General features: G+C 36.9%; 2 protein-coding genes across 5 annotated transcripts; one reads left to right on the top strand and one right to left on the bottom strand.

Moving 5' to 3' along the window:
- Positions 1–4,273: 4,273 nt before the first annotated feature.
- Positions 4,274–26,009, bottom strand: ABHD3 (abhydrolase domain containing 3, phospholipase). Of its 2 annotated transcripts, none has more exons than XM_058174352.1 (9): positions 24,959–26,009; positions 21,260–21,423; positions 18,274–18,456; positions 15,319–15,364; positions 8,737–8,849; positions 7,910–8,083; positions 5,736–5,784; positions 5,490–5,655; positions 4,274–5,018 (listed from the first exon to the last, which is right to left on the bottom strand). In XM_058174352.1, exons 1-9 carry the CDS (start codon positions 25,085–25,087, stop codon positions 4,840–4,842), a joined length of 1,203 nt encoding a protein of 400 aa, XP_058030335.1. In that variant the 5' UTR covers positions 25,088–26,009; the 3' UTR covers positions 4,274–4,839. The 2 variants fall into 2 exon arrangements, with proteins under 2 accessions (XP_058030335.1, XP_058030336.1); XM_058174353.1 differs by lacking the exon at positions 24,959–26,009 and adding an exon at positions 21,896–22,092.
- A 2,937-nt stretch (positions 26,010–28,946) lies between these two features.
- Positions 28,947–84,967, top strand: MIB1 (MIB E3 ubiquitin protein ligase 1). Of its 3 annotated transcripts, XR_009154063.1 has the most exons (22): positions 28,947–29,632; positions 34,737–34,908; positions 35,092–35,221; positions 39,722–39,826; positions 42,228–42,294; positions 43,654–43,858; positions 46,170–46,353; positions 48,356–48,500; positions 50,939–51,072; positions 51,761–51,868; positions 53,215–53,412; positions 55,501–55,652; positions 69,237–69,369; positions 73,616–73,702; positions 74,667–74,828; positions 77,339–77,520; positions 78,563–78,755; positions 80,496–80,574; positions 80,799–80,912; positions 82,515–82,615; positions 83,282–83,427; positions 83,671–83,808. XR_009154063.1 is itself a non-coding variant. In XM_058174351.1 (21 exons), the coding sequence occupies exons 1-21, from the start codon at positions 29,404–29,406 to the stop codon at positions 83,809–83,811; spliced, it is 2,931 nt and encodes a 976-aa protein (XP_058030334.1). In that variant the 5' UTR covers positions 28,947–29,403; the 3' UTR covers positions 83,812–84,967. The 3 variants fall into 3 exon arrangements, 2 of the variants coding, with proteins under 2 accessions (XP_058030334.1, XP_058030333.1); XM_058174351.1 differs by lacking the exon at positions 83,282–83,427 and having other exon boundaries at positions 46,170–46,263; positions 83,671–84,967; XM_058174350.1 differs by lacking the exon at positions 83,282–83,427 and having other exon boundaries at positions 28,948–29,632; positions 83,671–84,967.
- Positions 84,968–121,896: the final 36,929 nt, after the last annotated feature.

Below are 121,896 nucleotides of genomic sequence, written 5' to 3'. Positions count from 1 at the left end.
TCCAGGAACTCTCTAGGCGTCTTCTCCGGCGTTTCATCTCCCTCAGGTCCTCTGTGTACCAGGGAGCTGGTTGAGACCTACGCCGGGTCAGAGGCCACAAAGGCACGACACGGTCCAAGGCCCCCGCCGCGGCTCGTTCCCAAGCCACGACAAGTTCCTCGGCCGTGCCGTGAGCCAGACCCTCAGGAAACGGCCCAAGCTCCGTCTGGAACCTCTCCGGGTCCATCAGGCGCCTGGGACGGAACCAACGTATTGGTTCTGTCTCCCTGCGGTGTTGAGTGGCGGTCAGAAAGTCTAGGCGAAGGAGGAAGTGATCTGACAAAGGGTCAATGACTAAATCCCTCAAGTCCAGATCCTTCAACCACTGACCAGAGATGAAAATCAAATCCAGAGTGCCACCCCCACTGTGAGTAGGGCCATCAACTACTTGAGTCAGGTCCAAGGCTGTCATGGAAGCCGTGAACTCCCGAGCAGCTGAAGATGACAGGCCGGTCGATGGCAAGTTAAAGTCCCCCATGACAATAAGTCTGGGGGTCTCCACCGCCACTCCAGACAGCACCTCCAGGAGCTCGGGCAGGGCTGCTGCCACGCCGCAAGGAGCCAGGTACATGACAAACAAGCCCATCTGACATCTATGACCCCACCTCACAAAGAGGGATTCACACCCGGCAATCTGAGGTACAGTGGTCTCCCTCGGCTCCAGACTCTCTCTAATCACAACCGCCACCCCTCCACCCCTGCCCTGGGCCCTTGGCTGATGGAATGCTCGGAAACCCGGCGGGCACATTTGAACAAGGGGCACGCCCCCTTCTGCGCCCAACCAGGTGTCCGTAACGCTCATAAAGTCTGCGGCACCCCCCTGAATAAGGTCATAAATTAGGGGGGCCTTATTGGCCACGGACCGTGCGTTGCACAGCATCAGCCGAAGGCCCGGGCTCTGAGGGTCATGACCATCCAGGGAACGGGAGGAGTCTGAGGGCTCGGGGCGCGCGATCGCCTGCAAGCATCGAGCGCGCCCCCCCATAAAATGATATGAGCCCCCACTCCCGCCATATCTGCCCCTCCCCCTTACCGTGGAAATAGGACCACCCTCTACAGATGGAACACAAACTCCCCTCATGACCCTCGGACCCATTAACTTACCGCCACGAGCATACGCAGGAACTGGACCCCCACCCGACGGGTTTCCCCCAACACCCGCCCTTTCCCTCCCACCCCTTAAAAATGCCCTATCTAAAAAACCCCAAAGGCTCTTCCTCTTCACATGCCACCTCTGTGGGTCCCAAGACCCGTCATTGAGGCCGGCCCTCGGTAACGAAGCGGGCCATTCCTGCGAGGCGGGGGCACCTCGCAGGCGCAAGAGTTCATGTGCAGCATAACGCATAGATAAGTATGAATCAGTGAAGGATGCTAAGATGGCAAAATCCCAGGTGGTAGGACGTTAGCAGAAGATGGAACCTCCAATGGATGTCCAGTTGCAAGGAGGACAAATAAAAACTGGAACCAAATAATAAAGATGATAAAGCCAGGACAGATAGACCGATAGCCTCCATGGTAAACCTATGAATAAAGTTCCTACAAAAAGATCTTAATAAAGTAGAAATTACTATCAGTCTGTCCATAGTCCAGTCCAGAAACACATGGGATACAAAATGGAAGACATCACAGTCCCCACCATCGATGTCAGTTGTCAATTTCTCCACCGAAGCCTGTCATACCGCCCCCCCGTTAAATATTCCAAGAGCGGGCTGCGGGCTGGTAAGGCCAAGACCTGTCCACAGCCAGCTACTGGCTCCAAAAGGCCACAGGTCCCAACGTGGCAGGGGGCCAGCTCGGAAAGATGAAACCAGGCAGAGAAGGCGAATGCAGGCCGGGAAAACCTTCACCCTTCAATGATCAAAAGTCAGGGGCGGACAACTATAGGCTAGGAAACAATCCTTCGCCCCAATATGATCCCAATTTGGGTGCTTGGCAACTGGCTCACACTTATGATGGATGCAATCATGGTATCACCATTTATGACCTCCCTGCCAGCTTCCCAAAAGTAGTCAGTGAAGAAGCTAGCAGGGTAGGTTAAAAATTGCTTTCATTATCCATGGGCTCCTTCTGTACAATTTGAACTTAAATATTTTTATTAGAATATGCTTTTTTGTAAAGTTTTTCCTGTCTTGCTTTTGAATTTTCCTTTCTAGAGGAAAATAAACAGTTAAATTATCCTTATGAAAGCTTCAAATTTGCTCCTTTTCCAGGTCTGTACTTTATTTTTTCCATGAAAATACGGTCATGAATATGTAATATAATACGATGTAATATAACATTCCAGATTTTTAGTCCAGGTCTACTAGTCTGTTTTTAAGAATCCTCTGAAAAAATGATACTTCCTCTTATGTACCTTATATTGTGCCATTTGGGCTGTATTAAGGAATGGCATTTGGGAAACTGGTTCCACTTAAGGCTATTAATACTAGTCATTAGCTTTTCACACACACAAACACACCACCATGCTCCAATAGAGATAAAGGTTACCCAATGCCAGTAATCTTTGTGAGCCTCTGATGAATATGAGTCAAAGGGGCTGGATGAAGCAGTAATGAAAGTGCTGCTAAAGAGCAAGGATGCATCATCTGTAAAATACGCTGGGAGCAATCAAGTTACATGGAAAGAGAATGATAAAAATGAACGTGATAACAATAAAAATGAAAGCTTACAATGTATGGGATACATTGGACAATGTTACTATCAAAAGTGGAATGTAATAGTTCTATCTACAAGCTAAATAGGATAAAACGTAACTTGAAAGATTAAAAATATACAGTATAGTACCAGTTTTTATGAATCTTGGTAAATGATCTCAAAAAAGCAAACTGAGGTCAGATCTGGTTTCAGATGGGAAAGACACTCGCCAGGAAATTAGAGAGCTACAAAGAAAATGGGGGGGGGAGGTGCATGAAATCAGCAGGAGTTGAGCTCAAAGTCAAAGACACTTCTCTTGAAAACAAGCTGCAAAAAAGAGCACAGCAGGTCACTTCCTTGGGGTTGCAAAATAACTACTTGGACTTGGAAGATAACTTGTCCAATACTAATTGGTAAAAGTATGGTTAACTCCTTGAAGGAAAAAATAAGCAATTAAGAATATTTCTTATAGAATTTTTTGATAAAGTTCCTCTAATATATGTTACCTGACAATTCTGAGAAATTTGAATTTGTGATTTACTGTAATACTGCTTTTGGACATTACCGATGGATTTTCCCCCAGTCCATAATAAACTCTCATTGTAGTTTAAACTCAACTCTTTCACTGACAAAACTCAGATTTCAACTACACTTCTGAGTAAGGTAAGTATGTTGTGTATGCATTTGAATGAATAAATGTAAATAAGAGAGTGTTGTATTGCATATAACAAATATGTTTATTTTAGGAGGAAGTTCAGAAATGAAACTCAGGGAATGGAATGTAGTTATGACTACAGTATTTTAAAATATTCCTTCTTGAAGCCTTTCAGATAACCTGCTTCAGATTTTTTTCTTATTATGAATTTATGATTCACCTTAGGAAATCATAACTCCAAATCCCTGCTTGATTTTACAACATACATTCAGTTTTCATCCTCACCAATGTTTTGTCTTTTACAATGGAAAAGCTGATAATAGAACCAGGTTTTGAACAGTTTCAAGATTTTTTTAGAATGATCAATGAGGGAAAGATGGAAATAGGTAGAGAAATCTTAATTCATCCAATGCCAACTAGAGTTAACTCCCCCTTTAATTCTGAGATGGCTGTTCAGTACCATATGCTTTACCCACTAAACATTATAAAAACATTTTGGGAGGAAGCAACTGTAGTCAGTTTCAATGACCTCCTAAAATTGTAAAGAATCACTTCTTCTTTTTCCTGAAGATGTTGAAAATATTTTGTAGTTAATTCTAAAGTCCCAAATATAAATATGTGTTGTAAATGTTGTACCTTGATGAACGTATCTTTTCTTTTATGTACACTGAGAGCATATGCACCAAGACAAATTCCTTGTGTGTCCAATCACACTTGGCCAATAAAAATTCTATTCTATTCTATTCTATAAGGACTGAGAACTGGAAAAAATCCAGTGGGAGTCAAACTGATTACAGTACTGCCATGTTCCTGTCAACTCTTATTCAAAGAAATGCTAAATTGTCTTCATATAAATCATATTTTACCCATCACGATCACACAAAACAATGTAAGCCTTAAATGCAAAAATTATAAAAGTAAGAATTCACTCGTTTTTTTTAAAAAAGCAGTTTATTTCTGTTCTGCATTTTAAGATAAAATACCTGGTATAAATATAAATGTTATAATTTAATAACAATTTTAAAAATAAGACACCTAGAACAACAACTTAAAGATTTAAACATAGAGTTGACAATATAATTGTGCAACAGATGCAAAAATCAATAACTGCTACAATCTATGGCTTCTTGAACTCTTATTTTTATTACTTTTTAAAACATGTATTTAGCATTTCCTAGCCATTGCCTGAGCCCACATAGAAGCTGTTCCTGTGCTCTCAAATATTTGTGAACATAAAGTGCATTAGAACAAGTAATCAAATGTCTGATTCCTACATTTGAATTATTGAAATTAAAACACCTGAGTAATATCTATTTTAGATAAGTGCAATTTTATAAGTGCTTTTAATTATATTTTAAAAGGCATATGAGACAAAAACAATACTGCAAAAATATTTAAGCAAAATTATATGTTGCTCTGAATCATGGATTTTCTGGTTGATTAAGTATTAAGTATGTGCATTAAGGTTAATTACTCTGACACTGCACTGCAACCATCATTTGGATAAATTGCTAGAGACTAATAATTTTTCTTCCATGCTCAAACACAGCTTGAACAAATTGTTTGAAGATTCTGTCCATATACGTGCACTTTCTTGGCCACAGTCCTTCCAGAAAACCAATATGGCCTCCATAGGAAGTAAGGATCAAAGCTATATTAGTATTTTGTTTTGCAATTTCCACTGGTATAGCTGAAGAAATAAAACAGGGTAGCAGGGAAAGAAAAAGAATATTTTAATACTCTCATAAAATTATTTGCAAGTACATAAATAATGATATATTTAAAAATATATAATATGTAAACATTCTTTTGGATTACAAGACTAGAAATTAGGAATGATAATTGGCTACTTTGCATCTGGCTCAAAAACCGGATTCCAAGAAGTTATATCAAATCCCTCTTTTTAAGTAAGGCTATAAACTATTACATAAAACCTCTCTTTTTTAAATAAGGCTATAAACTATAGTTTATAAAATACTTTTAATTGAAAAAAAATTGGCAATCTTTGTGTTGGTACATCCGTGTCCTATTGCATTGCTGCCTTACTCTGTAAAGATGTTTAAATTATACAATGCAAATTTATTTCTAAGGACAGTCAATTCGAGATCAATTCAAGATTGATCAAGGGCATCATCCTAAGAGAACAAAAAATAAAACTTGCCATGATTTGGTGAGAATGCGTCATCCAGAGAATTTAAGCACAACACTGGAATTCCAATTTTCTTCAGTTTATGACATGGACTGGCATCTTCATAGTAAGCTTCAATTGAAGGATAGCCAAACATGACTGTGGTAAACTGTTTGTCAAATTCCCTAATAGTCTTAGCCTGAAACATGGAATTCAAATTATGAACTTACATCTGCATTAATAAAAAATAAAGTTTAGAAACAAATGATTCACTCATACCTTCATTACAAGATTCATGTTAAATAGCTTATCAAATACTTGCCGATGTCTAAAAAAAAATACAGAAACCAAATTAAAAGCTGTCAAATAAATCTGAATTTGCACAATGTTCTATTCAACATAGTGATTGTCTAGCTTGTGGTTCAAGTCCCAGCAATTGTGACCAACGAATTCAAGAAAAATGCTAATTTAGTAAATAAATCATCGATAAGTTGTGTATGAAGACATTTTATTTATTTATTTATTTATTTATTAAATTTTTATACCGCCCTTCTCCCGAAGGACTCAGGGCGGTTTACAGCCATAATAAGAAACAACAACAGTATACACATAAAACCATAATTTAAAAACTTATTATACAAATGGCCAAATTAAAACATTTAGAATAAAACCCCAAATTTTAAAATGTTAAAACATTAAAACTAATTAAAATCCTATTAAAATCCTATGCCAGTCCTGCGCGAACAAACAAATAGGTCTTCAGCTCTCGGCGGAAAGTCTGAAGGTCCGGCAGTTGCCGAAGTCCAGGGGGAAGTTCGTTCCATAGGGTGGGAGCCCCCACAGACATAAAATTATAGTGACTGAAAATTTATAACGTTGGTTCAATTCAACTTGAGGATGTAATCACTGGATCCCTGAAACATATTGTGCTCCATGCCATAAAATGGTACCCATGTATGTCAGTTCAACAATCAATAGCTCAATCTCCATCCTATACCACACTATAAATATTATTTATTGAAATTCTGGTGGGCAGCAGCGTTATTGCAATATTGAAGATCCCGGAACGTTTCAGAGAAATAATATTAATGGTAAAAGTTTTGATCTCTCCCATAGCATGAAGAATAAGATATTCAGTTAAGAGACTAAAACTCATTTCTGGACTTTGTGACTGATGGAAAAAAATAAAACTTTGTGTTTGGGTTTTGCTTATTAGATAGGTTTGCTGTTATAGAACTGGCCAGTATATATTATGTAAAAGTCAAGAGTTGAGTCTGTATGTTGTATTATTCTACTGCACTAAAGAGAGTCAGAAGTCAGTGTTTTTCTTTCCCCTTTCCCCTACACTTTTTCCTCCCCTATTTTCCCCCTATTTTCATTTTTCTTTGTATTTTATATTTTGATAATTAAAAATTTGAGAAAAAGGTTATGAGACTAAAACTGGTTCTTCCTTCCTCGGTTCCTTTTGCTAGGGAAACGATGATGAGAAAATCACTAATCTTCAGAATCTTAACATCTGCATGTTAAGGCAAAAGCTGAAGTGATGGCTTAACTAAGGTCACCTAAAGAATTCATTTCTGAATTGAGGTTGGAATCAGATATTACTGTAGCAGATCAGAATGCATACAATTTTTCAGTGTATACATATATTGTCTGTCTGTCTGTCTGTCTGTCTGTCTGTCTGTCTGTCTGTCTATCTATCTATCTATCTATCTATCTATCTATCTATCTATCTATCTATCTATCTTGTATAAGGCTCTGATGCTGGGAAGGATGGAAATAAAAAGAATAGGATGACCAGCAGCATGGTGGGTGGACTAAATTCCAGCAGTGATGGTATACATTCTTGGAAGACCTGAAGGACCATGTTGAGGAAGTGGATCACAGAGAAAATCTAGCCATGTCATTGCTAGATGTTGACATTATATAATCAATCAACCTTAAATTATATTTGGAAGCCATTTCTGGTACGTAAGGAAATAAATCAAATTCTTATATATTTACCTGGAAAGGGTTCTCATCTGAATGAGAACCTTTATGAACCTCTTTGATTAATACTTCTCTAGGAACTTTAAACACATTGGGCAGCAATGCTATTCTAAGTAATAATCACTGGATTACCATAGGTAAAATATATTATACACATATAAAGCTAATAAAATCCTTTAAAGTAAAAGCAACAACAGAAGTTTAGAGAACCTGCAGAGATTAAGCTTATCCAGGATGTCTATAGTACTAAATTCAGACAATCTTGGACTTCTATCAGAAAGGACTTTTTCTCCCTGACTTCCAACATAATGTTCTACATGGATAGGACAATAGACACCAATCTAAGAGTGTAGGCAGGATGATCTAAGGTGAAGTCGATTCTTTACACAACATATTTTTCACTGGAATTGAATTCCATACTAACATAACATTTTCCCCCCAAAATGTACGTGACTTTCACTTACCTAGTAACTGAAGACTTTAGACAGCTGGTTAAATAATAATTAAAAAGAAGCCAATTTACTGGTTTTTCCAGTGAATCTGCAGATTCAAAAGCATTCCATCCTGCTGAAAAAACTGCAGCTGCTTTTAATGGTGTTTTTTTCCCAGTTTTGCCCAAATAGTTTAAAAGAAGCATGCTATAAACAGGAGAGAAACAGAAGTCTGAAAAAAAATTACCTCACAAAGTATTTGTATCTATCCTGAATATTTGCACTACCTTTTGTAACCTATGACACAGATTCAATGGTGAACAATGCCAATTGTGTTAGATGCAGTGCTAATATTTGAGTATCGTTCATTGATTATGATGATGCAAGTTTTCAAATTTTGAATTCAAAAGGTTGCATTGAATCAATAAGTTGGATCCAGAAATCTTATCATATATTGAAAGGCTGGTATATCTGCCACACCATTCTATGCTGTTTCTAAAAAGGACCCAATCTAGGCATTTTTCAGTATGTTTGCTCTGTTAGCAAGACTGAAATAACAGTAGAGTATCAACATGTTCAAATTTGAGTTTCATTAAATTGTGCTTTAGAATTTGATTCCACCAATGGAAATTGCTCATGAAGATTTTTGTGACTTCCTTTGGTCAGCTTATATAGTGTTCATCTGAGGGAAAGAATGTGATAAAACAATTCTTTATATTTATCTAATGAGCTTTTATATGCTTGTCATAAGATGTCACTAAGCTTGTAGTGAGTGTGGAGGAATAGCTTTCTTCAGAATCAAGTTATTCCCCAATATTATACATCTACAATTTTGGGATTTCCATTACAAAAATACTTACCCTCCCATAGAAACACCTGCTGCCATCAATGCAGCTGACGCATATAACTTATGTATATAATCAATAATTGTTTCCAGATCCTCTGTATTAGCAGCACAGTATGTTCTTGGTGTCTACAAAGAGCCCCAAAATGAGAAACAGTACACTCATCATTTATATTAACTTTAAATAAGACTGAAGCAAAGCAGGATGCTATAGAGTGCAATACATGCAGTATATTGATATATGGTAGCTCTAATGACATTTTAAAAGGTTGAAGGTTGTCATTCCACAGATACATTTTTGCTGATTCTTCCCTTTCCCTGCATTCCCTCTGCTGCCTCCTGGGCTGCTCTCAAGGATTCCCTCAAACTTCTAGATAACTATAGGATAAGAAATATGAAAAATAAATCTTCTGCCATTAGTAAATTTCTGTCAATTATGTGCTAATAAATATAAATATATCTAATCTTGGTTATTCAAGAAGGCTTAGATTCAAGAATCATCCAAAGTGTTATTTGTTCGAAATTAGCTTAATACATAATCTAATATATAATCTGAGCCTAATCAGTGTAGTTGTTCAAAAAATGCATGTATATCATTTACTTTGTAATTTGCAACTTAATCCAGTTGTAGATATATATGTCAGATACAGTGATTACTAACAAGGCACAAATGCCCAAATACAATGGAAAGGCCTGCCCTATAGTTATCTTACTCTAGGACAGACGAGATTTCTAAATATGATACTCCTTTCATAGATGATCGAGGCTTTCACTTGAAGCAGCCCAGATCTACCCTACTTGCTTTGTAAATGAGTTTGCCACATTTAATTTTATAACCTACTAAAGCATAATACAATGCTTAATATCTATCTAATGAGCTTTTATTTGAAGGTTCAAAATGCTGCATGCTCATTAACTCAATATAAAATCAACTCATAAAACAAACTGGAATGAGTTTCTCTATTTTTCAATTAGAAAGCTGAAGGACTGAACTGTCAGAAACAATTCCTGAACCAGCTGGATATCTTTTACACTCTCTGATGTATTTATGTATCATTTATTTTACAAGGTAGCAATTAAATCAAAGTAGAAACACCTGCGAGGCCCAGAGGACAGTTCAGTCCTTTATGGACACCTTAAGCTACAAATCCAGGCTGAGCTGAAATTTGAAATACAATTTTCAGCAAATAGCTATAAGTTAACGTAGTGATATTTTAAAGTCAGTGCAATAACTAAACTCTGCAAGAGGTAGAACTGAAGTTGGGAAATTTGGTACTAGAGCTGTTTATCTTAAGTATTTTGTTATGCTTTATTATGATGTGATTTGACCTGGGGAAGAAGAGAGATGGAGGACTAAAAGGAAGGAGTTAAGGAAGGTAGAGACAGAGGCATATAAATGAATGAAAATGAAAGGTATTTAGTACTAAAAATTTCAGAGGAAGAAACAGTTTGATCGGTGGAGGTGAGCCTAAAGGAGAATAAACTATATAATCAGTTTGTATCTTGAGTCAGTTCAAAAACATGAATTTTAGTTCATTAGTAATTGGTAATTGAGCAAATTACTTGTCTTTTAATGTCATCCAACATCCCTATCTGAAATGGCTATCTATAAATGGCAAATAGAATTGCTGTAAAATTATAGATTAATTATACTGTTTTGTAAAGGAATAATCTATATTCAGCTCCATTTAAAGTACCCTCCTAAAGTAATTGTGCAAAGTCTTCCTTAAGCATTATTTATAATTTAACAGGAACTATTTTTTTAAAAAAGGGATATTGCATCTGTTCGCTTATGGATTCTTAACTGTAATATCTGCCCTATTTTTTCAAGCTCAATCTGACAGTATGTAATTATGCATTAAATTCTGCATATTCATAGGTTATAAATGCCTCTACTTTAGAACGAAATTTTAATGTTAACATATATAATAATTTCAAAATCCAGTTAAAATAGATTTTTGCTTCTGAGATACAATTTAAAAAAAATACTTGGTCTATCACTGTATATTTTTATCTCAAAAGAGACAAAAAATCCAATGACTGAAAATAATGCATTATAAATACTTCGAAGTTATCAAACTAAACATGTAAAGCTACTCAATGTATACACTAGTTTCACATATTAATAAAACACAAACCTGGCTTAACATTTTAAATTACTGACATGAATGTTTTCCCCATCTGAGCTAACGCCACTGGTATTGTTGGATAACTAATTACCAATTATCCTGGAGCAAAGTAGTACAGGAAAAACTCAAACTCTGTTGATTTGGATTTATGAACTATCATCCCTCTAGATCAAGGATGTCAAACTTGCAGGGTCACATTGTCGTCATATGATGTATGGCGACTTTTTTCTCCTTTGCTAAAATGGGGATGGGCATGGCCAGAGTGTGATGCATCCGGCCAGTGGGCCGCAAGTTTAACACCCCTACTCTAGATATATAGAAGTTAAGAGATAATTAAACAATAAATTAAGAGGTTGATGTTTAAATTATGCAGAATTCACTGCCAAGCAGGAATATACACTCTGATCATACTCATAGCAGCAACACATATAATTTTCATAGATACAAGTCAGAGAAGAGCCTTCATATGACCTCGCTTAAATATAATCGCATCGTTCCTTCTGAACAAAGTTTAAGGAGAGTGCCTTGCTGTGATCAATGGTGTCCATGTGGAGATGATGAACTTCAAATGGTCATTAGTACATTGCTGAGTTGTTTGTATTATAGAGGTGTACTTTACACTGTGAAAGTATTGTCTACTAGCTCAGGTGTCAGAAAGATGTGGGGCATATTATCTAACTTGCAGTAGAAGACCAATATCCAAAGAGAACATGGTTTGCACTGAAGTTCTGTGCTAGATTTTGTGCAATACACAAAGGAATTATATAGATACAGCATCTCTGTTAACTGATGATGGGATAAACTTATTTCACAATGAAATAATGAATATTGAATAATGAATATAGAAATGAATGAAAGTATAGATAGGTAGTCCTTGACATATAACCACAATTGAGCCCAACATTTTTGTTGCTAAGTGAAACATTTAAGTGAATTTTGCTCCATTTTATGACTTTTCTTGCCAGTTGTTAAGTGACTCTGGTTTTCCCATTGACTTTGCTTGTCAGAAGGTCACAAAAGGTGATCACACGAAACTGCAATGTTCATGAATATGAGACAGTTCCCAAGTGTCTGAATTTTGATCACATGACAATGGGGATGTGGCAACGGTCGTGTGAAAAATGATTGTTAAGTCACCTTCTTCAGTGCCGCTGTAACTTCAAACAGTCACTAAGTGAACTGTTGTAAGTCAAGGACTACCTGTACAAACATAGATATATACAGTAAAATGTATGGACAAATGAATTTACAAATCAAATGTAAAGAACACAAAATAAACAGATTTGTTTTACTGATCACGGATCACAATAAAGTTTTATCTATCACCTAGATATACCTCTTTGTAGGAATGTTTGATTGTTGTTAGCAGAAGTTACCCCATTTACATTGATTATAATTGCTATGAGAAGGCCTGAAGTTGATAACTGACTGCTGAGTAATTTAATTCTGCCTGGATGATCTATAATTCTATTATTATATTTTCCCAAACTTGTATCTCTCTCTCTCTATTCCTTCAAGCAACTGCAGTACACCATATTTTGAAGTATGATTGTAAATAAACTTTAACTGGCTAAGCTTTTCATCAACTGAAGTTTGCTTTACCCCCTATAGTCATTTCCAGAGACAAGGCATCTGATAACTGTGATATATGCGAAATTCTACAATTTCCAGGCTGGCTAATTATTCTCTGCGCATGGCTATCTCTAAAATCTTTACTGATGTTTTAGATCAGGAGCAAGAAATTGGAATGGACCTAATTTCGGTGAAAAACTTCACATATGATTCCTAATTAATTTTTAGGGATGACTCAACTTAATTTTCATCTTAAAACTGTCATAATTCACATTATTAAAAAAATGCCTCTTTCAATAAAAATTGCTGCCCTAACTCTCATGTATTACATATTTGGATGGAGACTTATCCAAACACGTTTATCTGAAGTTAGACCTGCAGTTTCTAATGTGATGCACTGTACAGGTAGTCCTTGACTTATTACCTTTCGTTTAGCAACTGTTCGAAGTTATAATGGCACTGAAAAAAGTGACTCGTGATCATTTTTAATACAACCATTGCAACATCCTCATCACTTGATCAACACTTGGCAATTGGCTCATATTTATGATGATTGCAGAGTCCTGGTGTCATGTGATCACCTTTTGTGGCCTTCTGACAAAGTCAGTGAAGAAGTCAGATTCACTTTACAACGTGTTACTAACTTAACAATTGCAGTGATTCACTTAACAACTGACAAGACAATGAGGCAAAACTCACTTAACAACTGTTTCATTTAACAACAGAAATTTTGGGCTCTAGAGGTCCTAAATCAAAGCCTACCTATACTTACACTATCATTTTAGCATTTGCTAGGCTTCCACCCGACCTATATTTTTAAAAGCATACATTTATGTAGTGGTTGGTGTGCTGCAAAACTAAATGCTCAGAGAACTGATGTGAGAGCAATTCATTGGGCTTTGGATATCATGGGTTTTTACATCGTTCTGCTAGCCCTGCAGTATTCTTGGCAAGGTTTTTCAGAAGTGGTCTGCCATTGCCACTTGTCTAGGGCTGAGAGGAAGTGACTGGCCCAAGGTCATCCAGAGGGGCTAGAATTCAAAGTGTCTAGCCTAATGCCTTAACCACTAGACTAAACTGGCTCTCACTGATTGCATTTAAATTGTACGAAACTTAAATATAGGTCATATGATTGCTCCCCATGCATTTAATAAGCTTCCTATCTACTACATTGAAGATTAAATAATATCGGCCATAGTATTCAGGCAATTTTTGGAGGAGATTCAGATGCTGAATTTTGTCTTGCATGCTATAAATTAAAATTTTCAAACAATATAATGAGATGCATTCATGAAAACTGAAAATTTTCAAGTCTGCAATGGAAACTCCTACAACTCTAATTTAGGAAGATAAATCGAAATCTAAAGTACAGTACTCTGGGTGACATGGAGCCTGGGCTTTCCATCCCATTGCCCTGAAGGAGCAGTTGCCGTTTCTTGGATAAATAATTAATCTGTTGCCTTCTGCCCTTTTCTTCTAAGGAAGTAAGCAACCAAGTGGAAACATCAGCAAAGGCAGAGAGAATGGAGAGTTCCCTTAATTCATTTAAAGCTTGGCAACTGGCTGAAAATGCTAGTCCTCGATGCCAATCCTATTTCACCATTGTTTTCTTCTGCCCCGTATTTTGACAATTACCAGATCTTACATTTTATATTACACATTAGCATTAGCAGATGCAGCCTAAAGGAATGCAGTATATGTGAGGAGAAATTTTTGCCTTTTTTCTGGGAATGCTTAAGGAACACAGTATTAAATGGAATTAGTGCTTCAATTTAATTCACAAACTTGGAAACCAGAATTGTTGTCTCCAAATTTGGCAATGTTCTGTATGGGTGTGATGATAAATTTGTCACTTACTCATTTCTTCACCTTTCACATTTTAACTGTATTCTCTTTAGTAATACAGTTAATCACATCTTCACCCTTCATGTTTTAAGTAATGCAATTTGTTATTTCAATGGCACTATTTTTCTTCCTATTTTGTACTATATTTTTAGATAGGGAGGCTCTCTGCTCGGTCACTCATACCCTGGTCATCTCCCATTTGGACTATTGCAATATGCTCTACACAGGGCTATCCTTTAAAAGTATCTGGAAGCTTCAACTGGTACAATCCTGGCTGCCCAAAGAATGATGCGTGTAACACTTTTCTATGCAAGCTAAATTGGGTGCTAGTTTACTTCCTGGTCCAATTCAGTGTGTTGGTTATGACCTTTAAAGTTCTACATCGCATGGGCTCGTCTACCCATCGAACTGTCTTCATCCCACTACATCAGTCAGCCAGGGAAGAAATGCTGCAGACCCCATCAGCTAAAGCAGGGGTCTCCAACCTTGACAACTTTAAGACTTTTGGACTTCAACTCCCAGAATTCTCCCAGAATTCTGGCTGAGGTATTCTGGGAGTTGAAGTCCACAAGTCTTAAAGTTGCCAAGGTTGGAGACCCCTGAGCTAAAGAATTCCAACTGGCGGTGTCCAGGAAGAGTGCCTTCTCTGCCATTGCCCCCATTCTCTGGAACATTGTCCCCCACAAAAGATGAGGTAGGCTCTTCCTTTCCTGGCCTTTCACTCGTGTGAAAACACTGAGGCCTTGCTTAAGGCTCAGAGAAGAACACACAGCTGTGGGGATGATTAATGCCCTGAACATTCTCCTCCCACTTGTTAATTCACTTTTAACATTGATTTCTTAATCATACGTCATTTTTTTCAATTTTGTATACTACCCAGAGTCCCTCTGAGGGAGATGGGTGGTTTCAAAATTGTATAAATAAAAATAAAATTAGAATAACCACCAAGGAATTAAGTTTTTCAACAGGTAAAGAATTGTTACATTCTTTCAGTTATGCTCACTACATTACATTTGCTCAATGTTCTTACTTTATTTAAGAACAATTCTTACCAAGAGATTTTCACCAGCAATTCCTCGATAGTTAAAAACCACACACCTTTAAAAGACAAACAAAGAGCACTGTTTACCAGAACTGTTCATTTGAATATTCTTGGAAGTGAAGAGCCACATATCTGAAAGCTGTTTAAATTGGTATTTTTTGATTTACCAAAAGATTCAAAACAAGAAATAAAAACATGTATTTTCCACAGATGTACGTTTTCTGAATTTGCCAAAAAATTTTCCTGTAGCCCAAACTAAATCATCTGTAGCCATATAAAGAACAGGAAGAAGGCTGAGAATCTGGATTGGGAGGAAGGGAATAGCCGACTTCCTCATTAACATGTTTGTCACTGGTGCACATGCTGCAGCCAATTTTGATGAAGGTGATGAGATACTTTCAACTTTCACTGAAAAATGCAGTGTTTATGTTATAGTGTAATACCTATAGTGGAGTAAGGGTGGCAAGTGCCTCTTCACTAACAAAAGATCAATTCCATGGTGCAAGGGGGCTTCAGACTGAGAATAGTAACAGTCTTTGCACCCAGAATGCCATGTCATTTTGTCTTTCTCTTTTTAATTTGCTTGCTGCTGTTAATTTATATCTCTCTCTGCCTTTCAGTATGTCTGAATCCCAAACAATCACAATGTTTTTGTATGGAAGCAATCCAGTTGATGTTTGCAGCAGGCTATAATCTTTAAGTCTCTCGAAAACACTGCTAGGGAACAAAGTTGGAATCACCCTCATAGGCAAAAGCAAAGCAGGTCCTTAAGAAAGATGAAGGGATGAGCATTTTAGGCCAGGAGGTGGAAGGGAAGAGGCAAGAGTGGAGTTCAGATGGCCAGCCCTAACCCCAATTGTAGGCAATGAGGGTTTGGATGGAGACAATACATGAAAAGGTCTTGCAAACCTATAGCTGTTTTGCTGGGAAGGGTGGGGGCAGGAAGGAGGCATTAGAAGTATGGTAAGAAGCTGGCTGATAAGCAGAATGAGGGTGAAGGGCCCCCAAGAGTCATTGGTTTATAGATGAGAGGAAACTTAGAATAAGAATAAAATACACTGAAGAAATACATGGACTTGTGGTGAGATTTATAAGATAAGAATTCAACTGCTGAAAAACCTAGGATTTGACTCTGGGCTAATACAGTTTGAAGATCCCCTGCACACAGCTCTAAATAACATTGCAGATGGATTCCTGCAAAATGGCATGGAGGAAGAAAAAACTTTACAAGATGAAGTTTATTGACGTGACAAAATGATCTGGAAATAAAACAGCAGTTTCAATATAATTTCTGAACATTTTGTTACCAGACTTGGTAACATTATCAGCAGTGCCACACTGGCACACGAGATATTTATAAGCTAAAAAGAGGAATAGCACGAGAAAATCCTGCTGATTGTGTTACCTAGTCTGGTAACGAAAGGTTCAGAAACTAAATTGAAACAATCTTTGGAGAGCAAATCACTGCCAAAATCTAAAACCTGAGTTACAAGCATTTTCTATTATTTCATAAAACAGCAATATTCAATACTCAGTAAAAACTGATTTAGGACAATGACTTCATTAGTTTGATCCTCCCTTTAGCTAACATGGGCCTGTGTTAGCCTTTGGTTGGACTGGCTCAGCTGAAAACCCTATGAATTGTGCACTGGCTAATGCACAGTTGAATTAGTTTATGGGTAGATTTGAAAACCACACCTATCCAAGGCAGACGCAAAGCAACCACCCTGCTACCATGCCAGGAGACAATTTGCCTGTGGCTGGCTTCCACCTACCATTCTATTGGGAGCGCCTCCATTCTTCCAGAACCCAATGCTGTTGGGTTGGGCCTGACAGATTCTTGGGGAAGTCACATTGAGGCAGGGAAAATCTATTTTATCAAAAGTCTCCTGCCCGAGGATATTTATTAAAAAAAAGTTTCTTGTCTGTTAAAGCAGATATGACATTCCTTCACAAACATGCAAGTAATCCATGCTTTGAATTAGGATGATGGAACGCAAGCAGATTTCCATGCAGAGGAATGGGAGCAAACTATAGGTATGAAGTTCCATAAGAACTTTTTTAAGGACTGTAAACAACACAAAAAAGCAGTTGTAGATATCCCATGGCTATTTTACATGCATGTTAGTTTTTTTGTTTTGTTTTTGAATGAGTCCTGTTATATCTGTCCTGTCAGAATAAATATTAGAGGAGGGCTCTAACATTAGTGCTCTAAGATCTGGGTTGCAAAAATCCATATAATTACTAGATGAGAGTGTTAAAATTCTTATTGTCCAGATACAGTAGCCCTAATCAAAGAGATGCAAAACGATTTTCTCATCCAACACCATGTATGATGGCAAGCTATCATGTTCTGCAACTAATCTCAGTTGATACAGCATGGTTTATCAGGATTGCTGACTAGGTTTGCTTTTTTTATATCCTCAGGATTCATACTCCAGAGAACTTTATGGGAATTGCTTCTAAGGAGTTTACAGATGTAGCACCTTTACAAGAACACTTAGGGACAAGAGATGGATATGGAAAAATGTATAAGTAGGATGTGGCCTTTTATTTTAAAATTTTAAAGGGCTTGAGGACAAGATGGCCTTTCATAATGAAACCCAAGGAGTCTCATTCAATTTCCAAGATTCTATGGAAATGCCGGTTTCCTATTTGTTTGGCTCATTAGCCCTTTATTTAATTTTATTTGTAACATATTTCACCACTTCTACCCTTGTACCTCTACATTGAACAGGGTCTCTGATGAGGCCTAGTTCTCCTGAAGCTGAATTTGCTATTTTGTGTCATCACTGCCGGGGACCTTTTCCAAAGGGGCCCATAAACATTTGTGGGTTTATCATGCATTTAAAAGCATAATCAGGGGTAGAAATTTTCTCCAATTCCTTGCATCTATTATAGACAATCAGAGTTTCCATTGCATGAACAGGATGATGACAGAAATGTCAAGGGCAAATTATTATACCTGTATCCCAGTGTTTTGCTCTGTTGAATCATATGAAGAATATATGATTCCTTGCTTGTTCCTGTGAGGCCAGGCAGCAACAGGATAGTAGGTCTGGTGCTGGAATCAAGGTACTGTATGCTATTGTCATTATCAAACCAGTCCAGGGAAATCTGTCCTCCATCTGTAGCTGTAATAAGTTCACTGAGAAAAACAACAACAACAACATTAAAAAGCTTTACAGAAATGCATTGTAAAACCAGGCCCCTATTCAATGTAAGAGTGCACATGAGCCCCCTCAGTCAGTTCCCAGATTTGCTCCAAAAGTTGCCATGTCTTTGCATTTGTAAAGTGACAGAAAAGAAGCTTCTCACATAAAGGGAAATAATTAAATACAGCTTCTGGAATACAAGTAGTCCTCAACGTACGACCACAATTCAGCCCAAAATTTATGTTGCAAAGTGAGAAATTTGTTAAATGAGTTTTGCCCCATTTTACGACTTTTCTTGTCACATTTATTAAATGAATCACTGCGGTTGTTAAGTGAATCTTGCTTGCCAGAAGGTTGCAAAAGGTGATCACATGACCCCAGGACACTGCAACCGTCATATATGTGAGTCAGTTGTCAAGTATCTGAATGTGAATCATGTGACCATGGAGATGCTGCAACAGTCATAAGTGTGAAAGATGGTCATAAGTCACTTTTTTCAGTGCCATTGTAACTTTGAACAGTCACTAAGTGAACTGTTGTAAGTCAAGGACTACCCATATCCTCTAAATATCAGGCGTGGCCTTTGGTCCTGTAAGAGATAGCATGGCCTGCTTTAAGGAGATGTGCAGGGGAAAGAAAAAGTAGAGGCCTGCCTTCCAATTAAGTGACCAGTAATTAATAGCCAGAGGGAAGGGCTGAAAGATGCATCCATGTTGAGCAAAACAGGTGGGAGAGCTCTTCCTTCAACACAGGGGTATCAAACTGGCGGCCCATGGGCCAGATGCATCACATGAAGGCCACAGCCACCCCAGCTCCATGAAGGGGGAAAAACATCGTAATACATCACGTGATGGCAACGTGACTCTGAGAATGTGACACTTGTACTTTAACATTTTTGTACTGAATGCCGGGAAGGGAAAGTGTTTTATTTCCTGAATCAACTCACTCACAAATGCATGCATTTCTTTGAATGAAACGGTGGGTTGACAATGGTGACCAAACTAGAACATAACAAAAGATTGTTGTACTCAACTGTTTTTTTCATAGTAGAATGTTTAAAAAAATAGAGTTTTGAAAAAGTTCTTTAAAGGCAGTAGTTGTTTTTTTAAAGTGGTGTTATGGTTATAACTCTTCTCCAGATATATTTATTTAGTTAGGTGGTTTGTAAAGCAACTTACTCAATATATTACATATGATTTTTTTTACAAATGAAACTAAACCAAAGCTTCCATATTTTAACAAGGAGCAAAATAACAATGGCACTGATCCCATCAACATTCATTTTGGGTAATTTATTGTTAAATAAACCATTTGATGCAAGCAACACTGGTGGGGTTTAACTGGCAGGGCAGAGCAAGCATAGAGGGGGAGGGAAGAAGCCCTCATTTTTTTCTTTCCATTTCCTGCAATAAGAGGAAATTAACCACACCATCACTATCCCCAGTTCCTGTGGAGAGTCATGGAACCAAAGTGCTTAAATCATAGAATTTTCTTATCCCAATGCCCATACGCCCATTTTATTACTTTACGTGTTAATCTCCCCATCTGGAAATAGCACATGACAACTTTTGAAGCTCTTGAGATTGTTAATTAAGTTACATCAATTCACTTGTATATAAGAGGCATTGAACAGACATGTGACTAAACATTGAAAGCTCCTGCAGTAAATGATTTCCATTTAAAAAGCAATGGAAAGGAATTTTATGAAGTAGAAAGAGAACGGTAGCTAGGCATGGTAACAAATTTGTTCCTAAATTGACTTTTCATAAATACCATTTTTAACAACATGACATTGTTAATGGAAGTAGAGTTAACTTTATTTGTTCTTATTCATGTTCATTCAAAGAAGTTTTAAAATATAATGCAAGTCGATATAATATCTGGGCTGAAGTTAAATCCACCTTTAGAAAAAATTCCATAGCCTGGTATTTTGCATTCTAAAATATTACTCTTCTCTTCTAAAAGCACAGAAGTGATTCTTCAAATGTTCCAAGAATATGCTGTGAAAGAACTTCTGCATTTGCATTGGCTCACTCTTACCAATTCCACCCCCCTCAAAAAAAAAATATTGCTGTATATCTGTACACTAAGGTTTTTATTTGATGTAGACGTTTATGTGCAGTCAACTAAAAGTACAGATTCCAAATTTATCTTCTGGCAAAGGTGCAGAGATCTATGGAGTGCCTCTGCTCACCTCTCTACACATTTGTAGAACATGTGACAGATAAGTACTGAAAGTCAGTCCAGATGAAAGAAAGAAAGAAAGATGGATGGAGAGACGGAAGGAAAGGAAGAAAGATTTAAGCATACACTTGGTTATATATAGAATGGACATTCCTATAGTTCCGGAATGGTGAACCTATGGCACACATCCCAGAGGTTGCATGCAGCGCCCTCTCTGATGCCACGCAAGCCGTTGCCCCAGTTCAGTTCCACATGCACACGTGCCTCCCGCCAGTCAGCTGGTCTTCAGGTCTCTGCCATGCATGTACAGGGCATGCACGCATGCATACACAGGGGCAGGGCGCATGTGGAGACTGAGCACGCATGTGTGGGGGCCTGGGGTGTGTGCGGGGGCCACGTGCACATGTGCAGAGCGCATGCAGGAGTTGCGCATGCATGCACAGGGGCGCATGCACAGGGCCCATGCATGCATTGCATTTTGGGGGTTTGGGCGCATAGGTGCGCATTCATATGCACACACGCACGCTTTGGGCACTTAGTCCCGAAAAGGTTAGCCATAACTGCTATAGTTTCTTGAAGGAACAGCTGTGTAGGAAAGAAAACAGCACTTACTTCCTATACTGCACATTTGGTTTAGATGTAATGAAAGGGCGTAGAAGTGTTTGCAAATGGCCTTCCCAGCACCATACAGTGGGATAGTATATTTCTGTCAACACCGGACATTGGTCCTGCAGAAATTGGCACAAGTTCTCATTGCCAGTTATCAGCTGAGGTTTCTAGAAAGACATTTAGGAAGGAGAAAAAGTTTACAGGGAGGCACATTGAAGTACATCTGAGATGCACTGAGAATAACAAATCAGAAGTGCAATATTGTTAAATTTGCTGAAGTCCCCATTGAAAGAAACAGGAGCAAAGCAGGGTAACATTTTGCAAATTTCAAAAATAATTGCCTGTAAGGATGCAGTTTGGATTAAGTCCCTTATGCCCAATACCAAAACATTTTTAAACTTGCAGACAAGGAATCCAGGTCTACAAAGCTCAACAGGCTCAAAAAACAGAATAGTACAGCAAGTAAAGCAATTATGCACATAACAGATGTACACATTTTTCCAAGAATGTACCATTATTTAGGTTCCATGTACATAGGACAATTGTGTGTGTGTGTGTGTGTGTGTGAGAGAGAGAGAGAGAGTTTAACAGAATATGGTAACTGGGGGTATTGTAAAATATCTTAATGTACTCTCTTACATGATTCTTACATATCCAAGGCTGCACCAGGCACATAGAAGAAAGGAATTAGAAATTGCAAAAATGCCAAGATCCTTAACCCTAGGAATGTGTAATATGCAGAGAAAGATTTATAGTAAGTTAAGTCGCAGACTGTTTTTCTAAGGGAAGAATTTCAGTATCTTCTCCTTTATTTTCTTGCATGCAGGACTGTTACTGACATCTGTGGACACATAAGCAAAGTCTTAATAATGATTCACTCCATTTTCCCCTACATTGCAGAAGACAAAGGAGACATTTTACTCAAGACAATAATTCAGCAAGGGGTTTTAAAAAAAACCCTTGCTCTTCCAGTATGTGTGCTTGTAATCTGAGTCACAGTGCAAATCCTGTTAACCTACCTAAGAATCCAGATGCTTTCCACATTATCCTTTTGTAATTTTAATGCAATTTTTTGCAGCAATGTTGACGTAACTAGAGTGCAACTTCAGAGAGCCTTGGAGGAAGCAGATTATTTGACTCCTTTCAGTCAGGTTTCAAGCTTCTTTCTACTTTCTACAGAAACATTACACTACTAACCAGAGCATATAAAACATTTGTAGACCAATTCTTGAATACAGCTCGCCTGTCTGGAACCCATACCTCATTTTGGACATTAATGCAATTGAGCGTGTCCAAAAATATTTTACAAGAAGAGTTCTCCACTCCTCTGAATACAACAAAATACCTTATGCCACCAGACTAGAAATACTGGGTTTAGAAAATTTAGAACTCCGCCGCCTTCGATATGACCCGAGTTTAACTCATAGAATAATCTGTAACAATGTCCTTCCTGCTGAAGACTATTTCAGCTTCAATCACAACATTACACGAGCACACAATAGATTTAAACTTAATGTGAACCACTCCAATCTTGATTGCAGTGTCCCCTTTGATTGTATCCAATTCATATAGTTTTTTTATACTTATGCTTATATATATGCTTATATATCATATAGTTATTTCATGCTTATGCTTATATATACTGTTGTGACAAATAAAATAAATAAATAAATAAATATACTTATTGATGACCTCTAGCAGGGCTGAGATGGGAGCAACCCTATGGTCTTGGTACCCCTTGACATTTCATGCCATCAGTCATGGTGTTTTTCCAGTGTGGAAAGACTGAGCCTGAGGCCCACAATTTGTCTCTCTTGTTTAACATTTGCTTGAAGCCAGTGGGTAAGGTCGTTCATCACCACAGGATCAGTATCATTAATATGTTGATGATACCCAAGTTTGTATCTCAACCCTGCATCAACCAAGTGATAAGGCTGAATACTTATTCCAGTGCCTGAGGGTAGTGGGGATGGGATAAGACTTTAAAGTAGTTCTGATCCTGCTTTTAAATATGCTCTAGCTACCCTGTTCTTTCCAGGATACTGTACTGGGAAATATGTGCCTTCTGAGGGAATGTCTTGAATGTGCTGGCTACACTGGCCTGCAGGTAATCACCTTCTCTTTCTCTTTTATTGTAATGGGTTTCTTTTTAACTGTATGCCACCCACATTTATTAAATGCTGAGAAGATTAATCAGTCAATCAGGGACAACTGCAAATAACTAGACTCAAAGGGAGCTGTCCAACACCTCAAATTTTCTTGAGCATGCTGACAGATAATCCGCTTCATCTTCTTTTATCCAGCTTGGATTTTGACAAAGATCTCAGCCCAACCACATCTACTTGATCTGCGAAACACAGGTCCCCACAGAATACAGTGAACTTAGCCAGTGAAAAACTGCCTGGCTCAGGAACCATGGAATGCTACCTAATATTTAAGGTTAACAGAAAATTAGATTGCAGGAGGATGGGTTGGGGGAAAAAACCCAGTTTAAAGGCCAATTATTATTTTTTTTATTCAAAAAGTTTTACATAAAGGCCAACTATTAATAGCTACCAATCATAATGATCATATACACCTTCTAGACTCAGAGAAGCCACAGTCACTTAGGGATGAGCGATACGATCTTAATGCCTTCCTTAGGGGCTACTTGGAAACATTTAATTGGCTCCTGTTATAGGCAGGATCATCTGGATCAAGACTTAATTTTAGAAGAAAATGGAATATTGTCTTAAATCAGCTTATTTTCTGTTTACTAGAGGGACGTTTGCTGGAGTGGAAGGGATCAAAAGGTAAAGATGGCAGCTGCTACAATTGCATAGTTGTGTCTGCCATCTTGACTTTTCAGAATTTCTCTCCCACATAATAGTTTTGCTGCCAAGAAGTATTATAATTTGGGTACAGCATTTTTTTTTTTACAAAATGCAAGCTAAGCAAAATCAAATATTTTTGATCATGATTTCTTTAAGACTTCACACAACCATTCACCTTGCCCAGCAAAAGAGTTGAGAATAGCTGAAAGTGACAAAGAGGGTAATATTACTACAAATAATAATTTATTCCTTTGGCTTGCTATATAGGAATAGGAAAGCTATACCTCAGATAAAAAAACACAGTTTTTAAGCTGTCCTGTCTGGTGTCCTCTGAATAAAGCTGCTGCCATTTCCTTTGGCTAAAATTCTGGGAGTTGCCACCCCCAAAGATCTGAATTGTATTTGCAGAAGAGCCCAATGAATTAGGGGCCTTATTTCGAAGTGTTAATACTGTAGTAAGAGAGGACAAAGCATTCCATTTATTTCAATCCTTATCCTAGATTTTCTGCATGCGTGGTCGTTTGCCCTCCCCTTTCCACCAGCTGGCGCCGGGTTCCTCTGCAGTGTATCCTGCGCAACCACCGAGGCACCAAGTTACACAGGGAAAACAAACCAAAAAAGCAAGCCGATTTTCATTTCGTGCATTTAAAATGTGGAAGGGGGAAAGCGCCCCTTGCTTTCTCTCTTCTAAAGCGCCTGGCTTTCTCAGACGCCGAGCTCCAAACCCGTTTGTTGCCCTCAGGGCCTGGTTTACAACGTTAACTATGGGTAACTTTCTCTCTTTCGAAGTGAGTCAGAGCCTGGCGACGAGAGTCGTTTGGCCTTGCCCGCTTTCCCGGACCACTTTTAAAAGACGGCGACTGCAGAGCGAGAGAACAGAAAGCTTTACCTTTGCGATCGTCCTGAGATAATAGCAGACATACGCGGCTCCAAAGCACAATACCAGAGACCAGCCTATCCCCGAGGCCAACAGGCCTTCTCTACTTTCCAAGTACACCGATAGCTCTTCTAAGTTCATTTCTAGACGCGCCGAGCAAATCGCGGCCCCGCCTTACATTACAACGCCGAGGTACGGGAGAGAGAGAGAGAGATGGTTGCAACGGTAAGGATGGCACTCTCCGAAAGCAGCACCGTTGGCGCCTGCAACAGTAGAAGGGTTGCTTTAATTGTACCGCAGCTCCCGTTTCTCTATAGGATAATAGGCCAGGCTACTCCGCCCTCGTTCCTCCTTTCCTTAGCTCGGCGGCGGGGAGGGCGAGGGCGAGGCGCTATTGGAATCCCGGGCATAGCAAAAAAAGAAAAAAAGAAGAAGAAAAAAGTTTTAAGAGTTTAAAATTCTAGTTCTGTGTCATAATTTTTATCCGATTCAAAAGCTAGTACATAATACCGGTAGTTGTTTTATATATGAAACATCTTTCTGTTGCCCTAGCAATCTGGCCATAATCATGCTGGCCTTTGTTCAGAAGACTATGAATAATATCAGTGCAGAGCTTCTATCCATTACTGCAACTAGTTTTATAATAAGTTCATTATTATAAGCAAACACTTACAAGATGCCATGGGCAAGCAAAATATACTTTTCCGCTATCACTGAAAGCCATTTCCAATAATATTGATATTTTTAAACTAACAGGACTGGTGATCAAATAGATCAAAAACAGTCCATCTATACTTTTCATAGAAGCAAACAAGCAGCTTCCAGATCCACAAGCAGGTTAGAAGCTGTCAGAGCTGAAGAAGCTTCTTGGATGAGAAGCGAAATGTCTTCAAAAGAAAAAATAAGAAAAAACCAAGTCCAACTGCCTCCTGAAAAAGCATCTTTGGGACAGCCATGACCTGGATGACTGAGACTCTCTACAGACTTTAAGCAGGTTGGAAGATAATCCTATGGCATCAGAATTTCCCCCCACATTCTGCCCACAGTGTGCATTGAGTAACATACTGAATATGGGTATTAGAATTAATAAATTGCTTAACAAATAAATAAATTAACTATAGGAAATAGCCTTAATAACCAAGTTCATAGTACCAATTTTTAACTGGCAGGCACTTTTCTAAGTTCCACTTTTTTTTTACGCAGATACAAATTTTAATTTGAAATTCTACCGATTGAACCTGGAATGATCCGAATATATAAAATATATCCTGCCAATAAATATTTACCTCATTTATTATCTCTATCCTATTTTCCCCAACATAAGACATCCCCTGATAATAAGCCCAATCGGGCTTTTGAGTGCATGGCAATAAGGCCAAGCGCTTATTTCAGGGTTCAAAAAAATATAAGACAGGGTCTTATTTTCGGGGAAACACGGTATTGGAATTGTTTAGTAATTTAATAGCATTGAATGGCACTCCACAATAAACAAAAATGATTAATACTCCAACTGGAATAAATAAAATCATTCAAAACCAATATAAAATATAATTAGAAAATGAAAATAAAGAGAATAGTCTATGGTGTAAAAAAGAATTGTAATAAACTGCAAAAGATAAGACTACTGCTGTACAATGCATTAAGATACAAACCAACTACCATGTGTTTCAGTCCAATGTTTTTTGTAAACTGAGCCTGTGTCATTAGTTATGTTTCACGGTATGTGGCAAAAATAGGGTCTGCTAGCAGGATTGGCGAGAAGAGAAGTGGGAGAGACACCTCTTTGCCCCAATCTTCCATTCTTGTTTGCAAGTGTCCCTGAAAATTTCTGACCAAGGATGAATAGAGAACATGCGTGCAGCAGCCTCAGGGGCCAGTGTGAGAGGGAGAGAGCCCTATCCCTACTATTAACTGTGAACAGTACATTGGATATAATTCCACATTTTATGCTGCAAAAGCTGAATGATATCACTTTAAAACTGGAGCAGGAAAAGATAAATCCAGACTGTTTTTTGGATGGTCAGGAGTGTGTTGAAGATGATACTATCCATTTTTTAGTGGTTGCTGAAGCAGCTCTAGTGTGGTTAACATTAGGAGCTCTTCTGCATAACCTGATAATGTCTTCTCATCATCCCTGTTGACAGCTAGGCTGTCCTATTACAGGCTCTAGTGTACTGAACTATTATAACATTATCAGTTACTATTCTTGTAAAAGATCACTGGAACAACTTTGTACAGTATGCAACTGTATTCTGACTAAATACCATGTTTCCCCAAAAATAAGACCCTGCCTTATATTTTTTTGAACCCTGAAATAAGTGCTTGGCCTTATTGCTATGCACTCAAAAGCCCGATTGGGCTTATTGTCAGGGGATGTCTTATTTTGGGAGAAACAGGGTAGTTACTAATTTACACATTTTATTCAAATTAACATTTTAATTTTCCAGTACATAGTTGTTAGTCCATAGACATGAATCATAATGTGTAATGTTTAAGAAGTTGCATGATTTTTTTGCTTTTGCTGAAACAAATAGTTATATTTTCAAAAAACATTAAAATGTTTTTCAAATGTTGCAAATAGACTAGACTAGACTAGACTAGACTAGACTAGAATAGAATAGAATAGAATTTTTATTGGCCAAGTGTGATTGGACACACAAGGAATTTGTCTTGGTGCATATGCTCTCAGTGTACATAAAGGAAAAGATACCTTCATCAAGGTACACATTTACAACACAAATGATAGTCATAGGGTACAATTTAACACTTAATGATACAACACAATGATAATCATAGAGTACAAATAAGCAATTCGGAACAATCAATATCAATATAAATCATAAGGATTACCAGCAACAAAGTTACAGTCATACAGTCATAAGTGGAAAGAGATTGGGAATGATGAGAAGATTAATAGTAGTGCAGATTTAGTAAATAGTTTGACAGTGTTGAGGGAATTATTTGTTTAGCAGAGTGATGGCCTTGTGGGGGGGACTGTTTAAAAAAAATTAATAAAGAGTATTGAAAAGAGTTATAAGCCATAACTATAATGTTAGGTTTTCTGTGACTATACATAAAGAACAGTTCATAACATTTCATGAAAGGTGCAAACCACTCCATGACATTAAAAGTAACAATACATTAGGTGCTTGAAACTTACAGAATAGTGAAAGACCAATTAACAACTCTGTTTAAAAAAAGACTAACAGCGCTAGTGCAAAGCAAAAAGGCTGAGTAAAAGTTGTAGTAACAGTAGTCTTTATCTTCATAGGCTCAAAATGTTAAGACATGCTGAATGAATAAAAGCCAGCTCTGCTAATTGGGAAAAATAATGTCATGGCTAAAAGTGTTAATGACACATCACATTGAGAGATATGTTTGTCAATCTATGGCTTTCCCAGTTGTAAAATAAGGTTGTGAAAGCCTGATACTCAGAAAGATCCCATTGCTTTTGAATTGTTGGAAGAAGATTATTGAGAATACTTTAGACCGAAAGAAAATATAATATTAAATGAAATAAAATCAGATTGTCATCGAAGCACCACGCATCAGCACTCATTCTAAACACAAGATGAGAAGGCTATATAGAAATCGTGGGAGAAAACGTTGCATCGAAGAAGACGCCAAGAGAAGGCAAGGTAATTAGATGCATTCCCCGGTAACATAAAGATGAGCTTCCAACTACTCAAAGGAGTAGTTACTGACAGACAATCCTGAGATAATCACAGCCACCTGGTCACAAAGCGTCTTGACCGAAGGCTTTAACCAAGAACGATCCTGAAAGGAACGGCGGCAGACAAGCTTCTTTGCTAGCGATAGCGGGAAAGCTATTGCCCTCAAGTTGTCCTTGCTCGTTGCCGGCCTGATTAGGACTGAGAGAGCTTTCAGGTGCAGCCACATTTCGCACAGCCCCCGCCCCCACTGCAAATCCGGAAGTTCGGCCCTAGGCAATGCAATACACGTCCCGTTTCCCTAGAGGTCCCTAAGGAGTCTCTCGCTTCCTTTGTTCTGAATGGGGCCCTTCCCTTCTCCGGTTGCAGGATCGGAACATGCGCAGGAGTGCCCTACCTCCACTAACCACGGCCGGGATGGCGGTACCGCCATAGTGCCCGGATGTAGCGGCCGAAGCGTCAAGTTCGCCCCCTCCCTTTTCGAACCTGCATAAAGCGCGGCCAGCTTCTCCGGGTTGGACGACACCATTTGGAGGGGGGGGTTGCGGGAAGGGGAAAGGCCATACGTCGTGAACGGTGTGCTCCGCTGGCGGAGGCCGCATCCCATCTACCCCGCGGGAGGAGGCCGGCCGGTCGGCTGGCTGGCTTCGCTTTTCAGGTCTTTGTTATTCCGGCGTTTCTGGGAAGGCATCCCTTAGGGCTCGGTTTCCGTCGTTATTGGCGTCAGCGACTCTCCCGGCCTTGTCGCTGCACGGCGAGGGACGCCCCCGGCGAGCTGAGTGAACAATGAGCAATTCGAGGAACAACCGAGTGATGGTGGAGGGCGTCGGTGCCCGCGTCGTGAGGGGCCCCGACTGGAAATGGGGAAAGCAGGATGGCGGCGAAGGCCATGTGGGCACCGTGCGCAGTTTCGAAAGCCCCGAGGAGGTGGTGGTGGTCTGGGACAACGGCACGGCCGCCAATTACCGCTGCTCGGGAGCCTATGACCTGCGCATCCTCGACAGCGCGCCCACAGGTGAGAGGGAAGCGGGAGAGCTGGGGCGCTTCCCGCGGGGGAGGTCGGTCCCGGGGGAGAAGAGTAAGGGTTTGGACCCCCTTTTAGGGCCCGGCGAGTCTCCCAGCCGCCGGCGCAGCTGGGACACCATTCAGGGTTTCCCAAGAGCGGGCGAGGGTGGTTGGCGACTCTCAGACGAGGCCTTGTTTGTCCGCAGGCCTCCTAATCATAGTTTAAGAGGGGGTTGTGAGCGGAGAAGCCCATGGCAAAACTTGCACAGGGACGGTAAGAGCTCAAGTCAGTAGTCGGCACAGAAAACGTTCAAAGGATCGAAACACACTAATAGGAAAGGAAAGAGGTGTGTAATGAAATTGACCCAGTGTGTCAATTGAAAATGCAGGTTATTAGTTGTGATGAAGAGCCCTCCCACTACTCTTCTGCCTTCCAGTAATAGGGTTAAATCCTAAAAGTCTAGGTTTGCCTCTTTGGAGGTTAATCTCTAGATAAGAAGTTAGTTCAATTGCAACTTCTCAGTAAGATTTGGAGTTTCTTCACTTCAGTTTAATGGAAAAACACACCCTTTATTCAATGGGACACACATACTGCAACTTTGACTTGGATAAATATTTATAAAGGATTTTCTGAAGGAGTACGACAAATCATCTTTTCATCTTGCAATGTAGTCATGCTTTTTTTCAAGAGACAATTTCAGCATCCTTTTAAAAAAGGTATAGTGTTGAAGTTAAATACTGGGAGGGTACTTTTTATTTTTGTCTTCATAACAAAGTCATTATTTCACTTGTGAGTTACTCATTTTTTAAAAGTAGTTTTTGATCCAAGTTTGAAAAGCTTTATCGCAATGCTTAAGATACATTTAGTCTTGGAGAAGGTGCCCGTTGTAGCATATTCAGCAACAGGGAAATAAATTTATATTTACATTGCTGTTTTAAAATAGTGAAGAAATGTGAGTTGTTAATGGTCTTATTTTCTCAAATAATTATTGTAATGTGAAAAATATAAGGTTCTTAGAAACCAGTTGTTACTGAATTAATGACACTTTTGGTATTTATAGCTGCTTATCTAAACCAATGACTTTAGGCAGCTTACAATTAAAAAATATGCAACAATATTAATATTTTAAAACAAAAACAATAGAAAATGAAACAAATATTTATCCAAAATAAACATGCATTCTAGCACAGATACTAGGCCAGCTAACAATAAAGCCAGGAAATGGGGCACTTAGCACATTCAGTACCCCAAGCTCAGGAACAACTAGATTTTTAGAGCTTTATGAAAGGTTAATAGGGTTGGGGCCATTCTAATGTCTGAGTTGAATATCCACCGATATTCCCACAAATCTGGCTACTGCAGACAATGGCCATCTTCCAGTACTTCCCAGCCAACACTGTTTGGCTGACAGGATCTGCAGCATGTCTAATATGCTAAATTGAATTGGACAAGTAGAAATTCTTGGGAAAAGGTAGTCTCTCGAGTAACCCGGTTCCAAACCATTTAGGGCTTTAAAGGCGTCAACCAGTACCTTGAATTACACCTGGAAACATACCAGTAAAGGTATTCCAGTAGTAGTGGTGTTACATGTGCCATATCTGGCATAATCTGGCAACATTTACCACCTGTGCAGTCGTATTCTGTTCCAGTTCTATACCAGTTTCTGAATGCTCTTCAGGATCAGCCCCATGTAGAGCATGTTTCAATAATCTAGATAAGAGGTCACAAGGGTGTGAGATACTACAGCATTCCGGTCCAAGGATAGGTGTAGTTGGCGCACATACTCTTGAAGGTGTGCAAAGACTCTGCTAACCATGGCTGCCATCTGCTGTTTGAGCAGGAACTATGAGTCTAGGACAGGGGTGACAAACTGGAGGCCCTCAGGCCGCATGTATCACGTGCAGGCCACGCCCACCGCAGCTCTGCAAATGGGAAAAATGTCGTAAAATATCACATGACAGCAACGTGATGTGGTGAGTTTGATACCCGTGGTCTGGGAGGATCCCCAGATTGCACAAAAGTTCTGTCGGGTAGTGCAGCCCCATCCAGAATTAAGGATGGAAGAACCTGTATGTAGATACAGGACTGTCCTTTTTATTTTCAAACAATTATCCATTGAAGGCAGCTTCATTTTTTATGATTAAGAGATACATGTTTGAAATTTCATTAAATTGGTGAACATAGAACTAGTGCTTAAACTCAGATGTGGGATGGAAAAAAAGACTGCATATAGCTTCTGTAGAAAACTTTTCATTTCATTAAACTGTACATTTTTAGAAATTGATTAGCAATATAATTAGAACTACTAGATACCAGATAAATTAGGTTCTATCATAATTAGGACTGGTGAGATTCACCCTCATACTTTCAGTTCCTTCATAGTCTCCCTTAAGATTTCAATATGCAAGAGGGGTGTTTACTATTGAAGTATCATGTTTGTATTAGTAAAATGAGAATTCCAGTTGCCCTTTAATTTAGAGGGTCTTATTTCCATGTAAGGGCACATAGAATCCTATATGAGTAGTCCTTGATTTACAGTCATTTGATAAGTAACGGTTCAAAGTTACAACAGTACTGAAAAAAGTGACTTATGGTCATTTTTCACACTTATAAACATTACAGCATCCCTGTGGTCACATGATCAAAATTCAGGCGCTTGGCAATTAGTATGTATTTATGATGGTTGCAGTGTACTGGGGTAATGTGCTCACCTTTTGGGACTTCTGACAAGCAAAAGATAATGGGGAAACCAGATTCACTTAATAATCATTTTTGTAATGTAACGACAGCTATGATACACTTAAACCTGGCAAGAGAGGTTGTAAAATGGGGCAAAATTCATTTAACTGTCTGACTTAGCAATGGAAATTTGGGGCTCGATTGTGGTTGTAAGTCAAGGACTGCTTGTTCCCTTGATCAAATATTTTATTTATAGCTTTTATGAACACAATTTTATATTTTATACTTTTTAATGGCACTATCTTTTTAAGTATAAATGATTATTAATACTCAATAGAAAATATAGAAGCTGGTGAATATCTGTGGTTTCATCTTTATTATGGGTCAGTGTTTTTAGAAATTAGGAGCTTCAGATTAATCTAATTTTCTAGAATAAAAATTTCCATAGACATCTAGAATGTTATGAATTCCAATCATTTAAATATTGTTTAATTGATGGCATTACTTATGCAAATCATTGTAATACTATATAGGAATTTGATTATAAAATTAGAATTATGTATTTGATACTAAGATAACCATATACATTCCTGTGTAACAATAATTTAAAATTTTAAGTGATTGATGGTAGACCAAGGAATTGCTCGTTTTTCTGCTCAACTTTCAGTTCCTTTCATTCCATGCATCTTTCATAGTATTGTAGGACTCCAAACTGAGCTCTTTTAAATTTGCTTTCTGGTGCAGAAATCAAGGAGGGAACCAAAATGTTCTCTGGCAATTTACGACAAGGATGTGTTATCTTGATCAGGGTGAAATGATTTCTTCACGTTAGAATAGCTTTAATTTAGGTTAGAAGGAAGAAGGGGGAAATCCTTTGATTCCTTACATTTAGTTCCTAAAGTTTCTGCCTGCTAGTCCTTATATTCATAATCACTTGTTCTATTAGTAACAACTTTATAAAATATAACCTCTGACAAACACTTGCTAGGTAAGCAGAAACAAATTGCTTGTAAATATAAATGTTCAATCCCACTAAATGTTACATTTAGTGTAACATTTAAGAAGAAGAAGAAAATATTCTTTGCATATTATCATAAGGTATTCTTTGTTATGTAATATTAAAAACATATATTAAAATTGCCAATTCTTTTGTTTGATCTAGTCAAAAATTGAAACTTGATGAAACATAATTTCCCATTTTATTGTTTGAGGCAATAAAAACATTTCCCAAAAAGTTAATTTAAATATGGACTTTGCACTGATATAATCTCTAAATTGGAATGTTGCCTTAAAAAACAACAACACATTCGTATGTTTTAAGTGGGAAAAAGTTTGAACTGTCTGTTGGCTTTATCATTTAAACACATATTGTATATATTGACTGAAATAAACTTCAAATGTTTTAGTTATTACAAAGTATGTTTATTATACAAACACATTTATTTCAATTTATATGACTGCCTATCTCAAATTCATTACTGTGGGCAGCTAGTAATATTAAAAGAAAACAGAAAAACTAAAAACACATAGCAGCCAGAGTAAAAACAAATTCACCAATCACAATTCAATATAACAAATGTAATGAGTCAGTGTTTCTATTGCTAGAAGATTATTACCTATTTGCTTAGAAGAGATTAACTGGAGGGAAAAATTTGGAAATTATGTCATTTGTCTTGAGATTAAAAATATATTAAATAGTAGGAAATGCCAGGCTAGTGCAATGATGCATTAGATTCAATAAACGTTTGTGTTTGGTAGGTGCAACTCTAAATTTTGAAATAGAAGGGAAAGCAATGTAATAATGATGGAAATCACTTAATCATGTTGAAGATTTCTTTTAACTTATTAATTGAGTTTGAGAAGAATTCAGATTCAAACAGCAAACTGACATAGCTGCCCTTTTAAGGATGCTGATCCTGTCTGTGACGTTGTTTGTTCTTTTTTCTTGTTGATTTCTTTCGTTGATTCCTAGTTCTATTATTTTGTGAGATTACAGTTTTGTTCTTTCTTTTTCTATACCATGAAGAGAAAAGCCCATTTAATTTACAATAACTATATTATTTTTTAAGATATAGTATCTAGAACCATGGTCTGTTTTTATAATGGATTTATATATAAATTTTAATGATAATACTGAAGTTTGGTCAGTTCTAATATATGAAGAGTAGTGAATTTGCCTTATCTGGCAGATTGGATTGTTTTTAATATGTAATTATATACCCAGTATCTTATATACATTCATATTTGATCATTTGACATAATTAGTACCTGAAGCTATTATGTGATTAAATTGAATAATGTGGGCATTATAGGGTGTGGTTTGAAAAGTAATTGAAATTATAATAGTATACTCAATGCCTAGACTCCAGTGTTTTTGTGTTTGCTTTCATATGTTCTGTTTAAAATACTATGTTAGTTCTATATCTATTTATAGGTATTAAACATGATGGGACTATGTGTGATACTTGTCGCCAGCAACCAATAATTGGTATTCGATGGAAATGTGCGGAATGTACAAATTATGATTTATGCACAGTATGTTATCATGGAGATAAACATCATCTAAGACACCGCTTTTACAGAATAACCACACCTGGAAGTGAAAGGTAACAAATATGATTAATTTTAGAACTATATTATTTAGAAAAATTCCTGCATCTAAAATGTTCATTAAACTGAAATGTACTATTTTACATTAAAACAAGTTTTAGATTTTGGCAACAAACATTTTTAAATAACTTATTTTTGATTAGGCATCTCTTTAACCTATCATCAATATTAAATTTTAGGGTATTACTGGAATCTCGCCGTAAATCAAAGAAAATTACTGCAAGAGGAATCTTTACAGGTGCCAGGGTGGTACGAGGAGTTGATTGGCAATGGGAAGATCAGGATGGTGGCAATGGACGCAGGGGCAAAGTAAGAGTTCAGAGTAACCATTACTGTTTCCTGGACAGTTCATGACTAGTGGCAGAATATGTTTATTATGTGTTCCTATTATTTCTTTGGATTTTCATTCTAACTAGCAGCCTTTATCTGTTCTCTATGCCTTTAAAATGTAAATATTGATATGTTTACTGACTCATCCTGGTGTGACTCATTGACACTGTACTAATACCGTACTATACTGAGGTGATGGTGTAATAAAATTATTTGGTGAACAGGTAGTAAAAATTCTTAATGCGTATGATAAAACCAGACTATAGTATATTTCTCAGAGGTGTTTTATGGCATAAAATTTGCTTGTCCATCTCAATTGCATCTGATAAATGATGACCTGTAATACTTCTTTCTTGATAAAGATGCTAATCAATCTTCCTCAGAGAACTTAATGACATAATGTTTAGTGCGGCATGTCAAACTCACGTCGTCACGGCAGCATCATGTGACGTATCGGGACTTTCCCCCCCGTCGTTAAACCAGGCATAGGCATGGCCAGTGAGTGGTGCATCCGGCCCGTGGGCTAGGAGTTTGACAGCCCTGGTTTAGTGGATTTCTTGAATATTATGGTTGGCTTATTTATCTTTGATTATGTAGTATAAATTTTTATCTATTACTTTTTAACTTATGAGCAGACTACTTGAAAAAACATGACCTCCAAAAAATACAACTCTTAGTTATTAAGTTTTGAGTGGGGCTTCATTACCTAAATCTTACTTAGGTACCTACATTACCTAAGTAAGAATATATAATACTAATAGAAAATATTGCGGCCTTAAAAAGAAGCAATAGTGATTATTGCTTTTAAAAAATAAGAGACCCTGAACCTTACTGACCTAAAGCTAGTTTGATTAGGCTTTGGCCTTGCAACCCATAAGTGGTTGTGGGTCACATTGCAGTCTTGTTTTTTGGCTACAGGATAGAAATTTATGTAACTACCCTGATGGATGACTGTTAGGGAATAGACAGAGTGCATTCCTGCTTTTTTTGTTTGATTACTATAGTGTTTGCTGATGTTATACAATGCGAGGTCCGTGGTGAATAAAGCCCCCCTGATTTCTGATCTTATTCAGGCGGGGGCCGCGGACCTTATGGGCATTACGGAAACCTGGTTGGGCACGGAAGGGGGGATTCCCCTAGTTGAGATGTGCCCACCAGGTTTCCGAGCATTCCACCAGCCGAGGGCCCAAGGTAGGGGTGGGGGGGTGGCGGTCGTTAAGGAAAGCCTGAAACCGAGGGAGACCACTGTACCTCAGATAGCTGGTTGTGAAACCCTCTGTGTGAAGTGGGGTCATAGGACTCAGGTGGGCTTGTTAATCACGTACCTGGCTCCTTGCTGCGTGACAACAGCCCTGCCCGAGCTGTTGGAGGTGCTTGCCGGGTTGGCGGTTGAGACCCCTAGACTGATGGTCATGGGAGATTTCAACTTGCCATCAACCGGCGTGGCATCTTCGGCGGCTCGGGAGTTCATGGCCTCCATGATGGCCATGGACCTGACTCAAGTAGTTGACGGCCCTACTCACATTGGGGGAGGCACACTAGATCTGATTTTTGTCTCAGGTCAGTGGCTGAATGATCTGGAACTAGGTGATTTAGTCGTTGAGCCTTTGTCATGGTCGGATCATTCTCTCCTTTGTCTGGACTTTCGGACCGCCACTCAACACCGCAGGGAGACGGGGCCAATGCGTTGGTTCCGTCCCAGGCGCCTGATGGACCCAGAGAGGTTCCTGACGGAGCTTGGGCTGTTTCCTGAGGATCTGGCCCGCGGCACGGCCGAAGAACTAGTTGCGGCCTGGGAACGGGCCGCAGCGGGGGCTTTGGACCGTGTCGTGCCTTTGCAGCCTCTGACCCGGCGCAGGTCTCAACCAGCTCCTTGGTTTTCTGAGGAGCTGAGGGAGATGAAGCGCTGGAAAAGATGCCTAGAGAGTGCCTGGAGGTCCAGCCGTTCGGAAGCTGACCGAACACTGGTTAGTTCATATATTCAGACCTACCTAGTGGCATTGAGGGAGGCTAAGCGTACGTACGTTTCCTCCCTTATTGCATTGGCAGATAACCGCCCGGCCGCCCTGTTTCGGGTGACCCGCTCTCTCCTGCAGCAGGAGGTGCGGGATGACCCCCTGCAGGGACATGCCGAGGATTTTAGTGTGTATCTGCATGTTAAAATCGCTCAGCTTCGGGACGGTTTAGACCAAAATTGGGTAGATTCAGGTGAAACGTCAGAGCCTCGTCTCGTTGAGACTGTTTGGGATGAATTTGATCCTGTGACTCCCGAGGAGGTGGACAGGTTGCTGGGAAGGCTGCATGCCACTACATGTTTATTGGACCCGTGTCCCTCTTGGTTGGTGCTGGCCACACAAGAGGTGACACGAGGCTGGCTCCAGGGAATTACTAATGCTTCTTCGTTGGAGGGGATTGTCCCTTCTGCCTTGAAAGAGGCGGTGGTGAGACCCCTCCTCAAGAAGCCTTCCCTGGACCCAGCCATTTTAGGTAATTACCGTCCTGCCTCCAACCTTCGCTTTGTGGTGAAGGTTGTAGAGAGTGTGGTGGCACGTCAGCTACCCCAGTTCCTGGATGAAACGGTCTATCTAGACCCGTTCCAGTCCGGTTTTCGGCCTGGATACAGCATGGAGACAGCTTTGGTCGCGTTGGTTGATGATCTCTGGAGGGCTCGGGACAGGGGTTATTCCTCTGATACCATCGACCGTGGTATCCTGCTGCGCCGGCTGGAGAGTTTGGGAGTGGGAGGCACCGTTTTTCGGTGGTTCTCCTCCTATCTCTCTGACCGGTCGCAGACAGTGTTGGCAGGAGGGCAGAGATCGACTATGAGGCGCCTCATGTGTGCCACAGGGGTCGATTCTCTCGCCCCTCCTGTTCAACATCTATATGAAGCCACTGGGTGAGATCATCAGTGGCTTTGGGGTGAGTTACCAACTGTACGCTGACGACCCGCAGCTGTACTTCTCCACCCCAGGCCACCCCAACGAAGCTGTCGAAGTGCTGTCCCAGTGTCTGGAAGCTGTACGGGTCTGGATGGGGAGAAACCGGCTCAAACTCAACCCCTCCAAGACGGAGTGGCTGTGGATGCCGGCATCCCGGCACAGTCAGCTACAATCATGGCTGACTGTTGGGGGCGAGTCATTGGCCCCGATGGAGAGGGTGTGCAACTTAGGCGTTCTCCTGGATGGACAGTTGTCTTTCGAAGAACATTTAACGACCGTCTCCAGGAGAGCTTTTTATCAGGTACGCCTGATCCGCCAGTTGCGCCCCTTTCTTGACCGGGATTCCTTATGCACAGTCACTCATGCTCTTGTTACCTCTCGCCTGGACTACTGCAATGCTCTCTACATGGGGCTCCCCTTGAGGAGCATCCGGAGACTCCAGTTAGTCCAGAACGCACCTGCGCAGGTGATAGAGGGAGCTTTTCGGAGCTCCCATATAACACCAATCCTGCGCAAGCTGCACTGGCTGCCTGTGGTCTTCCGGGTGCACTTCAAGGTGTTGGTTACCACCTTTAAAGCGCTCCATGGCTTAGGACCGGGTTACTTACGGGACCGCCTACTGCCACCGTTTGCCTCCCACCGACCCGTGCGCTCTCACAGAGAGGGGACTCCTTAGGGTGCCGTCAGCCAAGCAATGTCGGCTGGCGGCCCCCAAGGGAAGGGCCTTCTCTGTGGGGGCTCCTACACTATGGAAAGAACTTCCCCCTGGACTTCGACAACTTCCTGACCTTCGGACCTTTCGCCGCGAGCTTAAGACGTACCTATTTTTCCGTGTGGGACTGGCATAGAATTTTTAGATGTTTTTATGGGTTTTTAATTTTTAATTAGTTTTTTGGGATTTTAAATATATTTTAAATTTGGGCCAAATTTGAATAAGTTTTTTAGCTACTGTTTTATCTGTATTGTGTGTATTTGATTGTTGTTTTTATTTGGCTGTTCACCGCCCTGAGTCCTTCGGGAGAAGGGCAGTATACAAATTAAAATATTATTATTATTATTATTATTATTATTATTATTATTATTATTATTATTATTATTATTATTATTATTATTATTATTATTATTATTATTACCATAATATTCTTCTAATAGCTTGCCAGACAAGATTTGGGGCACCATGTTTAAGTGATTTGGGTCCTCTCTAAATGACCCAATACAAGGAATTGATGTGGAAAATGGGAGGGATGTCTCTGTTTTACCTGCTGGTCTTTGGAGAATTCCATTGGTCCCTCATATTTTTAATCATTGGTGCAAAGACATAGAATGTTATTCAAATGCTATTTTAATGGTTTTCTTTTTATAGTTCTTTGTTCTTTGTTTTTTTAAAATGATGGTTTGTATTGTAATTTATTAGCAGACTTTTTGGGTGTAACCAGTTCAGTGTTTTTAGAAAAATAAAGATTCTTGCCAATTGTGGGATAATCATGATTTTATTTTTTTTATTTTTGGTAGTAAACATGTATCCTTTTTATTTTTCTAGGTAACTGAAATCCAAGATTGGAGTGCATCAAGTCCACATAGTGCAGCATATGTTTTATGGGACAATGGAGCTAAAAACCTTTACAGAGTTGGCTTTGAGGGCATGGTAAGAAATAAAACAATACAAAGAACCGAAGTATTTCATGATGAAGTAATGACAGTGGCCTGTGCTGTGCTATTTTCTTTTGTGTTATCCTTCTGTCAGTTTGCATGCTGTTAGGCGCTTCATTGTTCCTACAGCTATAGGGATAACTAATGCGTATGCATAAGTCTGATTTCAGGCTAATTTTTAAGCTGGCTTCTGTCTCTGTATCTATAATATTTCCTGTTTTAAATAGGTGACATTTCTATAAAATAAAGATACCTTTAATAGTAGAGATTGCTGTAAAACAGTTCTGTGTTTATTTTTAAGTAGTCAATTATTTGGATTATTCATGAAACAATGCATTATGGTCATTAATTTTTTTGCTTGAGTAATTTTGGTTTCAGTGATGCTAGGGCTACAACTAACATTTTCTTTTGCTTTATTTCACATGTACATTATTTCTGCAATCATTATATAACATGAATATACTTGTTAATGGGCATTTTTAGCATTAGTAAAATTATTCATTTCTTATGAAAATTTCTTATGATTTAATTGGAGTTTGTTGTATTTATGCAAGTTGATACCCTAATCAAGATGCAAGAACCTCCCGTTTTCTGTTTGGTAATAAAATAGTGTGATGCAAATGTTGGGAGAAGTGTACTTTGTTCAGAATTACGGATTAGTATAATAAGCTTTTATCATCATTTTAGTCTTGCAACACAAACAGCATAATCAGCCAAGGTGCTTCATTGATTTTAAAATCACTTTTTGAAAAGTTTTACATTTAAAATTCATGGTGTTGCATGTTCAAACATAACTATAGTTTACTTGTCAAAAATAGCTTGCTGAGTTCCATGCATGTACATGCTTTCCTCCCATGCTTTGATTTTTTTATTTGTTCTTGTTACCAAATTGCAGGGTGCAAGTGTGCAAATCCAGAGGTTCTGTCTTGTATGGTATAGTTATGAATTTTGGAAGTACCAGTTACTGGTTTTTAAGATTGTTGTATTTATATTATTCAAAAGAGAAGACATTGTTCTTTGCATCTTGCATATGCCACTTTACATTTCTGGGACTTTTGTCTCTTGATAAAAAAGAAACAGTTCTTTGTAGCAGCATGTGGTTGGAGTATACACCACCTGTCCCTTTGCTCCCTGAATTGCAGTTGATACAAATTAAAACTCAGCTTTTTTCCTGTTTGCTTCCCACTTTAGTGTATGTGCCTTGTATGACCTTTGTCCAATGGGTATTGCTTCAGAGATAGAACCAGATATCTGTATTTGGATTAGGCATGGCCAGAACAATTAGACAAGAGGAAAATTAGAATTTGTTGCTAGGTATATTAGCTAGAGATATTCTTTAGATTATTTATTTATTTATTTATTTATTTATTTATTTATTTATTTATGCATGCATGCATGCATGCATGCATGCATGCCACCCATCTTCCCTACAAGATTACCTGTATGTACACTGTAAGCTTGCAAGACTGTCTTATTTTATGCATTTTTATTTGACTTTGCAAATACACAAGTTCTCAAATGTTTGGGGAAACTGATTCAGGATTATCACTGATTTTATAACAGACGAATGTGCCTAAGTCAAACAAGGCTTTCTATTTGTTGAATGTATACAGAGAAGGAATTTGGTATGATTAAAATCAGAAAGAAATAAAATTTTTGATAATCATAATAGCAATAGCAAACAATGGCAGTTAGACTTAGTTAGACTTATATACCCTTCACAGTTCTTTACAGCCCTCTCTAAGCGGTTTACAGTGTCAGCATATTGCCCCCAACAATCCGGGTCCTCATTTTACCGACCTCGGAAGGATGGAAAGCTGAGTCAGCCTTGAGCCGGTGAGACTCGAACTGCTGGTGGCCAGCAATCAGCAGAAGTAGCCTGCGGTACTGCATTCTAACAACTGCGCCACCACAGCTCATATGGCTATATCCCAAGTTATAATTGCAAGGCTTGAGAATTAATTTAAAATGGTCCTTTTCCAAATAGTTTGTACAGATTTACTACGGAATAAATGGCAGAATTTCCTAATTTTTTTTTGTTTGCCCTGAACTGTAGATCAAATAGGGCAAAGGTTATGCTACAATTCCTTACACATTTACTGGTAATAAGCTTCACTTACATCTGAAGAAACATACTGTGATTTTTCAGTATCCAGAATTTTAATAGTGAAGTATGAATGCCCACTTAAAACCAGAGTCTAATTACTAGATAGTATTTACAGTTTAGAATACTCTAAACATCTAACATCTATAGGGAAGTATCAGTCTGCTGTTTCTTTATGAATTATTGAAAGCTTTAAAAATATCATTTATCAAGTCATAATAAATATCTTAATCTTATGATGCATATATTGGTTCAGAGTTAAATCCTCTGTATGAATTTTTATTTCTTCTAGTCAGACCTTAAATGTGTCCAGGATTCAAAAGGAGGATCCTTCTATCGAGACCACTGCCCTGTGCTTGGTAAGATACAGAATCTGAATTCTGATACTCGGTGCATAAAGCTAAAGGGATATATGTGTAGGCAATTTAACAGATGATCGATGACATTAATGACAGTGGTTATAAGAAAAATGGCTCCTTATGTAAGAAACCATAACTCTTGGAGGTAAATGCATAAGTGAGTATTGTTTATTGGGATTCACAAATATAATGATCGTCGGACTCCCTGCCAAGGAATGCAGAAGAGTAAGGCTGCAAATTAAATGTCCTCTGAAATGATATATAAGAATTAGAAAGGCAATATTTCATACAGCCAGAATCTAGCATCTGATGAGAAGGTAGGGTAATCTTAGCTATGGACTTATTTGGAGCAGCTAAATTTTACTTCTTTAAAGTGATTCCAAGTCTGCCCTTTCTACTGATGCTCGTACCTCCTAACAAAAAGTGTCTGTTCTTATGCCACTATATTAATTTCTTTCATACTGAGAAAAAGAGAAGAACCTGATTATCTGTGTCTTTCCCCTCCAGGTCATCAGGCAGATTTAGTTTGTCTTCTTTCACTGTAGAATTCAGAATCCTTTAGAGCAGGGGAGTCAAACTGGATTTCTTTGAAACATTGTAGTTCTCCATGAGCCAGCTGGGGGGAGGGAGTGCAGGGGAGACAGGATGGATGCCTCCTGCAGCACCCTGCTGGCCAAAACGGGGGGCATGGAGGCCCTTCAAGGGCGCCGCCTGGCCCTTTTTCAGCCTCCCTGGCCTCCAGCAGCACCCTGCCAGCTAAAACAGGGTGCATGGAGACCCTGCAAGGTCCCCATGTAGCCCATTTTCGACTTGAATGGCCTCCAGCAGTACTCTGCAGGCCAAAAATGGCCCGTGTGGAGGAGGCCCTGTGAGGCCTCCAAGCGGCCCTTTTTTGGCTGGCAGAGTGCTGCAGGAGGCTGTGGAGGCTGAAAACGGGCTGTGCGAAGGCCACACGCAGTCCCCCTGTGGCCCATTTTGGCCGGCAGAGGTACTGCAGGCCAGTCCTTTGATATTTCCAGGCCGGCTCTGTGGGCCAGATTTAATAACCCCACAGGCCAGATCCGGCCCATGGGCCTTGAGTTTGACACCCCTGCTTTAGAGCAATTGTATGCAAAGATAGAACATTATGTGTTGTCCAAAGAACATTTTACTTATTTATCGTATTTTTCCAGACTATAATCGATTAAGTTTGTTAAATGAAGTAATACTATTCCCTGATTTCACTTTTAGTTATGTACTGCTGCTATATTTGTACATTACTGAGATTAGACTGCTAAAATAGCAATGTATCCTTTTATATGATTATGAATTATGTGTTTATTTATGGATGAAATTTCCAAAACAAATTCTTAACTTTAGGAGAACAGAATGGCAACCGAAATCCTGGTGGTTTACAGATTGGTGATCTAGTGAACATTGATCTTGACTTAGAAATTGTTCAGTCATTGCAACATGGGCATGGAGGATGGACTGATGGAATGTTTGAAACCTTAACAACTACTGGCACAGTTTGTGGAATAGATGAAGACCATGATATTGTTGTACAATATCCAAGTGGGAATAGGTATATTAATTTGTTTTTTTTTAAGCAAATCATTCTTATTATGTAAGTGTTTAATTAATGTTTTATAATTATTGTGTCATACAAGATCTCTAAATAAGAATGGAAATACTAATTCATATTGATGATGTGACTTCCAGGTATATGCCACGAGCTTTACTTTATATTCATTGCCCTGTATAGCAGGAGTGTCAAACTGGAGGCTTGCGGGCCAGATGCATCATGCACAGGCCCACCCCATCTCCGCAAAGACAAAAAATGTTGTGATACGTCATGTGATGCAATTGAGTTTGACCTCTGTGCTGTATAGTATTACTAGGAAATCTTTCCACCAATTAATAGCAGCGTAAAAAATCTATATTCCATGAGTAATCTGCATTACTTTTGTTATAAATACATCAAAATACTATAACAAATAAGAATGGGACACATTCAACATTTATTTCTTTTGATATGTTTTATGCACAAATTAGATCCTTTAAATAACCCCCTCAAATTGATTTTTCAGGAATATAATAATTAATATAGCACAGAAATACCTTTAGATTCTCCACTCTGCATTCTGTGTCATTTGTCCATTTCTTATGTCTTGCAACAAAATTGTAATTATTAATAGCATCTTCATTAGTTTTGCTTTATATATACAATAAGGATTATTTCTATTTTTGAAAGCTTTGTACATTTGCTGTTTACCTTGACTAGAGAAGTATCACTTTAAAACATTTAGTTTAGAACCTCTTTAACAGTATGATAAAGTAAGGCTGGTTTTACTCTAAGAGCACTACTTAACCAACAGTTCAAATTGGAATAGTATTTTCATCCCTTTCCAAATACTTTTGTAAAGAAAGCTACCCAACTCCCAATTGTCTTTAAGAATATTTGATCTATTTCTGTTTCCTGCTATAGTCTTACAGCACTTTCATAGCTTCAGCCTGAAAATCTGTGCAGTTCCTTAATCTATAGGTACACAAAGACTTTCCAAGGGAAACTGTCAGCAGCAGTATTGTTAATTCTTTGTACAGTTAATTCTCCTCCCTCTAGTCATAAACAAGTTTTTATTGAGATCATACTACATATAACAAGGAAACATTTTTCTAGACCCTTAGACAATTTTTGCTTTGAGTACTTAAAAATCTGATTTATGACTACATTACTAGTACAAAACTGCTCATATACTTAACAATATACGAGAAGTTTTATTTTTCAAATATCAGACTAAATTGAAAGCATGCTGAATCAAATCAGAGGTTTATCCAGCATTCTGTTTTCTGTAGTGGCTAAATAGATGCCTGTGAGTTGTCTGATGCCATTGAATGATATAATTACTTCTTTGTTGTTGTGTTTTTCTTAAAAACCTTTCCCATTTAGCTTTAAAGGATGACCTTGGTTTCCAGTATTGTGAGAAAAAGTATTTTTTTTTCTTTCTGACTTTCTTCACAAGGTATTATAATAATTTGCTTAATTCCCACATTTCGAATGTTTCATCCAAGGGAAGATCTTTAGTGTCTTGGTCATGGAGTTGGAAGGAGCCGTTTAGACCCCTGATTTCAATCTCCTGCTTCATGCAGAAATCCAAATTAATCTTCTATTTAAACACATCTAGTGAAGAAAAGTCTATCATCCTTCTGTACAATTAGTTTGTTAAATTGCTCTCATTCTAAAAACATTTGATTTGACCTTTCTTTTCTGTGCATTTTGTGATACCGTGATATTGGCAGTCATACATTTTAAAATCCTTTTCTTAATTATTGTTAGATGAGATCTGCAAAATGTTTTCAGTAGGGACACTTTTTTGAGTTCCGACAATTGTTTCAAATTTAAAACAATTCACTCTGAACTCATAGCAAACTTTACCAGAACTGTTCCAACTTGAAACAGAGTAAGCTTCAAACAGCTCTGGTATGGTCAAAATAAATTAGTTAAGTTTCTTTTTAAGTTGGAAAAGACTACATTGAATTCTAAGAATATCTCTAATACTTAACATGAATTTATCTTTTTTCACAGTTGTCACACATTGAGTCAGTTGTTTTCCTAGTTATGTTTTACAGCTTAAAATCCCTTTGCTAGTCAGTCATTACAATCTAAGATGCTATTTTATGTCTGTATACATTCTGTATAATGATATTCACTAGTGTATCAGCAGGTCTACTTAGAATAAACCTTAATGTAACTGGTTTGTAAATTACTGGATTGCCATTAAATTATTTGATTTAAAAAAAACTGGGGGCAAAACTGAGCAATAGTGAACTATGCAGTTATGCTTTCATAAAACTATAAAATCATCTGCCATAATAATGTTATCTTTACTTTTTAGATGGACCTTTAACCCTGCTGTTCTTACTAAAGCCAATGTTGTCCGAAGTGGAGATGGTGTGCAAGGTGCTGAAGGTGGTGCTTCACAATTTCAAGTGGGTGATCTTGTCCAAGTTTGTTATGACTTAGAAAGAATTAAGTTGCTTCAAAGGGGACATGGTGAATGGGCTGAAGCAATGCTTCCTGTAAGTTTATATAAATATATTTGTTGTTATGTAATTTGAAATTAAAATGTGGATAAGTTTATTTCAGGACTGAAGTGAAATCCTTCAATGAATGACAGTGAAATTTTAGAAAAATATGTAAATTATGTCCATTGGAGATAGGTCTCTCTTTCTGAATAAATCCTATTGATAATCAGGTATAATGAATGAATCAATAGGGAGGAAATGACTTTCTGCTTGGGTAATTTATTCCAGCAGTTACCATTATGACACATTAACAATACCCTGTTTCCCTGAAAATAAGACCTATCCTGAAAATAAGACCTAGCATGTTTTTATGTGTGCACCTAATATAAGACCTACCCCCAAAATAAGCCCCACTTAACATAGTGCGCAGCCACCCGGCCACCCATTATTTCTGGTTGCTCACAGTGCCGTGGACACGGGGTGGTGGTGGAGCTGTCCCACACACCCCGCACCAGCTTACCTCAGGGCCCCTGCAACCAGGCCATCCACACCCCTCATGGTGACAGCACGAGAAACCATGTGCAGCAGGAGCTCACATGGCTGCCAGCCCACTTTTTCTGCTTGCTCAGGGCCACAATGGAGCAGGAGAACAAGCGGTGTGTCGATGCCACGGCTGCGAGGCAAGGCAGGTATCTGGGCGTGGCCGAGCTGTGAGGGCCCTGAGATAAGCCAGTGCAGGGTGCATAGGGCAACTCCATCCCCCCCGCCTCGTGGCAGTAGCACTTGTATACTACATGGCCTTCTGCTGTGCTGCGAACAAGCAGAAAAAAAGGGCCTCCTGTACATTGGGGGAGGGGAAATAAAACACCCCCGAAAATAAACTCTAGTGTTTCTTTTGGGCCTCAAGAAAATAAGAGCCGGTCTTATTTTCAGGAAAAAATGGGTAGTTATGAACTTGGAATGAAGTTTGATGGAAATATTAAGTCTACCTATTTTTTAAGCATTATTGAGTATTGACTATGAATATTATTGAATATGAATCACAGGTAGTCCTCAACTTAAAACCATTCGTTTAGTGACCGTTCAAAGTTTCAATGGCTTTGAAAAAAATGACTTATGACTGTTTTTCACACTTACAACCATTGTAATATTCCAGTGGTCAGGTGATCAGAATTTGGATGCTTGGCAACTAGTTCATATTTATGATAGTTTGCTGTGTCTCAGGGTCATGTGATGATCTTTTGCAATCTTCTGACAAGCAAAGTCAATGGGGAAGCCAGATTCAATTAACAACCATGTTACTAATTTAACTGCAATGGTTTACTTAACAACTGGCAAAAAAGATTGTAAAATGGGGCAGAATTCACTGTCTTGCTTAGCAGCATAAATTTGGGGCTTAATTGTGGCCGTAGGTTGAGGACTATCTATATAACATTCATTCTCTCAACTATATCTTGTTTTATCTTCTAGGATTAGACATTTGTACAATCTTAAAAATGGATTTTTAGTATCCTAAAAATGTGCAAATAATCTGGTAGAACAGATTTCCCCAACTTTCTGGCTTTCTGGACCGGCGGGGGGGAGGGAATGGTTCGTGCAAGCAGCCAGAAAGTGCACACAGCTCCATTTGCCCAGGCGGTACACACGTGCCACACACAAATGGAGTGCGCGCACAGTACTTGCCTGTTGTTCACGCAAGTGAGGATGTACACGCGCATGGGCTTACTGGCTGTTTCCATTAGCCCAGTTGCAAACCCCTCTCGGCCCATTAGTGGGCTGTGACCCACAGGTTGGGGAATTCTGCAGTAGAAGATCACTTATAAAGTGAGTTGGATTATTTTATTACGGAACTTATTGAAAATAATAAAAATATTTTATTGAAATGATAATAGAAATGAGCTTATTTTTTTTACATACCAATGATTGATCTGCAGTCATTCATTATTAGGTCAACATTCGAAGAACTTTATTGGAATATAGAATAAGATATCCATATAAAATGGTGATTTTATAAATAAAATAATATTATAAATAATATTAATTTTCTTTAATCTAGACCCTAGGTAAAGTTGGAAGAGTCCAGCAGATCTACTCGGATAGTGACTTAAAAGTAGAGGTTTGTGGAACGTCTTGGACATATAATCCTGCTGCTGTGTCAAAGGTAGCATCAGCAGGATCAGCTATAAGCAATGCATCTGGTGGTAAGTTAGAAGCTAACGAATACTAAAGAAACTGAAATTTTGAAGTCAGCTATGTTGCTTAATTTTAAATTTTTGTTGCTGTCTTTTAAGAGCACTTTCATTTAGAATAGTTCTAAAATACAGTAAGCTGCCTACTCTTGAATATTTTGTTAGATACATGAATTATGATTTTATTTATTTATTTAACCAGTTGACATGACCTCCTGACTCATAAATTGCAGCCTTGCTCAACTAACAGATAATTAAATATGGAACAAAAGGAACCAATGAACATAAAAACCACAAAACCGCAAACACAGTACAACTCATCAGAGGCCAATTGCAGTATGTTCTCATTCCAAAGCCAGTTACCTGAATGGGCTTGTTTCCCGATCTGCAGAGAAAAAAACAGGCTATTATTACAGAAGGGCGACACATTCTGTCTTCTGTCCATTTGGCTCCATCAGTTTTTATTCAACAACTTTATTCCTACCGTACAATAATTGTTCAAAAGATAAAATGTTTAAGTTTTATTATTCCTACCTTTTGTTTGCTATTTTCATTTTTATTCTTCACAGCTTTCTGTAACTTTATTTTCCACACTCCCCTAGCAATATTATATTAATTGTTTGTCGCATAGTCAGCTAGATGTTTATTTATTTATTTTATTTATTCCAATTTTTATACCGCCCTCCACCTATCAAGTCCTTCCAAAGGACTAGGATAAGCAAATGTTAATGTTTGATATTGTGAATGGTATTGTCACAGGATGTAAACTGTTCTGAGTAAAGCTGCCTTTTGCAATTGACTGATGGTGAATTTGTTAAAGCTGAAGATGTTCAAGTAGTGCTCCATTTGTTTTAGGATTGCATCCAAGGTGCCTATTACTATTGGTACTACCTTTGCTTTCTTTTGCCATAGTTGTTTTTATCTAATTGCAGATCTTTGTATTTTGTTATCTTCTGTAGTTCTTTCTCTTCTGTCTCCAGATACTGCCACGTCTACTATCCAGATTTTTTTTTGTCTTTCTTATCAATAGTTATTAAGTCTGGGGTGTTATGTGGCAGGTCCCTGTCTGTTTGAATTCTAAAGTTCTAAAGTAAAGAGCAATTTAGCTTCATTTTCTATAACTTTCTCTGTTTTATGATCCCATCAGTTCTTGCTTGTCTAGAAATGGTATTTCTTACAAATCTTCCAATGCATCTTGTTGCCATTTTGTCATGCTGTTGTTTGTAGTCAGTCTGTGAAGTCGTCTTATAGCAGGTAACCAGGTGATCCATTGTTTCTTCAGCTTCTTTGCAGAATTGGCTCTTGCTGTCTTCTCAATTCTGGGTTTGTATGCATTTGTTCTTAAGGCTTGGTCTTGTACAGCTAGAATTAGCTCCTCCGTCTCTTTTTTCAATTTTTCTGCTCTTAGCTATTGCCAGGTGTTGTTACTATCTGCTTTGCCTGCTATTTTTTTTAATGAATTGGCCATGTAAAATACTTTGTCTTCCCATATCTTTTTTCTGTTCTTCATTTAGTCTTTCTTGTAGTTTGGTCTTATGTCCTTGAGATATTCTTCCAATGCTCTTTTTTCTTCTTTAACAACCTGATGTATTTGCAACATCCCATGTTTACCTATTTTGCTTGGTAAATAGAATCTGTCAATATCACTACAAGCATGTAGGGCATGATTTATTGTCATTATTTTTTGGGTCTTCTTTTCTAAAGTTTGGACTTCAAGATCTTGTTCACTCTCTTGATGTATTTACTTCTAACCTTTTTCTGGACTTAGTATGCTTGTTGGGATCAGCTTGATGTTAATTTCTATAGGACATTTTGGTTCCTTCAGTTTTCATTACTTTTTGACATTTTAATGGTGAGCATAGCACATTTGTCAAGTCCAAAATCCATTTCAATATCTTGGATGTATATATGGACAGTGTGGAGCACTACTCTAATTATAATGGTTCATTGCATAAGTCACCCAGATGTTCAGACTGGATTTGGTATTTTTGCTGCAAGATGTAAGCTGTTCCAAGTAAAGCTGCTTTTGCAATTGACTGATGGTGAATTTGTCAATACTGATGGTATTCAAGTGGTGCTCCAATTGTCTATTACTATTGGTACTACCTTTACTTTCTATTGCTCCTGTTGCAGGTCTTTGTATTTTGTTATTGTTTCCTGCAACAGGAATAACTTTCTAACCTTCATTATCTAGCAGATGATAAATAACAATTAAGCTTGCTCTTAGTAGACTCATGAATATCTACTCCATCGTAATGTTTCCATTGTAGAAAATGCTAGTATGCAGTCATGATCTAGGCAAGGAGCAAATGTTAAAGCAACTTTAAATAATAGTGGAATATTGATTGTTTGTTACATGTGTATTAAATAAAAATACTTCGTGTAAATGCAACACTACATTCAGATGCTATACACCTGGTAATATTAATTGTTTCATTTAATATTCACAGAGAGATTGTCCCAGTTACTGAAGAAATTATTTGAAACTCAAGAATCTGGGGATCTTAATGAGGAGCTGGTTAAAGCAGCTGCAAATGGAGATGTAGCAAAAGTGGAAGATTTGCTTAAAAGACCTGATGTGGATGTGAGTATTAAATTATATAATTCCTAATAAGGGGAATTAAGAGTTTCTGATTAACAATTAGAGGTTCTTGGAAAGATAAACATTTTGTAATCAAAATAAAGATAGACTTTCACAATCTTTACTGTTGCAAATAGGAAGTTAATTGTGCTTAAAAATAGGAAGACTTACCCACTTTAACATTTGGTTTATTGCTTTTTGAATGCACTGTTTTGCTTCAAATATTTCAAAAATTAGCCTCCTAAGATGTTTATATTATGGACATTACATAATGTCCTCTAAGTAATTATTTTGCTTTGGAGTGATATAAAGTTGGGGGGGGGAAGAAATTAATCCAATCTTCTCAAGTTACCCTCAACTTGCCACTGAGATCATTTTTTTCCAATTTAGTTTTTTAAAACTAATATTTTAATACTTCATGTGTTCGTATTCCTCCTTTCTTTCATAATTTATGGCAGTATGCATAAATCTAAAATATTTTACTAGATCTAAGATACGTTTCCTCCATTATTATACTTAGTAAATTAAAGATAATTTGGAAGGACTATTGATCAGATCTTGAAAAGGTATTTTTTACAATGTAAGTATGTTGTCTTTTAACTGTTTCTTCTTGACATTATACTGCTGTTAATGAGCATGGCTATATTATTAATGTCTCATTTTAAACTTTGATTTTATTAATATATTTTAGGTGAATGGACAATGCGCTGGACACACTGCTATGCAAGCTGCAAGTCAAAATGGACATGTTGACATTTTGAAATTGCTTCTGAAACAGAACGTCGATGTAGAAGCAGAGGTATCTGAAAGCTTAATGTTTAACAATATTTAGTAAAATGTATTTATTATACATTATTGCTTAAAAGACCTGATGTGGATGTGAGTATTCAATTATATAATTCCTAATAAGGGGAATAAGGGGCCGGGATAGCTCAGGCAATAGAGAAGCCTGTTATTAGAACACAAAGCCTGCAATTACTGCAGGTTCGAGCCCGGCCCAAGGTTGACTCAGCCTTCCACCCTTTATAAGGTAGGTAAAATGAGGACCCAGATTGTTGGGGGGGCAATAAGTTGACTTTGTAAAAAATATACAAATAGAATGAGACTATTGCCTTATACATTGTAAGCCGCCCTGAGTCTTCGGAGAAGGGCGGGGTATAAATGTAAACAAAAAAAATATATAAATATCTGTATTATATTTTAAAATATTAGTTAAATATTTTAAAATATAAAATTGCCTAATATTGTTATAGATCATTGTTTGTAAGATAATATTTCTTTTATTGCTAGTTACATAATTATTTAACTAGCTTATTGAATGACCCTTTCATTTTATTTAATTTGGTAATAGCCAATGGCCTTATTTTAGGGTTATTTAAGAAGTTCACACTTTTAAAAAGAAAATCATTCCCTCGTATAAAATAAAGTCAGGACAATAAAATGCAGGTATACTCATTCAACTAGATAACCAATTAACTATGGTTATTTGAACCAATTATGCTGAATTAAGATTAATCAATATTTCCTATAAAAGGGAAGAAACTTGGAATTTACAGATTACAGTACTGCTGTACCATGGATGGCTCATTGCACTAGAAATTGAGTTATTGAGTAGGTTGAAGGTTGCATCCAGGAAGTATCAGAAGTTATTAATACAGCAGTTCATAAGTAAAGTTCCTCTCTTATAAACAATTGGCTATGACTTGTAATTAATATTTAACAGCAAAATAAGTTGCTAGGAGCCATGGTGGTGCAGTAGCCATGGTGGTGCAGTGGTTAGAATGCACTATTGCAGTCTAATTCAGTTCACTGCCAGGAGTTTGATCCTCACCATCTCAAGGTTGACTCAACCTTCCATCCTTCCGAGGTCAGTAAAATGAGGACCCAGATTGTTGGGGGCAATATGCTGACTCTGTAAACCGCTTACAGAGTAAAGCACTATGAAGCGTTATACAAGTCTAAGTGCTATTGTTATTGCTATTTTATATGTTAATTCTGACTCAATGTGAAGTAGAACTATACACACACATCTACTATTGATGCTTTATATCATTGCATCTTTTTATTAACTATATACAACAATTTAAAAGTCTCCCATTAAATTGTAGAACAAAAATATTATGCAGCTGAATTTTAATTATTTAGGACAAAGATGGAGACAGGGCTGTTCATCATGCAGCCTTTGGTGATGAAGGAGCTGTGATAGAAGTTTTACATAGAGGCAGTGCAGATCTCAATGCTCGCAATAAGCGTAGACAGACACCACTTCATATTGCTGTGAATAAAGGTCATCTCCAAGTTGTGAAGACATTACTGGACTTTGGTTGCCATCCTAGTCTCCAGGTAATTTAACTTGCTGTTTACTTTTTATTTATTATGAACTCAATTTGAGCATTTTTTCATACGTACGTAACTTTGAAATATTAAATAGGGTTAGCCTCCAAGTAATAATTTGGAGTGTAACATCAGAACATGGTAAGTTTCAGCTTTCCATCCTTCTTATCAGGATGTACGGAAGCGTTGAAGATACTGAAGGTGATGGTAGATTGGATGTGATGTAGATGAATAAACTAAGAGCAGTGCTTTTGGTTTCTATAAAATCTGAGAAACAATTATTTCTTAATAGAAAAGTACACCATTGTAAACAGGAATTCTTTTGTGGTCCTTTAGTTTTGTGACACTGCTGGCCTGTTTCCGTTTTACCTGCTTTTGCTATCACCCAAACATGGTGATGACTATTTATGTAGATGTTTGTCAAGAGGAACTGGAGAAATTAATAAAAGAATAGGGTGTCTAGCTAAATATGCTGTTGGCTAAATTCAGGAAAGCTCTTATTACATTCTTATATCAGGATATTTCTTTTTAAATGAACTTTGCTGGGTTTTCTGATGCATAGATGGGGGAGATTTATTTAGTTAAAATGTCTATTGCTATAAAAAATTATTGTGCTATATGTTAATTAATTTGATTTTTTACATTGTTTTTTATTAGGATACTAAAGTGGCATTTTTCTTTCTATTCGAAAAGCAGCATCAAATGAACTTTCTCTGAGATTGCTTTCAAGACATTATCTGTTTTCTTATTGCATTAATAGATCATACTCATGAATATTTTCTGTAGGTGTTCTGTCTGATAGATTCTGTGCTTGAGGCTAACTCTAGAGTTTATGGCCTGAAACAGTAGCCTTTCCCCTTCTATTGGGATCATTTGCCAGAAATATGCTTCATCAACATTCCATATCAATCTTAGCTAATATAGTCAATGATAAAAGGTATATTAAATCACTTATATTTTAAGATATTTTTACTGAGTAAGCTTAAAATATTTTAGGGCAATTCTTTTCCTGCATCTGTAATGTATCTCTGTGCTTAGGGGAAACAGCATTTTATTGATGCCTTTCATTGTATAAGGCATCTTAACATTTACACAGAGGATGCTGTTACATTGTGCTAATTTAAGATCAAGTCAATTCAAAATTATACAGATGTTTTCTGTCCAAACATTAATTTTTTCATATCTAGCTATTTTTTTCTTGAAGTTTGATAGGTAGATAGGGACAGTGGTGGGCTCCAAATTTTTTAGCAACTTGTTCTCTGTCCTAATGACTGGGTGGGCATTGCTGGGTGGGTCATGTGACTGAGTGGGTGTGGCCAACTCTACATCACTTGTACGGGTGGTACTTGTATGGGACAGGCAGGGTTGGGGAGGGAATCCAGGGGTCTCCGGTGGGAGTGGGAGGAAAGAAAGATCCAACCAGTTTGTGTGTGTGTGTGTGTGAGAGAGAGAGAGAGAGAGAGAGAGAGAGAGAGAGACTGCATCAAGTTAGATTGAGAAAGCTGGCTGCAAGAGGAAGAGAAGCTAGGTAAGCTGGACCCAGACTCTTCCCGGGTCCCTTCATCCAGAAGCAGCAATCTCGCACTCTCCTTCTCTGCTAGCCCCCTTCTTCGCACAGGATCGCCCATGCGGTCGAGGGAGAAGGAAGCAGCAGTGGCTGATAGCTTTGAGGAGAGAGTGCCACACAGAAACGCCTCCCCCTTCTCCCTCTCCTACTCTGTTGCTGGGTGATCCCGTGTGAAGAAGGGGGCTAACAGAGAGGGGAAGAGTGCGAGGTTGCTGCTTCTGGGGACAAAGGGGGGGGGGACATGTCTGGGTTCGGGTCACCCGGCTTTTCTTCCTGTCGCAGCCAGCTTTTTGGGGCCGTTTTCAAGTTTTTTTGGGGGGGCTGAATTTGACTGGAAAAACAGCCTGAAAGCGGCGAAAATGGCCTGAAAAACAGGCGGGGCCAGCCGGTGGTCCAATTTGTCAGTTCTCCGAACCGCACAGAATCGGAACAACCGGTTCGGGTGAAGTGGTCTCAACCGGCAGCAGCCCACCTCTGCTTACGGAGGGAGATAAAGAAATTGATATAAATTGACTAATATTTATTTTTAGGATTCTGAGGGTGATACTCCTCTGCATGACGCAATAAGCAAAAAGCGTGATGACATTTTAGCAGTCCTCCTGGAAGCTGGAGCAGATGTTACTATTACAAATAACAATGGATTTAATGCTCTTCATCATGCTGCATTAAGGGGAAATCCAAGGTATTGTATAGGTTTACTGCCTTCTAATGTTTGATAAGCATAGTGTTATAGTAAAAATGTTAACATTAATTCAGAAGAGTTTTAACATTAATATTTCTATATCTCGGTAGTTGAAGTATTAAAATTATATAATTGAACACTATAGAATTGATGAACCAGTATAACATTTTGCTTTTTCTGTTGTGATGTTAAAACTCAGAATCACCCACTGAAACTAATTATGGAGGAAGTTTAAGCCCAATAAAATAAAATACTACCTTTAGCACCTCCACAGGATCATTGTCTTTCTGTTAAAATATTGTAGTTGTGCTGCAAGCTATGCCTCTTTGGATACGTGACAAGAATTGCAACATAGGAAGAAAAGGAGTTGGGCTTTTATCTGATCTTCTTTCCCTTGTTGTTGTTGTCCCCCCCCACACTACTGACTACTTTACGGAATGAATAATTAACAGAACTGTGAAAAGCCTTTAAAGAAGTGCTTCCTAACATGTGGACATGTATACAAAGCTTTTCTTTTCAAATTGCTAAAGCATGCTTACAAAGCTTGTGCAGCTGCTCTTGACTATTTCCATATGTGTGGTCATACACAAACCACTTGGCTTGGCTTTTGCCTCTTTCGAAGCAGCTGCATGAGCCTTGCAAACCTTATGGCTTCTTTAATGATTTGTGAATAAATGCTTCATATGGGCTTATGCGTATTACGAAGCCTCTCTTTTAAAGGCTTTGCCCAAGCCTTATTGTTAAGCTGTTGGAATTTGCTGCCATCAGACATGATGGCTGACTTAGTTTTAAAAATGGTAAGAGAAAATTCATTGAAGTAAATTCCATTGGTGGCTACTATTCTTGTTGGCTGTTTGGTTCTTTTGGGATTGCAGATAAGATAAAGATGCCCTTAAATTGAGCTTGACTCCTGATGAATTCATATAGTTGATAACTAAAACAACAAAGTAAAATTGAATTCTGAGCCTCTTCCTCTGGGGTGTGTTTTGACTTTCTAGACCAGCTTACAGCCCTGGTATTTTTTTCAGGTCTTTGATCCTGTATTCTGAGCCTTGATACTATTACTTGCTGAAATAGAATCATAGGCTGATATATTAAATGTCAACTGAGAAGCAACAACAGTATAGGACTATCACTGTCCTCTCCATGTTTGGTCTAATGCATCTGGTTGGTCACTCTACACAGTTGAACAAAGAATGCTGGACTGGACAGGCCATTGGCCCAATTCACTAGCATTCTTCTTGTGCCTGTGAAGCACATTATAACATCATACATTTTCTGATTTCAGCCACGGACTCTCTTTAGATCTGACTACTTTCAAAACAGCTTAATTTTCAACCAGCCTATGAGTGTAATTAAGTTTACAAGCTATAATTTATGTCATTGCTAGCTGGTATGTCATTGTAACTAAAATTGTTCTTGCCCAAAAGGGAATGGAAATTAATGTATAAAGAGGGCTATTGGCTGAATTTTTAAAATAATATTCCGTAATCAACTATCTGTTCATTTAGAAATTCTATACATGATACTCTCCTAATTGACTAATGTATACCAGAAGTTGGTATACTACCTGATTAAGACAATAGCAACTAATGGTATTCAGATCCAAAGTGAGAAAGGTATATTGGATTTAGCATGGACGTGTCTGTTGTACTTGTCAGTAGTATATTTTTGGCATGCTTCAAAGGACCCAATTTTTAAAATGCTATTGAACATTTCAGTGAGATGATAATGCCAAATTTAAAGCACCTTTTTCATTTTGGATTTGAATACTGTGCACTAGCAGAAGAATATGTGCCTGTTCTCAGAAATGGCACTACTTTTTGTAAGTTAATATCACCTTAATAAATTTATTAGAAACCATAGTTAACAATATGTGATTTTCAATGTCTGAAAATGCTGTTCATTGTTGTTTGGATAACATACTTAATCTTTGGCATATCATGGGCCAGAGTTTAGCTAGTACATTTGCCACTTAATCATTCTGTAATGGTTAATGTGAATGTTGTTAACAATGTAATGCTAGTAGTCAGAAACCTGTAGTTCTCTATTTGGATGAAAAAAATGTCTTCCACAGATATCTCAATTATGTAAGGAAGTAATAGAATCAAAGGTGTCTGTATCTATTTGGCGGCATGTCTTTTTAGATTGGGGTTAGCCTATTAATTCAAAACTGGCCTTCAGAGCTTGGATTGAAAACTACAAGTAATACAAAGCAGGGGGTTGGACTAGAAGACCTCCAAGGTCCCTTCCAACTCTGTTACTATGTTATGTTATAGATGGAAAAATACATTATCCAATAGTAATTTACTGAGGTCTTGTAATTTAATGGCATTTTTATTCAGATGCTAGCTTAACTTATGTTTTAGGAAGGTCAATGTTAATTTAATGGAAAAAATGAAGTTGAATACATTTTTGTCACCCTATTTGTATTTGATACTAATTTAATTCTTTATTTTGTTGCATATGGAGAAAGTGAAGAATCTGCTTTAACTGTATCTTGAGCTTCTGTAGATGATAAAAACATTGTTTGTGAGATTGCATCTGTGTGCCATAAGGGAAAAGATCCAAAGTCTAACCCAAAATTCCCAAAATGAGCAGTATCTGTTATTTTTAGATAAATTGCATTTAAATCTGAAGATTGGCCCAAAGCTACTATAGCTAATGGGGAACGATAAATTTTTCTCTTTTAAAAACTTTTTCAGTTAGTGATCACTACCTCATACCCATGTTTCCCTGATAATACTACCAGGTCTTTTGCTTCAAAAGATGCATTAAGGCTTATTTTCCTGTTAGGTATTATTTTCGGGCAATATGGTACTAAATGTGTCAGTCTGGCTGACAATTTTAATGGGCTTATTTTTGGGGTATATTACAAGCATCCTGAAAAATCATGCTAGGCTTATTTTCTGATTGGGTCTTTTGGGGAAATGATATTTTGCTTTCTTAAATTACTAAAGTATGCTGGATTTTTCAGCAGAGTAAGATGGTACTAGACTTTATAGCAGGCACAGCAATAAATATTGACTCTACAAACAACCCCAGAAACTCACAAATACGATATTGCTAGATAAACTATTTTATTGCAGAAAGATAAAAGCCACATGTGGAGAAAATATATATACTTCAACAGCAGTCACCAACTGGTGGTCCATGGACCACTGGTGGTCCCCAGAAAAATTATTTCCTTTTTTTATATTGCCCTAAATCAGGGGTCCTCAAACTACGGCCCCTGGGACGGATATTTGCAATGAACATTTGTGTTGCTGTAGAGAGTCTCCCCCTTCAGGGTCTTTTTGTGTGGGTCAGAGAGGGGCAGAAATTCAGATTTGGGGTCTGCTTCAGCCTCCTGGTGTGGGGTTTTGGGCGAAGACTGAAGGGAAGGGCTGCTGGTGGTGAAGAGTGGTGGACCTTGTTCCAATGGGACAGCATCATGGGCTGGAACTGGCTGACCATCTCAGCCCACTGAACCGCCAGGCGCTGGTACCTGTCCTTGCACTCCCGCAGGTCTTCCCTCTGTTTGGAAAGCCTATGCTTGCTGAGCCTCCTTCTCACTCAATCCAATTTGAACTGAGCCAGCTGTTTTGCCAACTCTTTCTCATGGTGGCTGCTTAGCTCCAGCAACTGCTTCCCATTGGGGCCCTAAAGAGCCCAGGCGGGTGGACAGGTGAGAAGTAGCAAGTAGAGGCTGGCAAGGTGCCCCTCAACGTGAGTGACATTGAGTTGGCCATGCCCACCCAGTCACATGACCACCTTGCCACGCCCACCCAGCCGGTCATTAGGCAGATTATATTAGTGGTCCATGGGATTTAAAATTATAAATTTAGTGGTACCTGAGATCCGAAAGGTTGGTGACCCCTGTACTACAGAACTTCTCTCCTTCCTCCATTTAAATTCTAGAGTTTTTCCTTCTGCTTTTTTGCATCTAGAGAAATTTGAACATTTTCTTCCTGTACTTGAGATTGTGAAATTATTTATATAATAGTTTTATCTAACCTGAGAATTGCCAGTTCTTGTTATAGCTTCATCCTGGGCATGGAAATGAAAGCAAACATGCAATCATGAGCCTAGCACTGGAAGATTCAAGAACAAAGTTCAAATACATAAAATGCTTTTATTGAAAAAGATGCTGCCCTAATAACAAAGATCAACTACGGCAGTTTTTATTAATCCAACTATATTAATATGTCAGGTTCCGGGTTTAAATTTTTTGTCTCTTTTTTCCCCTTATGTGATAAACAATTTTTTTCGTGCCCATTCTAAGAGTACCTGTACAGAGTTTTGATACGATCTTATTTTTTTAAACTATATTTCTGCCCTTGGCAGCTTCAGCCATTACAGATAGTCATCTTAGGTGGTGAATTGTGGAGTGAATGTGGACCACCAACAGCAGTCCCAGTCTAATCTTCCTTCTGTGTTCCAGGTTATTTCCTCAGTTGATAGCAAAACTGTTTATGCCATACCAGCTGTCTAATTAGTTCCAAATTTCTTAAAGTTCAGGTAGAGGAAGATGATCCATCACCAGTGCTGAAATTACATTAGCTTCTGCTCCAGTAAGTTCAGAATACAGAAAAGGAGTCTTCACAAAGTAAAATTCTTACAGTACATGTTTAATTTCTAATTTGTATCTTTTCTTTCGGAAGCATGGTATCTAGTAATTCAGCTAAGCAAGATCAAGCCAACTTATTATTTGGATAGATAATGGCTAAGAAATAGCTGTACTATAAGTTACAGTGAGAAGTCGAAACTGGAAAAACGTAATAGCAAACCACTTCAGTATTCTTGCCAAGAAAACCAAATGAATGCATCTATAAAATCCTCAGGCATCAAACATGACTTGGAAAAAAAGAAAAGGAACAAAGTTATGTTAATCTTCCCAGAATAGATTGTGATTGTCAGTTTTGTATAAGTTTTCCCTTTTTAATATTTCTATTATTAAAAATCAGTTGATAAAACCACTTGTCTTGTAGTGATCAATACATAGCTACAGCTGGTTGAAGGGGACCAAATCCATTAAACATGTGATTTGATTCCATTTTACCAGCTTAAGCAAAGCATTGAAAACCTAGTTTTGCCATCAAGCCTGGGACCCTGATTGTATGGGTGAGCCAGTTTCTTGGCCATGATTATAACGAAAGAGTGATGTCAGAAGTGTTCTCTGCTGCTATTTTATGTTATTTATGTTGTTTCTAATTTCAATTGTACTTCTTTTTTACTCTGGTTTATTCCTATTTTAACTGTCAAGATGCCCAGAACCATCTGTATGAGATGGGTGCCCATAGAAATTTATTAAATAAATTGAAGTTTAGGAAACATACAGCTTTTTGTCCATTAAATAAATATCAGATATGGGGAATCATATACTCCCTTACTTTTAATTTTTGTTTATAATGCTTCATTTTTATATTATTAAAAATAAACTTAAACTTAAGCCATCGGAGAAAACAGTAATGGCTTGCAATAATTCTCCTTCTTAATTATTTGTGTTTCTTGGGTGAGAATGTGAATATATTTTTACAGAAGTTTCCTGAAGGAATTAATTAGAGAACAGTGTCACAAGGTTTTTATAATTGTTCTCCAAGTATAACTCTGGTTAATATTTCTAGAATGAGTTTTATTTTGAAAGACTTTTTCTGTTAACAGGTTAGTTCTATACATATTCTATCTACATCTGTTTTTGAAAAATGATTTCACCATTTTTGGCATATAGTTGTCATACTTCAGCATATAACTTAATATGCATATGTTTTAGTTAATAAAATGGGATTCATTTTTAAGTATAGAACAGCATCTTATTTGAAGACCTGTGAACTTTAAGTCATGCTAAATTGGGGTAAGATTAATTTGGGCTATAATAATGCATAAGTTACCGTATATACTCGAATATAAGCCGATCCGAGTATAAGCCGAGGTCCCCAATTTTACCCCAAAAACTGGGGTAAACTGGGGACTCGAGTATAAGCCGAGGGTGGGAAATGAGGCACCTACCGGTTGGGAAAACCCTCCCTCCCTCAGCTGAGAAGGCTGGCGGCTCCCCGCCCGCCTCACTGCACCGCAGGGCTTCCCGCCGTCCGGTAAAATGTGAAAAAGAAAAAAAAACTCGAGTATAAGCCGATATACTCGAGTATAAGCCGAGGCTTAAAAAAAAAACTCGAGTAAAAGCCGTATAGACCCGAGTATAAGCCGAGGGGACGTTTTTCAGCACAAAAAACGTGCTGAAAAACTCGGCTTATACTCGAGTATATACGGTATATGAAATCTTTTATTGCAAAGACAGATTTCTCTAAATATACAGTATGTATATGCTTAGGGTTTAATAGAAATTTATCATATATAAAACTTGAACATTTAAAACTGCATCTATTTTTGTCAGTAATATGGGACTGCAGTGGTCCAGCTGTTCAAGTATTCTTTTAGAAGGCAACAGTTTTCATGTACTGGCTATATCAGGGCAAAAAGTGACCATGGAAAGAAGTATAGCAGCATTTGATAATGTCAGCATCTGTTATCCTTGTCAGTCAAATGGTTGAGATGTCTGAATTACAACTGTGTCAGCAGATGTCCAGAGAGTTTGTACTTAGTTAGAATTCAGCAGCTGACATAAGTAAGGGAGTGACATTTTAGCATGACTGACAATGTTCAAAGAAGTATTAAGATTTGTTTTTATAAAGCTGCATACATAATTCTAAGGCTTGCTTTAGTGCTGGGGTATAATTATGTTTTGGGAAAAAGTACAAAGTATCTTATTCAATTTATCATCATTGTTTTTAAAAAGTGACCTTACAGAAGTTAATATTTAATTATTGCTCAGATGACTTATTATTAGAAATAGGCAGTGCTTCATAGAATTCAGACAGGTTTGCCAACTTTGTTGCTAATGAAGGCTGTTTTCTGATCATCAATCTGTTGATTATAGAATAAAATGTGTTAATGACAATACCAATATTTATTTCTGCTTTGCACATTACTCAGTGAATTATAATTAATTGTTTAGTAAAGGTATAGAACAATTTATTTGCAGACTTTTTTTTAGTTTCGGTTTAAATAACAAATGTATTGTTAAATTCTTAAGAACTAGTGGTATCTTTTTTCTGGCAGAAAAAAATAATAAACTAAACAAGATCTTAAGAGATGGCAATTAAAAATTAAATTTAAAGCATGAAGCCCAAGAGCCTAGGTGTCATATACTATAAAGTTTAATCCCACTTAGCCTACTTTGAATTTTCAGTCAGAAAACTATATATTTTACACATTAACATCCTTTGTATAACTAGTAAAACTTCCATGTACCTAAACATGAAGGATTAAAATAAATTCTTTTTAAAATAATGAGATATTTTAAAAACAAGATTTACCTAAACAGTATTGATTTTCTCCTAAAAATAATTAGGTTAATATTAAATAATGGGGAATGCTTTTTAGCCTTGTATAGCCTTTTAACTGTACAATTATTCTCTGAACAGAATGAAATGAAAATGTTCTACCTTAAAGAACATCTTAATTAATTTTGCAGATAGGAAAGATGCTGAATCTGCCAAATTTAAACTGATTTACTTTCATCTGATGAAATAAACTTTCAAAATATAGATTTACTCTGACATACAGGTTATTGATATTTGCTTGCTACATCACCTTTTTAGTCATAGACCAAAGCAAAATAAAACAAAAAGAACCATGTTAGAAAAAAGAAAATACAAAATTGTCTAATCCACACACATTTCTAGCATGTGTGCTGTTACCATCTGGCAAAAACTCTTCTTACACTTTGAACATTTAAAGGCGGTGAAGATTGCCTTGGCAGTTACAGAATACAGTAATATTTTCCCTATCAAACATAACGCTATATTTGTTAAATAAATACAATATACTATTCAGATTTAATTTTGACTAATGTACATTTAATATAACGAGGAACTTTATTTAATTTGTCCTTTTTTTATTTCCAGCAGCAACAATGGTTTCAAATTGGTGGGAAAGCCATGTGTTGCAAGCAATCTCCTTCTTTTTGAGGCTCTAATATCTCGCCGGCTAGCACTGCCAAATAGCACAATTCCCCACAGATTTTTTTTCATAAAATGAAATAAAATAGGGGCTTTAAGCAGCCAGTAGGCCAATTATGTCCCTGAAAAGATGCTAAAAGAGCAAATTCCTGGCCCTGCTTCAGCTCAGTGGCACATCTCCTTGTACATCAAGCCAATTAAATTATATTGACATGCTTGCAAATGGAAAAATTAAAGGCATGAGTTGATTATAGGGTTCCACTTTGCCTGTGCTAGCTCAGTGCATGTGTGTGCACGTGTGCGCATAATTAATTATTTATCTTTTATCAATTTACTCTAGTGGTTAAAACACCAGGCTAGGGACCAAGTGAGTATGAGTCTAATTCACCTGACAGTGGTGTTGTTGTGGGAGAAACAGGAAGAGAAAAGTGTATTATGTGTGGTTGCGGTCTTGAGTTACTTACCAAAAATAATAAAGTTAGGGAAAAAAACAAAACCATGCAAGGTACATGATGCTTCCTCTCCCCCCCCCCCCCACCGCCCCAAAAAATGAGATAAAGTCAAGAGGGGAAATGTTTGAGCTGTGTAACTGGGCTTTAAACATATTAATAAACTCTTGCACTGAATCTTCAGTGGAAACAAGGCAATTTTAGACACATACAGTTGTGCCAAATGCAACAAAGGTGCTAATTTGCAATAAATGCTTGGTGGATTTCTAATACAAAAGTTAGGTGGAAAAACATAGAGAAGTCTTAGTCGTAATATGTTCATTTTAGCATACATGAAAAGGCCTTCTTTTTGAACCATATTTTATGTTAAACCATATTTTATATTCAAAGATTCATATTCTAAGAAATATTCTTGATTGATCATTTTAATATTAATGTGGATGGTTAGACAAAAGATCACATTGGGAGGGTTTTTTTAAGGTTCAGAAGCAATATTATTGTGATCTTCAAAATTATGATCCAGAAATCATTCTGTAATTGTTTTTATTTGTTTGCTGTTGCCATATATGTTGTGTTTTTATTTAGGTTTTGAATTAATAAAACAAATAAATAAATGGTTGAGCAATACTGTTAGTATCAGTTCTTTAAACAATTGTCCTATTATTTCCCCCTTCCCTCCAATTTGTTCTTCTATGCTAATATTCATTTGATCCTTTTGCATGTTATCTTCACTTTTAAAAACCATGACTTTCATGTGAAATATAGTTTATTTTTCTTTTACTGGTTGTTCACGCCTGCCAAAAGTACATACTTCTTTACATTCCATAATATTGTATGTTCATATGGGTACATAAAGAAGTATGTGCTCTGGGCAGGTTTTCATAGCTGCTATCTGTTGGATAAAACTGAACAACATTTCGTCCCCTTTTTAATCTAAAGTATAAAATAGTTATTCCTGGTGAATTTTAAAAACACATTTTTGCTCTTGTTTCTTAGTATCTGGCCTTATTACCGAGAATTAAAGCCTTTGTCTACTTTACTTGTACAATAGTTTAAAACACATTAAAAAGAATTGTTCTTTCATGAAGGTTCAGGTACTTGTTAGGTTTCTGTTGCTTTTTATTGGCTATTAAGCCTGGCGAACAGCATGATTTCACCAAAGTTTGATTATACAAAATACCTTCATGAAATGGTAATATGTATTCTTGTATTCCACTCTGAGCTTGCATTATCATTAGTCTTCACTCATATTTTATCATATTTATATTAGTATCTGGTAAAGTGGAAAAAATGATCTATTTTGTAACGATCTATATGCCTTTGGGAAGAATCTCAGTTGTTTGTATTTTATAATTAATGAGAATATAGACGAATAAATAGTTGATTATATTCCAAGAAAGAAAATAAGTTGCAAATATGAAGATTTGGCCTTTACTTTTAATTCAAACCAATGTGGACTAGGTTTTGCAGAACATTTTCAAATTAGAAAAGTTCATATTAAAATGTACTTTTTCATGTCAAAATTGTTGTAAGTTTAATAGCTTATATATCTTCATAGGTTTAGTTGGCCGATACTGTAGTTTATCTTTGGGTTCGTATTAATCATAATACAGAAAAAAACCCAATATCAGGTTGCAAAAAAAATTGGATTTAAAAAAAGAAATGTACAGAATTCCTTTTAAATGATACAAAAATCCTTTTGTAAAATATGTTTATAATTAGAACAAGAACATTCATCCATTACTTACACATTTTCAAAAATTAAGGAAAAAAGCTCCAGTTCATCGTGTTAAAGAAAACCAGTTGTTCAGTTTCTGCAGCTCAAGAGAAAAACCTAGTGCAGCTGATAGAGAGCAAATCAGAGACTAGCAGTAGCTAGCACAATTCTACAAGAAGAAACAGCAATGCAGCAGAACAATTACAACTTGCTTGTTTCAAATTTAAATGATATTGCTCATGCTCTAAAATAATATTTTTAAACTCTTAGTAAAAGTACTTTATTACTAAATCATGCCGTACCCTTTTAATATATAATGGAATGGATCCAGAATATAATGTAAAAGTAACAATGGGGTAATGTAAAATTAATATTTTTTGAAATGCTAACGTATTAGTAGATATAATACTTAAAATACAATTGACAAGATTTCTTGTCCAATAGTATTAAGCTATGATATTACTGAAAGCTGATTGTTTCCCATATTAACACTTTACACTTGAAATACTTGATATTTAAGCACACTAGTAGTATGTTAAGCAGCAATTGAGATTAATATAAAAATACACAAATTATTAAAAAATACATGCAAATATGAATCCTTTAAATCTGTGGAATAATTCAGGTCTTCTAATGCTCTATTACCTGTAAGCTTATCATGCAGCATTTGCAGTTGGATGACCTAGAGAGAGACATCAGCAGCAGCCATCTCATCTTGAATGTTCACTCTATCGCTGATTCAGCTCTTCATTATGTGGGAGGGGGGAAGCAATGGAGAGGTGAAAATGAATACATATTTCACTATAAAGCAAGTATAATTAAAATATGAGCACGTATCTTACAAGGTATCTTGTGTTTTCCTAACCATTTAGGTGTTATGCATAAAACTAAGTTTCTTGAACCTGCTGGACAGAAAACAGAAATATCCAAGATAGATGCTAGAAAAACCCAAAGAATGATAATCTCATCTTGTTTAGATAATTGAAAATAATTCAAAAATGTCCATGAGATTGTAAAAAATAAAAAAAAAATCAGCATACACCTTCATCCATCCCCCTTTCTCAAGCAAGTATTGTTTCTTTCTCCATAGAAAGAGGACATGATTTCTTCATGCTTGAATTTTAGTTCCAAGACAGGTTGCTTGTAGTTATTTTTCATTTTTAGAGGTCAAACGCTGCTCTTGAGGTCAGGACTTCCACATGCATGCTGTTTAGCATGAATCCATTTGCTACTCAGGGCACTAGCAAAACTATTTCAGCTTTATAGGCAGCCAGGCATTTGAAACATCCACTCCCAGGCTGTCTTTTGCCTCTCTCTTCCCTGACCATATTTAGTCAACCATTGCAAAAAATAGTATCTCAACTGTTGGTTGCTGTTCCAGGAACAGACGGTGCCTCTGTCTTTTACTCTGCCTATTGATGGCTCATTCTGCAGTTTTACTACTCAGTTCCTATATTTGTGATACCAAATTAAATTGGGTTGCATGTTTCAATTTAAGTTTTTCTAATTCTTTTTTTTTTCACTGATTCTGATATCTCAGTCACTGTATTTAGTCTTCTAGAAGTAAAAGCAAAATAGTAAGAGGAAATTCAGAATGAAGTAACATTTCAAAAACTTTAGGAAACTTTTGTTTTGTGAAAAAATAATTAAATATGCTATGAAGTAAAGAATCAAACCTTTTTAATAATCAGGATGGCAGAAACTATGTTCTTAGTTTTAACTTTAAATTGACAATTGAAATTTTAACTTACATTTTGTTTTAGAAAACTACAGCATATTTTAGGAACATGTGTATATATATTAACATTAATGTGCTCGTCTTTAAAAAAACATTTTTTTATTTTTCTAATTTTATTTGTACATTAAATGTGGTTTGTGTTCTCTCTTGACAAAATGTCAATAACAATAACAATTATATCTGTAAAACAGCCTACAAGTGTATAACTTTTCTCTAATTGCTCTTTTTGTGGAGAGCTGCTGATTGGTAAGATAGAGAAGTTAGTAGTCCATCACTCATGAGAGAGTGTAAGTAATTGGACCCCTTTGTTAAGTATCTTTAAATAACCACCCAGAAAGAATAGTTTATATCTACGGTAGATGTATCTCTATATTTGTATTTTTTTTCCATAAACCTACCTTACCTTGATAAATCTATGTAGCAAACCCCATATTTTCATTATTTAAATGGCTACTAGTGAAAGGATTTGTTTTATGGCACTCCATATATGGAATTGATACATTGGGTGGTAGGTATATGATTCTCCCTCCCTTTATTGTTCCATTGACTTTTTTTTTTGGTAGCTTTCAAAAATCTTTCTAATGATCTATTTGTGGGTTTTAATTATCTGTAAACTACCTTGAAAAATGTTTTTGTGATAGGATATAAATATATTTAAATGGTAAAGTACACCAAGTTTTCTGGTCCTTGGTTTATCTAGCTCTTATATTATGATTAATGTGAAAAGATTTATATAACGTTTGGCAAAGAAAGAAAGACTTAAAAGCATTTGAAGTTGCCTTTTAAAAATAATAATTTTGAAGTGTAAATTAAGTTTTTAAGAGGGGAAGACTGAAAGAAACACATTCTCCAAGCTGCACAAAAGTACACACACATACTTGTTATACAGACACCCCCCACCAAGCTACACAGAAGTACAACACCTCATATTGCCACTATGAATTCCGATACAAAATTGCATTCATATATAATTGGAGAAAGAAAGTATGTAATGTCAGCATGGTAGATTGAAGCACAGCAGGTGGTGTATGAATTGCAGGAACATAATTCTCAAACATGAAGTAATGATATTTGAGGCAGGGGGGAAGAGTAAATAAATGTGGGATACAAGATAGTGTTGAAAGTAGAGACTTCCTTCCCATTTTCAAAGCATACCATTTCTAGATTTTATTTATTTATTTCTCTGATTTCTAGGCTGCCCACTCATGGTAACTAAGCAGTCATAAATATCTGTATATATTGCATGTGGCAAACTAAGTAGGATATTTGAAAAATGCATTTTCTTATGAAATTATACATTTTCTCAGAAGTAAGCCCTATTGAGTTCAGGTGAATTAAATCATTACTCTATTAATGATTGTAAAATAGCTATTAGTACTGAAAGTATATTAAACTAACATACTTTTATGGTGATGTATAAGACAATGTGAATTAAACTCAGAAGAACTGGACATGGATTACTAGAATAGCTAATATGGATTTCATTACATTATCTAACTGAGAAAGAATGTTAACGTTTAATAGAATGGATAGCATGTCATATAAAATCAGTTTTTCAATAATAATAAAAACTCCTAGCAATATAATCACTGAGTTTTGGGATGTTACACTTAAATGGAAAATTGTATTCCTTCTAGAAGTTAATACTGATATAATCCTTTACATTTTTGTCTGTTTTAGTGCAATGAGAGTGTTACTCTCTAAGCTTCCAAGACCATGGATTGTAGATGAAAAAAAAGATGACGGATACACTGCTTTGCATTTGGCAGCACTTAATAATCATGTAGAAGTAGCAGAACTTTTGGTACATCAGGTAAAATTTCCTATTAATTGATTTCATGCCAGAAAGAAAGAATATATTATTTGTTACAAATAGATGTGTACATTTGCTTACAATCCATTTTCTACATCCAAATAAAGGTACTTTTTTTTTTTTACTAATTATTAAGACATTATTATGCCATTACTGATTCTCTTATTGATAGCAAAGTGGAGGTAGCACAGATTTCCAGAAACTAAGCTTTAATATAATCAGCTATCTTATCTTGTACTTGGATATTTTATTGATATTTTGGAGATGCATATATTTTTTTTTCTTTCTTATTTGTATAGCCACTTTTGTGAGATGAATCCCTTAGTTAAATAATTAAAATACATAGTTCATTCAAAGAAAAGAACACTGAACCTTATAATATCTATAGTTGCTCAGAAATAAATGAAATTGACTATACTATAGAAAGCATCTAGGTTAAAGCAAGTAGAAAATCTAATGAATAAATTTGAAATTGAAATTTCAATTGAATTTGGAATAATGAAATTGTTTACATTGGCTTTACCTATGCAAAAAGAACATAAGAATAAATAAAGTTCAACTATGTTCAAAAGAAAAAAGAAAAAAAGAACAATATACCAGCCACTGTAACCTTAGGATAATGACATAGGGCCGGGTTACTTACGGGACCGCCTACTGCTACCGGATACCTCTCACCGACCCGTGCGCTCTCACAGAGAGGGACTCCTCAGGGTGCCGTCAGCGAGACAGTGTCGTCTGGCGACACCCAGGGGAAGGGCCTTCTCTGTGGGGGCTCCCACCCTCTGGAACGAACTCCCCCCAGGACTTCGTCAACTTCCGGACCTCCGAACCTTCCGTCGCGAGCTTAAAACACATTTATTCATCTGCGCAGGACTGGATTAGTCTTTAAATTCGTGGGTTTTTAAGGGGTTTTAAATGGGTTTTTAAGGGGTTTTTAATGGGTTTTATTATTTGCTAAATTTTAATTGCGGCCAAATTGAATAAGTTTTTTAGTGGTATTTTAATAGTATTTATTTTGTAATAGTACTGTTTATTTTATCTGGCTGTAAACCGCCCTGAGTCCTTCGGGAGAAGGGCGGTATAAAAATTTAAATAATAAATAAATAAAAATGACTAAAATAACAGCAAGTAATCAAGATAAAAAAAGAAAATGGAGCCATTCAGTCACTATGCTCACTCTTCTCCAACAAAACAGCATTTATGAAAAGCCAGATGAATAGATAAAATTGAAACTTGTTACTGATAAAAAATAGCTATAGAATGCCCATTTATTTTGAATGAATTTAAGTCATATAAATTGCAACCTAGATTACCAAATGGGTTTATTTCCTTCCATTGGGTTTATTTCCTTCCATTCAATCATGTCCAAGTCCTTGCTGATTTAATTAATCACATTTTTGGTCAGGCAGTTTAGATTTTGGGAAAGCTACAGGCATAATACATCTTAATTTAAGCAGAGTATGTGACAGATATCCCATGAGTATGATTAGCAGGCTGCTTAATTGTAATCTGATTTAATAATCATAAATTAGATGGTTAGTTATTTAGGGGGCTTAGTATCCTAGGAGACAAAATAAAATAAAGGAGCTTAATTAATTAGAAAAAATGGCTAGAAATAATATTATAAAAATGAACCTAGATATACAAAAAAAAAAACCAACCCTGACTGAAGTTTTAAAAATTAAAAGGGAACTACAAATGATAAACCAAGAGAGTGACCTGGAAAATATTTTCTTATTAGATCTACAAAAGGGGCTTGTTAAAAATTTAGAGAGATCTGTGTGATAGAATAAAGAATTAAAGACAAAACTTCTTTGACAATATTTGCTTGATGTAAAAATTAAGACTGTTAGAAGAAAAAGGAAGGAATATAAAGATGATTTATTTGATCAAGGTTAAAATAAGTCATTTTTTGCAGTGTTCTGACAATCCTTTATGAACTATCTTGCTGACATCAGGATAGAAAAGGTGATATTTTATGGATTTGCTTATAGTAGATAAAGGATGGAATATGGAATGAAGAATTACCTATTTAACCTTACAGGAGTGAAGATTTGTTAAATTTATTTATACTTGTGATGAAGGTTGGAAATCACTTCTTTATATTTCTTTTTCCTGCACTATTTTTCCCATTCACTTCTCTTTCTTTAGTTTGTATTAGTTTGTATTATTTTAATTAAAATTCTTAATAAACATATTTTAAAAAGTACACCTTCTCGATAGTGGTGTCTGCCCTCTAGAACAAGTTTTCTCTTGTGATTTGAATTCCCCACTTCTGCCCCCCATTTCGCTGTTGTTTAAAAGAGCCCCCTTCATCCAGACGTTTGGTGCGGGAGAATGAAAGCCCTTGTTCCATAGCACTTGCTATCTTTTATCTTTCTTTTTTTATGTTTTATTGATTTTATTGTAATTTCCATTGCCAAGTTGTTCAGAGTCAGATGGCATATTAGTTTAATGTATAACTATTAATTAGTTTTTCATCCAGAAGCTATATTTTGTTCTAAGCCAGTTCAAATATTTGAGCTGGCTTGTTTGAGTTGACCAAATAAGTTGATTATGTCCATGTGGAACTTATAAATTCTTATACATAAATTGTCTCAGTACTGTATACACCAGCTCCTTATTTAATAACCAAAATCTATTCCTTAAGTTGGTATGGTAACTAAATGATCACTTAGGTATAAATGGTCACTAGACAAACATGTGACAGAGAGAGAGTCACCAGTTGCTTCTTTCTCATTTAGATAAAGTTATCTTGTATAGTGTCCTGTACCTGACCCATTTTCCCCCTTCTTTTCATTTTTTTCAAACCTCCCCCCCCCACTTTTGTGCCCTTGCAGAGCAGAGAGGTTGCTTAAACAATGTATTTCTTCCCATGCTGCTTTCCTCCATAGAGTAGTACTTCCCTAAAAAGTACTAACCTCAAGTGAACAAGCTTAGCTCTATAAACCTAATTAGTTTATTAGAACTCTCCCACCAGGTGCTACTGCTGCCCCCAACTGATCAGACCTTAATCTGTTTCACACTGAAAGCTTTTGTTGTCAGGCTCTAAAATTGAATGGTAAGTGCAGGCACTGGTCAGAAAATGATTTTGCATCCTATTTCTGTGTGGTCACTAAATGAGGTAGCCCTAAACAAAGAATGGCTGTACTGTGAAAAATATTTATTTCAGTAGATCAAATTATTCTTAAATTTTGAAAACAACTAATGAACATTTCATAAACTTTCCTTATTAAATATTGATTCGTGGACAATACTGATAAATGCAGAATAGAAAGAATATGAAAATTAGTTCAGTTTCATAAAATATATGTATAGATTTTTTTTAGAATAGAATTTTTTTTTATTGGCCAAGTGTGATTGGACACACAAGGAATTTGTCTTGGTGCATATGCTGTCAGTGTACATAAAAGAAAAGATACCTTCATCAAGGTACAACATTTACAACACAAATGATGGTCATAGGGTACAATTTAACACTTAATGATACAGCACTTAATGATAATCATAGGGTACAAATAAGCAATCGGGAACAATCAATATCAATATAAATCATAAGGATTACCAGCAACAAAGTTACAGTCATACAGTCATAAGTGGAAGGAGATGGGTGATGGGAACGATGAGAAGATTAATAGTAGTGCAGATTTAGTAAATAGTTTGACAGTGTTGAGGGAATTATTTGTTTAGCAGAGTGATGGCCTTCAGGGAAAAACTGTTCTTGTGTCTAGTTGTTCTGGTGTGCAGTGCTCTATAGGGTGGTTTTGAGGGTAGGAGTTGAAACAGTTTATGTCCAGGATGTGAGGGATCTGTAAATATTTTCACGGCCCTCTTCTTGATTCATGCAGTATACAGGTCCTCAATGGAAGGCAGGTTGGTAGCAATTATTTTTTCTGCAATTCTAATTATCCTCTGAAATCTGTGTCTGTCTTGTTGGGTTGCAGAACCAAACCAGACAGTTATAGAGGTGCAAATGACAGACTCAATAATTCGTCTATAGAACTGGATCAGCAGCTCCTTGGGCAGTTTGAGCTTTCCGAGTTGGCGCAGAAAGAACATTCTTTGTTGTCCTTTTGGATGATGTTTTTGATGTTAGCTGTCCATTTTAGATCTTTTTTTAATTGGTTTTAACAGTGGAGAAATGATAGTCTAGTATTTTTAATTACGCTATCATATACTTTCTTTTGTGAGTACCCTGATAGTTTAGTTCAATTAATATAAATAACATTTGGGATTTCTCTTTTAGGGCACAGCTAACTTGGATATTCAGAATGTAAATCAACAAACTGCACTGCACCTTGCTGTTGAAAGACAGCATACTCAAATAGTGCGGGTAAGGCAATAATAATGTACCATAAGAATGTATTTCTCAACTATACTACTGTAGTGCGGTGTGTTTCTAAATGGATTTTCTAAAAGGATTATGCAATAAGAGAATTTCTCTCCATTTTCATGCTCTTATTTTCCTTCCAGAGAAGTTAATAGGAAATGTAGTCTGTATAAATAATAGTCTGGTTGCTTTTCCACTTAAAATATTTTGCTTAAATTATTTTTAAATATATTATCAATATATTAAATATTGATCAAAAATCAGTCACACTGCTTATTCTATTTCTGATTTAATCCTCCATGCACATGAGATATATATGAGTAAATTATATTACCCAATAATCATTGAGTGGGGGAAAAATACAATATAGAGATTGAGTGGAGAAAAGTGATAATCATGGTAAGAGAGAAGAGGATGGAAAACGAACATATAGGAAGAACCAAATTATTAGAAGGATCTGGAAAATCAAGAGGGTGAGGAATGCAGTGGTTGGCATATTGATTAAATATACGCTGCAGAATACTGATGATAAAATAGAGGTTGGTTCAATGTCATTATTAAAATCTGCTTGCCATATTCTTTGAGTTTATGTTTCTGAATGTTTTTGGATATAATACCATTACACCAACATGTCTGTGGAAAATTGGACTGATCATGTTGGTAATTTTTCATGTATTTACAATAATAGAGTATTGGAGCAATTTCCTTTTGGATATCCATTGTTATCTACTTACTCTTTAACCAAGATTTACTAATTTATATTCAGTGAGCATATCAGTTGGTGAAAATAAGAGTAAAAGAAAAGTTTAAAGTATAGGCTGCAAAATCTAATTAAGAAGAAACTGTTTTAATAGCCTTGAATAGCTAAGCTTATGAGGTATTTTTAATTTTCAAGATGTTTTTAATAAATGTATTTCTATTTATTGCAAAAGGTATTCAGAATCCTGAAATTTTTATTTGCTTTCAGCTTCTAGTTCGTGCAGGTGCTAAATTGGATATTCAGGATAAAGATGGAGATACTCCCCTGCATGAGGCCCTGCGACATCATACTTTGTCACAGCTTCGCCAGCTCCAAGACATGCAAGATGTGGGCAAGGTAGATACAGCTTGGGAGCCCTCCAAGAATACAGTAAGAAAACTGTTTTATTTCTTCTCTGTTAAATATCGTCTTTCCAGTAGGCTGTAAAGCAGGATGTCAAACTCCAGCCTGCGGACCAGGTATGTCACGTGCTGGCCACGCCCACCCCCAGTTTAGCAAAGGGGAAAAAAATTGTGATGGTAATGTGGCTCTGTGAGTTTGACACCCCTGCTCTAAAGGTTTTTTTGCTTTGGTCTGCTTTCTGTTCTCTGAAAACAATTATTTAAAGATTCTGTGCCAGTAAGTAAATACTATTTGATAACACAATAAACCTAAATATGTATATGGCAAAAGCTATATTTAAAAATTTAAAATGTTTCAATTTCATTTAATTGAATTTTGATATCTTTAAACATTAATTCCTATAATTAAAGAAGATAATTTGAATAGAGGTGATCTAAAACATTTGCATTTGTTTTATGTGTGTGTATGTGTATATACATATGTGTAAATTGTATTTAGTATATGTGATGATATCTCTGTTGCAAAAAGTATTTCTCGGATCAAGCAGCATCTACATTTTATTATTTTATTATTTATTTATTTCAATTTTTATACCGCCCTTCTCCCGAAGGACTCAGGGCGGTGTACAGCCTAGTAAAAATACAATGTATAAACATTAAAAAGAAGTTAAAAAGAAATATTATAACGTGGCCAAAATTTTTAAAACCATTTAAAATCATAAGACATAAATACCCCAATAAAATATCAATCCAGTCCCGCTTGAATAAATAGGTGTGTTTTCAGCTCACTGCGAAAGGTCCGAAGATCAGGCACTTGACGTAAACCAGGGGGAAGTTCATTCCAGAGCGTAGGAGCTCCAACAGAGAAGGCCCTTCCCCTAGGGGCCGCCAGCCGGCATTGCTTGGCGGACGGCACCCTGAGAGGGCCCTCTCTGTGTGAGCGTACGGGTCAGCATTATTGTTGTTGTTGTTTTTGTTGACTCCTTTATATTCAATAACTAGTTTAAAGTAGAGTTATTAAAAAGGATTGTAGAAAAATGTTGCATTAATATTATAGTAGTGCTAGCAGGAGGGTTAGTTGCTGAATTTTAAAATACGAACAATGTCAGAATTGTTTTAATTGTGAAAATAACTTTGAAGATCAAGAAGAACAGTTTGTAATCAAGACAATGGTCAGATAAGAGAAATCTGAGTCCAAAGCAGAAATGTAATTTGAGAAATCGCCTCAGACTTGACACACACCCCTCCCAGTTTTCTTGAATGAAAAGGCAGAGAGGAGGGAAGAGACTCATTCAGACTTGCAAGGTTTTTTATAATCTTATAATAAAAGTAGTTTTAGCATCCATAAATTTGTTTTCGTGATCTAGACTGAGGAAAACTCTCTGACAAAGGACTCTTTCAGACAAAGGGCTGACAGGAGAAAAATGCATAAAAAGTTAATATAAGATTTAAGATTTTTCAGCATAAATTAGGTCAGCATCTCCTCTTCCTCTTCTGCTCTTTCCTTTCTCTAGTGTTTAACAACCTTTGTTTTGAAATTTCAGATCTTCAGTCTTAGCAGGCATGGTTTTTCTCTTTTTTTTTGCCAAATTGTATTAGGGCTTACATGGAGAGCATTGCTCAGATCCAGAGGTCACAGTTCTTTTTCCAGCCAGCCAGCCAGCCGAAAGTAAAATGGAAGAAAAAAGATGGTGGACTAATGATAGACACTGGGAAAAGTAGAAGGAAAAGACGGGGGGTAGGGCGGGCGGATCGGGTATAGGAGAAAAGAAAAAGAGTGAGGAAAGCAATAGAAGAAAGGGGGGAAATACATTATGTATATTTATTTTATTTTATTTATTTTATTAAATTTCTATACCGCCCTTCTCCCGAAGGACTCAGGGCGGTGTACAGCCAAAATAAAACACAGAATATATACAATTAAAAGAATTTAAAAAGAACTATTACTGTGCGGCCGATTATTAAAACATTTAAAAATTTAAAATATTATTAAAACCCCAATTTAAAAACAACTATTTATGCCAGTCCTGCTTGAATGAATAAATATGTTTTAAGCTCACGACGAAAGGTCTGAAGATCTTTTGCATCTTTTAGCAGTCCTCCTTCATTGCAAATATATATTTTGTAATGTTTGGGATTTATCATCCTATTGGAAGGTAACAAATGTTGAAAAACATAATTTTGGAAGTAATTGTTTAGAAATTATTTGGGGAAATTGACTTGTCTGTTCTGTTGAAACAAACATTTGTAGGTGGCAGACGATTTGTTATTCCTTCCACATGATAAGCATGTTGTGAGGGTGTCAACATGTCAATCGCACTTTTCCAAAAATACCTAGAGACCCAAAGGAGTTAAGGAAATCCAGACTAAAGATATCTTAATTTTATAGAACATTGCATTCTAAAACTGCATTTACTAAAATCTATTAATAGTAATTATACCTGCACATAGGTACCGTATTATTTTTATTTGCTCTTTGATGATATTTTAGGTACATGAATACAAATTCAAAGAAGTTGCTTGTTTACTTTCTTTCAGTTGATAATGGGATTGGGTACACAGGGAGCAGAGAAGAAAAGTGCAGCATCTATTGCCTGTTTCCTGGCAGCCAATGGAGCTGACCTTGGTATTCGTAACAAGAAGGGTCAGTCACCCCTTGACTTATGTCCTGATCCTAGTCTCTGTAAAGCATTGGCTAAATGTCACAAAGAAAAAATCAGGTTTGTATCACAAGGAACTACTCTATAGTACTTATATTTCACTACATAGTGTCAGCTATCTATTTATTAGATTAGGTAGATACTGCTTTACTTTAACCTGGATTAAATTTAATTATAGTTGCCTCGCAACTATTTTATTATTTAAATGGTTGTCATTCTGGTCAGTAGACAGTTTATCATACTAGAATGATTGGTGTATAAATTAAATGGGAAATATTTCCTCTAGTCAATTCTGCTATATTTATAGCAATAGCACTTAATATACCACTTCACAGTGCTTTACTGCCTCTCTAAGCGGTTTATAGAGTCAGAATATTGCCCCCAACAATCTGGGTCCTCATTTTACCAGCCTCAAGGATGGAAGGCTGAGGCAACCTTGAGCATGGTAAGATTTGAACTGCCAAACTGCAGGCAGCTAGCAATTAGCAGAAGTAGTCTGCAGTATTTCATTCTAACTGCTGCGACACCACTGCTCTCATAAATATATCAGTCTTTTTTTGATCAACCCCTTTTTAAAAAAAAAAAACACCACATATTTTGTTCATTATACTTTAAATTTACATTTTTGTTTTTATGCTGACTAGGTTAAAGAACTAACAGCTTCATTCATACAGCATACTAAACTCTGATTAGTTTGAATCTATATTAGTTTTTTTATGCCTTAGCACATTATCTCTGTTACAATTAAATATGTAACAGAAAAACTCAAACAAGGATTTATTTCTCTGTCAAGGATGTTGTATAAGTAGTTTTATGTTGTATCTTCAGAGTGATTTGGTTGTTTTAACTGAGCCAGGTGGTAACTGCAATTCAGTTTACAATTGAGATGTAAAGTCCTATTGACCTCACCAAGATGTGCTTCCAAGTCAGCAGATAAATTTGCAATCTCAGCCATCACCTTCTAAAATACTTTCTGTAAGATTGTCAGAAAGATCATATTATTATTTTCCTGAATTTATAATTACAAATGTTAACAATACTCTTAATTTTGGATATTATATTCAATGTGTACATAAATATCTGAATGTAGGCTTGTGTTTAGTGGACAGGTTGGTTCCCGGAGTCCTTCTATGATCAGCAATGATTCTGAAACCTTAGAAGAATGCATGGTATGCTCTGATATGAAGAGAGATACTCTATTTGGTCCATGTGGACACATTGCTACTTGTTCCTTGTGCTCACCAAGAGTCAAGAAATGCCTCATTTGCAAAGAGCATGTTCAATCAAGAACAAAGGTGTGTGCTTAATTTTTTTTATCATTTCAATATGGTCAAATACTGGGTAATGCCTTACCTTTAAAATGAAGCATTTAGCAAATGCTTAAACAAAGAGCAGATATTCCAATTGTTCATAGTTTAAACTCTTTTGTCAGAAGGAATTATCTTTACAACAGTATTTCTCCCCATAATCTTATTTAATGATGTATTCTATTAAATCTAGCATGTATAGTCCTGATTTAGTGAAACCAGAACATCTGGTTCAGCATCCCATTTCTCAAAATGACAACCAGATTCTTCTAAGCCAGGGGTCAGCAACCTTAAACTCTCATAGCCACAAACTGGAATCCCCCAGTTTAATTCTGGAGCCGACTGGAAGTCCGGTTCCCCCACCATAGAGTCTCTTCCTAGTGCGGTATCCTTTTTCCTCTAACCTGTCCTAACCAAAAGTCCTATCAGTTGTGGAGCCGGCTGGAAAACCCGCCCCTTGCCATAAAGTCTCCTACTGGCATGCCATGCTCCTGCCCCCCAAAACTGGAAGCTCCTTAAAATTGTGGCACCAACCAGTGACGGAGCCGCAGCAAAGGGATGAAAGAGCCACATGCGGCTTCAGAGCCGCAGGTTGCTGACCTTTGTTCTAAGCAAAAGCAATAATAATGTCTTGTTTTTTGCTGATTTTGTGTCTCTACATATAGACAGTTCATGTTGGGATAATTGTAATTGTTTGATAAACATATCTTCACAGATTTTCTGATTTTTCATATAAAATCATTAAAGTTAGGTAAAACTTCTCTAACTTGAAAAGGAGACAAGGATGATTAAACTTTGTTAAATAAGTTAAAGGGCGAAGAAGGGCTGTCAGGGTACCAGTCAGCCCCTCAGAGCCCTGTTTTGACTCCTTTTTGGAAATCCAGAAGAGTTGGGGCCTACCTGATCTCCAAAGGGAGAATATTCCACAGGGCAAGAGCAATGGTAGAGAAGGCTGCCTTTCTAGACCTTGCCAGTTGGGATTCTTTAACTGACAGGATCTGCAATATGCCTTCCCTGTCTGGTTGCCAAGCGACCAAATTTTGATCATGTGACTAAGAGAATGCTGCTATGGTGATAAATGCAAGGATCAGTTATAAGTCACTTTTCTCAGTGCTGTTGTAACTTTGAATAGTCACTAAACAACTGGTTAAGTCAAGAACTACCTGTATACAGGTATATACAGGGATGTGTATGCATATATGTACATTGAACCATATTCGTAAGTGTGTTTGTAGTTCACCTAGATTAGGTTTAAAACATTGGAGCTCTTTTTCTTTCCTCAGTAATTTGAAAATTTTCCTGCCTTACTGATTTTTTCCCTAATTCTAAATAAGCAATGAGCAAGTTAAAAAGTGATGGGCCTTATGTGAGATTTGGGGAACTTACTCAACTTTGAACATTGTCACTTAATTCATTCTCTTGAACTAGTTATCGATCCATCACTCATACTGCTTTTACTGTTTATTCAGGAAACTTTAGTGAGGCACTTTTTAAAGCATGGAAACATATAATGTGTAACTGATCATCCTCTCTTTACCATTTTTGAAACTAATGCAAAGTTAGTTTTGCAGAAACAGTATTGATTCATCAGGAAAATTTGTCTTTCTACATGCCAGATGTTATCTTTAATAGATCTTCCTACCACTTCATCCAGAATAGATATTAAGCTAACAAGCATTTAATTGAGGAACTAAATGCTATAAAGTTACTTTAATTTTGTTTTTACAGATTGAAGAATGTGTTGTATGCTCAGATAAAAAAGCTGCCGTACTCTTTCAGCCTTGTGGACATATGTGTGCTTGTGAAAGTACGTAAACAGTTGTTTCTTAAGAGGAATCCAGCAAGTTATTTAAATTGACTTGACATTAGGTGGTTATTATATAAAAGCTGATTTTCGAGTTGCTATATTTGGCAAAGACCTTTATCTTCAGTTACTTGCCTAAGATTGTTTCTCGCTAATTTTTTTAATCTATTAAAGTTGCATTTAATTTTGGTTAAGGCATACTAGTTTTAATTTTTTTTTCTTTGCAGATTGTGCCAGCCTTATGAAAAAATGTGTGCAATGTCGGGCAGTGGTAGAACGAAGAGTTCCTTTTATTATGTGCTGTGGTGGGAAAGGTGCCGAAGATACCATAGATGACATTAGTGAGTTGTTTATTATTCCGCAAATTTACTGTAGTAAATTCTTGTTTCCCTTCGTATAAAGCTTACCTTTTTTCTTCTTCATAATGATAACGATAATGGAATGTATACATGATAGCCGCAACCATACTAGTGTTTTAGCCAGAAGTCTTCGGAATTTGATTCTTAATTCTTAACTAAGAAACCCATAAATCAAATCAAAGGGCTGTTGAATCTAAATCCTAATAACTTTGAGAAACTGAAAAGCAATGCACGAAGGCATTTGAGTTTACATTTTTTTCTCTAGCACTTTGGACATAGAGCTTTACATCCTTCGGCCTTTCCTCATAAGAAAAATGCATGAACTGTTTCTTTATGTATCGTTCCCAAAGAAGTGATAGTGATTAGAAGACATTGCCAATATATTTTATTTATTTATTTATTTTATTTTATTCACTTTTTATACCGCCCTTCTCCCGAAGGACTCCCGAAGTACAGCCAAGTAAAAAATCACAGTATCAATATTAAAAGAGATTAAAACAAACATATTATAAAGTGGCCAGATTTAAAACGAATTAAAATATTAAAATATAAATAACCCAATAAAATTTTAACCCAATAAAATTTTAGGCCAGTCCCGCTTGAATAAATAAGTGCGTTTTCAGCTCACGGCGAAAGGTCCGAAGATCAGGCACTTGACGTAAACCAGGGGGAAGCTCATTCCAGAGCGTGGGAGCTGCCACAGAGAAGGCCCTGCCCCTGAGGGCCGCCAGCCGACATTGTTTGGCGGACGGCACCCTGAGAAGGCCCTCTCTGTGAGAGCATACGGGTCGGTGGGAGGCAAACGGTAACAGTAGGCGGTCCCGTAAGTACCCGGGTCCTAAGCCATGGAGCGCTTTAAAGGTGGTGACCAAAATCTTAAAGCGCACCCGGAAGACCACAGGAAGCCAGTGCAGACTGCGCAGGAGAGGTGTTACATGGGAGCAACGAGTTGCTCCCACTATTACCCGCGCAGCTGCATTCTGGACTAACTGCAGTCTCCGGGTGCACTTCAAGGGCAGCCCCATGTAGAGAGCATTGCAATAATCCAGGCGGGAAGTTACGAGGGCATGAGTGACCGTGCATAAGGCAATATAGTGTAATAATTAAGATGCTGGGCTGGCATTGGGGAGACTCAAGTTCAAATCCATCTTTATTTATAGACACTCACTGGGTGATTTTTGGACCAATGATTCTTTATCAGCAAACTGTATCCCACAGGTTGTTGCAATAGGAAAAAAGAGGAGGAAAGCTGTATGTAAATCTAACAAATACATAAAATAAAGATTTGTCTACTTAAAGCTTTAACTACTCAATTATGAATATTAGATTTTTGTAGTGATCTGTTTCAATTCACACACTGAAGCTGACTTCTGATGGTAAAGTTCAGAATTCAGAAGATTAGTATGTAGGATGGATTCATATATTTGTGCTTTTTTTAATGATCAGCTTTAAAAAAGCTGTTAAAATTTACAAATGGAAATATATCAACCAGGCTAGATGAAAATTTTAAGTAACTTTGGATGATGATGATGATGATTCTTCAAGCATTGTCTGTCATTATTTTCTCCTTGGTGCATTATTTAGCAAGTGGAAACATTCCTGTTCTGCAGAAGGATAAGGATAATACTAATGTCAATGCTGATGTGCAGAAATTACAGCAGCAGTTGCAGGACATAAAGGAACAGGTAAATTAAATCAAATATGACAATAATAATACACTTTGTTAGAAAACTATTATGTGAATATTTTCAGGGTAAGTGCTACATAATGAAAAATTCAAATAATACACATATTGAGGGCAAAAATATGCTTCAAATTTATTAGATTCCATAAAACATCAAGGATTTGTGCAGGCAGTTGCCAGGAGTCAACACTAACTCAATGGGTAAATAAATAAATATTATTAATATAACAGATGTTTTCCTGACTATTTTTGTATAAAATATACAGAAATATAAACTAAAACTAGAAAAGCATAGTGTGACATAAATGTAAAAAGTAGAACTTACATGTCTAAGTATAGTTGATGTGCAAGATTAAAAGTAAATAATTTGAGGCATTATTTCCATTAAAACTTAAATGTTATTTTACATGGACAAACATCTTTGCAAATACCTACTTTTAAAGTATAAAGTCAGTAAATACTTTATATTTTTGCCTGAGATTAAAAAAAAATTCTGGAAAGTGTTCTTTCCTTTCATTGTACCTTATTGTCATACATAAAAACTTCGACTTTCTTTCTTCAAATAAACCAATCTGAAATATTATAAAAAATAGACGGCTTGTGAGGCTTTCCTTTGAAGCCGTAATAGACCGCAGTGTTAAATTCAACTCTATTTCTTTTGAACTAGGGAAGTGAGGAAGTTCTACCGTGATGCTACTGCTTGGGGAAGTATCCATCATGATAATACCCATATCTATTTATCCCTCATTCTCTCTGCCCATTTCTGCTTTAGGGCATAGTCACCTTCAGCAGTTGTAACCGCCATGGTATAATGTGAGTCCTTCATTAGGTGATTTCTTATTTGATAGTTCTCTAAATTCTGTATAATAATATATTAAAATAGTGTATTAAATATAAGCTAAACTACTTTTAGGTAGAATGATGTTAACTCTCCTTAGTATTTGCCATTTGTTTCTGCAGTTTGAGTTTTCTGGAAATATGTGTACAAGATTAAGTATTATAGTTGATTATTGTACTGTCCAGGGAAACATTTATTTCTTTGTTTCTCTCTTACAGACCATGTGCCCTGTATGCTTGGACCGCCTGAAGAATATGATCTTTCTCTGCGGTCATGGAACCTGTCAGCTTTGTGGGGATCGAATGAGTGAATGTCCTATCTGTCGAAAAGCTATTGAACGAAGAATTCTTTTGTATTAAAATGTCAAGTGTCTTATGCTTGTGACATTACTACATTTTTCTTTTTGGATCCCCATAAATTGATATGAAAGGTTGTTGTAAAGATATGTCTAGCATTACAGGAAGAGTTACATTGTAAATGCTGATGCCTACAAAACAGATTATTATTTGCACAATCAACTTCTACCATGAAGAAATTTAAAGTAAGATTGGATTACTTATCAACACAGTTTGTTTATATGTTCTTTTCCAGAACCCTTTATGTTAAAGGGATAATCCTGATTTTCTAGCTTGGCATTTCTGTTTTACACGTAGAGACTCTTAATTTCAATGATATTAATTTTTATATTGTCAGTTGCTTTTGTGTACAAATATTTTTAATTTTCTAATTTTCATAGTAATAATGTCAGCCAAACTACAACAACAAACTAAATCCTAGAATCTAGCTAAATTGAGGAATTAAAACATTAGACATAATAATTAAATAGCATTTCAGTATTACGTATTGCCTTTAAAATCTGAAAACTGATAATTCTGCATGGTCAGTGGGTTTCTTTGTTTTTTTGAAGAAAAAGAAGAGCAAAAGTAATTTAGCATGCATTCTCATGACATAATGATCCTCCTATAATTTTCTAGCAGAAATACTTTCTCCAGAACTCAGGGAAATTCCGGATGTGTTTGAAAACAATACAGGTTGTTACTAGTAATAAAAAGAGGATTGCACAAGCAAACTCTTACGCTTGAAGGCTATTTTGAATCTCACCTGATGAACCAATGTTTAGGAAAGTGACAAAATACATTATATTATTTGGGTAGTTATTGTTTTAAAGAGGCATTCTGGCTACAGGCATTACAGCCATAATTTGTCATATTTAGATTTTGTTTTAAGTCAATGAATATTGAATTAGTTAAAAATTATACTAAGTCTAGTTAACTACTTTGCAAAAAGCAAATATATATCAAGATTATATAACAACTGTAGCTAGAATATTCATTATTTTTGCAAATGTCACAATATTTGTCATCTGCCTTTACTATCAATCCCTCTGGAATTTGAGGTAATTCCGTTAATATCTTCATTTTAATAGAAATTTGGAAGGACATGAGAAAACAATTTGTTTTGAATACTCTGTAGTATGATATACTTGGAACACCTAATATTAAATTACTTTCTAAAGATGATGCATGATTTTTACATTTGTAACTGACAGAAGTGCCAGTTCTTGTATTTATCACCAGTGGATTCTTATAAGCATATGATTGCTTTTCCTCTTAACTAATACAAAAATTATTTAAGAAAATTGCTTGTGGGAGTATTTGATACTTGGTGAAATTACCAATCTTTGCCAAGGGATTTTTTTGTGTGTGTTTTTTTTTGTATGTTTAGTTGCTGCGGCTACTGCAAATGTCTGCAGATTGCATTGTAGCAATGTTGATTATGTATTATACAAACTTTTCTTGGCCCTGGAGCCTCCCTGTATCTCTAATTTTCATTTTTTTAAATTTCCTTTTCTTAAAACATATAAGCTTGAAAATAGGCATGTTATTCTTCTGTTAGGGTTACACTAACATACTATTTTCAGCATCTCCCTCCTAAAATATCTCTGCCCTCTCCAGAAATAACGTTTGTCTATTTCTGCAATCCTTGGAGGGCAGGTATTTTTTTTTTTAGTTATCCTTTCCTGATATACTTTAGAACACTACACCAATATATAGTTATAGAGATTCATTTAGTAAAATGTCTCATATATTGACAATATTTTTGCTAATGAAAGTGTTTTAACACTTAACTTTTGGAATTGCCAGATATCCAGATTTCTGTATTGGTATAATTATGAAATTTGCGTACATGCAAATTTGGAATACTTGGAATAAATCCTTTTGAATATATTATGCTTAATTCTTAATAAACTTTGATAAGAATGACATGATTTTGCAGCATAACCTTTTAGCTGCATTAAAGTTATTGGCACTTTGGAACTTAATTGTATCAGTTTAAAAGGAAGCATAAAAGCAAAGAAATTGGTTTGGGAATGAAGTATAAATCTGTTAAATCAGTGAACAAACCAAACAGAAATCACTGTTTTAATTGGCGGTTATAATGACTATAATATTTCTTTATTGCTGTTCCTTCATAGCCCTTGCCAGGATTTGATTGGGAATTTTTTCACAGCTGGGCTTGGGAAAGGGGTAGAATAATCTTTTTTTTCATCTCTGAATATTAAATGCCACTTGACATCATTATTATTTGCCATTTAATCTATAATTTCATATGAAGTATAGATCTCATAGCTAAAACATCCAGCTTAATTTTTGAATTTTCTTGCTTCTCTTTTTTATTTTTTGTAACATCTTATCTGAAACAGAGTTCTGGAGAATTCAAGCATTTGCATATCCTTTTATGGCATTTTGGTTGCAATAAAAATATTTACCCCAACTACAGAATTTGGTTATTTTTTCCCCATGAACCAACATAACTGTAATTGTTTTACGTTCACTTTCTGTCAAATATGCTCAAAATTATACATTTTTAGAACATGCTTTTTGTTTTTGATTAGGAAATTCATTCCTGACTTGCATAATAGTCTTTTGAACTTATTTATTTCCACAGACGTTAGGATGCATATATACAGAAATATTTTTTAGACTGGTATTTATTTATAGAAGAATTCAGAGATATCAAATATCTAAATCTAAATAACTTTTTGAATTGATTTGGGACATCAAGTTTAGGAAATATGCTAAACATAGCATAATATGTTGAATAATAAAAGTAATATTTCCCTCCCTCAAAGGATAGTTACCAAAGATTCGGTAGCCAAATTTCTTGTTGCTTACAGACTTACTGTCTATATCTAGTCCTGCCCCAGTTTCTGGAATACTGTTAGGATGGCTCTCTCCCTGTTAATATTGAGAAGGCAGAAGAAAACATGTTTCTTCATGCAGTGTCTAAGAATCAAACACAATCAAATGGAAGAAAAATCATTAATGCATGTAAGATGTTCAGTATTGGAAAGAATGATAAGTGCTATACTGACCTCAAATAGAATATATGACTTATATTAAATCTTAACTTTTAGTTTTCATGGTAATTACGTTAAGCTAATAATGTTCAAGCAAGAGAACAATTTTTTTGAGATTCCTTAGTTAAGTAGTTAAATACATTTAGTTAACATTTGTATAATGCATCTAATTGTTAAAACATATGAAACTAGATGTTAAATTTGAATTTTTACTTTTATTAAAATGCAAGTTGAAAGTTGAAATGGATAGCCACATCAAACTATGTTATAAATATATATTATAATTTTGTCAATAAGCTAAATGGCAGCAGAACAATCAAGGTATGTTTGATGTGGAACACAGTGTGCTTCCTTCAAGATCTCCGGTGATGTGCCAACTCTAGTGCTTTACAACCATGGTTCTTAAACTGTTTGACCCCATTATCCTTTCTCCCAGGCTCACAAAAAAACCTCCAATTCCCATATTTTACATCTCAGTAAGAGCAGTCCCAAACTCATAAACGGTGAGTCTTCAATTCACAAACAAGCTATTACCAAATGCTTTATTACATACATACACTCAGATATACCCAAATTGTCTTCTTGGGCATAATTAACACTCACTTTAAGAATTGCTTTACACTGTGCCAATGCTTTTTTGCAGCTGTATATATTGGAACTGAAAGGGAGAATCAGCAAAACCTTAAAAAGTGGCTGGCACCATTTCATAGCTAATGTGGGAAAAGTGCAATGTGCTTACTAGGAGTTTCAGTTTTTATTTCTTCGGTGTACAATGTACAGTGGAAAGTGACAAGACACACTCATTTCCCACACATGCAAATCGTAACACACATATATATATAGGTTGCCATATATAAATCTGTTACTCGACATAGAGAGGGAAGGTGCTGTTATTTCAATGACTTACTTTCTTTTTAAGACCCTTTAATTGCTTTATTCGAAGTGGACTCGGGGCGACTGAATGGAGCTGAGTATTTACTGGCCGGATGCCCTTCCTGACACGTGAAGTTTGCAGCAGATATTTTCTCTTTGTGCCCTGATAGAGAAACATGGGAGTCAAGCATCTTCACCTCTAGACTGCTATACTTCTCTTCTGCTATTTTAATGATTTATCTGGGTCTATTTATTGAAAATTCCTGGAAACAATATTCCACTGTGGTTTTACTTGCTCTTCTGTCATTCTGACCCTTGGGGGGAAAAAGCCCAGGCTAGTACATGTATCTAAAAATAACTGATAAAACAGATCTTCCCTTTACTATAGTTAATGTGATCCTGTCATGCAAACAATACATTGTTCCACACAGCCAATAAATGCAAGGAAAACAACAACATAAATATTAATCAGAAATTTTTTAAAAGAAGACTATCAGTTACTATTTGTAAGTCCAACTTATTTCCATATAATTTATTTAGTCCTTATTTAGCTATTACCTCATTAACATGATGGATTTTTTTTTACAGTTCTCTCATTTATGATCATTGCAGGTCTGTAAAGCAAAGGAAAATAAGATCGTAAGCACAATCACAGTTTCACTTAGTGACCTCTTCAAGTTTTTCTTATCCTTGCACTCCTAATATTTCCTGTTTATTAGCCTCTCCTTTTCTAACCCCTCCTGGGTTTGTTTTTGGTATTTTATCTTCTGCTTGAAACTGAAAGGACTACTTATATATCCATCCATCAGTAAATACTTCTCTAAAACTTCCCTAATAAAGAGGTTGGAAAGAATTCCTAAAGCCATTCTCTGTTGTTTTCCCTATCATATTTTTCAGTAAGCTACAGCTAGCTGGGGAATTCTGGGAGTTGAAGTCCTTTTACAAGTATCTTAAAAGCACGTGAATTTGACAGACACTAAGGTTGTAGATCTTTAAAAAGAATAAAGATGCTAAACCAATACGGTAAAGTGAATATCAAAAAATATTACCTGATTGTCCTATGTTCATTTGAATAGAAAGATGAAACATCAAGCTAGACATAGCATTTTTTTATGCAAAAAAGCATAATTTGAATTGAAAAATTCAGGCAGGAAAAAAAGATTAATCTTCACCCTGTTTATCTTTGGAAGAAAAGCATGCAATAATCATATTAGTACTTCCTTGGCCAAGTAAAGGCTTTGAAGCTTATTTTAATTGTGTCGGGGGGGAGTTCCATTCCATAATATGTCATAGCCATGACCAAGATTTCTCAGTTCCTCAGCCCCTTATCAGTTTAAATCCAACTAATGACTTCTTGCCGCGTCTGGAAACCCACAACAACTAAGTAATTACAGCTTAGTTGCAAGAATTTATGCTAGTCCAAGTTTTTATTAAGTAGAAAGTTAGCTTTCATTATTGTTAGATTTGATTATGAACTCTTAAACAAATGTTATTGCCTCGGGAATTAGATTTTAAGAACTGGCATTTTATCCACTGCATATGATTTAGCAATATGAACCGAACTGCACTGCTTGCAAATATTGACCCATTCTCATGTTAAGAATATCTACGAGCTTCAAGGGTTTCCTTACTAATTTACAAAACAAGATTCTTGCGTGGAGCTCTGCTTCTGCAGATTGAATCTGCCCACAGACAAGAGAAACTCAGGTGAGAACAGCGCTGTGTTTAAAAGCAGAAAGCATTCAGGTTTGTAATGCTAATGGGCAAGGTCCATTTAAATGAGGTGATTTCCACTGGATACTCCTACAAGCCTTTTGAGCATCAGATAGGGTCACCATACCGTATGGCCCCAAGCTGGCAACAAAGAGGTACTGGAAATTCTTAACTCTTTTTGGCTAATATTATAGAATAACTTAGCTACTGCATATCTAAATTGGAGCTACTTTCAAATTATAGAAGATAGAGCAAGATCAAGTAACACCACAGTAGGAATGAAAGACCATTAAATGTACCGTAGCTTTAGTGTGAAAATGTGCCAGGTTTCTTGGTGCTTTTTTCAGGGATTGAATCTTGTTCATGATTACTAAGGTTTCTTCACTAAGTTATTTCTCAAATTTCATGAGGACTATAATGTTCTTATCCTGAATCTGAACATGAAACCTTTCTCCTGTGTGTGTTTTCCTTTTCTTTCCACAAATTTACTTTTCCCCATCTTGGTGCCTGCTAGTGCATATGCATCCCACTGAGCTGCAAAACCTGGCTCTGAAAAATCTTTTATCAAGGCTATAGCCAAATGTCATTCCTACATACTGAGAACTTGATCATGTTTGACTGAAGGATCAGGATTACTCAACAAGTAGTCCATGACTCTATGCATTTAGTGATATTATCCACTAGAGAGCGGTAGTGCACTCCAGTGCTAAGATAAATCCTATCAATGCAAAACATTGAGCTAATTTCTTGAATAAATTTGTCCATGTTGCTTTTCCAAAGCTGAAAAATGTTAAGTTCTTCATTTCTCCTATCAGCCAAGATAATCAGTACAATGTTTCTTGTGCATTTTATTTAATTTAATTGCCTTCCTTCTAGTACTGTTTCTGTTAGATTATCCATGATGATGATGATGATCTACGAGACCGCCTTCTGCCACCGATAGCCTCCCAACGACCTGTGCGCTCCCACAGAGTGGGCCTGCTCAGGGTGCCGTCGACCAAACAATGTCGGTTGGCGGCCCCCAGAGAGAGAGCCTTCTCTGTGGCAGCACCGGCTTTTTGGAACGAGTTACCTCCGGGGTTACACCAACTCCCCGACCTCCGAACCTTCAAGCGGAAATTAAAAACTTTATTATTTAATCGTGCAGGACTAGCCTAAATGTATTTTAATTATAGTTTTTAAATTTTAAAGGGTTTTATGTCGGTTTTGACCGTTTTAGCAATTTTGGCCAATTAATATATTCGTTTTAAATGTTTTTAAATTTGTTATTTATATTATGTGTATTTTTGTGTTTTTAATATGGCTGTAAACCGCCCTGAGTTCTTCGGGAGAAGGGCGGTATAGAAATTGAATTATAAAAAATAAAATAATGATGTTGTCAATTCAGTCATGTCCTATTCTTGGCAATTATGTGGTCCAGGTCTTTCCACATCTTCTGATCTTGCAGAACTTCTCTGAGTTTTTCTATGCTCTGGCCGGTATCAGCTTTGATGGAGTCCAGCCATTGTGTTCTTTGGCAGCCTGGTTTCCTTTTACAGATTATTCCAGTTCCATAGCAATTCTATTTCCCTCTATTTTTTTTTTACTCCTTGACAAATGATATGCAAAAGAGGCCTTTATTTGCAAGATCATTCACATGTGAAACTACATTCTTATCCGGCCACTTGTGAATTGATTTATTCATTAAACACTCTGCATAACCTAAAGGATTCTTAACATAATATATCAAAAAGAAAATTAAAAAACATAATAAGTAAATCACAACAATGTAAAAAATAACCATAAACAGAGATAACTCCAAAAAAAGCCATGATAGGTGCTCACAGCCAGTCAATTAGTACCTAAAGCATACTGAAGCAGTTTTGATGTTTGATGTCTGCTGTTTCTGAAACTGCAACAAGATGGTAGCTGCACATACTTCTGTGTGGGAGAGTATTTCATAAAGTGGCAGCAGTAGAGTATAGTGGCTGAAATCAGATAGAAATTTCCTTTTAGGACCCCTCTTCCTTACTTGCAAACATAACAGGCAGGGAGCAGGTTCAGTTCCTCACCTGACATCATCCTGACAGATCCAAAGGAACTTAGCAAAGAAATATTGCTCACCACTTACAAGGATAAGATGAAATTAATTAGAGACAGTGAAGAACCATTCCCAAGCAACCAACTAAGAAAAATCTAAAAGGAAATTGTACAAAGTAATTTGGAGAAAAGCACTTAATCCATCAATCTTTCTCATTTGTTAACAACAACAAAAAAAAAAAACACTGTTTCTTAACAAAAAAAATGCTCTCTTTTTACAGCAAAATTTATCCAGGTTTTCCTGCATGGTTCAAGATCCTGACAGTAAATCAGAGCCCTAGAATTTCCCTTGCCACAACTCAAAATCCTCATATAAGATTTTTCTTTCTATTCTGTTTCCCTTTCTTTGTAAGTTAAAACTCAACCATATTGTTTCAAAAAAGGGAGATCTTCCTCCTCAATATGAATAGAATAGAAGAATAGAATAGAATAGAATTTTATTGGCCAAGTGTGATTGGACACACAAGGAATTTGTCTTGGTGCATATGCTCTCAGTGTACATAAAAGAAAAGATACGTTCATCAAGGTACAACATTTACAACACAATTGATGGTCAATATATCAATATAAATCATAAGGATTACCAGCAACAAGTTATAGTCATACAGTCATAAGTGGAAAGAGATTGGTGATGGGAACTATGAGACGATTAATAGTAGTGCAGATTCAGTAAACAGTCTGACAGTGTTGATGGAATTATTTGTTTAGCAGAGTGATGGCCTTCGGGAAAAAACTGTTCTTGTGTCTAGTTGTTCTGGTGTGCAGTGCTCTATAGCGTCGTTTTGAGGGTAGGAGTTGAAACAGTTTATGTCCAGGATGCGAGGGATCTGCAAATATTTTCACGGCCCTCTTCTTGATTCGTGCAGTATACAGGTCCTCAATGGAAGGCAGGTTGGTAGCAATTATTTTTTCTTTCTTTCTTTCTTTTTGGAAAATGCATCCTTTGCATTTTCCAGATGCAAAGGATGAGGCTCCATCCTTTGCATCTGGGCCAAGAGAAAGGGGAGGGAGTTCCTGATTTCACCAGGTGGGCAATTCATCTCAGGCAAAACTGTTCAGGAGACTATTCTTTGCCTTGAAGTATGTTCTGAAAACTCTTAAGATAATGACTTTTAGGCTGCGTATTCTTTTGTAAAAACACTGATGTGATTTTCTTTCCTGGCATCTTAGATCTGGAGGTAGCATGCAATGAGAACAAACTTAACTTGCAATGTTTTCTTTGCTATCCATAGAATGTCCCAAAGGTCCTTTTTCAAAAGGCAACTGGACTTCATTTTTCCTTGAAGATGTTTAACTTCTCATCCAAGAATGAGAAATGGAACATCTTCAAGGAAAACGGAAGTCCAGTTGCCTTTTGAAAAAGCACCTTTGAGACAACCATGGCCTGGATGACTAAGAATCTCCATAAATATTCAGGGAATGGCATTAGCCTACTCTCTTGGAGTCATCAAGTTCCTATAAGCTTTCCAAACCTATCCTTTTCAGATCAATAAAAAGCAGCTTTCTTTCAAAACATATTCAGTTTCCTATACTTTTGGTGCTCTTGTCCCCGTTTTGTTCCTTCAGAATTTTCATGTTTAATACTTTGCTATTTAAGTGTCATAAATTTATAAATTCATTAAGAAAACCATTCTAAAAATTACATCTTCCTTTTTATATTTAAAGAAAAACAGAAGCATTGTTTATTAAGATAATTTTATTCATTTCAATGTCTTGAATATATAGGTAAGGAGAACGTAAATAAAAATGATTAAAATTGCCAGGGGATTTTAAAAATTACCTTGGGAAAAATGTCCTTATTCTTTGACTTTAAGCAACAATATGAAACTTACAAAAATACCCTACTTGTCTGTCTGCACAAAAAAGTAAAAAAATGATTTTTTACGAAAGGGAATAGAAATAGTATAGTACAAACTGTCTAAATATGTGGCCTGTGCTGCATAGTTCTTCAGACTAATGGCATAAACAGGTTCCCCTTCCTTTTTAATTCATAAAGTGCCAATAATTCAGGGCAATCCCATCAGTTTTGCCATGCAACCTTTAGCAGAATCAGGCCATAATTATATAGTCTTCACGATGGAATTTGCAGCAAAGTGTTTCTGTGTCTCTTTCCCATTACAGGCTATGAATAGTTGGGTGTGGAGGACAGGAGAAGTAAATCCTTGGTTGCTCCAATGTTGGTTGTGTCAATGTTCAAATATTCCATTTTTTCTGAGCAAGAGTCAGGATCTCTCAAAGTGTATTACTGAACTGTAACTCTTGGATGAGTTACAATTCAATACCATTTGGTGTCACTGTAATCACTAGATTTGAAAAACTGAGCATTCAAGTATTCCTAGGTCAACAATGATATGATACAGAATGGAATAGAAGACGCACATTCCCAAGCCCTGTTATACTGAAATTTGATTTTGAGCAGGAACTTGAAAAAAAGAAAATTGGATGTTTCAAGGTTCCTTTTCCGTCCTCTGTCCTTTCCACTGATATGTGCACAAATGTGACTATTTTGATCATTAATATTATGCTGTTTAAAATTGTCCATATTTGCTGATCCGTTATGAATGAAGTTTACCAAAAGGACCTATCTATCTAATTTACCTTTAGTAGAGCAAAATTCACTCTAAAGAGACTGACCTATAAAGCTGGTGCCACAAACATGTACAGCACATACATTCTCAACAACCCTTCCCACTTTCCCACCCATATCCCTCCATGCAAATCAGGCACAGGAACTCTGAATGGTTTAAATGACACATATTTCATGAGGCCTGCACTTTTTAGAGATGCTTTTTAAGCAGTAGCCATGACTAAGACTCAAGACTGTCTCTGTGTATATGTGTTATCACAATGATGACAGTTTAAACAGACCTTATCTGTGTATATTCAATCAATATTTATGAGGACTGATAAAGCTGTGTTCTAGGTTCATAGAAACACTATTGCTTTAGATGACACAAGGTTGATATTAATATTCAGTGGCACTTGTTTTCTTACTGCGTTCATAAGAAGGTTTATCCAAGGCATAAAAATGAGCCTTTTTAAAGCTGCTAGACCAGGGGTGTCAAACTCATATCATCACGGCGGCGTCACATGTCGTATTGGGACTTCCCCCCCTTCGTTAAATCAGGCATGGGCGTGGCCAATATGTAATGCATCCTGCCCGTGGGTTGCAGGTTTGACAACCCTGTGCGAGACTCAACTCATTGCTTTATCTCAGCTGGTTGCCATATTTACATTTAATATTTTGAACTTTTGTGACTTCTTTCATGATGTGGAAACTTGGGCTGATCTATGCTTCATAGAAGCCACAAGTGAGAGCAAAACATTGGTCCTGGAAGTTGTACGCACAACCTATGGTGCAGCTGCTTCAAAAGCTTTCCTAGGCCACCTATGTATCATGCATGTGTAGTGATGGCTGCTTTACTTCACGTTCCCAGAAGTCCAGGAAAAAATGTTGCTTGGATACATACACAGAGACAGCAGGTGCAATCAGAGAAATGTCTAGCATTATGCTGCTGTTTCATTCTTTATTAGAATTTGACTCACTACATTATCTAAAGACTGTTCCTGGGTTGGATGCTAACTTTAACATTCTGAATAGCTTGAGGACAGGAGGCCTAGAAGACAGCTGGTAGTGGTTATCTAGTTATGATTTGCACTGGAATCTGTTTCGCATAGGAGATCATTGTGTTTTTCCCTATGGTGGTTCTGAGACTATATTATCCTTTTCCTTTGACAATGCCTGCCTCTCCATCTATCCACCTGCTCACTTTCTTTTGCTTGTGGCAACAATTCATAGCTGAAAAGAAAAACTTAATTTTAAAAAAACTTCTGCCTATTTTTTTCATCTTTTGCTTTCCTGATGATACTTTTACTTATGTGTTAGTGATTTGTTTTTAATTCTGGGAGTGAAAAACTTCAAGGTGTCAGTTACAATCAAAATCCTTCCCTTTTTTTATGTGTGCTATGTACTGCTCTATGATTTGGGTTTTTTGGGGGAAGACTTCATATCAACTGTTGACTCATGGTGACTGCATGGATGAGTCCCTGTGGTTTTCTTGGCAAGATTCTTGGAAGTGGTTTGCTGTAAACTGCTTCCTAGGGTTGAGAGACAATTTGCTATTTATTTCATGTTTTATACAACCGGGCAACTGTAGCCAGCTTAAGCATTTTGGGATATGAACTGGAAAGGTGGGACAGAAAAATCTTAAATCAAAAAGAAACCCACCAAGGACTTTCTTATAGAGAATGCTCTGAAAGAATTGTTTTTTTTCCCCCCACCCCAATTAATATGTTATAGATCACTCTTCCCTTTGTGATAGGAGAGCAACTCCCAGAATTCCTACCTGACATGCAGAAGGAAATTGTGGGGGTTGTTATGCCAAAACACCTGAAGGATGTCAAGCCATGAAAGGTGGTAAATCAGTTCTAGATTTTGTTTAACCTGAGTGCTGTTATATCCTACCATATTCACATAGGATAGCTTGACTAAGCAAACATGAACAATTGTACCCTAAGAAACTCCTAAATACCGTATTTTTCGGAGTATAAGACGTATCTTTTCCCCCCAAAAAAGAGGGTGAAAATCTGGATGCGTCTTATACTCCAAATGTAGCCCTGCCCAGCTTCTCAAATGGAGGTTTCAGAGGCTGAAAAAAGCATCAGAAACGAAGCTTCAGAAATGAAGCTCCCAAACAGAGCTTCAGAGGCTTTTTTTCTGAAGCTCTGTTTCGGAGGCTTTCAGAAGCAGAAAAAAGTTTTTTCTGAAACTAAGTTTCAGAGGCAGAAAAAAAAAGCCAAAAAAAGCAAGGCACAGAGCTCACAACCAAGGAACCTGTTGCTAAAATTCATCTCTGGGAACAGCTGATTGAGGGTATTCTGGGAGGCCAATCCACCTGCCAATCAGCTTTTTTCTTATTTTCCTCCCCAAAAACTAAGGTGCGTCTTATACTCCAAAAAATACAGTAGTTCCTTGCACCATGCCAGTCATACATTGAAATTGATTTGGTTTATGCCTATTAATCATCATCATTAGCATCCTAGCTAATTTTTGGCTCAACAAGCGCCATGTTGCATGATCAAGCATGGTATCTGGGTCCAACTGGCCATTTTTCATGTCTGCATTTATTGTGTCTTGCCATATATGCAAATCCTTACTTCATTTTCCTTTTCTTTCCCCTTTTCCTTCTCTCTGTTTATTTTGTCCCCTCTGTTTTCATTTTTAAGTATGTTAATCTTTATAAAAGCAAAGAGTTACCCATCACTTTTCCTAATGTGATTTGAGCAAAGCTATGGTAATTGACTTCTTAGAATGGTGGGTTTCATCATCTGGAAAACTATCTGACTAAGAGGTCTGAGGCACAGAAGGGGATGGGAAATATCCTCTTCTATGGTGGTGTTCTCAATATCTTCTCTTCTACTGTAACAGGTTTCAAGTATGGGAGATGAAGAGGAGAGAGTTCTTAGTGCTCCTGCTTGGTGCAAGCCTTCCTATGATCTCTCAGTTGGGTTACTTCTGAACATGGGTCTGTGCTTCAGAAAAAGCATTAAAACCATATCCAATAATAGTCTATTTGACAGGTTGCAGATATAGAGAAGGGGCTTGGGATCAAGCAGGAGGGAGATCTCCTGATATCTGCTCCACACTCATTGTTGTGACCCAGGCCCAAGTAGGTAGTAAGAAACTCAGTCCATGAAACAAACAAACAAACAAACTTTATCCGAACAGCTGAGAATTACTTCGTTCCCAGCGTCGTTCAACTCAGATTAAAACAAATGCTTCCCAACACAAATTCCTCAGTTCTCTCGAAAACCTTGGTCCAATTAGGAAAACTGCCAAAGGCCTTTCTTGGCAAATGTTCACAAGTCACAAAAATAAAGGCAAGACGTAGACGAAGCAGAAGACGAAGCTACCAACGTTGTTTTCCGGCAAAGCTCAAACACCAGTGCTGGTCTGTTTTAATCCTTATGGGAGGGGCCAATCATCTCTTGGCCCTACTCCCGAGTTGTCCTCTCTGCTTGAGTGCTCTTGCCTTCTGGTAGCTCTTCTCATGCGTGCATTAGGAACAGGCTCCTCCTGTTCCTCTGCCTCACTACTGTCAGTCTCTGGAGGCTTTGGAGTCTGCACCTCACTTCCCGATGGCCCTGGCCTCACCTCAGCCTCATTGCTGTCTGACTCCGTTGCCAGCTCCGTAGGCTGCTGATGGACCACAACACTCATAACCCATCAGTCAGGCTGTTTCTTAATGCAGGTTTAGTGACTTTTAAAATGTACTAAATTTGTGTTTGCAAGAAGCTCACTTAAGACCTTACAAGTACATTGGAAAGCGCCAATCAAATATTACTCTCCAGAATCTAGGAGTCTAGTCTCTCCTGCAGCCCAGCCAAAATGGCCATGGAAGATAGTTCTCGGTGATAGGAGTGTGGGATCATTCCTGCAGGAGCATAAAGTGGCCAGTAGGATTTTGCTAGATCTCACAACCTTATTGGGGTTGTCTGCCAGATCATGTCCATGGTAAAAAATTATGCCACAAGAAAACAGGAAGCTCCGTTGGAAAATTGGAACAGCTAAGGACGACCCAATTTGGCTCAGATATGATTTGAGAATGAAGTAGATGACATCATGTGGACATGGCAGAAAAAAATGTCATTGGGGCATGTTTGTACCACCATGAAAAAGTAAGGGATTCTTTTAGAAAACTCACTATTGTGGTTGCATCTGCTTGATAAAAGCTCTGAAAACTGTAGGCAGATTCAGTAAGGGAACCCACCTCAGTAAAACAGCTCATGTTCATCTAGACCAAGATCTTTTTTTTAAAAAAAAATTACATCGATGAATGAACATCAAAACAATAACACTCAGTTGAGCTATTTCACAATTTCCTCTCCTCACATTCTCTACAGTGGTGGTTGCTTGGGTTAACAATAGTTGCATTTATAATGTGATGTTGTCCTTGTAAATTGACATATAAGGGAGTATCATGAGCTTAGGTCACCTGCTCATACAGAGGAGGTTTCATTCTTTTTGTTTTAATCCTTCCATTCTTTTGGATGTTCACTCAGGAGTCATATTTGATCATTTGTGGAAAGCAAGTACCCTGATGTTCTGCCAAGTATTGGCCATGGTAGAATTACTAGAAGTGGTTAGGAAACAATAAAGGCAGTGTGTCTTCATTAGATGAGACAGAAAGAGGGTGGTTTCATTTTTATAATGTAATTATGTATATAAGTCCTTACCTGTTAGAAGTAAGAAAAAAGACTCTGTATATCTGTGGAGTGAGAAACTTTATGCTTTTGGTCAATGGTTGTTCTAAAGATGAGGCATCTTTTCATTGCTAGAGTTATGGATAGAGTTCCATCAAGATCTCCAGCATGGTTTTAAATTCAACAAAGATGTTTATATCATTTCCATTTACTTCTGCTGATGCTCTTATCCTCCATGAATTTTCTTTTCTCCCACCTTGATTCCTTTCTGTTCTCTTGATTACTCTATTGCTGTGCCTTTTCCTCTCTGTCTAATGTGTTGGGTCTACAAATGTCAACCTCAGCCAGTATGGGGCAATGGGAATCATAGTCATTTGTATGAGTCTGTAAAAACCAGGTTGGGAAGCCTGTCAAGTCATATACACGTAAATATATTTGCTAGAGGTGCTTTAAGGGCATTTTGGAAACAATTGTTTCATGGATATAATGCACATTTAATCTAGCATGTGAAGCAATCAGACACCACAAAGAAGACCAACATAAATAACTTTGGCAGAGATGCAAGTGACTCTATTCTCAATCATGGCCAGGGTCATGATTCTGACAAATCCAGTATTAATAGTTGCTGCAACTTTCTAAAATAAAGATGTTACATTTGGAATTTTTCTGCTTCTACACATATAAGAAACAATTTGGTCAGATGCCCTTGAGTGGAAGAAAAGCCATTTAGATTAGTCCTCTCCAACCTTGATGCCCTCCATGAATTCTCAGCTATGACCACACTGGTTGTGGAATTCTGGAAATTCAAGCCCTCCAATTTGGAGAGTGTCAGACTGGGAAAGGCTGACATGTTCAATTTCAGATGCTATCTAGAACTTTCAGACTGTTCTAAATTGATGAAAGGAGTGAGGAAAATTTTCATACCAGTCCTGCTTTGAAGATGCTTTGTGGGTGACTGGCTGGTCGAATCCAGAGAAACTCTAGGTGTGGTGAGGGATGAAGAGGAAGGAAGAGGATTTCTTAGGAAAACAAGAACTTTATTGCTGTTTTAAAGCAAACCTCAAATGCCTAAGTTGTTTAAGTGAGATTTAATCCATGGAAAGTTGACAGTGGGAAATGAAATAAATATCAGAGTGCTACAACACAAACAAACAACTCCAGTCCACTCGGTTTTGCAGTTCCTCCCCTGCTGAGAACAAACCCCCTATTGTGGCAGACACATTATGAGACACGGCTGTGGCCAAAAGCTTAAGTGGAAAGCTAATCTCAACCAATTCGTGTTCTGCTCACAGCAATGTGTGCCAGATTGCTGGCCTAATTCAAATGCTGCATCTGAGACATGGAACAGCATGAAGGCCTCCCATAAAAGGCCTGCACAAGAGAAGCCAATTTAAGTGTGTCCAATCCTTTCCTCTCTTAGTTGAGGCAAACCAGCCCCCCTCCCTCCTTTAGGATTGCATTGTTTCTCTTTAATGTCACCACAGCTTAGGCTACAAGCAATACGGTGGAGGATATGGGTGTGTTCAATAACTTTCTGACTTTTGTATTGCCAGATTATCGATTCACAAGCCTGTTGTAGCAAATCAAGTTTTGAATCACACACAGTAATATATTTTAATTATTAATCACACTGAGATCAAAATGTTTCCTGCTAGTGAACGTAAGGTCCATCTGTTTACTTCAGACTGTTTTCCTTTAACGCCTCTATTTTTCCCCCTTTTTGTTGATTTTCACATTTGGCTTGCATTATATGAGTGTTACAGCACAAAATTAATTTGAAATCTTGCTGCTAACCTTCAAGCTTCTAGCTATCTGGATCCATATAAAGACATTTAAGTGAACCTTTCACTCACAAACATTAATATGCACAGAAAATATGTTGAAGAACAAAAAGCAAAGCACTTTCTCTCTTTCTTTCACATACATTTTCTTTCTTTCTCATGCCTTCTCTCCAGAGATGGTAGTTTCTTCCTTATCATAATGAAAACTTGCAAATATTATTGCTGATCTGCAAAGTATTGAAATAAGGATTTCTTTTCAGCTAAAAGGTTGCTAGTTAATCCCCTATTATTACCGGTACTGTTACCACTTTTACTAGTATTTTATACAGTACAGCTCAAATAATCTGTAGCACATCTTCCCCAGGATGATTATCCCATACTCACTGAATCTTGGATCAATGTTAACTAGGATATGTATTTTATTTAAATGTTGTATGCAGTTAGTAGGGTGATAATTACAGCACCCTACAAGGATTTTGAATATGCAGCTATGCTTGGTAGGTTTAGAAGCGATTCAAAGCCACTAACATATCTTTCAGCATACTTTGAGTATAGTTCAGTCTCACGAATGAAGGCAAACTTCCAGGAAAATGTTGCAAGATCCAGTCTGGGTCTGTCACCGGGACCAGAGGCTTAGTCTTCTGAGCTTTCAGACTTGTAATGGAGCCCATCTTCAAGGAACTTCTCTCTACTGGAATATGTGCTTTGGGCTAGGGGTCTCCAACCTTCACAACTTTAAGACTTGTGGACTTCAACTCCCAGAATTCTTAAAGTTGCCGAACTTGGAGACCCCTGCTTTGGATTATTCTATGCATCTCCCAATCTGTAAAAACTTCCTGCCTTCCACTGCTGTTAATCAATTATAGACCAGTTGAAAGAGTATTTGTTGCAAAGAATGAAATTGGATTCAGAAATTTAAATTAGGAATTGTATGGGTATAGAAATGCTTTAGAAAAGGTTTTGCTGCTCTTTAGACCCCAGCTATGATATAATTAAATTATTAGATTATTGGACCTATATCTGTTATAAACATAAACTTATTATTGATATTGTTTCATAAAGAGATTGATCTCCAGCATGCTTGTCAAAATCTTACACATCCCAATTTTCACCTAGCAAATCAATTATTATAATAGTAACAAGGAAAACAATGGCATAATTTAAGGATTATGGCAATCCTTATGATTTATATTGATATATTGATCATCAATTGTGTTGTAAATGTTGTACCTTGATGAACGTATCTTTTCTTTTATGTACACTGAGAGCATATGCACCAAGACAAATTCCTTGTGTGTCCAATCACACTTGGCCAATAAAAATTCTATTCTATTCTATTCTATTCTATTCTATTCTATAAATAGCAGGCACGTCTGCTGTCTTCAAATCATTATTGTCCATTCCTTGTTTTTTTTTTTTGTTAGCATCTGTATGTTGTTAGCCTGGGAATGTCTATTCTATCATTTAGTTACCTTATGCATGGGAAGGGCCTGTTGTTTGATGTGCCTTCACTTTAATGTAAAGCACACCATTACTAGGTTAATGATCATGAGCCATCACTGAGTCACTTTGAAAAGGTGGCAGTGATGAATGGAGCCGGCAGCTCTGAGGGAGGTTGATCACTGAATGCACAGTGAAGTTTATTTAAGCTGGGCTTGATAATGGGCCTGTATTTGAGATGGGATGTTTCTAGTCACTATTTAGACAACAGACATTCCCTGACATGATATTCCCTCCCTGCCCTCTTATCTTTACACAGAGTGAGTAAAGCTAAGGCTGCTCTCTGTTGGAGATCTATGGATAAGGGGTAGCATGCGATATGACGTGGCAACCCTCTACTCTAGAGACTCTAGAATATGGAAAGTATGCAGAAAGAATAGGCAATCTTCCATGGTCCGAGCCGCTCTTTGATAAATTCACTTTTTCAGACATGAATATTGACAGTTCATTTCCTTAGCATACTATTCAAAAAATCCACACATTTGCCAAAACATCGACTGGAGTCCTCTGGTCATTTACAAAACACAATAAAAGGTTCCCCACCCCATATGGTATCTCCATTTCTGAGCACCATCTCCATAATCATAGGCTGATGTGGATGAAGGGACTTGACATCTTATATATCTGTAATAAACTAGCTTGAAAGAGGCTTTTCAGGACTTAAAAAAGCATTTCTGTATTAAAGAAGCAAATGAGGTGTCAGCTCTGTGAGGTAAGCCATGACAAGAAACCGATTCCACAAATCTGAACTTTATTTTATTGACATAGGCTATAGAAATATAAAACATATAAAACAATATAAAAGCCTGACTGACTTCTCTTCTTCTCCCCACCCCACCCCCCTTACACTTTATGAATTAGAAAAGAGCCTCTTTCTCACACTTTCCCTGTTGCCCCGGCCTAAAATATACTTCTGTTTCTGCAGGCATTATGCACTTTTCCCAAGGTTGTCTCTGGTTTTTTACAATAACCAATCCAGCATCATACAGTTAGATCACTTATTGTGGTTCAATATGATTGTCATATACTCATGTGAACCCACAGCTACACTACAGTGTATTTTTAACATACATATATTCAGGATCACATGCATATTGATTTCTTTTTAAAGTAAGAAAATGCACTCTGGGTTATTGTTTTAAGCATTCTCTGATAAAGCACAAGTGGTGGGATTCAAATTTTTTTACTAACGGTTCTGTGGGGGTGGCTTGGTGGGCGTGGCATGGCTTGGTGGGTGTGGTGTGGCTTGGTGGGCATGGCAGGGGAAGGTTACTGCAAAATCTCCATTTCCTCCCAACCAGCTGGGACTCAGAAGTCAGAGAATAGATGGGGCGGAGTCAGTCAGAGGTGGTATTTACTGGTTCTCCGAACTACTCAAGATTTACGCTACCAGTTCTCCAGAACTGGTCAGAACCTGCTGAATACCACTTCTGTAAAGCACCCATTGTAATGAAAGGAAAGCATCATTTTCTTCTAACTAATATCAAAGAGCTATCTTATATTATACTAAAAGGTACAAAATTTGGGCTTCAAAAACCTAGATGACCACTACATTCCAGTAAAGAGTTGAGGACAACTCTAGCCCTCTAGGGATCATCTGGATGCTTGCAGCAGCCCTCCAGGTTACTGAAGACAACTGATCCTTTCCTCACATAAATAACTCAGATCACTGTAATGTTGCAAAAATACTAGAATTTGGAGCCTATGTCACCCTGTACTTTTATTACAGGAAGCTGTTCCGGCAACTAAATGACAAATTTATAAGATGTGTCCCATTTCTATTCATTGAAAGAAACATTTAAATAGTAGTATAATGAAATTATTGTTTAAAAACACCCATTTTGAAGGGAGTTCATACAGGGGTATAAAAATAATATACAGTAATATATAATAATATGCTTAATAATATACACGTATATGAATAATAAATAAATGTAATATGTATAAAGAATTACTACATAAATAATATAAAATAATATACATACAGGGGTATAAAAAATATCTAGTTAACTTAGATTTTTAGTTTGGGTGACAGCTCTGAGGAAGACTTTGTAGAAGGGAAAACAGAGTCAAGACTGAGCCTCTGCACTAGATGGACCCTCACCACAAATTTGGACCAAAATGAATTTCCAATGGCCCAGGACTCTGATCTAAACTTACCAGCACAAGGCCACTTGATTGATCCTCCCTTTTGGTTAGGCATCAGAAAACAAGAGGCATGAAAATATAAGCTTACAAAGAGGAGTGTGAAGCCAGATCAACTTTTGGAGGCCACAGTTGAGTAAGTGCTATTAACTTAATACTTCTGGATGGCCTTAAAGACAGATCAGGATTAAATTCTGAGCAAGGATTGCTATAGATTCTAATATGAAATTCTCTGTCTATGGATAATTCATTAATGGAAGCAAAGTCTACTGGTTGTTTTGAAGCCTCACTGATGCATCAGCTTTGGTATATCAATATAACCAGATATCACTCTCTTGCCTTTGTTCTCTGAAACACTGATTGGATCTGGACTTGTTTACTTTTCAGCTTCTGGACTGATTTAGTATCTTTTGTGCATTTCTCTAACTCTGAGTAATCCTTTTTGGAATTGTAACTTGAGCCATGAAATCATACTTTCACTGCTTCTGATCTCATCCCAGGACAAGGGAGGCTACAAGAAGACTATTTTAATGGAGGCATTCACTTATTGTGCTGGGAAACCCAGCTACTGCACCAGGAGTTCCCTGGAGTATGCATTCTGTGTGTTAAGTGAGAGGGAAACAGCCTTCTAATCAGAAGCCGTGATAACAGAGATAATGGCTTGGCAGTGAGAGGAGTAGTACAGATGGAAGGTCTTAAGGGTCCTGACCACATTGGAATTGCTATCATCTTCCCACAGGAATATCAAAGGCAGCAGTGGAAACTCAACATTGCTTTTCTCATATAACTGACTGTATAACTTTCAGCTGTAACTGGCAAATAGCTACAGTGGAACTGGGAGATGCAGCCAGAGAAGGTGATGCCTCACCATTGAGAGCACCAAGGACCCAAGATAAATAAAACTGTTGGTGAGAGTGACTAGGGATAGGTCAGGTGAAGGGTCACTAAAAGGCCAAGATGCCTGGATATTTTGGTTGTCTATTTACCCAGTGGAGAAAGACAGAGTGCTGAAACACTCCATGAGCTTCTTATTCCTGGGTACAGACACAGCTTGGCTAGCAGAGGTGAGGGGAGAAAGTAAAAAATAAAAAAGGGGGTGTCCATTAGAGATTCTCTCTTTATAGATTACATAGAGGCATAATAGTGGAGGGTTTCAGCTCACAAGGAAACACCAATCATGTCTATCATGTCTTCTTACTATAGACACTTGCCTTGATACTGGCATTACAAAAGAAGGAGAGAGAACTGTCTGAATGCCATAGTAACTCAATGTTGGATCACAGTCCCGCCCCCACCTCAGATTAAGATACTCCATTGTTTTCCTTCAATACCCACTTTACAGGGAATTTTCAGGCCAGATTTTGGGCTAAATTTTATTTTACTTTTATGTTAAAAGGAAAGGTTAATTTTTTTTAAAAAGGTGAATTCGCTCTTGTACAAAAAAATTATAATTCAGTTGTACATAGCAAGTATTTATTTATTAATCAGATTTATATACTGTAGCTGTCCATTTCACCATAGGTGACTCTCAGCATGGGATAAATATAGCTATAACTATAGACGAACATACGGACACAAATACACAATATTAGGGCAAATTTAGCGGTTCTCATGAATGTCTTCTCACAGCAATTGAATATTTAACTATTATATATAAACAATAAAGGTCTCTTACATTGATTCTGAACTTAATATCCTTAGTTCACGAACTGAGATATCAGATGTACAGAAGAATTCTTGTTTTGGCAGAGGGCGAGTTGCTATTAATTTCAGTGGTAAAAACTTTCCATATATAAAGTAATGTTTCCCAGAATTTATTCATTTAATAAAGAAGCCATTCATATTTAGTACACATACTGAAGACCTACAGTATGGAGACCTTCTGTATCTGAAGTAAACTTTGGCTGGTGTATAATGACTTCATGATCCCAACAGAGTTATCTCTGCAAGACTATGTCCTCTTTTCGAGGGGACTTTGTTTATACCAGGCATAGAGGACTTATGACTCTCAAAATGTCAAATTTTCAGATTTTCAAATTAATCAGCCATCTTAACCAGTGGTGAGAGACACTGGGAGTACTAATTCAGCAACATTTTGTAGTTCATGCATCTGTCTAGCTCATACTGTTTGTTGCAGGAATTCTGGAATTCTTTAAAATCTCCAGCAAGGAAAAAAAATGACCTTCATTAAGAGCTGATCAATTTATCAATCTGCTCTTACTACCCATACATTCCTCCTAACCTGGAACTGAAATCTATGTTCAAGTAATGAAAATTCATCGAATTGGTATTGCCCTTCACATGCACTCAAGTTCCAAGCTCTTTGATACTGTTTCTTCCAAGATGTGTTTTTTTCTAGTTTAATTCTCAGCAATTAGCTGTTTAAAAAAAAACATGCAAAGTCAGTAGAAAGTACTCTCCTTAAAAATATTGCTAAAATATTTACAAACATATAAATACATAAAATTACAGTGCTTAAAAACCATTCTGTGAAAGTTACTTACCATAAGACAATATTGACCAAATCAATGGACTCTTCAGATGTTTCTCTTTTGTGTTGTAATATGAATGGTTTAGTAGTATTTATTTAAAGCAACTTGAAAATAATTTCCATTATTTGTAATATGAGGAGCAATCTGAAAAAACAAGAATTAACTTCTCGACATTGCTGGTGCCATTTGAAAAGAAGAGAAGGGAAGGAAATGTAATATGATGGAGACACTAATTCACATTTTGTATTTCCTTTTATTACCACCCAGAATCATCTTATCAAGGAGGTGAGCAGCATATACTGTACATTTAATAAATAAATAATAATTTACATGGTTTGTTATTTATTGAATATATTACAATAGCCTGGTTCATATAACACTAAAACATAAACCGTAATTTATAAATTATAAAGATTGAATTCACTTATCGTACTGAATTGAACTGAATAAATCAGATTATAGCTTTGAATGGTGTGTGAACCCAACTACTAAATTTTCTTTACAAAATGGAATTATTATGTTTGATACACTTTCCAAGTATTGACTGGCTAGCTTGATGATAGTTGCATAAAAGAAAGAAAAGAACTTCAGATGAATTCTAATTTTGAAAATTAACTCAAGCACCATTAGAAGGAATTATGATGGCTAGGGTTAACTACATTTATTTTCCTGTGTGAAGGTCTTCAAAAATTTCCTCTTGATACTTAGTGTTATGAGCAAAAAGGCAGCCCCATTGTCCTGATTTATGACTATTAGAAACTGTGGCAGGAAGTTGCCTCCACTGCAGTAGCCCCAAACCCCACCTTATGTCAATAAGCCATTGAAACAGAAGGCTACAAGTTCTTTGTACAGAGTGGTATTGAACACCCAAACCAACCAAGTTTTACGTAGAAAGGAAAACACTGACAGATTTTTTCCAATTGCAAGTAGATTAACTGTCATTCTACTGTGTTCTCTTTCTCTTTTTCATTTTATCAGAAATGTAAAAAGCTCCTGTTAGTTTTCTGCTAAGTTAATCTATTTATTTGCTTAGGAGTTAGAATGAACCAAAAACGATGAACTGAGAGGCGGGCGCACTGTATGAATTCTTCATAGTGCAATTAATGTATTTTAAACTTTTTTATATTTCATGAAGTTTTATTAACTTTAAACTTGGTGTTTGTTTCCTTTTGTAAGTTTGGGACTAAGGTACACAATTCAGATAAATGGCCCTAAACCTTAAGCAGAGGATCAATGTATGGAGCCTTGGAACCTAATCGTATGATCTCTTAAGAAAGCTATAGGATGATGCCTCAGTTGTGAGGCTGAAAATATTCTGAACTTGGAGGATGGGTGAGAATTTGACCTTAGAATCTTCTTCCAGTGTGCACAACATCCTCTGATGCAAATTCACTCCAATACTCAAGTAGGAAACGAATATGTACCAATGGAAGAGAATATATGTAGTTCAGGGTTAAACTACGGAGTCCTTGATAATCTCTGTGCTTGGTTCTTTCAAACCCCATTCCCTTCAAGCACTGAAGATGATACTTAGTCTGGTGACAAAATGTCTGCACGCAAACAACTAAGCTCAGAGAGCACCAAGGATTCCACAAGAGGACACGTGACAGAAAGGGCCACAGTTTTGCTAGATTTTATCTTTTTGGACAGTGACACATACTCAAACTGGTTTTTCATTGATTTTAATAGTGATAATTCCTTTACATCAATGTTTTTCAAATTGGAATCTTTAACTTCAACTGCCAGCCTCGCTGGCTAGGGAACTCTGGGGGCTGAAGTCCACACACCTTAAAGTTGCCAAGTCTGAAAATACAGATTTAAAGAAATAAGAAGAATGAAGAGAGAAAGAAACACAATGTTGCTTCTAACTCACTTATGTCCCACATAAGATTCTTAGATCATTTAATAACATAGGAACGGAATTTCAGCAAAATAAGTGGATCAGAGAGAGAAGAAAAGAGAAAGGAGGAAAAAAAACACATTATGACAGGTATAGATCAGTTTTCTCAGTGGTAATTTCCCCCTCCATCTTCAACAATTCCCCCCCCCCCCATTATGTGTGATGTGTGTTTGTGGCAACAAAATATGTTACAGGAAAGAGGAGATTGAACTAATACAGAATTCACTCATTGTGTTTTACTGAGAAAATCTGACATACAAAGAAGCATTCTTGATAGTGATGCCAAACTTTTCCTTTTCAGAAATTGAGGAAGGCACAAGAAACAAGCATGTTTAAATACTGCAATAAATGTTACATTAAAAGAACTTATGTTGTGAGTGTGTGTCAGTGTGAGTCTATCTCTTCCCTTCTTTGATGGATCACCAAAAGTAAAATAGAATAGAACAGAACAGAACAGAATAGAATAGAATTTTTTATTGGCCAAGTGTGATTGGGCACACAAGGAATTTGTCTTGGTGCATATGCTCTCAGTGTACATAAAAGAAAAGATACGTATAAATCAGAACATAATAAAATGGCTAGAAGTATTTGTATAAGGTCTTGGTTTTTGTATTTGTTCTTAATCTGAGCATTTGTGCCTCTGACTCAGATATAGAGCAGAGGAGCAAGCATTCAAATTGAAGTAAATATTGGTTTGGTTAGAACATTCCTCACCTTGCAGCAGCTGAATAGTTGTTATGACTAGAAGAGAAAATTGGTCAGCCTGTATCATCTTCAAGGATTTGGTGAAGCTCGGGAGCAGTAAAACCTTGATAATTGCAACATTATGGATAAGAAGTAGAGAAAGTAGCAGATGTCTGACCTTGCCTGACTTGTTGCTATTCTGCTTGCAGGAGTAAATGATATCTTTCCAAGGTTGCAGTCTTAAAGAGGAGACAACTGCTGAATATTTGCAGAAATCAATATCTTGGAAGTATTATTATGAGTCAGTTAGGCAACACAATTTCAAGGCAATAAAGTAAGAACTAAAATGTCTGGAAATGAAATAATATCCCTTGAAATTATAGGATAATACTAAAAATTTCAGCTCAGTAGGTTGGCTATTCTTATATTGGGAGATGCTTTTTAAAAATGTCCTCAGTGAAGACAGAGCAGCCCATGAAATGTTACATCAGATCTGGCACTTTGGGTGATGTTTGAAACAATGCGCTCCTTCTTTTCTGTTTATTTTTTTACCAATTGTGTCTTCAGTCTTCTCATTTATTCATTCATTCCAATAAATCCATTCATTCTAATGTTCTTTGTTGCGTTATGTTAAGCATATTCTAATTATTTTGATTGGGGCCTTTAATTCTGACCTAAGTTTTCACATAAGCTAACATTTGCTGACATTTGCTGAGATTGTAAAAAGCAGGATGGTGATTTTTTTCCAGACAATTTACCATTAAAATAGGAGGGCTCTATTAGATTAGTTGAGAACCTAAGAAGGCAGATAACGATGGGAGTTTTTTGAGGGGAGGAGTGGACTGTCATATTAAAATTGCCATCCTTTTGGGAAAAAGCAACAGGAAGAATTTTCATGTTCAATTTGAATAATTTAATGAATAGTTAGTACTCTCACATTATAGTGATGCATTTAGTGTATTAAGAGAACTACTGACTTTCCAAACTGCATCACTGTTCCATGTAGCCCTATTTTCAAATAATGCTTTGATCTAGATGTTGCACTTTGCTCCAGATTACTCTTCCCTCTTGAGTTTCATGTAAACATTATGGACTACTTCTTTCACGATGTCTTTTTGCCAGTGCCATCTAAAATTCTGTATGTCTAATCTAGAATTGAATTCCATTTATTCCCACATCCCAGGGGTGATCAGATTGGACCTGATCGTGCAATCCGGTAGAGATTGTGGCTGGTAGTTCGGTGATCCGGTAGAGATGGTAGAGCAAAGCTCCGCCTACCCACCCGGGTGTCATTACTTCCTGCTTTTAAAAGGTAAAAAAAAGGCCCTGACAATTGCGCACCACTGCTGTGATTGTCAGAGCCTTTTTTTACCTTTTAAAAGCTTTTTTTTTACAATCTATTGCCCAAATAGGTTGTAAAAAAATGCTTTTAAAAGATAAAAGGGTCCGAGGATCACAGCTGTGGCACGCGATTATCGGAGCCTTTTTTTTTTTACAGGGGTAGAGGTGGGGGGAGTCCGTTTTTGCTCCCAGCAGACTTCCTTGAAGCCTGCTAGGCAAAAAATGAGAGGGGATGTGGGGGAGTTCGTTTTTGAGAGAGAGAGAGCGAAAGGGAGGGAGGGAGGGAGGAAAGAAGGAAGGAAGGAAAAAGGAGAGGAAGGAATGAGTACAAACCTGGCACTAGACGCAGCTTCAGAGGATAATCCAGGGGTGGAAGGGACCTGGAGGTCATCTAGTTCAACCCTGCTCCAGGAGGACATTGTTAGTGAGTTTCTGTCTTTTGATCCCCCAATCACATGGTTACATAGCCACGCCCACCCAGTCACATGACCGCCCCACCAAGCCATGCCCACCAAACCACGCCCACAGAACCAGTAGCAAAAAAAAAATTAGATTTCACCCCTGCCCCGTCCCCAAACATTTATCTATTTGATTATGCTTCATCTCCACTGGCAATATTGATGTAGGCAATGTTGGTATAAGAAGTCTCAATATTATACGAACAATAATGCATTGTCCAGAGATTTATTGTTGAATTTATTTACCAAAACCATGTAACACTGATAATGGCCTTGCATTGCATTTATGATCATTTTGATTTATTTACTACTTTCATATTTTTTACAGCAACTCTCAAATGCTGTTTTTAAATATATAATTTTTTAAATAAAAAAGCCCGCATTACCAGATTGCATACTCTACTAAATGTTTTCTTTCCCTTTGATAGTTCTAATAAAGAGTGAGATACTTTTATACAACTGACATGTTCTCATATTTAAACTATTTCTGTATTTAAACCTCCCCCCATACTTAGCTGTGAACAAAGTCTTCTCAAAAAGTTGAATCTTTGAAGAAAAAAAAATGCTATTTAAAGCAAGTGACAAGCATTTAAAAAAAAAGACTCGGGGGAACCCACATGCACCTACATCACAAACAGCAACCACTGAAAAAAGCATGCAAGAAGATTAATTTACCAATAATGTATAACAATTCAATAAAAATTCAGAAAGTTCAAGGATTCCTGTGAAACTTTCCATAACCAATCCCACACCCCAAGAAATATAATTCTATTTGTTTGTGATTTATTAGAAGTCAACATAATGGTATTTAAACCGTCTATAAAATGTTGGACTGAGACTAGGAAAACCCACATTTTAGCCCAGATCAGCCATGAAAGATAGAGATGACTTTGGATCAATCACTCTCTCTCACCCCAACCTACTATGAAGGGATGATGTTCTGAGGGAAAAATGGGTAGAAGCAATGCTATGTGCCACCTTAAGTTGCTCAATGAAAGCTGAGAAATATATCTAATAAATAAATGCAATCATTTATAATCCTTTTCAATGTCAATTATTATATTGTATTTGTATTTGTTATGTCTGATTCTTTAAAATACATTTAGTAAATTACCGAGAAAATAGCCTTGGGCTCTGTACTTTTTTTTTGCATTCAAGTACTTTGATCCTTATTGAATTCAAAAGTAATAATATAATTTTGTTTGTAAGTGCATCTGTGTTTCTTCTCCCTTCCAAAATGCTATAATTTGGAGGCACAAATATGTTGCTTGGAGGTAATGCAAGAATGACAAAATAACAATATTCCTTTGTGGTCGGTATTTAAGATGGCTGCCACTTATGTGTCATGACAAGAGGGTTATAAACGTATATCAAGGTGAAATGCTCCCAGATTGGACCAGATCGTGTGATCCAGTATAGTGATCATGGCCAGTAGTTCGGTGATCTGGTCCGATCTTCCGAAACGGTAAGGAAGGTAAGTAGATTTCACCCCTGATGTATATGGAAGTCAGATAAGGTTTTCTTCTGTGAACTGGGGCCCTTGTCTATTCACAGTGAATGCTGTTGGGAACAAGTAGTCAGGAAGACACCAGATATCAGCTCTGAAAAGCATGAGTGCCTTTGATGAATAACTTCGCTTCATAGGGATTGCTGGCTTCTTCTTGTGCCTAAACAGGGTTATATGAAAACTTATATATTATATATTAAAAGAATCAAAACAAAAACCACAGCCATAAGAGATATAACATTGGCCATTAAGTGTAAACTACAGTAAGATGTTGCTGTTTTTTGCTTCTGTTGAGATTTTATTTGTTACTCCTATTTAAAGAATTCTGGAATACTTTCTTCAAGCCTAATTCCTAGTCTAGGTAACCAGGGAAGCCGTATGACCAACTTCCATGGGAACAACAGAAAGGAATGGCTGGAGCTGAATCATCACCGTGAACTGAAGAACTCTTGCTCCAGAACTGATTATAAGAGATTGGCCAGGAAATATCTGGAGAGTTGGGCTTTTTTCCCTCCAGTTTGCTCTGGAAAAATATTAAAAATGTATTCATAATTGCCATCACTACCTAGCTGAAGCCTTTCCTAGACATAAATGTACCAGATCACATTATTTTGGCATTTAGGGGAAGCTAGAGATTCATCTATTAGAGAGATATTGACTTTAGATTTCTTGCTTTGGGTAGGGGGATTAGAATAGAATTGGAGTTAGCAACCTGGGTGATTTCCATCAGCCCCAGCCAACTAGCTAATTGCAAACAATTGTGCGAGCTATATTCCAAATGATTCCAATTCTGTTGTCCCTGGGCTAGATGGTCTTCTTCAGTCTTTTGCTTCCCTTTTGGAAGAGCTTTATAGCTCCTGCTGCCTTAAGAAAGTTCAAAACATTCTTAAAGACCCATCTCATCCTGGGCACCCTTTTTTTGAACTATTACCATCTGGCAGATGGTACAGGACAATAAAACCAAGGACAAATAGGCTGAAAAACAGCTTCTATCCCAGAGCAGTAACTATATTGAATTCTACTGTATAATGCAATATTAATGCAATATCAGGGTTTTCAATTCAATTGTATAGAATGTGAAGGATGTGAGTTTTTTTAATGTATAATGTACACTGAAGATGGCATTTAATTTCATTGTACGAGCTGCAATGACAATAAAGTAAACTAAAAACAAAAACCAAAACCTAGAATGTATCAAAGAATCTCATTGCTGTTGTATGTTCCAGAAGGGAAACTGCCATTAAACTTGCAAGAAAACCTTGTCAGCTTGACATATTAGGATTTGTTCTTTATTCACAAACCACGATAGCCCAGGGCATACAGGCTCTGTTTGGCTTCCCTTCCAGGGTTCCACAGTCACCCTCTTATCAGGATGATGCACGTTTTTCATTCACTGGGAGTGAAAACATGGCACAACTCCCAGCATCTTGTACTACTGCCAAGACAAAATGAAAAACCAAATGTTTAAACTCATGTATATAAGCCCCTTAAGAATAAAGCAAAAGTGATTTGGGAAGGAAGAAGGGAGAAAAGTGGAAATGTTCTGGGTGTGCATTTTTGAAGGGAAAAGAAAAGCTATATGGAGGGGAATAAAGACATATACGGATGCTCTGCCTAGTTCAGCTGGAGGGCTTGGCTCCCTTGAATGTCCTCACTCCTATCACAAGAGCCAAGGACACAATGAACTGTAGAGAACGTTCACTAACTTGACTACTGGGCCAAAATATATCCTCTGACTCTGACAGGCTGTCATCTCTGTGATATTTGGTCCTCCCACTGACATTGCTTATGTAGCTGACAGCTTTCAGCATTCAGATTTGCCTAGTTTTGCTTTGCTTACTTGGAAATAATAGATTAAAAACTTGGAGCTAAATTGCAGAATTGGAGGAGATGAAAAACTCACGCTGCATTGCAACTGCCATCACCCCTCATGGCTAAATGCCCAGTTGGTTGTTCAGATAGCATAAAATATATTCCTTTCAGCTATGAAGAACATTCACAAGGATCGTTTAATATTAATAAGGTTATTGTACTACAAAGAATGGAACTTGTGGCCTAAATATAACATGGAGCCATTTTGTGTCTGCTTTCAGCTAGCCATTTTAAGAGTGGCCTCATTTGCTTCTATCGTTTTCCATGTGAGGCAATCCTTTTTTTACTCTTTCAAATATGAAATTAAACCTTGTAATACTGACTGATTGGAATGATTGGCTCATTCAAATATTCATTTGCAGAGGGAATAAAAGAGATGCTCAGTGAGGAAACTTAATTAGATACTTTAGATTTAAAACACAGAAGATTTAAAACACTGAGTCTGGGGAACTCAGACACAGAACAGTTTAGGCAGAAAATAAACATAGGGTCCAGTGATGCACAAAGTTTTGATGAATAAACAGGATGAACTAAAAATCCAAGTACATGGGGGTATGAGGATAGATATGATATTGTTGCCATTTCAGAAACTTTGGTGGGATGAAACCCATAAATGGAACATACAGCTAGAACCATTTAAATTGTTTAAAAGAAACAAACAATAAAAAAGGAGGTGGAGTTTCACTATATATAAGAAATAACCATCAAACAATGATGAAAACCATCTTCAATGCATTTGCCGTATAAAATGAAAAAAGAATGACATTGTCATAGGCATATACTACAGGGCACCAACCCAACAGAGGAAATAGATGAACTTTTTGCTAATCAGTTAACTAAGGTATGTAGGAAGCACACCACAATAGTTATGGAAGACTTTAGCAACCATGAGATCAACCAGGAGAAAAACTCTGCACCAAGTGGAAGATCAAACAGATTCCTGACAAACCTAGCAGACAACTTTTTCTCCCAAAAGGTAGAGAAGGGAACTAGAAGGTCAGACATACTGGACTTAATTCTCACTAACAGAGAAGAAATGATAGAAATTACAAGAAACTTGATGGGGAGTGACCATACAATTTTAGAATTCCACATTATGCAAGCACAAGTAATAGAAAAAGTCAAACTAGAGTCTTTAACCAAGCTGATTTCAATAAACATAGAGAGAACTTGGGAAGGATTCCATGGATGAGAATCCTCAAGGGGAAAACAACCCAAGAAGCTTGAGAAATTTTGAAAAGTGAGATTATAAAAGCCCAGTCTAGCACAATTCCAATGAAGAAGAAAAATAAGAGATCTCAAAAGAAACCAGCATGGCTGCACAAAGATCTCTGATAAACTGAAAGATGAACAGGACAAGTATAAAAAGTGGAAAGAAGGGCACATAATTAAGGCAGATTATCTTGTAAGACTTGTGGGTTTTGAAGGTCATTTAAAAGGCAAGCTACAAACTGCCCTTTAAAGCCACCCCAATATAAGAATGATAATGTTGGCACCATATACTCTGGCAATTGCTTTGGAAGCCAGAGACAGGACTTGGATACAGAATACCCATATCTCTACTGGTAAAACCTTATTTGTTTCATACGCTTGTATTCAAAGAGAACATTCCCAAAAGAGATCACTATCCTATCATATCAAAGATGATGTTCCCAGTCCTTCTCTTTTTGATTCATCTCCAACGCTACAATCAGGGCTCCTCGTCTGCAATTCCAATCTTGACAAGGCAGTTCCAGGAAATGCAATATTCCCAACATTAAACTTCCTACTTCAAGGAGAGGAAAACAAATAACAAAGATCTTTCTGCCATGCAACTACTAAAGGTACCTGAAGGCTGAAACGAAAGAGGCTTGACACAGAGACATGCAACTACTCTGCATGGTCTATGTCAACATTTCTGTATGAAACAACATCATTGTTTTGTGACTCCCAAGGTAACATTCTAAATGTTGCCAAATTCTTAAGGAACAAAAATACATTAAGATTAGGAAGAGAATGTCATATGACAATGATGGACGTGTATATGGTGCTGGGGGGAAGGGGGCAGAGTGAATATTCAGATGGAGAAGCAATGCAAACTTACCTTCAGTTCACTTTAAAAGCCTAGTAAATCATTACACTTTTTATTATTTACCTGGAACAAAATTCCCTAGTGGAGGAGGGGATACACAACTCCGAGGGCACATTCTTTGTATTTTTTTTCCAGTGGCTTGTTCAGCACTTTTCCTGAATCTCAGAACAATCCAAACTGATATATTAATAAATTAGAAATATCGTAAAGTTAGATTTTGCCTATATGATGGGGTTATTTTCTAAGGCTCAAGGTGCCAATGCCAGGTGGGAATTTTGAGAAAGGAGGTAATTCTCACACAGCTTGAGGAAGACAAAGGTTGCATTTACACCTGGCCAGAAGGTTTAATCATCTACTATTTCCAAACATTGCAGGCTAACAATCTGCTGTGTCTGAGATCATAAAACATATCACAAAGTGGAGACAGAAGAATTGGGGCTCAGTTGACCAGAGCTTATCTTTTCAGAGATGCAAGCTGGTTGGGAAATTCTTGTCCAGTTTTGCAAATGCCTCTTAAAGCAGCTTTTCTTTCTCTTTTCTCCTTTTTTTCCTTTTTATTTGTGAAAACAGGCATCCACAGAGAATTTTGCTCATAACCTGAATGAGCAGGTTAAGGGAACTTTAAGTTTAAAAACTTAAAAGAGAAGCAGGCAGAACTCATTTGTGTGAAAAAAAGGTGAATAAAATGCTCTTGTTGGTTCCCCCCCCACCAAAGTGTTTCTGTAACTTTTGTATAGATATGCCAGAATTTGTCACTTCCCTGATCATATCAACTTTAAAAAAAATCAAGGGTCTATTAAAATGTTAAAGCTGCCATTGGATCTTTATTTCCTTCTCTCCAGCAAGCATTCACAAATCATTTCCATTCAGTGATTATTTCAACCAAATACAATTTGTGTTCTCTCTAGTTGTCCCCTATCTGTAAAATGGGAGTGTAAATATATTAAAGATAAGAAGGTGTTCCAGTGTTTTCAGACTGGATTACATGCCTAAAGTAGCTAGGTAGATTTGGATGAGATAAAAATTATCTGCTGTATATTATTTGTTAAAAAAGCATGCCATATTTGCTGAAATTCATGTTCATTTAATGAGTTTTATGTTCATTGGTTCATTGATTGCTCCAATCTACAATATATATATATATATATATATATATATATATATATATATATATATATATATATATATATATATTTATATATATATATATATATATATATATATATATATATATATATATATATATATATGTTTTCTGAGGTTTTCGCGGGTGTTTGTATGTAGGTCTTTGGTTATTCGGGTTTTCTCCCGCGTAAAATTTTACGCGGGAGAAAACCCGAATAACCAAAGACCTATATATATATATATATATATATATATATATATATATCGTTTTAGAAGTACTTCTGGTCTGGAAATAACACATTCATTTTGTCACTGCAATGCCCTGTGACCAGGCAATTGTAATTATTCTCCTCTGAACACTTCTCCATGCCTGATTTTAAACATAAATGTCCTGGACTACTATTTTGAGTTAAAAAGAATTATTTTTTGTTCAATGCAGGCTGCTCTGATCATTCTGGATGGGTTCCAAACTCAAAACATTTCTGCAAACAGTTGGACTAAATAACTATTTTGAACTCAAAATGAAGTGTTTTGAGCTTCCAACAGTCTGAATCTGAAATGTTTTGCACACTTCCCCTGTGCACGCAATTGCTATTTGTATCCTTTTCAAAGAGTCTGGTCCTCTGGGGGCATGTCATGCTACCTTGATGAAAATAACATTTCAATATCTCTCTTGATTGGTTCATCACAGCATACACTCAGATCAGAATCTGTGGTTGTCATCAATTTACAGTGCAAATAGAACCAAAAGTACAATAAAATCCTATTCAACTTTAAAATAAAAAAAAGCCCCAAGCAATAAAATTATTTGGATAATAAAATAATAGAGGTGGCATCCATAGCACCAACTTTACACTGCAGTGAGTTATAAGTCAAAACCCTCTGTTAGAATTTTTTTCAAGCTTTTCTAGTTGAATGCCAAGATAGGTGCCAACCAATCTTTGGATGAAGTTGTTCTGGAGGGATGGGAGCCACCATAAAGAAACATTTTCAGGCTTTCAGCACTTTTATCTCAGGAATAGATGGAATAGTGAACAAGCCACCTATGCAGGCCCCTTTCACCTGGAAACGTATCACAGGTGCAATGTGGCCAGGACAGCTCTTTGCAGTTTTGCAGAATTGAAGTTCAAATGAAATCTCATTAAAAGAGTACCGTATTTTTCAGAGTATAAGACACACTTTTCCCCCCTTAAAGAGGGTGTTCAGTTCAGCACAGCACAGCCTGATTAGCACAAGCAGCTGATTGTCAGTTGGATCAGCTGTTTCAGGCTGCAGGGATTGCCATTGCCTATTACCCATTCCAATCCCTGCCACCCAGAATGGGCAAAAAATGGGCCACACGGAGGCTGAAAACGGAGGCAGCAATAGGCTATGGCAATCTCTGCAGCCTGAAACAGCTGTTCCTCGGGAGGCCGATCCAATCGACAATCAGCTGCTTGTGCTAATCATAACATAACATAACATAACATAACATAACATAACATAACATAACATAACATAACATAACATAACATAACATAACATAACATAACAACAGAGTTGGAAGGGACCTTGGAGGCCTTCTAGTCCAACCCCCTGCCTAGGCAGGAACCCTACACCATCTCAGTCAGATGGTTATCCAACATTTTCTTAAAAATTTCCAGTGTTGGAGCATTCACAACTTCTGCAGGCAAGTCGTTCCACTTATTAATTGTTCTAACTGTCAGGAAATTTCTCCTCAGTTCTAAGTTGCTTCTCTCCTTGATGAGTTTCCACCCATTGCTTCTTGTTCTACCCTCAGGTGCTTTGGAGAATAAATTGACTCCCTCTTCTTTGTGGCAACCCCTGTGATATTGGAACACAGCTATCATGTCTCCCCTAGTCCTTCTTTTTATTAAACTAGACATACCCAGTTCCTGCAACCGTTCTTCATATGTTTTAGCCTCCAGTCCCCTAATCATCTTTGTTGCTCTTCTCTGCACTCTTTCTAGAGTCTCAACATCTTTTTTACATCGTGGCGACCAAAACTGGATGCAGTATTCCAAGTGTGGCCTTACCAAGGCATTATAAAGTGGCACTAACACTTCACGTGATCTTGATTCTATCCCTCTGTTTATGTTTGTATTTCTATCCCTCTGTTTATAATCAGGCTGTGCTGAACTGAAAGTACCACACCATCATTACCTTAATGAAGTAGAAGAAACCCCTTCATTTAAGGCATTGATTGTTTTTCATATCTAGTTATTTATCATTCATTGATACTATGTATGCATTCAACTTCCACTTTTTCTTTTACCAGTCTGCATCATCTTTCCAAAATTTCCTACATAGTTTTCCCTGCAACTATTGAAATAGCCTGCCTTAAAACTAGCTTCCTCCAACCATAAATGCAAAATCGCCAAAAACGTTGGCAAGGCTGTAATTGAAAAATGTCTCAAATATTTTCTTTTTTTCTGCATGCTCCTTCATTATTAGATAATCATCTTTGGAAAAAGTGATTTGCTGTAATTGAGCAAATTCACCCACCAGTGAATAAGTTTTATTTACATGTTTCCAAAAAGAAATCAACCAATCTCTTAGTTTACAAAACACAGGAGAAGTATAATATATTGATACATAAAATGAGTTCCATGAGCAGGATGCATTGGCTTCCTTCTCAATCCCATCAAATCTCACAGAACAGACCCCTTTTGAAATCACCAAAAGAATATATTTTAGTCAATTACTTCATTTGCATCAAAATGTGGGAAGCTATTTTTCAAATAAATAAATACACCTTCCAAGATTTTTTAAGAATAAAAAGCATGCTCCCAAAGCATAAAATAGGGAACCTTGTATTTCATACTTGAAGTAATCCTCATTTAGTGACTGCCTATTTTAGTAACCATTCACCATTACAATAGTGATGAAAAAGTAGCTTTGTGACCAGTTCTTGCATTATGACCTTCAACGGTCTATAAAAACAAAAGAAAGTAAAAGCAAAAATTGCTGCAACTTCACTTAGGAACTGCTTCACTTAACGATTAAGTTGCCAATCCAATTGTGGTCATTAAATGAGAAGTACTTGTATAAGCAAGATCTGTGGGTATTCATTTATTTTATTAAATTTATATGTCACTTATCTCACCATCAAAGATGTCAAGTTGCAACAAGATAAAAACTTTTTTCTTTGTCGCTTTTTTTTATCCAAGCAATGCTCTCCAATACTACAGTTCGAGCAAGTCAATTTTCCTCTTATCTATTTTTTTCATGGTCCAACTTTCACAATACCTCTTCTACTATAAACCATTATTTTTAATGGAAAATAATCTTTTAGCTCAGTTTTCACTGTATTCTGTCTGTCTAGGTGTAAGCAAATATTCAGAGACTTCCTTCAAGCTATTTGCTTCTGAGTGCTTTTATAATTATTTTCCCTGCCTTGAAGAGAACAATTTTAAGTCACATCTTAGAACTCCTATTTATTATTTACAATAGTCTAAGAAACCATTTTAATGGGATGTCCAGGAAATAAACTTTGCACTACAAGGGCAATCCAAGTTCACCTGTTATAGTACAAAGCTTTACAAGGGCAACATTGTGCAGGGATAGACACATAAACCTGTACAACCAGTTTTAACCACCAGTATGCTCTAAGTACTTACTCCACTGCTTTCTTTTCAGCTTTTCAATAAGAAAAATATAGATAAAGAACTCATTCAAAATCACCTCTATGTTTACTTGGAAGCAAGCTGGCACAAGATTACATCCAGAATCAGTCAAATATTAATAAAGGAATCTGAACAAAAAGAGAGGTAGTTAAGAACACGATCACACTGTCTTTATTTCAATATTTAAAAATTATAAGCACTGAGGTCACATATCAGGTAAAATTTCTATTGTATATAGATTATAGAGTGCCTTTCCAAATTTAAAAGGAAAAAAAATCTCAGTGCCAAATTCACACTGGATCAAATGTAGCACCAATTATATCATATCCCATTCCTGCCTAATGATTAGAAAATGAGTTGCCATGTTATAGAAGAAGAAAAATCTTCAGAGATTGGACTGCTAGACTGACAAAGTCTGAGATTCAAAGGGAGGACCAAGTAATATCCCAAGGAAGGTGTCACAATAAAAAAGATTTTTGAAGGACAAAAGAAAATCTGGTGCTGCCTAGGGCAGAAATCAGTAATAATGGGGAAAAACATAAAGTCAAAGAGCCAGGAAATGTGGGTAGGAGAGGAAATCAGCCACCATGTCCAAAAGCCAAAGAGTATTCTCAGTGGTGGGATTCAAATAATTTAACAAACGGTTCTCTGCCCTAATGACCAGCTGGGTAGGCGTGGCTCAATGATCATGTGACCATGTGGGGGTGGCCAAC

Source organism: Ahaetulla prasina, chromosome 3, assembly GCF_028640845.1.
Source record: "Ahaetulla prasina isolate Xishuangbanna chromosome 3, ASM2864084v1, whole genome shotgun sequence".
NCBI lineage: Eukaryota > Metazoa > Chordata > Lepidosauria > Squamata > Colubridae > Ahaetulla > Ahaetulla prasina.
Note: the sequence above shows the minus strand (reverse complement) of the source record. Positions and strands in the feature narration are given on the sequence as shown.

What these genes read in the sequence shown, in the direction of transcription:
- ABHD3 (XM_058174352.1), bottom strand. Translation starts at nt 25,087, where the DNA reads ATGAACTTAGAAGAGCTATCGGTGTACTTGGAAAGTAGAGAAGGCCTG. An exon ending in AGCAAAACACTGGGATACAG is followed by an intron (nt 15,365 to 18,273) that starts GTATAATAATTT and finishes TGTCTTTTAAAG; the next exon opens with GTGTGTGGTTTTTAACTATC. An exon ending in ACATGAATCTTGTAATGAAG is followed by an intron (nt 5,656 to 5,735) that starts GTATGAGTGAAT and finishes TCCATGTTTCAG; the next exon opens with GCTAAGACTATTAGGGAATT.
- MIB1 (XM_058174350.1), top strand. Translation starts at nt 29,404, where the DNA reads ATGAGCAATTCGAGGAACAACCGAGTGATGGTGGAGGGCGTCGGTGCC. An exon ending in AGACCACTGCCCTGTGCTTG is followed by an intron (nt 42,295 to 43,653) that starts GTAAGATACAGA and finishes TCTTAACTTTAG; the next exon opens with GAGAACAGAATGGCAACCGA. An exon ending in CAATATCCAAGTGGGAATAG is followed by an intron (nt 43,859 to 46,169) that starts GTATATTAATTT and finishes TTTACTTTTTAG; the next exon opens with ATGGACCTTTAACCCTGCTG.